Source organism: Phodopus roborovskii, unplaced genomic scaffold (genome assembly GCF_943737965.1).
Source record: "Phodopus roborovskii unplaced genomic scaffold, PHOROB, whole genome shotgun sequence".
In the NCBI taxonomy this organism is placed as follows: Eukaryota; Metazoa; Chordata; class Mammalia; order Rodentia; family Cricetidae; genus Phodopus; species Phodopus roborovskii.
Genome location: NW_026126459.1, coordinates 21,181,023 through 21,322,819, shown reverse-complemented (window position 1 = coordinate 21,322,819; position 141,797 = coordinate 21,181,023). Strand labels below are relative to the sequence as shown.

General features: G+C 49.1%; 3 protein-coding genes across 11 annotated transcripts; 2 read left to right on the top strand and 1 right to left on the bottom strand.

The window, feature by feature from the left end:
• The first annotated feature begins 31,446 nt into the window (after nucleotides 1-31,446).
• On the top strand, nucleotides 31,447-64,215 carry Vdr (vitamin D receptor). Of its 2 annotated transcripts, none has more exons than XM_051189778.1 (9): nucleotides 31,447-31,545; nucleotides 33,210-33,357; nucleotides 43,820-43,950; nucleotides 50,697-50,881; nucleotides 51,089-51,197; nucleotides 53,711-53,882; nucleotides 61,072-61,223; nucleotides 61,394-61,510; nucleotides 63,176-64,215. In XM_051189778.1, exons 2-9 carry the CDS (start codon nucleotides 33,212-33,214, stop codon nucleotides 63,433-63,435), a joined length of 1,272 nt encoding a protein of 423 aa, XP_051045735.1. In that variant the 5' UTR covers nucleotides 31,447-31,545; nucleotides 33,210-33,211; the 3' UTR covers nucleotides 63,436-64,215. The 2 variants fall into 2 exon arrangements, with proteins under 2 accessions (XP_051045735.1, XP_051045734.1); XM_051189777.1 differs by lacking the exon at nucleotides 31,447-31,545 and adding an exon at nucleotides 32,389-32,533.
• A 23,672-nt stretch (nucleotides 64,216-87,887) lies between these two features.
• Hdac7 (histone deacetylase 7) lies at nucleotides 87,888-123,482 on the top strand. 8 transcript variants are annotated; one of them, XM_051189771.1, is made up of 25 exons: nucleotides 87,888-88,221; nucleotides 107,260-107,450; nucleotides 107,543-107,633; nucleotides 107,938-108,049; nucleotides 108,496-108,611; nucleotides 108,968-109,093; nucleotides 109,498-109,589; nucleotides 109,783-109,893; nucleotides 110,024-110,204; nucleotides 110,387-110,592; nucleotides 110,787-110,981; nucleotides 112,004-112,121; nucleotides 113,949-114,082; nucleotides 114,206-114,326; nucleotides 114,594-114,643; nucleotides 115,809-115,916; nucleotides 116,623-116,678; nucleotides 116,797-116,884; nucleotides 117,596-117,715; nucleotides 117,902-117,999; nucleotides 119,008-119,126; nucleotides 119,731-119,864; nucleotides 120,089-120,173; nucleotides 122,032-122,167; nucleotides 122,358-123,482. In XM_051189771.1, exons 1-25 carry the CDS (start codon nucleotides 88,203-88,205, stop codon nucleotides 122,401-122,403), a joined length of 2,853 nt encoding a protein of 950 aa, XP_051045728.1. In that variant the 5' UTR covers nucleotides 87,888-88,202; the 3' UTR covers nucleotides 122,404-123,482. The 8 variants fall into 8 exon arrangements, with proteins under 8 accessions (XP_051045728.1, XP_051045731.1, XP_051045725.1 ...); XM_051189768.1 differs by having other exon boundaries at nucleotides 88,031-88,221; nucleotides 110,808-110,981; nucleotides 111,920-112,121; XM_051189767.1 differs by having other exon boundaries at nucleotides 88,033-88,221; nucleotides 111,920-112,121.
• Nucleotides 123,483-125,026: 1,544 nt separating this feature from the next.
• On the bottom strand, nucleotides 125,027-132,738 carry Slc48a1 (solute carrier family 48 member 1). Its single transcript, XM_051189776.1, has 3 exons — nucleotides 132,524-132,738; nucleotides 126,163-126,330; nucleotides 125,027-125,573 (listed from the first exon to the last, which is right to left on the bottom strand). Exons 1-3 carry the CDS (start codon nucleotides 132,657-132,659, stop codon nucleotides 125,437-125,439), a joined length of 441 nt encoding a protein of 146 aa, XP_051045733.1. The 5' UTR covers nucleotides 132,660-132,738; the 3' UTR covers nucleotides 125,027-125,436.
• Nucleotides 132,739-141,797: the final 9,059 nt, after the last annotated feature.

The window sequence follows — 141,797 nt, the reverse complement described above, 5'->3', positions numbered from 1 at the left end:
TCCAGGGGCACCAGGCACTCATGCATTGCACCTGTACACATGTGTAGGCAGAGCACTCACATAAAATAAAAATAAATAAGTAAAAATAAAATAGTTTTTAATTCTTGCCAAAAAGCAAACAGAATGCAGATGCAGATCACAACAGTCCAGGACCTTGGGCCATATAGGCAGTGGTGGCCCACAGGGATGTCTGCTGACACTGGAACAAAAATATAAAACAAAAGAAGAAACTTTGGTTAGATCAAATGATCCAAGGTAGTTTAGGGTTTTTGTTGTTGTTAATTTTAGGTTTTTGGGGTTTTCCCCCGAGATTTATTTTTAATTATATGATGTATGGTGAAGGGGTTGGATGTATGCACATGTGTGCAGTTCCCACAGGGGCCAGAGGTGTCAGATCCCCTGAAGCCAGAGTTACCAGTGGCTGTGAGCCATCAGGTATAGGTGCTAAGAACCAAGTTCAAGTCCTTTGTAAGGGCAATCCTTTCTCTTACTGAGCCATCTCTCCTGCTTGCTTGTTGTTGCTGATGTTGTGAACATGTCTCTTGTATCTTAAGGCCAGCCTCCAACTCCTTCTGAAGCTGTGGATGACTTTGAACTCGGGGTAGGGGTGGGGTATATGGATATGTGTGTTTCATGCCAAAGGAGAGCATCAAGTGTTCTGTCTTAATCCCATCTCTCACTGAACCTGGAGCTCGGCTCGTAGCCAGTAAGCCCCCATGATGCTCCTGCCTCCGTGCTAGGGGTTATGAATGCTTCTAGGGGATAAGATTTCAATCAGGTCCTTGTGCTTGCACAGCAAGCACTCCTACTTACTGAGACATCTTCCCAGCCTTGACCTTGACCAACCCCGTCCCTGTCTCCTGAGTGCTGTCACAGCATGTCCCATTATGCCCAGTTTAAATTATCCATGCAGAGAAACCATTCCTATCCTGTTTGATTTTGCTCCTTGTTAGTTGGATTGTGGTCAGAGAATGCAATTAGTATGAAAGTAGTTCCTTGATTATGGAATCTAGGTTTGTGTCCTAACATGGCCAATTTTCATAAACATCCTACCAGTGCTCAAAAAAATAATCCCAGTTCTAACAACTGAGTGGAACGTTCTGTACTTGTGGCTTAACTCGTTTGTTAATTGTCTTTGTTAACTTCACTTATTTTACAATTTATTTTGTTTTATTTATATGTCTGAGTGAATGTATGTATGCACAGAGACCAGAAGAGGGTGTGAGCTGCCCAGTGTGGGGAGCTGGCCCTGAACTACGATCCTCATGATTGAGCAGCAAGTGTTCTTAACCACCGAGCAGTCTCTGCAGCCTCCCCTTATTCTTCTGCCCACTCGATCTCCCTGGCATTGAGTTAAGCATTTCTCGGTGCCTGTGAATGTCTCCCTGGCTGTCTTGAAACTCACTCTGTAGACCAGGATAGCCTTGAACTCAGAGATCCGCCTGCCTGTGCCTCCTAAGAGCTGGGACAAAAGGTGAGTGTCACCAGGCCTTTAATTCTTTGTGGGGAGGGCACTAATAAGGATTGTACCTAGGGCTTCATGCTTGCTAGGCAAGCATTCTACTGATGAACTATATCCTCAGCTTTTTTTTTTTTTTTTTTTTTTTTTTTAGGCAGAGTCTCACACTCCACTGTCCATACTGGCCTTGAACTCAGTCTGCAGCCCAGGCTGATTCTGAGCTTTTGATCTTCTGACCTCAGTTTCAGCAGCTGGATTACATACCTGTGCCACTGGGTCTAGCTTCTAGAATCACCTTAAATATACCATGCTTGAAGGTTTAAGATTAGATAGTGTGTGATTTCTGAATTGCAAAACCCAAAGAAGCATTTGGGTTTGGGTTTTGATTATGAAATTAAGGGGATATAATTTCCTACCAAATAGAACAGGTAAAGCCAGTTTCCCCATCTCTGTAGAGGCTCACTGCCCATTCTTGTACACTTTTGAGGGTCCTGCTTTACACAAGGCAGTTTTTGAGCTTTGTTTCCCATCATTAGGTCCTATGACACCATTGAAATAAAAACTCAAGGATTCTAATGTATTTATTTTATCTATTTATTTTACAGCACTAAGGATCTAGGCCACAGCCTAATGCATGCTACGACATATTTATAACTGAGTACACTTCTAGCCCTTTTACTTTTTTTTCTTTCCTTCTCCCTCCCTCCCTCCCTTCCTTTCTTTCTTTAATCTGCTTTGAGATAGGCTCTTGCTAAGTTGTCTGTGTTGCTCTTGATCTTTTTACCTTCCTGCCTCAGCCTCCCGGACACCTGTGCCCATGGGCTCCCATCATTCTAAGCTGCACAGATGTCCTTTCCTGCCAGTTTAGCGATCCATTTAGGGTTTTAGAAGATTATTGTTTCCTTCAGGAGTACCATTCAGGGTTTCTAACCCATTCTGCTATTAGAATGGACTATCTTTTCAACCTTGACACATGTAATTGTCACCTCCTCACAGATGCTCTGTCCTTTAAGGGTGGGTACTGTTTGGAAGAAAGAAACACAGCAATAAATTCTTAATTACTGGGGATCAAATATCAATTAATCATCTAATGAAGTAAGATAACAAATTATTACAGGAGAGCCTGTTACTAACCACAAAGCAGGGATTGTGCCTCTCATATGAAGAGTTTTGAAGAGGAAATAAACCAGCTGTAAACAGCAAAGGAGCCTTATGATTGGTCCAGAGTGCACAGGTGCAACCTGCAGGACAAGCAGGATCACTCCAAAGTCTAAGATCCAAGGAATCGGGAAAGGTGGCGGCTCCGGGGACAGACACACTGGATTCCGATGAATTTCAGCACCCAACACAGATGAAATCCTCAATTCAATTATTAGAAAGCACAGGGGTTCTTTGGTTTTGTTTGTTTGTTTTACTGTCCCCTTTAAGACTTCTAATTCCTAATGAGATCAAGAAAAATCACATGAAGGATTCGGTTTTGGGGGCTCCTTTTAAAAAATTTATTTATTTTTTCTTGATGTGTATGAGTGTTTTGCCTGCGAGTATGGAAGTGTACCACATGAAGTGGTCATTGAAGCCAGCAGAGGATTCCAGATCGCTGGAACTGGGTGAAACTAGAGTTCAGACAGTTATGAGCTGACATGTAGGTCCTGGGAACTACACTCAGGTCCTCTGAAAGAGCAGCCAATGCTCTTAATCACTGTGCCATCTCTCCCAGCCCCTGCATTCCAACTCTTTAAGAACCCCACCAGGCTATGCTTTCCTTCTAGAAATTTGAGCAGCTTGGATCAGTGTGCTATGTCACCTCTCTCCACCTGTGACTTAGGTCCTTCTGCAGAGGAAGGAAGGAGAATAGGATGACTGGGGTGTTATTTTCCTACCCAGGTAGGTTTGATTCACAGGCTCACTGACTATTGGCTCAGCATGGCACCTGAGCCACCACTTGAGTGATGAGGAGCCTGGTGATGAAAAGGAACCGAGATGCATAAGGTAAACTGAGGGTGGAGAAAGAGTATACCAGCAAATGGGAAAGGTTGTGTCTAGATGGAGGAGAGGGTGGGGAGAGAGGTTACAGCTCAAAAGTGCAACTGATATGAATTTTGTAGCCCATGAAGGACTGCAAACCCCTGGTGCTTTGGGCCTCTTCACCTCATTCTTTCTTAGTAGCTACCACTCAGACGCCCGCCAAGCTGGACACCCCTTATTCTGAGATCAGTAGCCCCAATTAGGTGACAGTTGTCCTCAAGGATGTGGGTGAATTAAAGAAAGGTTCTTGGCAGTGGCCCAACTGAGAATCGAATGACTCCTCTCTTGCTCCAATGATCCTCAGGAGGCCACCACACCATCCCCTGGGATGCCTGTCTGTCACCTCTGGTTTAGCCCGATCAGGTCTATTGGTTCTAGACTGTTGACACTGCACGGGGCTCTGGCACACACAAGGATGTGGTGCTTTGCCCAAAAGGAATTCCTACTCCCAGAGTAGATCGCTGTCCATTACCTTCCAGTTGCGTTTATGGGAGAGATCTCAGCTCTTCATACTGATGCTGGGAACAGGGTCACTCTGAGCATCAGTTCCTTGTCTGCAAAGGAGAGCTATGAAGATCGGTCTTTCAAGAATGCCACAGGAACTAGGCGTTAAATGGACTTCTTATGGAGGTATAGCATGCATAGAGGAAAGACCATAGATGTCAAATGAAGGAAGTGATGAGCTCCCATAAAAATCAATGCATGCAACTAATTGCTACCATGGAAGTCCCTAACAGCCTGTTCTAGTCATGACTTCTAACCTCCTTCCCAAGTTATCTTCTGTTGTAGCTTTTGACCCAGTGAGGCACACCCCATGCCTCCAGCTGAACCTATGGAGCTGTTTGAGTTGTCACATGTCACACAAGGTGCCGAGTCTAAGGATACCATAGTTCTGACCTGCTGGGGTCTCTTTTCTGGGGTTAAAGGTCCAAACAGATGTTTCTGGAGTACTTTGGGAACTTGTTAGGCACCCTTCCAAATATTTTGAGCATGTATCTAAAGTCCCTGAGCTATAATATAGGATGGAGAGTCTATCCAGGTCTGTAGTGTCATGGATGAGAGCATCCTGCCTTCCACAGGGTCCCACAGATGCTGCCTGGACCTGTGCAGCACATCATCAGGGACTTCTTTTGAGTCTGGTGGGTCCCTTAGCTTGCTGCCTACAGCTGCTTAGAGAGTCAATATAACTTTTAACAATCTGCACTATGATAGGTCCAGGCTTTGACAAACTAGCCATGGTATCAAACAGAAGATCCCACTGTGTGAATAGGGCCATTCTTGAGAAGAAGGCAGTCTAAGCCTTGATGCTAACTGCTGAAGCTTGGCAGCCCCAGAGCATACCTTTTGTTTGTTTGGTTGGTTTTGGCTTTGGTTTTTGGAGACAGGGTTTTTCTATGTAGCTTTGGAGCCTGTCTTGGAACTCACTCTGTAGACCAAGCTGGCCTTGAACTCACAGAGATGCACCTGCCTCTGCTTCCCAAGTGCTTGGGTCAAAGGTGTGCGCTACCACTGCCCAACCCAGAACATGCCTTACAAAGTCCTGGTGGGTGCTCAAAAACTGCTTTCACAAAGCAAGCAAAACAGTCATTAATGGATCAGAACATTTTTTCTCCAATTCAACCTTTACATTAGCTCCCCCTTTACCTGTGAGAAGCAGACTACAAATGCCATTTACTTCTTGAAACCAGGGGACAAATTCCCATAAAAAGCTGTATCTTGGAGGGTCAGTTTGCTCTCCTCCTAAGATGCACACAGGTAGAACTCTGGGCAGTTCTCTCCAGCTGGTTCTCTGGGTTGGTTCCCCATGTGCCACAAGGTAGAAGCAATCCGTTGGTGGTGATCAGTAACGGATTCTTCGGGTCAATGTCCTTCCCCCAACCCTCCATCTGGGGTCCACTGGTTCTTCACTGGTCACAGCTGACTACATCTAGCCAAAGATCTCTAAGTTAGCCTCACTTTAAAGCCTATTAAAACTTGTGCCCAAGGAATATCATGCATGGTTAAGCAGTTCTTACTATATCCTATGTTTTAGAGATAAGGTAGCACTGTTGTTGATACGTGTGTGTATGTATATACACACACATATATGTATGTATGCATGCACGTATATACATACATACATACATATATGCATACATAGTAAGATCAAGCATTGCGATTTCTTCTCCAGGTCATCTTTCCTTTCTTTCCTCCCTCCCTCTCTTTCTAATCAATGAGATAAGAAAGACCAAAGGGCTGGTGAGATGACTCAGTAGGTAACAGTCTTGCCCCATAAGACTGGTGACCCAAGTTTGATCCCCAGCGCCTATGGTGGAAGAAAGAACTCAACTCCTTGCACAAACAGCATTGTAATAAATTAAACTAAATTCAAAAATAATCCCAGCACTCAGGAGACAGGCAAGTTCCATGACAGCTAGGACTACATGGAGAGACCCTGGCTCAAAATTAATAAAACAATAATGATAACAATAATTATTATTTATTATAGCAATTTTGTTGTTGTTGTTGTTGTTCAAGGAAGCACACAATCCTAGCACTTAGGAGTTGAAGGTGGAAGATCTTAGTCTGAGGCCAGTCTGGGCTACATAGTTCCAGACAGGCCTGGATTATTCTGTCTAAAAACAAACACACAAAGATCAAGGAAATATGTAGCATCTCTGGGGGAGGGGTCATCATTTGGATTTCTGAGGTGCAGCAGGGGTTTGGAGGGAGATGGGGGCGGGGGAGGAGGGCTGGGATGAAACTTCCACCGTAACACTGGCCCCTACCCTGAATTCTCCTGGAGGCTGGGCTGCCTCCTCCTGGCTGTCCTTCCCTATATAAACCAGCCATTTTGGTTACCTGACTCTTTCATCTACTCTCTTTTGGGCCTCCTGGCTGCTGCACCTGTTTCCTGTCTCTCCTCTCTCCCTTCTTCTCTCCCCTTTCCCCACATGGCCCAGCTCAGTCAGGTCATGTCCACTCTGAACTCTCCCAGATGCCTCTGTCTCTGGTTATCTATAACAAACTTTCTTCCTCCACCATACCTAGGAGCAGTCATGCCCTTCCCTTTTTATTTCTTTTTTCTTTTTCTTTTTCTTTTATTCATCTGATATCAGAACCCAGGACCAGTCATGTTTTTTCCTTTTCCCTTTCTTTAGTTTCTTTGAGGCATAACAGTCTCTCCTCTGCCAGTATGTTTTCACAATAGAAGCATCTTGAGATCACTTCTCGGTTATAGGACATTTCAACAGCCCACAGCACAAGAGACACCATAGCTATCCTAGCCACAGTAACTCTAGTTGGAAGGGGCAGTGGGCGCTGAAACACAAGCTTTAACCCTACTGACGTCTTTGACAGACAAGAACAAAGAAGTGAATGCTACAGAATGGGGTAGCCAGGATTTGTGGTATGCTTGCCCCAGGCTAAAGGCCAAAGACTGTCAACGGCTCCCTGGGGAGAGATATTTAACACATTCCTGGACTATTGACGAATATCCTTCCTGTTCTGGAGAAAAAAAATGGAGGCGTGCCCAGGACCTGGGTTCTGGGGCTTTTGCTCCCTGGTATGAAGGAAGGAGATGGTTGCCCAACTACCCTCCCTAGAGACTCTTCTACAGAAGGGGGGATTTTGAAATTCCCTCCTGACTTTTCCAGCAGCACTATGACAGTAACTCCAATGTCACCTGTTCCCAAGTGACTCATTCCTAAACCACAGAGCCTCTCCATTACTAGGCTCTTCCACAAGACACTCTTCCTTAGAGGAGCAAGCTACAAATTCCCAAGTGGATTGTACATGAGATTCTTTTTCATCTCCTGCAAGACTGTTCATGATCCTTGCAAAACCCTCACACAGGACAGGATGGGAAAGGAGTCGGAGGCTCTGATTTGCTCCAGTGGTAGTAATGGCTGGATATGGGGGTTGTAGAAGAGACATCATTGTCTGCTGTGTGTTTGGACGAGAGCCTAGCAAATACCTGGGAGTTGGGAGAGCTCTGGGATGCCTCTGTTTGGAGTTGCAGGTGGAAATCAACATCTCTCCATCTGCCCCCCCCCCAGGCTATTCATCACTATGCCAACTGACACTGTGTGGGGGCCGGACCAGTGCATTGGCAGCTTGGACTTCAGGATGTGGGAGCAGACGGGAAGCACATGCCCCCAAGCCTACGGACAGACATGAGCTGGGCTGCTGGGAATGGAGAAGTAGGGCCGGAAAGGTTTGGAGTGGGTACCTGGCAGTGCCCAGCTCTTCCTAGAACAGGCTGAGTCTGCAGCTCTCACTCATGACTCTCCAAAACTGTCCTGTGCTGGGCAAGTCAAGATGTTGGAGGTGCTGTGGGTTTCCTGTGGCTGGAAGACCTAAAGCCAGAAAAGGCAGGAGTGTGGGAAGATAACACCTGACTTAAGGACCTGAAGCCAGGGTATGGAGAGGGAGGGGAGGGAGAGAGGGGAAGGGGGAGGAGGGGAAGGGAGAGGGGAAGAGGGAGGAGGAGAGGGGGAGGGAGGTAGAGGGACAGGGAGAAGGGGAGAGGGGGAGACGGAGGGGGGAGAGAGGGAGAGAGAGAGTTTATTTCAGGGCACCTCTTGTTCCATGAGAACTTACCTATGTATTCTGGGTCATGATGAATATGCATTTTAACTGCATAGCTGTTAAAAACTAGGAAACTGTTGTCCTGGAGGGCCCCTTTCAATTGATTTGTTTTCATTTGCTCACAGTTTCCTCCATATGAATGTAAGCAAGAACAGTCCCAGGTCCTAAAAGATGGAGTTACTTAATGTCTTAAAAACATCAACAAGAGGAGCTAAGTGAAAAGAGAGTCTGGCCCCTTCTGCCTCCATGACCTTATGGCTCTGAGGCTCTTGGGGCATCTTTCTTCTGGCATCTGTTGAGTGAGAGGTTTGCTCCCGTCTTCCCATGCCTGTAACAATAATATACTAAGGAGTGAGAAAGAGACCTAAAATTGAAGAAAGCAAACAGGCAGAGAGCAGGATTCCATTGAGAGCTCAAGGGGAAGGCACTCTTTCACCAGGAAACCCTCTGTCCCAAGTGCAGGGTCTGTGGGAACCTCAGAGAGACAAAGTGATCCTTGTGTTCTAACATCTTGGCCAGGGACTCAGAGAGGGCCAGACAATCTCAGGGACATTTCCCAGGATGCAGAAAACGGAGTTCATGGACTGAGGACAAGCCACATCAGCCCAAGCCTCCCATAGGCACCCAGGGCCTGGTAGAGATGCCCAGAGACCAAGCTTTGCCTTATGAAATGCACAAGGTTGCCTATGGGCCTGGAGTCTTTGGCAGAGTATGCATCTAGCAGGAATCTTGTTAGTATACAAAAGGCTGGGTTACAGAGCTCTTGTGGTGTCGTGTGTGTGTGTGTGTGTGTGTGTGTGTGTGTGTGTGTGTGTGTGTGTGTGTATGTGTCCCCGTGTGTGGTGGGGTGATGCATAGAGGTAATCTTACCAAGTGACCAATATCACCCTTCCTAGGGACATCAGAGAATTCAAGAAATGTTATCTTTAGAGAAAAGGGAAATGCATACCTTATGCAGAGGTTCTGGTGCATGGTTCCTGCATCAGCCTAGAGGAGTTTGGTTTTTCAAGACAGGGTTTCTTTGTGTAGCCCTGACTGTCCTGGAATTTACCCTGTGGACCAGGCTGGCTTTGAACTCACAAAGATCCACCTACCTCTGCCTCCCAACTGCTGGGATTGAAGGTGTGTGCTACCTCCACCCAGCCAGTCTAGAGGGGTTTAAAGCTATTAGCTTTGAAGTAGAGTTACCAGAGACCATGCCCTGCATTCAAGGCTTCTGGAAAAGGTAGTATAAGAAAGTAACCTCATTCCAGAACCTACCCAGGGAAATGTGTAGTCAGGAGACTATAAGAGGTTCTAGATGAACACGAGGAGAAAGAAATCTTGCTTTTGTCACTTATAAAATGGCTGTGCTGGGAATAAAGCTTGGGTGGATAAAATTCTTGTTCAACATAAATTCAAAATGTCTTATTATAAGGTAACAAACCATATGACAGAGTAATACACACTATGGTGGACCATTGTTGCCTGGAGATGGTGGCAAAGGTTCAATGGGATGGACAGAGCTATGAAGGAGAACAGAGTTTGGAGGGCCAGATGAGGCCCAGGAATGGGGGGAGGATGAGAAGGACATACTAGGAGTGTGATGATGGGAGCCAATCCTAGCTAAATACAGTGGTGACATCTATAACCTTGCAAAATTTGCTAAATCTAGAACTTCTGAGTTCTTCGTAGCTGGTTTTTCTAGACTGTGATCCGATAGATGAATAGGACATGGAATGTTTTTGAGGGGCAGCGTGAAACAATGGAGGTTGTTCAGAGAGAAGACTAGGTAGGGTTCAAGTGATGCTGTCATTCCTCAGCTGCAAGAATGTCAGCATGCTTTACTACTCTGTCTAAAAAGGGTTGACATGAATATAGAATAAAACATTCCTGAGAATTCTTTTATTGTTGATTTTGGTTTTTCAGGACAGGTGTTCTCTGTGTAGCCCTGGCTGTCTTGGAACTCCATCTGTAGACCAGTAAGGCCTTGAATTCATAGAGATCCATCTGCCTCTATCTCCCCAGTGCTGGAATTAAAGGTGGTGCCACCACTGCCAGGCTCAAAGAGTTCTTTTCATACAACATGTTACATGTCCCAGCCTAGCCCATCACTATGGAGTTCATAGGCACTCATCCCCCAGCACCTACCTCTTCCAGAGTCTCATAGGACTTCTGATTACCTGGAGGTGTTGGCTGTTCAGATTCCCTCTTCTGCTTTCTTCCTGTGATGCCCTGGAAAATGATTCTTTCGTTTAGAGTAGAAAAATCGCTCCACCTGACAGGTGGGGCTTCCAAAGGAGGCTTCCATCCATTCATTTGACATAGATTGTCCATCCCCCAAATACAAACAGTGTGTATCTTCACTTCATCTTGCCTTAAGGTTCAGAGAATTGAAAACTATCCTTAATTATCCTCACTCTTCCAAGGTTAAAGTCATAAGACCTAAAGGTCTAAGGCATGGCTACTGTAGGATGTTTGGTCTTAGATGTCTTATCTAAATAACAAGAGACTTGGTATGAGGTGTGGTTACTCTTAACCCTTAAGGCCAGATAATGAGAGATTTAGTCTAAGGCATGTTTACCAAATACTTGGAGAATTAAGGAAGAAGGTCTGTTTCTCCCTTGTACTTGATAAAGAAATCTTTTGCCATGTTCGCCTTTTTTGGTTGGGGTGTTTAATAATGTTGAAGAATAAACTTGGGGTGTCCAGTCTTCACTGGATTGCCCTCCTGTCTATATTCTGTGTCTCTGTATTTTCCTTGGCATCTTTACCTGGCATTTCTCAATTCATCCCCACCCCCTCACCCCGGTACAAACCGGGCAGAAGCCCCACAAAGACGGATTACAACACATCCCAAATTCAAACAATGTGTATTTCCCGTTTTCTAGAATTTCCAAGCCTTTCTGAACGTTCCTATGACAGTCCCTTCATGAGCTTCTTCACAGCTTGCCCTCAGACAGCTCCACTGTCTGGAAGCTCTCCCTTCTGTCCAGGCTCTGTTGGTTTCTTAGGCTCAGTTATCAGAAGCTCTAAAGGGCTGGATTTCTCCCGTTCTAACGCACTATTTGAGGAATGGTAACTGCACTGTTTGACTCACTGGGTTCTTGTCCTTCGTTGATCATTTGGGCCCTTATGGACAAATCACTAGTCTTCGTTCTCCTAGAACCTCAGCTCCCCAACTCCCTGTCTGTCCCCTTCCCCCCAACCCCAACATTACTTTCCCTGACTAAAGGAGGTCACCAACTGTCATTTTGGATGTCTGTATTCTAGAACACTCTTATGTTTATTTATTCAAGCATCCTCCCTCTCAGAGGGAGCCCTATCGACTCCATCTCTTCCAGCATCTGGTGCATGCGCATGGTATGGTATCCACAATTTTCTACAGAGAGTTCTCAGCCACGCACAGTTCCAGTTCTTGGGGTGTACGTTGTGCCTGTTTCATTCCTTCACACAAGAGTCTCACTGGCAAGGGAGGATCTGGGATGCAGAGACCCCAGAATCTAAGGCAAAGCCAGCTGGAATAAAATTGCAATTAGCCAGGAACGTGCCCCCTCGCTATGGTTAAGCGGATAGGAGAGCACACAACCCCAGCCTCCACTCCACTTGGGTCCCGCTGTGCTTGACCTAACCGGTGGCATCCGGCTTTGCGCCCTGCTTCAGAAAGTGGCCGGCAATTTCCCAATGGGCGCACGGCGAACGGTTCCTTGCAGCGCGCCGCGGGCGTCGGGGTCCGGGTCAGCTCAGGTGCGGGTGACGCACCTGGCAGAGGCGTCTACGGCAGACTGGGTACAACCACAGCGGCGGGGCAGGGGTGGGGTGGCGGATACATCACGGATCACCGCAAGAAGAAACGTATATTTGCACGCACTTAATCATGAAAGACCGTCCCACCGAGGGCAGAAGCCTGCGCCTCGCTGTGGCCGGAGGTCGTGGACCCTTTCACAAGGCAGGGTCTCCTAGCCGACAGGGCAGTGGTTGATTCCAACTCAAGAAGGTTTCTGGGCAGGAGAGTTCTGGACCTGCTGGGCGTGGCCAAGGGACAGGGCTGTCCGGGGCGGGGTCTTGTGTGGGCGGGGCCAGGTGCTGAGCCGTCTCTGCTTGTCAAAAGGCAGCTGCCTAGCCCCAAACGCTGGGAGCGCCAAGCAACGTGTCCACCCGCCGGACCAGGTGAGGTTCGGGGAGCAGCGGGAACCGGGTTCTGGGTGAGGGATTAGACTCAGGGGCGGGCGTCCGGGGTCTAGATGTATTAACTGCCCGGATGGGTGCTAGAGCTAGAGACCAAGTCTCGGGAGCAAAGTCGGCGACTGAGATCCGGGCTGTAGTGCCATGAGGTTCTGACTCTGAGAGAGCACCCAGGTTTGAGAAAGCTGAAGTTCGTGCGAGGTTGGTTGGAGAGGGGGCAGCCACCTTTCACGATGCTCGGGCGGCTCAGCGCAGGAAGTCTTTCGCTAGGACAGTTCTCACCGGACAACAGGCGTTTGTTTCCTTCCTCGGATCGGCGTTCTGGCGTGGAACGGAGGAGTAAGAAAGGGAGTGATTGGCTGTGGATGTAGCTGTAAGGTCTCTAGGGGTGGAGTGTGTGTATGTAATCTGTTTATTACCCTGTAGGGCCCATGTGTGATCACCTGTGATGGTGGAATAGAATCTTTTAAATGGAGTTTTCTTTTCTTGACTTTCGAAAACCGCCGGTGCTATGAGACCTAGTGTACTGGATTTCTTTGTCAGAAGAGCCTGTCCACAGATGTCCAGAGGGACTCAGGGGCCAGTGTGGACATTGAGGAAGGTGTTTTAAGAAATAGTTTCTGTTTGGAGAGTGAGATTAGGAGGGAGTATTTGGAAGGGAACTGCGTGTGACCTCCAGGTCCACGGTCTTCACTACCACTATCACCCACCTGAGGCTGCCTGCCTGTGCTGGGGAAGCCTTGCTTCTCTGAGCCTAGGCCACACTCCTCTTCCTCCTCCTGCTCCTCCTCCTGCTCCTCCTTGTGGTGAGTGAGTCAGCCTCCTGTCTGGGCTGCAGCAGAGGGGCCAGAGCCCAGGCAAGCAGTTGGGCAGGCATTTTCTGGCATTGCAGAAGTTCCCTTGGACAGAGTCCAGCTCTGCCCAGTGCCCTGGGGAAGGACACCTTCTTCATGGAGTGTCAGCAATGGTTGTTTGATGCCATGGGATGATTCCAGATGACTTGGAAGAGACTTTTCCTGTTCTCTGGAATTGGAGGTACATCCCAAATACTGTGGGCTTACCAACTACTTAGTTCCACTTGTACTGTGTTGGTGAGCCATCTTGCCTAGTAAGGCAGGCATACAGGAGAAATCAGAAGGGAGCTTGGGGAGCAGAAAGGACAAGCAAGGCTTTTCCCAGGCTAGGGATTAAGAGTGTATTCTAAGAGGCAGAGAAGGGGTTGTCAGACCTAGGTCCTCAACTCTGTGAGCTAAGGGTATTTTACACTTGGGGACCATCTCTATTCCTTCCCAACTGAACACTGGAGAGAACTGGGTGGATCTCTGTGGAATACTTTTCAATACTGGCATTTAGCCAGAACAGGAGGTAGTAAGAGTGAAAGTCTCTGCTGGTTTTGTTTTGGATACTAGAGACCCTTGAGCAGAATTGGGTAACCTGGGTCCCACTGCAGTATCCATTTCTAGCTTGTTTGGGAAGAACCCAGGGAGGCTGACTCAGTGACATTGCCTCAAACTGCACAGAGGTAGGAATCTGCCCTGTTCTGTGCTCTGCCTTTAGGTTTGGCTGTCCCTGAGCAGCTGTGACTTGGTTCCTGACCAAGACGGAGGAGGGACTGGGAAAGGAGAGAAAGGAAGAGAGTCAGGCAGCCCAGCAGACCCTCATGCTTCTCCAGATAAACACTGCATATTCTGGAGGTCCTGGATATGCCTGTGCTTCAAGATGTTCTGCTCATTTGTAATGTGATTTCTCATCTCCCTCCCCTGTCTACCTATGAACTGATCTCTTTGAGGGGCTGAGCCCCTTAGGGAGTCCCCAAAGACCCCCTGGACCTCTGCCTTCAGCACAGATTGCAGGTATCCAAAACCTAGAACTTCGGTAGAAGAAGGCCTAAGGCAGTGGTTCTCAGCCTTCCTAATGCTACCACCCTTTAGTACAGTTCCTCATGTTGTGGTGACCCCCAACCATAAAATTATTTCATTGCTACTTCATGACTGTAATTGTGCTACTGTTATGAACTGTATTATAACTATCTGATATGCAGAATATCCAATATATGACCTCTGTGGGAATCATGACCCACAGATTGGGCACCACTGGATCTGGTGGGCTAGACCAAGAAATTACCCAAGACAGGAGAATTTTTTGTTCAGTTTTCCATCCTACATCCTAAGGATTGGCTACAATCAGCCTCTGGGTTGCTGCTGTCTATGCATAACGGCAAGGCCAGGGTACCTGGGTCACATTCTAATTTGTAGGTGGATTAGAGGGCTCAAGTTTCTGCTTGTCACTGCTCTGATGTTTGGGATGCAGGTAGAGGGAATAAGGACATGACCAGATTTGATTAAGAGCCTCCTATGTGTCCTAGCATAGTGCCAGGCTGCCAAGGGATATCAGCAAGCAGATCCCAGCAGACCAGGCTTCCACCTCCATAGAGAGCTCCATGAGGAACAGCAACCCTGGCACTGTCTCCACTGTTGTCCAGTCAAGGGCTCTGAAGGACCTCACTTCTAGCTGCTGCTCTCTGATTTGTCCTTAACCTTCCTTCGTGACTGTATGATTTACTACCAAAACTGGGATGCTCATGAGGTAAAGAGGGTTTTATGTATGGCCATGTGGAGACATAAACCCAAACCCGGGCAAGGTGGACAGCCAATCATCCAAACCTAGGAGAAGTCACAGAGTGATTAAGGGTCAAGTGGGTGGGAGAGACTTAATGCTCAGGTGAGGGTGGGGCCACACAATTCTCAGGGTAGCCCTAGTCAGTCAATTCCAGTCCCTTCCTTAAGTGTAGAATTGCTCCTGACCACCCTGAGCCAAGACCCAGCCCACCACCGAAGTGACATTCTTTCATCCTTCACTGGTGACTGGCCTTGCCTTTGGATTTTCCTGTGCTACCCCTAGCTCAGACAGCAACACAAAGGCCTGTGAACTCCTCTTCAGCTTCCCCAAGGGAACTGGGATATAGTGAAGCCAAGACTCAGCCTTGCACTTCCTCTCCCCGCTTCCTATAGACGCTTTCATTTGTCCTTCTGGCTTCCCAGACCTCTGGGAACTCAAATCCCACAAAGAAGTTCCACTCTAAAGTGAGTACAGAACCAGGAAGGGAAGGGCAGTCAAACCTTGTCCATGTGCATAAAGGGCACAAGTCACTTGGAATCAAGATCCAGGGAAATGACAACCAAGATAGGAAGCAGAGTCCAGGAGAAGCTGCCGAGCAGGGCGTGGAACTGATACCCTCGGATGCTAGCATTTGAGTCTCCCATCAATGGCTCTTGGAGAAATGGTCCAGGGTGGAGACAGACACCTCTTGCTCAACCTAAACTATAGGCGTTGGTGGCAGCGACAGCATCCTGTGGTAGTGACATGTGGAAGAGAAACTGCCCTTCCTTTTGAGTCCTGGGAACTTGTGGTCCAAATACTCCAAGCAGCCTCTCTGGAGAGTCCCCAGAGGCTGAGTGTCTGAGTGATTAGGGCGTGGGACATGGGGGAGTAGAACCTCCATGACTGTAGAGTGACTGTCTACTCTGGTAAGCAGGAAGTCATTCTGTCTCATTACCATAAATGAAAAGAGTGAGTGGGACCTCTTTGGAAATCTCACCTGCTTGTGTGTAGGGTGGTGGCAGTGACCTCTCCCCAGGCTGACTATGTGTATGTGTGCTGGGGGGGGGGATAAGACGTCCCACACGGCTAGCTGGGGGAGAACAGGGTGGCTAGTGGGCGAATGGCAGAGGGAGCTGTGAAAGGCTGAGTGCTTCTACAAACCTGCCCTGCAGGTCTCATGCCAAAGAATAGACTAAGCAGTGTTCCCAGAACCAGATGCCACACAAAGTCCTCATTCTACACAGGGGAGAGCCCTGGTCCTTGGCAGGGTGTGAGCAGCTGTACCAGCGGGAAAGTGGAGTTTGGGCAGGACTCAGTACCAGTTCCTGGGAAGCTACCGCCTCTCACTGGCCTTCTGATGCCAAGCTGAAGCTTTAAGGTGTCCTGCATGGTGTGACACTCCAGGCACTGTGGAGCTGTCAAGCCTTTGCTGGTGACAGGTCTAGTATGTGCCACCTGTTGGAGCCCTAACTCCAGGAACAGTAGCACATTGAGCACTGAGTACCAGATGCTGTTCTGTGTCCTTAATAACAGTCTCCTGGCTCTACCACTCTACCTTGTGAAGAAGGAACGACTCCTGTGCCCACTCTGGAGATAGGAAAACTGAGACTTGGTGAGGCTGCAGCACGTGAAGAAGTCAGGACTGATACTTGAGTCTGTAGGATACTGAAACCACACTAGGAAGCCCCAGGAGCTCTATACCTCTCTCTGCATTCCCAAGGCAGTTGCAGACACTTAGCGCTGTGGCTGGCATGTTACAGACCCATAATAAATGTTTGGGAGCTGTAGGGTTAGGTTTACTAACTAGTTTGAACAAGCTGACATGAGCATAAGTTCTCTTTGGCCAAAGGTTGCTCTGGGGATGGTAGTGTCTCAAAAGGCTCCTATAAACTTATGCACCTCTGTTGTGGTCTTAGATACACAACACACCACTTTTCATAGGTATCAAAGAACCTGAGAAATGCAAGGCTGTGCAGATGTTGCACACAATCCAGCAAGACTCGGATGGCCTGGAAGGCAACAAAATGAGAAATCCTCTTTCAATTTCAAACAAATCACCGTGGCATGCTAAGTGAGCAGGTTCAAGGCCACTATCCCACCGGTCTATCTGAGCTCTTCTCCCTTAGCTACCCCCATCCCTCCCTGACCCCAGTTCTCTTAGGAGAAATGGACTCTAGCCTGTTCTGATGGCCTCCAGTCAGGCCCTGGGCTGAGTGCCTGAATCCTTTCATTTACATGCTTCCCTTTGGCGTTAACATGCTATGATGTCCTCTGGCATGTGGTTAGAGCGTTCGAGGTTGGGTGGGCAGCTGAGAAAATTTCTTAATCCCTCCAAATTCCTGTTTCCCTATCTGTATATTGGGGGGTGATTGCACATGCGTGACTGTTGAGGTTTAACTGTGTAAGGTCAAGTGCTTGGCTCAGAGTAGGCTCTCATACGGCGGACAATGGGCTGAGACGCTGGGAATGTAGCAGCAAATAGAAAGATGACCATGACCATTTCCAAACTGATAGCACAGAAACCCAGGCATTGTGGAAGTTTCTGAGGGAACACAGGAATGGCTGTCATAGTACCTGCCTAGACACAGATTTGGTAAACTGACTTTGAGAGAATTCTGCTATTCCCTAGACAAGGAAGCTGAGAGCATTGCTGAGTGTGATTCTGAGGGAGCACTCTGTGTGATTCAGGTTCTTCAGCTGTTTTTCTGTTTTGCTTGTTTTTTTTTTTAAATTGAGAAGTAACATATCATAAGAGTATATAACATTCTTACAGATGTTATGCAACCATGCTAACCACGTAAGTTAGGAGTAGAGCATTTATAGTAACTAATTAAACTTTTTAAAGCATATGTGTGTCTGGGCTGACAAGAAATCTCAGTGGGTAAAGGCTCTTACTGCCAGAACCCATGTGGTAGAAGGGGAGAACTGAGTCCTACAAGTTGTCCTCTGACATTCACATCCATATTGTGGTACATGCACACTCGAACACACACATGCACACATAATAAGTAAATAAATGTAAAAAAATTTTAATGTGGCTAGGTGTTGGTGGTGCACACCTTTAATCCCAGCACTCGGGAGGCAGAGGCAGGAGGATCTCTGTGAGTTTGAAACCAGCCTCGTATACAAGAGCTAGTTCTAGGACAGTCTCCAAAGCTATACAGAGAAACCGTCTCAAAAACAAACAAACAAAATAATAATAATAATTTTTTTGAAAAATTGTATGTGTGTAGGCAGGCATGTAGGCCAAAAGACAACCTCAAGTATTGACCTTCTGGAACACTGTCCACCTCTCATTGGCTGGAGTGCATCAATTAGGCTAGAGTGGCAGAGCCTTGGGGATTTGCCTACTTGTACCTGCTGGTTTGGGATTACAAACTCCCTGCCACTGGAGGATCAAACTGAGGTCCTCATACTTTGGGGGACAAGCAATTTACCCACTGTGCCTTTTCTCCAGACCATGCGGTCTCTTGAACACCCTTGGCCTAGCTCTGTATACAGGCATCCCTCTCCTTTCCCAGCACAAGGGAAATTTGAGCTTATTATTCCTTGCTTTTCTTTATAAGTTATCATAAGTGTGTTTTTGAAACCCTGTAGAGCACTGGGTTACGTGACCTTGAGGTTTTCACACACCACTCTCTGTCACATGCTCTATCACTGGAGCTGTATTTCTGAGGCTCGTCCACACTGACACACATTAGCTAATGCCCTGATCGAGTGTTCCCGTGTATGCCACATGTATGTCCTCCCTTTTGTGGGAGGACATCTGGCTTGTTTCCAGTTTGGGGCTACTATGAAATGGTGAAATGCATGCTTTCCATTTCATCTAGGAATGACATTGCTGGTACACACAGAACTCCATGTTTGGCTGGACGGTTCCATTCTTCCTCAGGTTTTTCAGCACTCAGTATCAACTTCATCTCTAAAGTCAGAGTTGTGCTACACAAGTCTCTGCAGCCCCTTTTAGCTACCATGGTTATTGTCATGGCCCAGGGTGGGTGTGCTAGTCTGTGGTACTGTGGACGGATGGATCCTGATTCTGTAACATCTGTGCCAGACCTCTGGATGTGATTGAAGCTTTATCTTTCTGGCATTTGTCCAGCAGTGGATGAGGGACCCACGTCTACAAGCTTTCCCAACTCTTCACTTCTCCCCAGAGTACGATGTTAGCACTGAGTATATATGCTTAGATGCTCAATTAACACCTGCTGGGTTGCATTTTTGTGAAGTGGTTGGAGAGAAGTACATATTTTCCTTGAACGTGCATTTTTAGAAATGGACACAGACCATGTGAGCCATGAGCATTAGTTAATCACAGCACTGAGGCTGGGCTATGAAGGGATTTATTTATATAGGGTTTCAAGAATACTGAAGGCTCCAGGCAAGACAGATTTCTTCACTGGTCAATTGTTGGGAGTCTGACCTCGTCTCTTTAGCTTTCCGACTTGTTTGTGAAGCAAGAAGTAGCTGGAGGGCTGAGATGAGGACACAGAGAAGTTGCCATGGGAGATGGGGAGAAGCCAGATGCTTTCAGCCTGCCTGGGGATGCTAGGGAAAGCCTTTACTAACTGCTCAGCATCCTGGTAGCTACATAAACAGTCAGCTGCCCACCCACTCACCCACCTACCCGACTAAAGTATGTAGCTGGCTGGGCAGTTGCATGGGCCACCCTAGCCATCAACTCTATAATTACCCCAGCCAGTCTGTGCCTGTCCGCTCCAAGGGCAGACAAGCACCTCTGCCTTGAGCCTCACTCACCTTGGCTGCCAGGCCCTGCCTATCTTCCCCCTATGCTGCCCTCACCCCCCAGCTCCACCCAATGTCTCTCCCTACAGCAACCTTTGACCCTTATGAAGTTACCATATTATATAATAGCTGAAAGTCATATTAACCAAAGGTTAGTGAAACTCACCATATTCCAGGCACTCCATTAAATGCTTCTTATACGTTTTCCCACTTAGGCCTCTCCCTGATTTATGAAGAGGAAATGGAGGTTCAAAGGGATTAAGAGGTTGGCTCTCCTGCCCAAAGTCATTAAGTTACTGTGAAAGAACCAGTACTTCAGTTATGGCCTTTCTGGGACCAAGACAAGCCTTCATCACATGGTGGCTCTCTCTTCTGTTGTAGAGGTCATTCAGCCCCCCCCCCTTCTTGTTCATGAGGGTTAAAAACGAGATGTCCAGTGAGGCCTGGCCGGGGTGAGCAGGGCAGCTGCAAGCTGGCCGGGAGGTGCTGGAAAACACCTCTAGGGCAGAGTTCTTTGTTCCAAATGGTTCTGAAGTTCCGGCCTTGTGCCAGGGATGGGAAGTTACCTCTGCCCAGCCTATTTGGCAAGCACATGCACACATTGGGTGCCATGGAGTGAAGAAGTGAAGGAGGGACTGCCTCGGGTAAAATTCCATCCTAACGAACTCCATTTGAGATCTGACGCCTTTGATACGATCCTGTGCGTGCGCAGCCTGAGAAACTGGGAGTGAGGGGAGATCATTTAAAGCCAGGTGTCAAATCCATAGCAGAACCTCCTCGAGTACCAAATGCCTGAATAGTTGAGGCCTGGGTGAGGAGATCTTGGACCTAACAGTCCTGTGACTGTGTGTTCAGTCACCCACTATTCCCATTCTATTGTGAGCCCCATCACCAAAAAGTGTCCAGGCTCAGCAACAGGTTCCTAGTGCGTCGCAGAGTCCTCTAGAGGCCATTTGCTGAATAGAAATACAGTTGAGTATGCTGAAGTAAAAAGCAATGGCAAGGGGCAGTGTTCAGAATTAAACTAAGCGTTTGGCATGAATTACGCCATTGACTCCTCAGTGACCGAGGAGGTGTGTGCTGCTGTTTTTCTCGTTTCACAGATAAGGGAACAGAATGAGAGTGCAGGCAATTGCGAGTACAGCAAGTACAAGGGCAGAACCAGGGCTTGGGCTCACCAGGTAGGCTAGCTCCGGGGCCCTCTTCCAGGCGTTCTGACCACAGGATTCTGCTGCTGCTATGGGCTGGTACTGGGGCCAAAGCCAGAGTAAAGCTGGAGGGGTGAGATGAGATGGTCTTGGAGGACTTCGAACCAATGTATACAGATGGGGCCCACCTCAGGCTAGGTTGTGTGAGGGATGGGGTGTGTGTGAGGGATGGGGTGTGTGGGGGATGGGGTGTGTGTGAGGGATGGGGTGTGTGAGGGATGGGGTTGGGTGTGTGTGGGGGATGGGGTTGTGTGAGGGATGGGTGTGTGTGGGGGATGGGGTTGTGTGAGGCATTGGGTGTGTGTGAGGGATGGGGTGTGTGTGAGGGATGGGGTTGTGTGTGGGGGATGGGGTTGTGTGTGAGGGATGGGGTTGTGTGTGGGGGATGGGGTTGTGTGTGAGGGATGGGGTGTGTGTGAGGGATGGGGGTGTGTGTGAGGGATGGGGTTGTGTGTGAGGGATGGGGTTGGTTGTGTGTGAGGGATGGGGTGTGTGTGAGGGATGGGGTGTGTGTGAGGGATGGGGGTGTGTGTGAGGGATGGGGTGTGTGTGAGGGATGGGGTGTGTGTGAGGGATGGGGTTGTGTGTGAGGGATGGGGTTGGTTGTGTGTGAGGGATGGGGTTGTGTGTGAGGGATGGGGTGTGTGAGAGGGATGTGGGTGTGTGTGAGGGTTGGGATATTTGTGAGGGATGGGGTGTGTGTGAGGGATGGGGTTGTGTGTGGGGGATGGGCTATGTGTGAGGGATGTGGGTGTGTGTGAGCACCTGTGTAGGCCAGAAGTCAGTCAGGTGTCTTCCTCTATCATTTTTACACCTTTTGTTGAATTGTTTTGTTTTTGAAACAGGGAATTTCCTCTGTGTCCTGGCTGTCCTGGAACGTTCCCTGTAGACCAGGCTGGCTTTAAACTCTCAGAGATCTGCCTGCCTCTGCTTTGTGAGTGCTGGGATTAAAGGCATGAGCCAGCACTGCCTGCTCCCTATACTTTTTGATGAGGCATTACCTCTTACTGAACCTGGAGCTCATCAATTTGGCTAAACCAGCTGATTGACCAGAAAGCCCCAGGAATCCTTCTGTCTTCTCTCCAGCATTGGGATTATGGGCACAACCCACCATGTTGGCTTTTACATGGGTGCTGAGGAGCCAGATCTGGGTCCTTAGGCATGTCAACCACTTTATATCAGATGACGTCTATGTGTTTTTAAATATCAATAATGATTTTTTAAGACACACTGGGCAGCTGTGACTGCAGGCAGATCTCTGTGAGTTGAGGCCAGCCTGGTCTACAGAGGTAGTTCTAGGATAGCCAAGGTTACACAAAGAAACCCTGTCTTGAGGTTGGGGGGGCAAGCGTGTACTCTGTTGGAGATGGGGTTAGGCTTTAGAACATGTGACCTCCCGAGGCCCCAGGTCTCCATGCTACCCTCTGCTACTTTATTTTAGCAGGTGAGTGCCACAAAGTAAGATGGGAGAGAAACCCTCTCACTAGAAGAATCTTTCTTCTTCCATAGAACCACTGTCTGTGGCGAGTGACTCAGAAAGCATGCAGCTCACACCTGAAGTCCCTCCTGTCCTACAGTTTCCTCCCCCCTCTCTCCAGTCAGTGGTTCTCCTGTGAGCCTTAGAGGGAAAGTCATTAAGAGAAAGACGCTAACAAGGCTAGGGGTGTGGCTCCATCAATAGAGTGCATGCCCAGTGGGCACAAAGCCCTGGGTTTGACTCCCTAACATGGCATTAACTGGGTTTGGTGGCCCCCACCTGTACTCCCAACAGCTAGGAAACAAAAGCAGGAGGATCAGAAATTGAAGGTTATCCTTAGCTATGCAGAGACTTTGGGGCATGGAGGGGCCACATTTCAAACAAACAAACAAACAAAACCACAAGGAGCTAACATTTAAAGGGTCATAGGGAAAAAACCAAAACAAGCCTGGGAAAACAGTGGACTTTGTTACAAAGCTGGTGCTCAGCATACACTCCAAACAACTTCTGTGCCTGTGAGTGATGCTGGGAATTGAACCTGGGTCTCCATGGTCCACCACTGGGCTACACTCCCAACCCCTGCTCTGCACTTGGTTCTTCAAGGTGGGATTTGGTGCTCCTTGGTGCCAGCAGAGAGCCAGTCATGTGCCTCAGATCCTTAAATATGCCTTTTTAGCTTCCGCCTTCCTGAATTTATTCCTCCTCTTCAGTACTGGGAGAATCATAGTAAAGTAAGAGCTAGAGTTTCTATGGAGTGGGATAATTTTTTATACATTTGGAAGTGTTTTATGTCAGCTGATTCAACTGTCTTGTGAGATGTTTATAGTTTAACTTGGAGCTCAATGAAGGAGTAGTGTTTTTCCTCTTCCCATTCAAAGAAAGCAGGAGCTATGCCTAGAGACTTAGCACCCTGGTTCCCATAAGATCTGACCTTCGCTTCCCACCTTGTGTCTACAGATGGTGGCAGCAGGTGGCAGCAGGTGGTGATAGACAGTAGTGGCTGAGTGCCTCTCTTCAAAGCCTGGTTCCACGGGGAGTAGGCAGTGGGCATGTGGAAGGACCTGAGGGGATGGTGGCCCATGGCCAGCTTCCACCCCGCTGCCTGTCACCGTGAGCTATTATTCCAAAAGCTAGGCAGAAAATAGCTCACTCAAGAGAATTATTTTTGTCTCTGTTAAACTTCAATCCAGGGCTCCTGAAGAACTGGCTGCAGAGATGTTTTTCAGGTCAGCAAGAGTCCTGGGACAGAAGGGGAAGCAGTGGATGGAGAGGCCACAACCTCTACTCCCAGGGGCAGGAAGGGCCATGGCCACGGCCTCGCCTAGAAAGCTGCACACTGGCTGATCAGCTGGTAGCAGCTCCAGCGGACATGGTGAAGCCAGCCGGGGCAGGGAAGACAATAGAGTGATCACCGTTGATCACAGTCCCCACCTCTCTGCAAAGCCTGGCTCCAAGGGACAGCAGGCATGGGGAGGGCCCTGAGTGCAGGAAGCTCTGAGCTGCCCCTTCAGATCCCTTCTCCAGAGTATCTGCTTTTGCCAGCAAGTTGGAAGACACAGGGAGTCCTGTGTAGAACAAGGGACCTAGGGCTCAGGAAGGAAGATGGCCATGGGCCACCTTGTGCTTAGGTCCCTGCTTGTGGACAGCAGGTTGTAGTCTACCGAGAGAGAAAAGCCATTCCTCTAGAGACCCACAGATTAACTTTCTCTCTGTCCTGAGTAGCATTTATTAGACACTGTGCTGTGAGTTAAATCTGCTTCATCTCTCTCAGCCAGGAGGATGATAGCCAATGGGCAGGAGCAGGGCTATGTGGGCAATGGCTTGGAAAGGCTGACTTTTTCTACCCCACTGTGGCTCTGGGGAAGAAACTTCCAATATTATTTGGCCTGATACTATTAATAATAGTAATGGTAATTAATAATTAACAATGGCATTATTGTCCACTAGAGCTTTAAGGGTAAGGGCACCAGTGAGTTTGGAGATCTGGTCTCAATAGGGGCTGGCATATGCCTATGCAAAGATAGGGCTCACTACCACTGTCTATGATGTAAGTTGTTTGTGAGTGCTGTATGTATGGTTTTGCACCCAGCCCCCTGCCTTAAAGTGACACCTGGCAACAAGGAAGTAGCTTGTTGGCCAGGAGGGCTGGATAGTCTGAGCGGCCAGACAAAAGTAGATTTGGAGATCTGGAATCTGGGTGGTATCTGTGCTTACTGTGGCCAGAAACCGTATCTTTGCTACCCTTGGCAACTTGATGAATAGATGGAGGATTGACTGGTAATGGGATAGTTGTGCTGTTCATCGGCTTCCATCACTCTAGTTAAAAATTTGTTCTCTCCATCTTCTCCTGTGAAAGTCTCTATCTTTTCCTGTGAAATGTGTGTGTGTGTGTGTGTGTGTGTGTGTGTGCGTGCGTGCGTGCATGCGTGCGTGTGTGTGTGTGTGTGTGTGTGTGTGTATGTTGACCTCTTAAGCTGGGCTAAAATATTATAGAACACTCCCTCCTCAGCCTCACCCTGTAGCTCACCGACTCCTCTAATGGCTGTATGAGAATTCCCCTATGACTTGGGGTCTACATCCCATGGGGATGCACCCAGGGGCTCCCCTACATGTTTTTGTCCTGTCTTGTGCTTACCTGCATCATAGCATGTGTCCAACCAAATCAAAGAGTCATGTTTGTCAACCCCTGCTGACTGTAAGCTTCAAGAAGGCCAGAACTACATCTTACCGCATGCCTCCAGCTTCTAGTTCCAGCTTTGTCTTCGAGTCAGTGCTTAGGGCTAGGCAGAGGTCACCACCAAAGGTCAGGTAACAGCTGGGGAAATAGCTCAGGGGTTGAATGCTTGCCTGGCATGTTCAAGGCTCTAGATTCAGTTCTTGGTATAAACATCAGGTAACAGAAGCTAACACCAGTATGTACCACTGTGAGACCAAGAAGAAATGCTATTGCCCCCTTGCCTTCTAATGGGTCCCCAAGAGGGACCTACACAGATCTACACAGAGGGATGACAGAAGCCTGAGAAAATCAAAGGTATGGGAAAGCATTCCAGGGAGATATCACTCTAATCAACACTGGGGAGCAGCTGAGACCCTCCCAATTAGCCTAGGCCTGCTGGAAGCTTCGAGAACACATGGGGCCTCTCTCCTCACTAAGGACACAGAAAATACAGACACCTTATGATAAATTGGCTCTTCATGGAACGGGACCTTGCCAAGCCTGTTTATCTCAGAGAAGCCCAGAGTCTTTCACTGATTCCAATGCAGGCCTCAGAACCTGTCCCACTCAGAATGAATGGAGGAGCGAGTGAAGGTCCCACTGCAGCCTGGATCAGGTCCTCTTACAGGAGCGGAGGCAGCCAGGGTTTCAGGGCACCACATCTCTCACTGCCACCTCCCATCTCCAGCTCCCAACACCTGCCTTCTCCTGTGCTCCTATACATGGTGATGGGCAGGCACAGAGTGAAGGCTGCCTGTGTCCTGATAACAGACAACCGGGATATTGTCATGATTGATTTCAGTCCCTCTGTGGAGAGGACAGAGCATGAAAGGGGACAGGTGCTAGATAATAGGTCAAGGGTCAGTACATTAGTGACAGCTGGGAAGCCACAGGCTTTATCTTCTTTATGGAGGGAGTCTAGATATGTAGGCCAGTTTCTTTGCTTACCTAGAGGGCGAGTTAAAAAAAAAATCCATTTTCTTCCACTCTGAGAAGCCAGTGTTTTGCAAGCCATGGCGAATAGTTAGACTGGCTAGTTATTTTTGCGGCCCTGCAAATGTGTCACATCCTGAGCAATATCCAGGATGGAGAGTTTAGGATGGAACACAGGATTCCTGTCCTCCCCAGTCTAGAACCCGCAGCTCTTCTTCTAATGGCTAATCTAACGTAGATAGTTCTGTGATGACGGCTTCTCAGGGGTCTCTTTTGCTCATCACAGCAGCCCCAACATTCAAGTAGTGCCAACTAGGGAAAGACACTGAGGGACAGTGACTGGTAGTTATCCAGCTGGCTTTAGAGGCCAGATGCAAACAAGAGATCTAAGGCCAAGGACCACCAGTGTCTTAAGGCTCACATGACCTGGAGGGCTGACCTGTCACCCAATGCAGGTAGAGTCTGAATGACAGAGAGATGACATCTGTCTCAGGAGGAAAATAAGAAAAGGAAATCTGACCAGGGTCAACTAGGGCAGGGAGAGGTGAGCTTCTGGCATTCTCTCTGAGCTCAATGAACCAACCTCCAGAACCTCTATATTGGATGGTTCAGCCCGGAGAAAGATATGGAGGGTGCCCAAAGCTGGGCTTGGGAATGTCTTACAAGAAGAAATAGATCGTGTCTATGGGGACTTTTCAAAAACAAAGCTCCATTTAGCTATTTGCTGATTCTGCAATAGCAGATTTGGATCCTCGCAAGAGTCTGAATTTCCCTATATTCTTGGCATTGTCCCAAATTTTAAATTCCTTGGTCTTCAAGTCACTGGGCAAATAATCCCCTTTGTCCCCCCAACTTTTATATATACCTGATACCCCTGAGCAATGCCCCATCCTAATATACCAGGAAGGCCCAGCTAGAGGTTCAAAAGATCAGGTCCAGTGTACCCCATGTTCATCTAAATGCCTTCTAGCTATAGTGACTCCCTGCTTATTGTCTATGAAGGCTGAATCCACGAGCTTCTGTTTCTCTATTTGCTGTACAAGAGGGGTTGACTTCAAATGGTCACAACATTCTATCAGTGCTTTTGCAGGGGCCTTCCCATAACCATCTTCAAAGAATGAAAGCCATCCTATGGCTCATTTCTCCCTACCCCATTGTCTCTTCGGGAGTTGCTCAGGGTGGCAGTGAGGAGACACACTTTCTTGTTATGTAGCCTCAGATAAGTCACTTTCCTTCTGAGACCCTCAGTTTCCTCGGTTGTCAACCCGAGAGATTGGCTTTACGTCTCATGACAGGGCTAGCTCCCCATGTGCTCTGCCAAGCTGTCATGGCAGCCCAAGCTTTCCAGCAATGATGGGGCCTCCTGCCTGTTACCTGGAGAGCAGTAATCAGCCCAGAAATCTTGTTGACAAAGCTGAGGTCAGAGTTTCCACTGGAAAAAAAAAAAAAAGTAGCTTGCAGGAATAATTGTTGCTGATAAGAAGTGGAAATCCAACTGAGTAAGCCATGTGCCTCCTTCCCATCACCTAGAGGCTCCTAATTTTGCCCAGCTTTAAGACACTGTTTGTACACCCAAAGGTAATGGGACAGTTAGCCAAGAGATTCTTGAAAAATGGGAATTTGTAGCCCAGTTTCTATGGCACGACTCTCTACCCCTGATGTTATAGGGTACCGGTGCATGACATTTACAGGTTCTCATGGGTGTATATCTCCCAAATGGCTGATTAAGAACTACCCCACATTGTAAACTTCCTGTCAACTGCTGGGACCATCAGCCACTTAATTTTCTATTATTCAGTTAGTGGCTAAATAGGTTTGGTACACATAATAAATGTGCATGTGTGTAATGCTGTGGTGCTGAGGACAAGGGCAGCTGACAGTCCTGGTTGGAGTACAGACAGCCACACGAAGGGTTCCACCATCCCCGCCTCCCTTGGGAAGGCCATGGAGGCAGACATAGTCTACATTTGCTGTTTTTCTTCTTACCCTTGTAAAAATCATGAGCATACACAGGATTGATTAAAAATGAAATGCATCTCGAGTTTCCTTCCGTTCATCTCCTCCACTACTCTAGTTACACCATAACACTGCATGTCTTTTACTTTATGACTGGTGGCAGGAAAATCTCATTAATTTGCACAATGACCCCATGTGGTGGCCCCTTCAAACCTTCCTTCCCCTCCCCCCCACAAAGATCCTGAGAGAATGGCTTACTGAGCTCATCTGAAAGGAGCTGGCCCAGCTCAGCAATTGGAAGCTACATGGCTTCTTTGCATAATGAACTTTCTAAGCAGGGATTCATCCAAACAGAGTGGATTGCCATGAACTGTGGTTCTCTATCAGGAAAAGTGATCAGAATATTCTAGAAGGGAACTAAGCTGGTTGGGTCAGATCATGATGGGTCACCTTTTAACCCTGAGCTGTGGGGGGGGGGGCAGTGAGGTAAGGGGTAATTTAGATGGCATTTGCTTGTACAGTACACCTTCTCCCTCCCTCATTTTCACTCTGTACACCACCCCACTCCCGCCCCCAGTTTCTTCTGGGAGATGATGCTGAGACTGTTCTAGACACAGACAGTGGGTATAGAGTGTGAATGGTACAGACAGAAGGACGCTTGTTACCGTGGCTGGCCCTGATATCACTATGCCTGACATGCTCAGATGAAGAGATGAAAAGCGAAAAGTTAGACGGGTCATACAGAGCTCATCCTAGACACAAAAAGATGGTAAACATGAAGGAGGAGGAGGAGGGAGGAGAGGCAGAAGAAATGGGCACACAAGTCCACATGCAGTTTTTGTAGCCACTTAGGCCTGCTTACCCCAGAGGAGCCCCATGTGAGGTTCGCTCCGTGGGTATGTGTGTTAGGAAGAATTCTCTCTGTGGGGAAGGAGTTACCTTCCCATTTTCTTCTAAAAGGTGCAGGAGCTTTGAGTCAGTGTCAGTCATTGAAAAGCCAAGTTTTGATCACTGGTTCCCGAGCTGGGTGAAGACGCCTCTCCTGAGCACTCATTCAATATTTGGGGGGTGCATGGGGTCATACTGTTCACAGGACATAATACTCTTCCTGTTCATTAACAGCAGAAGATGAGTGTGTCACCTAAGGCATGTATGTACGTTGCGCTTATGTGAGGGATTGGGGTCATTCTCAGTGACCTCATCTTCATGGGACTTTCTCAGAACTGGAGAAGACTCCAGTTCCAGGCCATCCATCCCCACACTCGCAGCTCAGCCACCACAGGACCCAAGGAGGATGTGTGTGTTGTGTCCTGGACTTAATCTGAGCTCAGGGTCTTTGCTGACGGAATATGGCACCTGTGCTTTGAACTGGGCAGGTGGGGGTGTAGGGGAGGAAATGGTTGTGACACTGGTGTCGGGCAGGAACTGTGTGATCTCATTTCTTGCTCAGAGAAGGTCAGGGCTAGGTCAGGGTCAGGAGTAGGTTGCTGTGGGGACAGCCCCAGCAAAAACGGGAAGATGTTCTCTCTGTTCAGACATGGTTGCCGGCGGATATGTGGAGACATGAAGTGTTTTTTCCACTGGTCCCCATTTTGAATCTTTGACCCACTTTCTGTCCACTTGCTTTTGAACCCAGGAGCTGACTCCAGCATAATTCTGAAAGGGCCACCCAGTGGCTGACTGGATGTCATCGCTCTGTGTGCTGCACAGAATTTCCCAGGTGCGGGGGCTGGCATCACATCAGCATGAGCATCATTCTTCCCCAGGACCATGGAGTTTTTTGTGTGTTTTTCTGCATCACCTCCTGTCTTAGTAGACATGAATGTTATCTAGGGCTTATGGTTGAGGAGATGACTGAGAGATTCTCCACAGTGAATGTGGCAGGGTGAATGGAGACTCAGCTTCAGCTCCAAACACAATCAACTTCCCTCCATTTTCCCATCCCTAAGACAGGGATGATGACAATGACTGACTAATGAGGGTGTGGTGAGGGTTAAATGAGTGAGTACTGTGAAGGCCCTGGAGCAGAGCCCAGGACAGAGCAATAGGTGTCTGCTCTGATGATGTCACTGGGAATGGGAGGAGTCTACAGAAGGCAACATGGGCACTGGAATCAGCTTGCCCTCATTTGCCCTTGCTTGGTACCACCCACTGCCTGGCAAGTCACTCAGGATGCTCTGAACTTCGGTTTTGGTATCTGTAAAATGGAGGTACTCCTTGCCTCTCAGACCACAGAGAGGATTAAGTGAAACAAAGTGTGTACCACTTAGCAGGCCTAGAACATGTTAGTAAGTATCCAAACTTTTATTAAGGTCAAGGGTGACAGTCTATCTGAATGACTTCTGAAAATCTTAGGTGTTGAAGACAGGAAAGCAATGGCCCCTTCTTACCCATCATTCTCATCTCGGCCTTCCTAAGAAGCAGAAAGGAAGCCTATCAAACGGTATACTGTTGGGCAGTGTGGGCAGCAGGGCTGTGAGCTGTGGGAACAGAGGGAATGCCTGTCTGGGAGCAAGTGGCCTGTCTTCCCCCAGCAGGTACACCCCCACCTCAGGCCTAGCTGGGGGCGGGTCATCGCAGCTCCATGCCCATTGTCGTTTCCGCTGCTATTCCTGAGGACCTGGTGGTTCCCAAGGGGTGGCAAAGGGCTTTGGGGCTGGCAATCCCAGGGTTGGGTCCAGGTCTTAGAAGGCCCCCTGGGCTGTTCCCTTCCCTACTTAGCCAGGCCACAATGGATATCTCTAAAGAGCAGCAACAATGGGGGACTGGACCCTCTCTACATGGGGTTTGCTTTAGGGGCTTTTTTCAGAGTCCAGGTTTCAGTACCATCATGTCTACCTATTTCCACACTTACCTCCGATTGGTATCAGGGAGGAAGTGTGTGTATGTGTGTGTGCACTCACGCCTGTGTGCATACACATGCGCCCCCGCATGTCTGTCTGTCTCTGTCTTGTGGCCAGGTTTAGGAAGGGTGAAATTTTGCCAGCCCCACCTTGGTAACCAGTCATACTGCTGAGCCCTAGAGTCTGGCCACTGGGTCAGGCCCTACCTCCTCAGGTTTTGCATGTCTGGAAAAGAGCTAAAAGTGGCAGGAAACATCCGTTTGGAAAGCCGTGGGCTGCTATATTTCACACACACCCCTCCCCAGCACTCTGCAGACAGATCACAGACGCCTACCTGAGAAGGCACCCAGAGGCCAGGACCCCAGGCTGCTGCTCCTCTGGCACCAAGCTGCATTCTAGGCTACCCTGTGTTCCATTCCCCAGAGCACCTCCCAAATCTGGAAAGGGGCAGCAGAGTGCCAGGTCTCCCTCAGACAAAGCAACACAAGTGAGAGGAGACCTTGCAGGAGGAAGCTGTTTGTACCCACCCTGCTCTAGCTGCAACTCTCACTTCTCACTGTCCGCTTGCCCTCTTGAGGGACAGCCATTCTGACTGCTGCCCAGATCCCTCCGCATCCCTGCCAGCAATAGCCCTCATGCCCCCAAAGTCACTTCTTTCCTGTTTTTATCTTAGAACCTAATCCCTGGAAGGTCTTGTATGGCACATTGGTCTTTTTAACGGACTGGCTGGAAGAGCCTTTAGAAAAAATGTCTCTCCTTGTTCATTCTAGAGTTCTTTTGGTCGGACGTATCTTCGAGACGTCTCAGGAGAAATTCCTTGGGCTCTACTCACCCCCCTGCTCCTTCAGGTAGGTGTGTCCTCAGCAGCTACCAGCTCCTTAGCCTGCTCTGTGTTTGAGTGGCAAGGAGGGATCATAGCAAAGAAGAAAGCAGAGGAAGGACGGTAACACTGCCCAGTCTTTGCATGCGTGAGTCCCATAACAGCAAAATTCATGGCTGAGATTCTCTGGTGTGTGGGGTCGGGTGGAAGCTAGAGTTCTTGGTCAGTGGGGTACTCCTAGTCAGTGGAATGCTCCCAGTCAGTGGGGTACTCCTTGTTGGTGGGGTGCACTGACTTTTTACCAGCACCTAATAACCCCAAGCAGAGCTGGGTGTTCTATTATCCTGCAAGGATCCTGTTCACTCTGTGTCTCTTGCGGCCAGATCTAGCCTCTAGCCTCTCACATGGGAGAAAGAGAGGACAACCCCTCAAGTTGTCCTCTGACCTCCACAAGTATATCATGGCATGTGTGTACTAAAAATAACCTCCACACAGAGACATGCAAAATACATAAATGTAATTTTAAAAACTTAAAAATGGCCAGGAGATAGTACTAGACATCTTTAATCCCAGCACTCGGGAGGCAGAGGCAGGAGGATCTCTGTGAGTTCCAGGCCAGCCTGGTCTACAGAGTGAGTTTCAGGACAGCCAATGCTATACGGAGAAACCCTATCTGGAAACCTGCCCCCTCCAATCTGACTAATGAGCTTTGAGGTTCCATGTGCCCAGACCTGACTCTACCCACTGTGCCTGAGTCTGAGGCCGAAGCAGGTGCATGTCCCCTCATCCTGTGTCTCTGCTCTTCTCTTCCTGACCCAGGTAGTCTACTTGTCTTGGGTCAAAGAGGCCGCTCAGACATGTAATGGCTCTGAGAGAGGTCACAAGAACTAGGAAGTTGAGTCCAAGAACATTTTAGGGAGACCTGAGGCGTCCTGGAGTCAACTCTAAGCCAGACGACAGTTAGAGGCAGCAAGCAAAGCAAGCCCATGGCCAAGTTTACCTAATGGAAGAGAAAGGTCAGCCATTTCTTGAGAAGGGTGTGCCAGCACCACCACACTTTGTTCCCTGTCTCTCCCTTTCCCTCAAGTGTGAAATCCATGTCTAGTTGATAAGGCCTACTTATAAAAGCCATCTCTGAAAACAAAATTAGCTAATTGACGATGACTCACACTACTGAGAAGGACATCCAAAATCACACAAAGTGCATCAGGAACAAAATAGAAATGGTACCACTGAGGACTTGGGACCCTGAGCAGCCTGGCAGCAGGGCCCAGGCACTAGGATAGCAAGAGCTTGGGTTTACACACCATTGTAACCCCTATTTTCTTCTTGGACTGTGGCACTGACCAGATCAAGTTGTCTGGGTTGGAGCCTGTGCTGTGTGTGTGTGCGTGCGTGTGTGTGCGCGCACGCGCACACGCGCGCACGCACATTTGTTCAAATCACCCCCAAAAGCAGACCATCTCTTCTGATGAGGAAGTAGGGTACAGAGAGGCCCAACTGTCTCCTGCAAAGGAGCTGGAAGAATTTGAATGCAGCCTGATCCTAAAGACAGCCATGCAGCCAAGGCTCCAAGAAACTTCCTGCCCTGTCTCCAGGAAGGGCTCTCACAGGCCGCTGGCTATGCTAGGGGTGCCAGCCCTATCTGGCACTGACTCTTACCCTGGCTGTGGCATGCTTGCTATTCTACAGGGATGGAGGCGATGGCAGCCAGCACTTCCCTGCCTGACCCTGGTGACTTTGACCGGAATGTGCCTCGGATTTGTGGAGTATGTGGAGACCGAGCCACGGGCTTCCACTTCAATGCTATGACCTGTGAAGGCTGCAAGGGTTTCTTCAGGTGAGTCCCCTCTCCAGAGGGAAGGAAAAGATAGAAGCAAGCCTTTCCCTCGAAAGGATTCCTGTGTTTTCTGTAGACTGCAGTGGCTCTCCCAATTACTGCAAGTAGCAGGGTCTTAATGAGGCTTTTTTCTCTCTGCACCCTCTAGCTCCACCTGTATCCTCTGACCCCTCAGAAATTGCTTTCCTAAGGTGGATTTTCCTTTTCGCTAGACCTTGACCTGCTGCACTGAGCCTCGTGTCTGCCCTTCAGAGTGAACCTCCTCCTTGCTGAGGATTGCAGCGTCCTCATTTAAAAGCCAGGCATATCTTTGGGGAAGCTACAGAATTCGACCTTTCTGCCCGTCTCTTCATCCAATCTAAATTCTTACATGGAACAGAAGAGATGGCACCCTAAAAAGTTACCGAACCTGATCTATGCTAGGCTTTTCACCCATAGCCTGCTTTACCCAGGTGAACCAGCGGCAGCCTGCCAGTCATTGTCAGGGGTTTAGCGCAATCCTGTTAGGTCAATCAGGGCTAGTGTCTTCTCCAGCTTTCTTATGTGAGCCTAAGATTACAGGCACAGACAGCATGGGTTCAATACTGAGAGGGTCCAGGGATGGTCTTACCCAAAGCCAGAGATGGAGTATTAGAAAGGAGTAAGTGGTAAGAGAGGATTTGGGAAGCAGGAAGTTTGAAAGCTAGCATTCGACATGTACTGAAAGAGAACAGCTTCTAAGTAACTCTTTGGAAAAGAACCAGGGACTGCAGGGCGTTGGGAGGAAAGGAAAGAACAAACTGAGTTCAGAACCAGGAGGCAAGTTCGGCCTGGCAGTCTGAAGTGGTACAAAGTGGGCAAGCTTACAGGGCATAGGGAGTAAATGAACCCTTACACAGGTCCCCAAAGTGGGTCATTCCTCCCTATCAGAGGCCTCTGGCTCACCGACCCTTTTACTCAGGAGCCACAGGCCAGTGTTTCATGGCCTGGAGCAATTTTGATCTCTGGGCATTAGGGTTTCTGTTGGTGCTGATTATGTTTGGCCTGATGCAGGCTGCCCCATTGGCTTACTAGAAAACTGCACCCTAGGGAACCAGACCAACACTGTCACTGGCCATCGTCTTGTAGTTCTATCTGTCAATCCCCATGGCTACATGAAGCCCACACGGCTGGAGAAAGGGCCTCTAGGTCTCAAATCTTTGGTACGAGGTTCCACCTGGACTCTTCTGCCACCTTCAGTGAGATAAAGGGGAGTCTTGGTGCACAATGGGGCCAACCCTGTCATTAAACGACTCAGAAGTACATGGACTAAAAGTATTGTCCATGCCATCAATTTAATATCCAACCTCACCTAATCATCCTGAACAGGCCTGTGTTTCAGCTAACCATCTGTACACATGTGCTGACATCTGGCCCTAATGCTGTGCAGTGTTAATCTGAGATGTAATGAGATAATATATCAGAAAAGAGATTTGGAAAGTGTAGAGTACAGTGTGACATATTACTTGTGGCCACACAGGCCAACACTGATGCCCTTGGTGGAATTCTGCCCTATTAAAAGTTTCTGTAGCCATCTCCCAGTAGCCCTCCTGGTATGTTTGCTTTTGCTCACTCACTTACCAAATTTGAATGAACATAAAGCCAGGAGGTGCCAAAGTTGGGACTGTCACTAAGTATCATATATCACCAATCTATAACCACAATGTTCCAACAGCTCTTGGAGCTGTTTTGTTCATTGATGGAGCCCCTCCCCCAAATCACCTTGCTCTCCCTATCTGCTTTCCCCCCAGAACTCAGCTATGGGAAATGGGGCTCTTAGGTGACTATTTGATTGATCATGAGATAGTGAAGGTCAGTTTCTCATTAGCGGGACCCTAACTCTAATGTGTTTGTGATTGATGCTCCCAGAGAGACCACTGTGGTTTTCCTTGGCTTATGCTTGATCTCTAAATATTTAATTTCATATACATACAGTTGAAACTCCTATGTATATGAAATTCATACACACACACACACACACACACACATACACAGTTGAATGAGTCCTTTATTAGAAATTATTCCCAGCTGCTAAAATTTACCAGAATCAACCCTTGCCACACGTTGGTTGTCATTTATGGATGGTACAGGGCTGTGCCAAGCTGAGTCTTCTGGATGGATGGACACGCTCTCAGAAAAAGCTGAGCAAGGACACTGTGCTGCCTTTGCTCCAGCTCTGACTCTATAAACAAGTGTCTTTGTAATTTTGTCATCCCCCACCCTAGAGGTGCTGGGCCTGAGACTTGGAGGGTATACTAGGCAAGTGTCTACCACTGAGCTTCTCCAGTCACAGTGTTTTATTTTTTTGTTTGTTTGGTTTTTGTTTTTTTAAAGCGGCTTGATTTAAAAAAAAAAACATTTATTTAACTTATTTATTTTATGTGCATTAGTGTGAAGGTGTCAGATCCTCTGGAATTGGAGTTACAGACAGTTTGTCAGCTGCCATGTGGACACTGGGAATTGAACCCAGGTCCTCTGATAGAGCAGCCAATGCTCTTTCACTGCTGAGCCATCTCTCCAGCCCCCATAGTGTTCTTTTAGCAATCTGCTGACTTACTGCTATATCATCATTTGTTGTTATTATTGCAGGGTCTTTTGGGGGGAGGGTTGTAGTCATTGGTATTGTTACTTAAAAAGGGTCCTAAATTTAGTACTAAAATGTGTAGTGTTAAATTTAGGAAGCCATGGTGTGCCTTCTGGCGAAACCATATGTGTATGATACGCTTAATTCCCTCTATGAGCAATGCAGTTTGTTGGTGGCTCATTGCTAATAAACCAACACTGTATTTCAAACAAGACTTTAGAGAGAAAATATACATAAATCACAGTAATGAAAAATGTTGTAAGTCAAGGTTCACGGGAACCTGACCCTGTATTTCCCCAGGAGACAGTTCAGCATTCAGGACTCCAGTGTTCACAGTGATGTCAAGAAAGATCACGTGTCCTGGAGTAACAAGAATCAGCTACATCTACATCCTTTCTCCTTTCCTGGTTCTCATGCTACCTTCTTGGCTTTCTTTGACTCATCTAAATTTCACTTGGGATTTTTCCAGTTCATCAGTCCAGTTCAGATAATTGCTTGAGTACTCCATAGTCACTTATCTGTTTATACCCCAAGAGGCGGCTGGTACTGTCTTCCTCTCAGTAACTACCTTCTTGGGACTACAGAGATACTTGTAGCCAAGTTACAGCTCTTCGGAAGCTTCTTCTACCCCATCATGGAAGCTACAGGGAAAAATTTTGCTCTAGTCTCGGCTCATAGGCTACTCCCCAAACCCAGGGACTGGTTGTCCTCTTCAACCATTAGTGTTTGGTTTGGCACCTAACTGCAAAAATAATAGTTTTCATGAACCCAGGAAGTCCAAGACTCACTCAAGTCCAAGGGTTATGATGAAGTTTGAAGGGCCATGGTTTAGTTGACCTGCCTGTAGTCATGAGTTAGAGTCCAATGCTGGCCAGTTCCTCCTATAGACTGTTCCATGTTCTATGTGCTTCCTGCTCTTGTGAAGTACATGGACATCAAAGATGATCTCTACAGTGTAAATTAAAGGCCTGCAAAGCTGAGTGTGTGGATGGCCAAAGATTCTCAACTATGGATTAACAAACAGAGCCTTAGTAAGAAAGTGCCAGAAGGAGCCAACCTCATAGGATATATATATATATATATATATATATATATATATATATATATATATGGATAGGTGTGGATGAATTTCTAATCATAATGGCTCTGTCTAAGGTCTGATGTAAATGGAAAGGCATAAAGATGGAGAAGAATGACCCAGGGACTCTCTGATAAAGAGACTGAGGTTGATGAGGAAATTAAGAGAGGGTCCTTGAAACTAGATTAACAGTTCATTCATTTACCTCTTTTTTCTCCTTCCCCTAATCTATCAATATTGTTAACTAAAAACTTCGAAGGCTGGAGTGTGTAGCTCAATGATAGAGTGCTTGCATATCTTATCTGAGGCCTTAGATTGAACCCTGATACTGTAATCAAACAAAAAAGCACTGTAAAGCCCAGCACTGTCAGGTAGGGAAAAAAAAAAAAAAAAAAAACAACCCATGGAGAAACGCATTTTCATTTGCTAGCCCCAAGGTCCTCAGTGGCCTTGTTAATTATGGGTCTTCCAGAGTGCAGGGAATGAAAGGCAGGCTAGTGAGAATCCAGAAACAAGAGAGATGTTCTGCTTTCAGGAAGATGGCTCGTCTGGTATTTATAGCTCTTCTAAGAATTTGTTGCAAAGGAAGCAGAGAAATGGGGAAATGTCCAGCTGATTTAAACACAAAGTACTTAAATGAAATGAATAGAAAAGATGGGAGGAAAGACATCCTGGGGCCTTCTGTGGCACAAGTAGATGGCTCACTGGATAGTCATTGCTGCTGAGAACTTTGTCCAGGGCAGCTGTCCCTCTACCCTCTATAGGGCGAGGAAGGAAGACTGCCACTGTGACTGTTGATAGATGGCCCAAGAGTCATGTGCTTAGAGAGAGGAGGCCAGAACATGGAAGTAATGAAGGCCAGTGGGATTGTGAAGAAAGACATAAAGATATAAATGTATATATATATCTTCCATTTTCTTTTGGTTGTTGTGTTTATATCTTTAAGAATTGATGCTCTAATCTGAGATATTTGCATGAATTCACTCTCAGCATACCCTGGGGCTCCTCTATGTGCACAGGCAAAATAGGGCTGGAGGATGGTGTGACCAGGTGTTACCCCATACTTCCAACACATACAGCTGGGGTCAACCAATGACCCAATCTTTTTCATCCCAGAGGGGTCCTCAGACAGCCTCTGCTTCTGCTCCTGGGTGCTGGGCAGGCTGCTTGTTTTTGAACTGACAGGTGATAGATTCATGATGAAGAGCTTAAGAGTGTAAGAAGGCCAGGAGCTTTGGAATCCAATAGAACTTAATTAGATTACATTGTCACCCTTACTAATTACAGGGCAGTAAGCAAGCTATTTGACTTCACTATACCTCCTGGAATTGCTTGTAGAATAAAGATAATATGAATTCCTCAAAAGTACTCAAAGTGTTGGAGACAAATGTGAAATGCTGGCGTGGAAGAACTCTTGGTGGTAACAGCTAACACTGTTCCCTTGAAATGTCTCACTTCTAGGGAGGGATAATCATTTCCTCTCTGTCTGTACTATGTTGACTTGGATGTGTGTGAATGTGTGTTAGGAGAAGTCTCTGGGGAAAAATAAGTCTCAGGGTAGAAAGAATTAAACATCAGATGAAAAGGGAAGGCTGAGTCAATGGATTCTGGGGAGCCTTCCAGACATCAGTCAAAGACCCTAGAACTGGTCTGTGGTGACTGTCATGACTGTGGCTCTGGACTTCAGGGACAACAGCATACAATGCAACAATGCTTCAGCCCTCTGCTGTCTGCTGAATCCAAGGCTGGGTACCTGAAGAGTGAGTGTGAGGCATGATGTCAGCTTCCAGGGCCTCAGGGTCTCGTGGAAGTAGGTGAAGTTGACAGCTTTCAGTCTCCCTGGGCATTCCCTCCTACTGCCCCTCCCTGGCAGCTTCTCTTTTCCTTTATTTAATCCTAACAACAACCCCACTTGTTGCTTCCATTTTTGAGATGTGGAAACTGAGTCATGGGAGGTTAACTAACTTGACCAAGGTTTTATATATTAACATTAAACCCTAATAGACTTAATTTTTAGTTTTAAATAGTTGTGTTGGGTAGATACTTCCCCCCCCCACTTTTTTATTGGCCAAGAGAAACATATTTACAGAATGACATCTCCCATCATCTCCTTTTTTCTGTCTAAAGAGTTTTAACCTTAACATAGTAAAATATATAACAAAACAGTTATCAAATAAGAACCATAGTTAACGATGTCCAGTCCATTAACATTTAGTAAGATTTAAAGAAAATATTCTATCATCTATCCTATCTTTGTGAGTCTAAAGTCCTATATGTGACTTTAATCCTAACTAAGGAAAACTATAACCTTATCTATCAGTCTTCAACTCCATCAAAGACCACAGAAGGATAATATATAAACTCTAGAATTGAAAGAGACAACTCACCTGGTCAGTTCCAAAGTTCTTCTGTAATGTTCCATTTTCAGCCTATAGGCCATAGTGTGTCTGGCAGACTTCTCAACAAAGCAAGAAATTTCAAAATGTCCCATCTGTGTTGGCAGTTTGTCAGTTGCTTTTCTCCTCGTCCTGCAGACTGTCTGGCAGACTCTTCCATGAAGCAAGAACCCTGTAGCAATGTCCACCTTGTATCAGCAGTCACTTTCCTGTGGGTCCTGCATGTCTATTTTATACAGCATAAAGTCAAACAGTCCAGACAAGAACAGTATTTTGCCCAAATGGCTGGTCTTGCCATATTGGAGGCAAACTCCATAATGTGTTTCTTCGATGTCCATCTTCCTTTCTGATGCAGGTAGTGTTGCCAGGAGCAGTTGTGCCTCACTGTTAAGAAAAACCCTAAACCATTTTAAATGCCATATTCTGTAGGTCTTTGAAAGGTTTGAAGAATGCCTATTCATCTCGAATACATCTCTGTATATCTAGAATCCTACTAACTTAACTATAAGTTTTGACTATTATAGGTAACTATCTATAATCTGTAATAAGTTATATATTTTTTAAATGAGCTACATAGACATAATACCTAAACAAGAGGAGAAATATACATATCATAAAATTGACCTTAAATTTGTATCAACAAATGAAAATTCATTCCAAAATGAAGTATTCATATCTATACCATAATCCCCTTTTTACCTTTAAAAAGATTGGTTGTGGTCATTAACCATTTATAACTGACCCCATTTAAATGAAAACAAACATTTATAAACAATATTTGGGAATTTGGGCATCATTCTTTCCAAACTGCTTCCTGCTGGTAGGGGGCGCTGTCATGGAGATCCTAAGAAGATGCAGAAATCTTGGCTGTAGTCTGCAAGGCTGCATTGTCCTCCCTTTTTTTTTTTTTTTTTTACTAATTTATTTTTTACATTCCAATCCCAGTTCCTCCTTCCTCCTTCTCTCCCACTCCTCCTCCTCTCCCCTCCTCCCATCTGCTCCAAGGAGAGGGTAAGGCCTCCCCTAGGAAATCTACTAAGTCTGTCCTATCATCTAGTTGAGGCAGGACCAAGGCACCTCTCCACCCTCACATCCCTGTGTCTAGACTGGGCATGGTGGATAGGTACCTTTAAAAATATTACTAAACATGTTTTCTAAAACAAAACAAAACAAAACCAGATTGCTGAATGTGGTGACACACACTTTTCACTGCAGGAAGATCAGAAGTTCAAGGCAGACCTTAGCTATAAAGTAAGTTTGAGGCTAGCCTGGGCTTCATGAGATCCTGTCTCAAAAACAAAACAAACAAACAAACAAACAAAAACCTAACAAAACAAAAAACTCAAAGAATAACAAAAACAACCCAAAAAGCAAATAGTTCAAAAGAATGTATAAACAAAATCCAAGTGTCCTACTCAACCCACTTCTCAGATCCCATTTCTTCCTGGGAGAGAGTAACACCACCAGCTCCTTCTAGTCACTTCTGAATTCTTTGTGTGTGTGTGTGTGTGTGTGTGTGTGTGTGTGTGTGTGGTGTGATGTTAGTGTATGTGCATGCACATGAGTATACATGTAAATGGATGACACTACTACCATCATTCTATGTCTATTGCTAGTGCCCCTTCCCTTTCTGACTGTTCCCGGTGACTTTCCCTGGTCATAGAGCATGTGGAAGTCCTAGCAGTGGGACATCAGGCTTGGATTTTTTACACTCCTGATCTACCCACATGATAAATCCATAGCCTGGGCATTTAGGATCCATGCCCGCCAGAAAGCCACACTGTGGTCTTGACCAATGTTACCCTTCCTTAGAGTTTTGAAGAGCATCTGCTGAGAACCCATTGGTATTGCTACAAATGTCAGTGTCAAGTGACATTGAGATGTCACCTTTGCTCCAGCTTTCCTGTGTTTGACAAAGAGAACTAATCTATATTTAAGGTACATAATGCAATCTATCTGTCTGTCTGTCTCTGTCATCTATCTCTATCATCTATCTGTCTTACACACACACACACACACACACACACACACACACACACACACCATACTGTGAGGTGATTACAACTATCAACCTAGATCTCACACTGATCTCACGCTGATCCCCCCATCGAGGACTCCATGCAGTTCCTGTGTCCTGCCTAGGCACTGACATCTCTAAAACTTTGCCACAAACAGAACTTAGAGGACACCTGACCCCATGCTCCCAGCAGAAGTCACCCACTTGCCAGCCTGAGGCTCTAGTCACTGGCGTTTGACGGTTTTGACCATCACATTTTGATGAATTGGTCTCTGGCATGAGAACTGCTCAATGTCCTCTATAACCCCTGGCTTTCTAGAAACTGCCTCTATATTTAGCCTGGTTGCACCACCCCTGGTCCCCTTCCTAAACTAGGGTATAATTGTCAGCCATCCAGAGAATGATAGGGTTCAGACTCAGAAGCAGTAGAGAGAGGCATTGAGGTCCTGCAGAATGGGAAGGCTCTTGTTTCTCAAAACCAAACTAGCTCATAGGCAATTGGCTTTGGGAGGAAGGCAGGGTAGGGTGTGTGGTCTTAGGACAAAGCACAGGGCCAGGGCTGGGCAGTATGGCTGCCCTGACTCCTTATGGGCAGACACTAGATGGCAACCACATGTCAAAGAGCCCTTAGAAGGTGGGAGGACAGAATAAATTGGCCTGCAAGCCAGCAGGGCCTATAGTCCAGCCAACATCCATATTAAGAAGACAGACCAGGTCTGCTCCAGGTTCTGAGAATGAGACAGCCGGTGACCAGCCAGTGGGGACCAGCCAGTGTTCCTGGAACACGAAGTCAAAAGTTTGTGTTCCCAGACACCATTCCTTTCCTCTGGTCACATATTTAAGGAAACTCAGGAAGAGCTGAGTTTACAAATTCACAGAGCACTCTTGCATTTTGAAAGCTGTGAGGACACTCAGGGATTCCTTCAGCTTCCTTCCTGCCTCAGGGACCTCCCTGTCCTGATGAAATGTGATCTGGAACTGCAAGCTGAAATAAACCTTTCCTGACGTTGCTTTTGTCATAGTATTCTATCACAGAGACAGGAAAAGGAACTAAGACAGTCCCTCAGTCACAGGTCATAGGCAAGAAAGACCTTAGAGCCTGAGGAATTACAAGCAGGCCTCTGGAGGGCTCTAGAGACTCCACCTGGTGTTTGGGGAGAGCCCCACCCCCACCCCAGACTGGATGAGGCTTTGCCATGCCACTGTGAAGGCATGCATAGGAGTGCTTCTTGGTTCACAGCAGCGACTCCTAAGCTAGACAAGACAGTGGGTGGAGAAGGGCGCTGCCCCACAAAGACCTGGGATAAAATGCCTGGTTGTGAACAAAGAGGAAATGAGAATTTGTTCTGAATTAGAAACATCTGGTCTTCAAGTAGGTTTAGAGAATCGTGGGCATTTGTGGTAACAGGTGAAGCCTCAAGAACCACGGCGGGAAGGAGAGGTCACATGGCTCCTATCCTAGAGTAGGCCAATGTGGCTGTGATGATCACATTCCTGGGTAACCCTGACGGCTCACAACTTGCTTTTGTAATTTGCTGTCCCCTAGGAAAAGACAGTAGAAGTATAAAGGCAAATGTTGAAAGCTTCTTGTCCCCACAAAGGTGGACACTGGCTCACCTCTCAGTCTCTTCCTGAGCATATACAGGACAGACTGGATGGCCTAATCTTAGGGCCACACACCCCCCCCAACAGCCTGGCACTGCCTACTGTCATTACAACCCTAGCTCTGCTGTTGCCCCCTTGGGTATGAAATGTCATCAGTGGAGGGTACCAGAGCCAAAGTCCAAAGCCAACAGATGGCCCTTCATCCTGGGCCCATCTGGCCTTGAGCTATGCTGAGTCGTCTGTTTGGTTGAGGGCTCAACTTTATTGAGCACTTTGAGTTTCTAGGACTGAAAGCCATCCAAGAAGCTAGAAGCTGAGCCCTGAATTCCTACAACTCTCAGATCTGAAGCCTTAATTTCTTACTGAATAGTTCTTAACCTCAGGGATCCCCATCTGGTAAGTGAGGCAGTCATACCAAGGTCTTCCAAGTGGACCCAAGGGTCTGTGACCATTTGTAGTGGCTGGGGAGCCTCACTCTGGTGTCTTTTCCCCATCCATGGGCCAAGTCAGTCTGGTTGCTGAGGATTATGGTTGTTTTAATCCCTATGTTCCAAGGAAGGTAAACTGCTAGTCTTTGGTTAATATACCTAGCTCAGGGCAGAGCTTAGGGCTACTGAGAGTGGCCCAATGGAATGAAAAATGGACATGTAAGAAAGAGCCTTTTGGCCAGGTCTCCATAGTTACAGTCCCTGAAGGCTGTTCTTAGTCAGGGCTTAGGAGCCAGAAGGTCAGTGACTCAGTGAAGAATTGTGCCCTCTTGGCAGGCGGAGCATGAAGCGGAAGGCACTGTTCACTTGTCCCTTCAATGGAGACTGCCGAATCACCAAGGACAACCGTCGCCATTGCCAGGCCTGCCGACTCAAACGCTGTGTGGACATCGGCATGATGAAGGAATGTGAGTGTCCAGGAGACGTGGTCACTGTTTCTCCACCAAGGGCCACCTCTACCTACTCTGTAGCCCCAAGGATCCTAGACCAGGGTTAGGGTGTGGGTGAAGCAATGCTGTTATGGCTGCAGTTTGGAGTATATCAAGGGGCTGTGTTTAAAGAGAGAACCCATAGAATTCAACAGATGCTGGGGAAGGGCTCATCCGGGCCTCCTGGGCTGGAGCACAAGCACAGGTCCTCGCAGAAGCCCTTGCCTCCTTTGCACAGTGGGCATTTATACCCAGACCCCAAACTGGCTCTAGGCTCTAGGACAGGTCCATGCCTTGCTAAGCTGTGAGCCTGCAGTCACTCTGTGAAGCCCTCTGGGCTATGGGAATGTGAGGAAAGAGGGAAAACCAGGAAGACATGTCAGGAGTGAATGGAAGTTGTCATAGAACAGGACTTGGGATGAGAGAAATAAAATGCCTCGAAAAGCAGACGCAGAGTCACCTTGGTCCTCCTTCACACTAAGACTCCTTAGTCCTGGTCCCAGCTCCCAGCCAACCCTGGCAGCCCTGAAAGGAGTTTCCAGACCTCGGTTGCAGCTCATACTACAGAAACATACAGGTCTGGACACGCCATGGCTGCTACCGAGTCACTGCCCCACCCCACCTCCTGTGTTTATACTGGAGAGTGAGACGGAGGCCCAAGGCTGGCTGGGTGTTCTCAGACATTCTTAATGGGGCCTGTTCTGTGCCTCGTACTCAAGTGAGCACACAGAAGTGCCCTGCCTCTGTGGGACAGGATACCTCTTTGGAGAAGGTTCCTTAGTGTCCTAATGTTCCTGCCATCCAAGAATGGCTCTGGGTTCCATTGTTGAGGTTCTGTAAGATGCGATTGCTTACACTTGAAGATCCTCTCTGAACCAGAAAGACAAAACATCAGGACTAAGATCCAAAAAGCAAGCTGGTGGTGATCTGGGACTAAACTCAACTCAGGTCCCTTTCTAGACACCCCCAGGATTGCCACAAGGGGCAAACAAGCCCTCAAGTGCTGAATTAAGACACCCCCCCCCATACATGCTATCACATGATGGTGCCAGCCAGCCAGAAGTAGATGGCCTTCTCCAAAGCAGTTTGGGTCTCATCTTAGTGTCCATAGCATCTCCTGTCTTGGGTCGCCCAGCTTTGCACATTCAGGCTTGAAGTCCCTCCAGAGCCAATACCCTGCAGTGGCTTTTAAACATACACACACACACATACACACACACACACACACACACACACACACACACACACACACACACCAGAGATAATCAAGTATCTCACTATTTTCAAACTACTAGGAGAGGCTAGGAACTACTCAGTCTTCCTTCTAGCTGGGACAGGAAGCTGGCCCTTCATAGGAAGGAAAGCAGAGGAAGGGGAGGCTTATGAAAAGGTGGCAAAGGCAGGAACCAGTGTTTACTGACAATCTGCTGGGGGTGCCAAAGACTGCATTTCCTCTTCTATCTCAGAACAACCCCTAAGCAGGTGAATACTACTTTTTTTAGCAGCTAAGAAAAGTCAAGAGAATTAACCTGTTAAGCCTCTGAGCTAACATGACATATGCATCTATCCTGCCCTAGGCATGACCTATGGGCTCCATCTAGGGAAACCCAATAGGCACTCATATCAAGTCAATGCTTGTCCCATCCCCATGCTCTGTCTGGAGCCCTAAGGAATAGTCTAAAGAGAGCTTTGTCCTCTTAAGGTTCCTGTCCTCTGTCTTCAAGTCCTAGACAGTTCTTTTTTGTTTGTTTGTTGTTTTGTTTTTCAAGACAGGTTTTTTTCTGTATTGCTTTGGAGCCTGTCCTGGAATTTTCTCTGTAGACCAAGCTGGCCTTGAACTCACAGAGATCCTCCTGCCTCTGCCTCTCGAGTGCTGGGATTAAAGGCATGTACCTACCACCAATGCCGGTGTGACCGTTCTCATTTGAAGTTTGTTTCTTATTCTTATTGCTTTTGAGGTAGGGTCTTGCTATGCAAGCTCAGGCTGGCCTCAACCCTGTGCTTCAGGGTCTTGACTATGGACTGGAGTTCTTGCATCTTGCTACATCTGTCCTGCCCAGAACCACCCCCATGTGATAACTTTCTTCCCCAGTTTCTTTAAGTTTGCATAGCACCTGGGACATAGAATGTGTTCAGTAAATGTGTTGAATGAATATCAGCTCTCCACATGCTTCTATCTCTAGATCCTCATTGGTCTATAGAGATTAGTAAGCTTAGCCTAACTCTGATATTGTCTGAGTCATTCATTTGAGGGGAAAGTTATATCCTCTCCCTTGGTGTTCTGAGGTCACTAGTGACATATTCATATTTTAAAACCACTCACATTAGCAGATCTTGACTTTCCAACTCTAGTCTAGACATTGTTGGACAGGAAACATTTTACATGCAAATAACTTATGCAAAGCTATTTCATGTCCCCCAAGGGATTTGCAAGGAAGTGGAGGCTGTACCGGCTTGCCTAAGCCAACTACTGATGTTCAGTCTTATCCATTGCAGGGTTCCCCAGGACCCAGTTACTAGGTCACTGGCTTCCCTTCAGAAGAGCATCTTCCAACCAGTAGTAGTGGCATCTAAATATCAACTCACCGAGAAAATTATTTTTAAAATTCCCAAGAGGTTACTAAGCCCTTTAAGCTACTTATTTCACGAATTACACAGTGTATGTGAATGTGTGAACAAGGTATATTTGTCCCTAGTCAGTGTTGCTTCCTGGAAGCTCTGGATAGGAGCCAGCAACTCTCAGATTTCACTAGCCTTCCCCAGGCAGAAAGGCCTGGCTGCTACTCAGCACAAGCAGTTGGGAAGAAAGGTGTTAAAGGTTAACTTTGAACTTTAAATTATTTGTTTATTTATTTAAGCTGTGGCATGTGTCATAGCATATATGAGGAGGTCAGAGGGCAGCTTGTTCTCTCCTTGCACAAGGAAGGTGGGTCCCTAGTATTGAACTCAAGTGGCTTGGGCTCTACCGACTGTGGCTTTTCCCAATGAACCATGCTGCTTGTCTCTGAAGTTAATTTTGAATCTTTATTGTCTTCTTCAAGTAAGTCACTGACAAACTTTGTTCCATTAGTTGTTCACACTCTTTAGCTTTACTCAGGACAGTTTGTGTCAGGACTCCATGTCTAAGAGACAGAGTCCCACTGAGAAGTTACACCTTGATATAATCAGAGGCAGATGGACTTGTAGGAATGACCATTCATTCCAGAACCAGACTGCCCAAGTCTGAATGCTGGTTCTACTATTGTTAGCTGTGTTACCCTGAGCAAGCTACACAACCTCTCTGGGCCTCAGTTTCCTCTTCTACAAAGATATTTACCTTAAAGGATTTGTTATAGTGAACCAATGTGCAAAAGGCCCTCTTTATTTTTGGTTTTTTGAGACAGGGTTTCTCCGTGTAACAGCTCTAGCTATGCTGGAACTTGCTTTGTTGACTGGGCTGGCCTCAAACTCACAGAGATTCTCCTGCCTCTGCCTCCAGAGTGCTGGGTTTAAAAGCATGTGCCACTACCTGGCCCAAAAGGTACTTATAACAATGTTGGTACAAAACAAAACAAAAACAAACAAACAAAAAAACAATAACAACAACAAACCAAATAAGTCACCATTATGCTTACCTTCTTATGATGACAAACTTGATTACCAGAATTCTAGGTCCCAAAAGATCAAAAGTAATCTTAAGGCCAGATGTGGTTAACACTTACCCAGCACTTGAGGGGCAGAAACAGATGGATACCTGAATTAGAGACCAGCCTGGTTTACATAGTAAGTTCTAGGACAGCCAGAGATAAACAATGAGACCCTGTCAAAACAAAACTAAAACAGCACATGGGACTAGACCATGGCTCAGTGGATAAGAGAGCACTGACTGCTCTTCCAGAGGATCTGGGTTTGATTCCCAGCACCCACAAGGTAGCTAGCTCACAACTGTTTGTAACTCCAGTTCCAGGAGATCTGATACCCTCCTTCTGGCCTCTACAGGCACCAGGCATACATATGGTAGATGATACAGGCAAAATTAAAAAATTAAATTAAAAAATTAAAAATTAAAATTAAAAAATTAAAAAATCATAAAATTAAAAAATAAATATATAAGAGAAAAAAAAGCTGTACCTCTAGAGGCAAGCACCAATAAGCAGAGCCAACACATAACATATAACTTAGCAGAGGTGTCGATAGAAGCCGTGCCAAATCACACAAAGACCCCAAAGTGTACTCTCTGCAGAGTTTGAAGGCATCATCTGAGAAAAACTTATGGTCATTCGGTAGTCCCTTACAGATAAGTCTGTCTTGGAAGTGTTTCAATAATAATTATTTAAATCAAAGAGGTTGGCTTTGATAGGTTACTCAGTGAGCCTGCGTGCTGAGTTCTATTCCTGACATTGCAAAGTGCATACAGCCTGGTGCAGTCCTCAATGCCTGTGGAAATGACTTACATGGTAGACACACTCCATACAGACATACTTGATAGTTAGTGTCACACTACATGGCAAGCACCATGGCAGGAACCCCACCCTCCACTAACCTCTGTAAGGGAACACAAGATTTGTAAGCCATAGTCCCCTTCCTTAAGCATCCTATGTTCTAGGAAAGGAGGCCTTACATTTCCTTTTTTTAAAAGATAATTTATTTAACTTTATTTTATGTGCTTTGGCATGAAGGTGTCAGATCCCCTGGAACTGTAGATACAGACAGTTAGAAGGTGCCATGTAGGGTGCTGGGAATTGAACCCAGGTCCTGTGGAAGAGCAGCCAGTGCTCCTAACCACTGAGCCATTTCTCTAGCCCTAGCCTTGAATTTCTTAAGTTTCTCTATCAACATTTATTAAAACCTGTATATCAGCTATGAGTCTCAGAGTGGGAGACTCGGATGCCAATGTGGGTGGAAAACACTAATCATGCAGGAGGAGTGGGAACAAGAGCTCCGAGCTATCAGGGCAATCAAGAAAGGCTTCATGGGAAAGAGGGCCACTCAGGAAAGAATAGACTCTGTCAGCAATGTCGACATGCCTAGAACAGAAGCTGTGTCCCAGGACGCTGAGAAATGAGGTTGGAAAACGTTAAGCCAGATCATGAAAGGCCTCAACTTCAATTTGATCGTGGCAAGTAGGAAAGATGCAGAAGTTTCTAAGTAGAACACCACCACAGAATACTGGGAGGGCTACCAAAATCTGCCAGGCGGATCAACATGCCTGCAGACGCCCACGTGGGACAGGAGGAGCCCCGCCTCCGGAGCTCCCATCTCCGATGCTGCTCAGCCTTCACATAGGCAGGAGAGCAGGAACCATGTGGAACCATGGTCCCACAGACCGTGACTTTCGGCCCTTCCTTTCCTTGGGATGGCTCCTAGCACCGTTTCCCCCAACCCCACCTGACCTCCTAGGGGTTGAGCAGACACCCTCTGTGGGAGGAGGGTTGGCAGCTCTTTGGGCAGATGAGTCAGCCACTGGGGCGTGGTTTCCTTCCAGCACTGTTCTTTGGGCTCTGTACCTTGGTTGTGGGAAGAAGGCACCATCTTTCTCAAAGACTTTGTCAAATGCCTGTGGCTTTGACTGTCCACTCCTGCCTACCATAGGTACTTATTCAGCTCCCACTGACTTCTCTCATCCTCCTTCTCCATGACGGGCTGGGGTCAGTGAACTGTTCTTGAAGCCCAGAGCCCATTTACTCTCTGGTTGTAGTTCCTTCCCCTGCTCTTGTGAAACTCCACACTTCTGTGGGCAGATGCCCTGGCAGCTTGAGCACAGAGCAAGTAGCTACAGGCTGAGGGCCCTAGTGCCCACTCCTAACATCAGGCTCTGCAAGCCCTGGCCAGGCGGTCTGTTTGCCTGGCTGCTGTGCCAAGCATCCCTGCTCCCACCTGTCTGTGCAGGCAGCTGCCCCAGCACAGGGTGGCAGGCACCACTGCAGAAGCCCCTGTACCAGCCTGCAGGTGACAAAGGCTCTCCCATGACTAGTTATCTACATACGTCAACTGGAAGGTGTACTGCCCCAGACCCGGGCTATGGGGCTCCAGTTTTCAGGGATTCCAAGAGGGCTCAAAACATTCCTTGAGCTGAAGTTCCAAGCATAGCCACACTGAAAACAGAGATGTTATTATGCAGAGAAGCAAAGGAACAAAGACTTTCCATGTTGTTTAGAGTGGACCAGAAGGCTGAGTTCCATGTCAGGAAATGAAAGTGTGGAAATGGCCTCTTTGAGTAGGTCTTCTCGGCATTCCCTAGCTTCCAACACAGGGAAGGCCCACATGGTCATGGGCAAGGAACGACATGTAGCTTTGTGCCAGGCACACATCTAGTTCTCCAAACAAGTAGTCTTTTGGGGTGTTTTTCTCCTACTCCTCCTTCTCTTCCTCCCTTCCCCCCTTCTCTAATAAGGAGACCTTGGAAGAGACCATATGTTCCAAACTGCTCACTTTTTATGAGTGAGGTAAAAAGCTTGGAAAGTCTGCCATTTTCCTCGAGGTCCCACAACTTGTCCTTGAGAATCTAGACTTCTGATTACCAGACATAGCCCCACCTATCTCACACGCACTTGCCTCTCTGCTGTGGAAAACCCAGTTTCCTCCATGTCATGGTGTTGGAGCTAACATGGCAGCTGGGTTCCACGGGGACAGCCCCCATGTAAGGAGCTGACCAACCCGTCCCATACCAGTCCTTTTGTTGTGGAGGAAGGGTTCCTGGAGGGGTTTTGGGCCATCCCTCAGAACTCCCTTTCTTGCCCCCACAGTCATCCTAACAGATGAGGAGGTGCAGCGTAAACGGGAGATGATCATGAAGCGAAAGGAGGAAGAGGCCTTGAAGGACAGTCTGAGGCCCAAGCTATCCGAGGAACAGCAGCGCATCATAGCCATCCTGCTGGACGCCCACCACAAGACCTATGACCCCACCTATGCTGACTTTAAGGATTTCCGGGTACATCTTCTGGCCCAGGCCTTGAGAATCAGATATAGCGTAGGCATGGGGAGCATGGATGGAGGGTCAGGGAAGAGCGATGGTATGGAGGCCATTCTGTCTGCTGTGAGCCCTTCCCCTTGCAGATCTTCCCCGAAGACTTTATTCTCAGAGGCAGCAGAATGTCCCCCAAAGAGGGACCTCTGAGAACTCATCTTTGCCTTCCAGCCTCCAGTTCGTATGAATGGGAATGAATGGAACTATCCTGCAAGGCCCACACTCAGCTTCTCTGGGGATTCCTCCTCCTCCACCTCCGAGCTGTACGCCACCACTCTGGGTAAGGAGCCCTTCAACCAAGCAAACTGGGGGAAAGTGTCCACCTCCACTCGCCCTTAGGCTATAGGGGCAGGGACAAAAATCTCCCATTTGCATACTGTGTGTGGGATACAGCCCTTCTTTCACAGAAAGAGGGCTGGTTTGTGCAAGATGCATACTGGAAAGAGACCAAGCGGGTTCTTGCTGTACACATGGGCCCTCTGGGTCCAGGCTCAGCCTCTGAGCCAAGCTCTGTCCTTGACATCCTCCCTGGAATGACCTGGAGGTCACTGTTCAAGGTGTTGGTCCTGGACTCTTTGGAAGGAGAAACTGATCTGGGAAGAAGACCTATGATTCTGGAAGGGCCCTGTGGCCTGAGTACTGGGGACACCAAGCACTGTGGCCTCAGACAACTTGTCACCTTCAACTCCCGAGTCTGGACTTTGTGCTTATCTGCTTTGGGCTCTCTTCATATTCATCTTCATCATCCTGCCTCATCCTTCTTCCTCTGTCTCTCACCCAGTTCTCATGTCCTCCTCTCGGGACCTGGAAGGGGGGGATAGGACCCTCTATCTCCAGCATGTGTGCATGCCTTGACCTTCACTTCAGACTGTGACACACCTGTGCATTGATTGAAACAGGGTGCCAAGTGCACAGACAGTGCCTACCCACTAGAAATGAAGGGAGGGGGTAGTCAAACATGAAAGAAAAGCATGGGCATGGCCTGTGGCTGGCACCCCCTTCCCTCCCCTCATTGGGATCCCCCTCCACCCTGAGTATTCATTCTGCTTTCCATCAGATGACATAGTCATTGTCCCAATTATGGACAAACAGCACTTTAGCTTTTTATAATCATGTATGTCCTTTAGGTGATTCTATTATTCTTTATTTTATTTTGAGACAGAGTCTTACTATGTAACATTTACTGTCTGGAGCTTGCTATGTAGATCAGGCTGCCCTGGAAACTCATAGAGAATCACCTTCCTCTGCCTCTCTGTCTCTGCCTCTGCCTCCTGGGTGCTGGTGATTTTAAACTTTTCATAAGTTCATTGGCCCAAGTTCCTTACACCTACCAATGTATGTTCATATAGTTTGTTTACAAACTCAGAAACGTAAAATGATGTTAATTAAAAATTATTATACAGACATAATATGCATTCATCATAGCTACTTAGAAAATGTAGATATATACATTTTGTTGCATAATATAATCTTCAATCCTACTGTTAAGGGGATTACTGTTAACCCCTTGATGTGTCTTTCTGATTCCCTTCAGACATAGAATTGTGTTATGTAGCCTAATGATTTGTGTCCCTTCTGTAAAGTAAAATACCAAAATCCCCTACTGTTGGATATCTATTTAGATTGGTTCCTAGTTTTTTTAGTTTTTCTCCTGGGTAAATATTTATACTTATTCCAATTTTTTCTTATAATGGATGCGTGGAAGTGTAATCAATATACACAATAAGATCTCTCTCCTGGGGGGGCACCCCCTTAATCACTGCACTCTGGGGGATCACACCCTTAATCACTGCACTCTGGGGGGGACACCCTTAATCACTGCACTCTGGGGGATCACACCCTTAATCACTGCACTCTGGGGGGGCACCCTTAATCACTGCACTCTGGGGGATCACACCCTTAATCACTGCACTCTGGGGGATCACACCCTTAATCACTGCACTCTGGGGGGGCACCCTTAATCACTGCACTCTGGAGGATCACACCCTTAATCACTGCACTCTGGGGGGGACACCCTTAATCACTGCACTCTGGGGGATCACACCCTTAATCACTGCACTCTGGGGGGGGACACCCTTAATCACTGCACTCTGGTGCTAGAGGCAGGTAGATCTCTGTGAGTTCCAGGGCAGCCTGGGCTACATAGAGAGATCCTGTCTCATAATCAAAAAGAGGTTCTCATCCTCTTGTCTTCACCTCCTGAGAGGTGCACATGACCACACTCAGCAACTGAAGGCTTTTCACCCCCAGTTTCAGGTAGCTTTTTAGATGACCACACACCGCCTGAAGCCCCCTTCACTGCATAAGACTCTCTTCAACGTTTTAGTCTTCACAAATGCCAGAATCAACTTTATATTTGTCTCTAGTATATAGTTGGAAAATGTAAATGTTCTCTACCTTGTAGTTCCTTGATCATAACAGAAATGGGTTGTTTTTTTTTTTTTTTTTTTTTTTTTTTTTGCCCCATGGATTGAGGAAGTAAGTCTTTGCTCCTAGGTTGAGGGGTCCTAAACACAGTTTTAATTGAGTTATTAGGAAGACTGCATGCTTTGCAAAATTATAGCTAAAAAGGGCTTTTTTTCCAGAGTGTCTCTGGCTTCTTGGATTTACTGCCTCAAAGAGCTAAAATAAGAGATGGGGAGAGACCCAGAGGGAGCCCGGGAAGGAAGATCGACCCTGAGAGAAGGCAGTCACTATGGGGTAACTCTGTCTCAGGTGAACATGAGGTCCTCACATGAGGGCCTGGCCCAGGGTATCCCTAAATAGTTCCCTCTCTTCCATCATCTTCCCCAGACATGATGGAACCATCCAATTTTTCCAACCTGGATTTGAATGAAGAGGACTCTGATGACCCTTTGGTGAGCCTGGATCTGTCTCAGCTCTCCATGTTGCCCCACCTAGCGGACCTGGTCAGCTACAGCATCCAAAAGGTCATCGGCTTTGCCAAGATGATACCAGGATTCAGGTAAGAAGCTCTTGCAGTGTGTGGGAAACCGTTAGGATCCCATGTGGAACTAGACAGTCCCTGGCAATCTTCTGCTGCTTCCACCAACGACAGCCTCAGGCCCGTCCCAGAGCACCTACACCAGGACCTCTGGACCAGACCAGGACTGTCCTTTAGCACATGTAGCTGCCCAGCATTATGTTGAGAGACCTCTAAGAACAGTTCCACTGCTCACTTTCTGGGTGGCGAAATGGCATCCCACAGAGGTTTCATGGCCAGCTGGGATCTTTTTAGGGCATCAGAATCAGGCCAAGGAACCCTAGATACCTGCAACTGACTCCCACTGCTGTCTTGAAACTAATCCTCACATCATCCCTTTAGATTCAACCTACAAGGTTCCTGCACACCCAGTTCCGAGGCCAGGATGAAGTGACAGTGGAGAGAACATGTAGGACTCTGGATTTGTCAAATAATTCAGGAATCCTAGAAAACTAGAGGCAGGTTCCCTGGCATACATGACTTGACATTTCTCACCCAAATCCGAATCAAATTGCCATCTCCAAATCATACTAAGCCCTTCTTTCCAAAATAGGTGGAGACAAAGAGTTCTACTGGGGGGGGGGGCACGTTTTGCCTTACAGACTCATTCTTGCAGATTTTGCTCACTCATGTCTAAATTTGCTTTAATAATCGCATGTGCAGTTGGGGGAGATAGCTCAGTGGTTAAGAGCACTTGTACAAGTGTGAAGGCCAGAGTTCATATCCTTAGTACCCACATAAGAAATCCAGGCCAGGACTGGAGAGCTGGCTCAGCAGTCAAGAGCACTGGCTGCTCTTCCATAGCACCCAAGTTCCAATCCCAGCACCTACAAGGTAGCCCACAACTGTCTCAAAGTCCAGTTTCAGGGCATCTAATACACTCTTCTGGTCCCCACAAATACTGCATGCATGTGGTATGCAGACATATACACAGGCAAAATGCCCATACATATAAAATAAAAATAAAGGTTAAAGAAAAAATCCAGACTAGTGCTGTAATCATAACCCCAGCAATTGGAAGGAGAGAGATCCCCAGGCCCAGCTGTCTACCTGGACTCATCACACCAACCAGCTCTAGTACCTAGGAAGAACTTGCCTCTATGTATAAAGAGAGATTATATATAAAGATATAAATATATATTATATATATACATACATATAAAGAGAGAGATTAATGATTAACTGTAAATCTCTGGCCTCCATATGTATGCTTATACACATTTGAACATGCACACACACACACACACACCATGTGTGTATATGTATATACAGACTTGTATGTTACTTATATCTGAATATCCATGCAGTACTAAATATTCTTGAAACAATACAGTATTATCACTTGATACACACACACACACACATTCAAATATGGTTAGACCTATATTTATGCATATCCAATTTCTTCATTGTTTCCAAAAGTTCATTGGGTACATTTCCATAAAGCCTATCTATAAACATGGTCAAGAAATAGGAAGAAGTCAAGTTAACACAAAACGATATCATCGTTGTCCCTTCCCGTGGTAGTAATAACTAAGGCCAGACTGTTTCCAGATGCTGAAACTAGGGTCCCATGCTGCATCCTGGGAGCTGCTAGTGACTTAACATTGGCTGCCTTTGGATAGATGCTAACATGAGGTGCTTTTCACAATTGTCGAAATTACCACACCATCCCCTCAACCCCCCCAGCACTGGTAGTTCAGTTGGTTTCTGCCAGGAGACAGCTTCCTATATGTTGCCTTATGCCTCTCACGAACTCAGGTAAAATCAGTGTGACCAACATGGAGAAGAGACCCCCACCCCACCCGGACCTCACTGCACAAGGGCGTTCTGTCAGCCAGGTGGGCACACTGAGTCTGCTGTGTGAGTGAGGCCTGCTTCACCCTCAGAGCCTAGCCATGGCACTGGCAACACATTTTGTTTAGCACAAATTCCACCACCTTCTATCATGCTGCGGGCAGCTATTTGCAAGCTCCATAACTTCCCAAGTCTTGTTTTGTGTAAACTAGTATAAAGAAAACAAAATACTCCAAGGTACTAGAGGCCTTCCCGCAGCTGCTCCTGCCTGACTGAGTCTGAGTCAAGTCTCCTCCATTAGCGTTTTTCCCCACTGTGGTGGGGGACAGAGTTGGACAGGTGGCTTCTGAGACACCCCCCCTCCCGTGCTAAAGTTTGGTGTTTGGAGGAGGTAGAGGAAGAAAATCATCACTAATCCACACCACCCAGCACTGCCTCCTCCTGAGTATCCCAGCTTCTGCCCCCCCAACCCTCATATCTCATTATTTAGCTCTTATTATTTACTCTCTCTCCTCCATTTCTCTCTCCAAGGCTGAGACAATCTACTCCTTCCTTTCCTTTTGGGCCCCATTTCCCTACAGGGTTCACTAGCTTAGCCCTGTAGTCATGGCCAAAGTGTGGTATACATGAGCAGACATGGGGTGGGTGGCTTGGGCAAAATGGGCTAAATTGATTCTGAACAAGCTTTGGTTGGCTTCTCTTCAGCATGGCCTGAGACATCTCAGCCGATTGTTTTACAAGAATGGCCCAGGTCTTGGCCAGAGCTCTGGAAGTACACTAGTGTGGATATCCTGATCAGACAGAGGGGATACCACACCTGGACAGGATCCAGCCTGGCAGTTCCCTAGGTCTGTGGTTGCCACACTATAGGGTTGCTGAGAACAGTAGTTGCCTCCCTGGCAGCTTTGATCTTGCTGCCTGAAGGCGAGGGAGACAGGTGGGGAAGGCAGGAGGAGACGTCTGCGTGGGTGAGGGGACTGGGGTTCGGATGCAACTCCCCCATGGGCATGGAACCAACCCAGGGCTGGAGTTCCTGGGTGTACACAGCACAGTAGTGCACCCTTGGCTCTGCTCCCTCCTTCTGCCTCCCCTCCCTCATCTGCTCCAGCTCACCCATAAACCTCTACAAAATAAGTGCATGGAGTAGGTAGGGTCAGGAGCAGCCGTAGATATACAGGCTGAGCGTGTCCCGGCTGCTGTACCCAGTGAAGTAGGCTACAAGGCCACAGCTGCTCAAGCCCAGCTTCATGGGCTCTAAACACCTGCAGCTTGCTACTACTTCCGTTCCCTGGGGTGGCCTCCAGTCACAGGCCCTAGGGGCTTCCCTCACCCTCTCCTGCACAAGCCTGTACCCTTCCGTCCAGCAACTTTCTTGTCTAAACTGTGAGAGATGGAAGTTGATTAGGACACCATCTCTGGCCTCCAGGGACTCTGTCTGATAGAAGAGATAGGCATGTAAACAATGGCTGCCAATAGATAAGAACTCTGCGGCAAACCTGCTGGAGATACCACACCGTGGGAAGGCAGGCAGGGAGGGGCCAGCCAGACAGCAACATAGTTCCAAGGCACACCTCAGGTGTCCTGAAGTGGTCACAGATGTAAATGGTGTTGACGGTAGGCTGGGAGAGATGACAGGCCTTGAGCTGGTACATGCTTTAGCAGAACAAACCCCTTCCCAGTTTCCTGAGAACCATGCTTAGAAAGTCCCTGTATTTCCCAGCTGTGGGTATAATGTGGGGTTGTTATAGGTTTCTCATAGAGCAATAGTGTCTGGATTGTAGAAAACACCAGTCTATTAAAATCTGCCATTCATAGCAGCCAGCATGACTACTTCTAGACATCTGTTCAGAATAGAGCAAGGACCTTCCTCACAGCCACATGGAAAGCAGGAATGAGAAATGACCAAGATGAATTGTATAGTACTGTGATGCAACATGACAGTGCTTACTGAAAACCGAGCTGGTTTTTAAAAACTTTTATATGATTTTATACTTCTGTAATTCCTAACGATAATGAGCTAAAACTCAAATGGAAGCTGTGTTTGTTTGTTTGTTTGTTTGTTTTTGACACCGGGTCTCACTTTGAAGCTCAGGGTGGTCTGGAACTTACTATGTAGCCCAGGCTGAACTTAAACTCATGATAATCTCTCCTGTTTCAGCCTCCTGAATGTTATCATAGACATGAATCACTAAAGCTGGTTAGGTTTTACTTTTTTAACATGCATTGAGTATTTATACTTACAAGCATTTAGATGCCATATTGTTAAATCTATTGTTGAATATAAAAAGATAATAGAAGGACACTGTAGTTATCTTAAAAAGAAGAGAAAAGAAAAAAAAAAAAGCTGGGCAGTGGTAGCACACGCCTTCAGTCCCAGCACTTGAGAGACAAAGACAGGGATATCTCTGAGTTCAAGACCAGCCTGGTCTACAGATCGAGTTCCAGGACAGGTTCCAAAGCTATAGAGAAACCTGTCAAAAAAAAAAAAAAAAAAAAAAGAAAAAAAAAAAAAAAAAAGAAAGAAAGAAAGAAAGGTCCAGGATTGCTGAGATGGCTTAGCAGGTAAGAGAGGTAAGAGTGCCTTCCAGCCCAAGTCTGATGCCCTGAGTTCAAATTTCCCAGAACCCATGGAAGAGAAAGAAAAGAGGAAGAGAAGAGAAAACTGATTTTCCAAAATCGTCCTCTGATCTCCACAAGTGTGCCATAGCACACATGCACCACCACCACACACAATAATAATAATAACAATAAATTTTAAAATAAAAACATTCAATTAGCTATGGTTAGGAGCTCTCGCAGCTGCTAGAGGCATCTGGTGGTACTGTGCGCCACTATAACGTGCACAGGTGTCTGGTCCTAGTGGTTATCACTCAATAGAAGAGGAGGCTATTGATGCGGGAGCTAACAGCTGGATCCAGAGGCCATGGGCCTGGCTCTTGCAGAAACCTGCAGCTGCCATGTGACAACCATTCATCAACATGCTGAAGTGGAGCTGGCCATGCAGTCGTCAACGGGAGCCTTCCAAGTGGAGTACCTGTGCAGTTTCTCAGCCCCAATCCTTGGCTAGCCGCCTAAGACTGGAAGTGTTCCTCTTCCCACCATGCTTCATCCATTTCCTGCACTTACATACTAAAGTGCTGCATAAAACGTTTTAGCCTGTCTACAGAAGTCTCTACAGAGGAGTCTGGACAGTCAGGAAAAGGAAGAAGAGAAAGCCAGAAGCAAGCTGGCCTCTCAGCCACTTCTCTGCCGCTGCTCAGACAAGCCCAGCTCTTGACTCAGAAGACTGCAATGATTGGCCTCTTGTCACACAGACTTGTTTATTGATCCTCTTGTACCCAGGGTTCCCTGATCATTCTGTGGGAAACAATAATGCAATTAAGAGGTGGTGTGGCTCTCAAGTAACTTATAAACAAAACTTAGAGCAGGGAGTGGTAATCCCTGCTCTCAGTAGGCAGAGAAAACTCCAGCCAGCCTGGGCTACGTAGAACTCCAGAGTCCAGAACACAAAACAAACAGAGGCAGAGGCAAGTACAGGCAGGGAAGGGTAAAAGGTGAACACCCTCAATATGCACTGGTGACAGAGAAAGAATCAACTCTGCCATTTGGTCCAGACTGCTGGGAGTGAGTGGGGACTCCATGGAAGATCACACTTGGTTTTGAGACCAGAAAGGTGTGATGGATCACTAAAAGATGGTGGCACACGTCTTTAATCCCAGCACTCAGGAGGCAGAGGCAGAAGGATCTCTGTGAGTCCCAGGCTAGCCTGGTCTACAGACTAAGTTCAAGGACAGCCGGAGGGGGGCGGGTGGTTTTCTAAACCCTGTGAGATGGCTCAGAAAGGAAATGCTTTTGCTGCCACAGGACCCACATGGTAGAATGAGAGACACTCCCAAGTCCTTTGACCTCCACCCATTCACTGTGGTTCACACACACACACACACACACACACACACACACACACACACACACACACTCCATATGCACACAAGATAAATTAATGTAATAAAAAAATGAAAAGAGTTTTTCCTAGCTGAAACTGTACATCCTCAAAGGTACGTGTAGGAGTGCATCAAAATTGAATGCAGAGTAGTGCCATGTTGCAAGAATGGAGGGGTGGTGGCACTGTAATGGAAAAGCGACCTGGAAAGACCAAGCAGAGCCAAACTGTGGAGTCTGGGCTTGATCTTGGAGTGTTTGATCCTAGAGAGGATCTTGGGCACAAGAATGACATTGCCCTGTAGCAGCAATGGGAAAGATGAATGAGAGTGAGACTCTGCAATTCCAGTAAGAGACTGTTGCACAAACCGTGGAGAGGGCCATTGTCTTAGTGTCGTGCTGTGAAGAGACTCCTTGACCAAGGCAATGCTTGCATTTAACTGAGGACTTGCTGTTTCAGAGGTTTAGTCCATGATCATTGTGTCAGGAAACATGGCAGTAGCTGAGAGCTTTACATCCTGATCCACAAGTGGCAGGCAGAAAAAGAATCACTGAACCTGGTGTGTGTGGGCTCTTTAAACCTCAAAGCCCACCCCCAGTGACACATTTCCTCCAACATGACCACACTTAACTCCAGCAAGGCCAAACCTCCCCCTAATCCTTCCCAAACAGCTCCACTCTCTAGTAACTAATCATTGAAATACATGAGCCTATGAGAGCCGTTCTCATTCAAACCACCACAGCTATGGAGACAGTTCAGGAGCTCAATTGCCTTTTGTGCAAGCATGAGGGGCTGAGTTTGGAGTCCCAACATGCATGTAAAAGCCAGATGTGGCCATATGGATCTGTAACCCTAGTGCTAAGGTAGGAAGGCAAGTAGATCCCTATAGCTCACCAGCCAGGCAGTCAATCTGAAATGGCCAGCTCTGGGTTCAGCAAGGAACCAATCTCCAGACACAGCGTTCAGTGGAAGACAGTGGACATCAACCTCTGGTCCCCACACATACATATCCATCAAGAACAAAAAATGATGGAGCTCTGAGACAGAATGGTCCTAGTAGGAACAGGAATAAACTCAAGAGCCCAGCAGGTGTCCTGGAGATGGAGGTGGCTAACTAAGCTTGCTACTGGGGAGGAATGGGCCTCTGAAAGAGGAGAAGGAAACACAGAAGGTGTTGATGGTGGCTCTTGCTACACCTTTTGCAAACCTGTGTTGTGAACCACCACACAGGGAGCTTTTTTTGACTGTCCCTTCTTCCTGGCCATGGTAGCCTCTGCTATCAATCACTGAGCTCCTGGAAAAGCCTTGGTTTCTCCTCCCCCAGACACATTGTCTTGCCTTCCAGAATAACCCTGTCCAAACACTAAACAAGTGCCTGTGACTTGAAGACTTGTACTGGTTGCCTGACCTCTCCCTCCCTACCTTCCCCACCAGGGATCTCACCTCCGACGACCAGATTGTACTACTCAAGTCAAGCGCCATTGAGGTTATCATGTTGCGCTCCAATCAGTCTTTCACCATGGATGACATGTCCTGGGACTGTGGCAGCCTGGACTACAAGTATGATGTCACTGATGTCACCAAAGGTGCGGTTGGACTCCTCCTCTGTTTTCTCCAACTCCTAGACTCTCGCTTTCTAGCCTCTGGACTCTGGGGGCTGTAACCAGGCACATGGAAGGAGACTGGGCAACGACAGGGAGAGAAGGGCAAGGGGGTACCCAGTCATGGATTCAGGTTATTCTGTTCTCTTTCACAGCTGGGCACACCCTGGAGCTGATCGAGCCCCTCATAAAGTTCCAGGTGGGACTGAAGAAGCTGAACTTACATGAGGAGGAACATGTCCTGCTCATGGCCATCTGCATTGTCTCCCCGGGTATGGAGCTGAGCAGGGAGGAGCGGAGAGATCTGGGATGTGGTGGGGACTGTTATGTGGTAAAGACCTGCCAGAACTGGCAGGATAGTCTGAGGGAGAAGTGAACAAGAAAGGCAAATAAGGAAATGCTCACTCTGCTAGGTTTGCATAGTCCACAGGGCACGTGGAGGGGCCCCTCAACACATGAGGCTGTGGTGATATATTATTTATGATTTATATTGAAACATGCCTGAGGATTCAGAAAGCAAAGCCAGCCACAAGCCATATAATCCAGGCACACACCTTTAATCCCAGCAGCCAGAAGCTAGGAGGTAGTGGTACACACCTCTAATCCTGGGACTCAGGATTAAAAGGTAGATGGATCTCTGTGAGTTCAAGGCCACCCAGAGAGAAACAGCTCACACAAAGATGGTCTCAGCACCTGGGATCACACACCTTTAAGTCTAGTAGTAGAGAGGTATAAAAGGTAGGAGCAGGGTCTTCAGTAGTCAGTATCAGGCATTCATTCTCCAGCCACATTGAGGATAAGAAGACATTCAGTCTTAAGATTCTCCAGCCACACTGCTCTAGAGGCAGCAGGATCAGCCCATTCATCCTGAGGTAGTTGTTAGAGCTAGGGGCCTCTACTTAGGTTTTCTAATCTTCAGCTTGAAGTTTGAACCCCAGTACCAGTCTCTGGGATTTTTTTTTTTTTTTCGTGTTACATGTGGCTTTGTCCCATGGAGCCCAGGGTGATTCATAGGACTTTGAGGAACCAGATGAACAGGGTTCCATAGGCCACACATCGGCCTTGGGTGTTGCCAATGTTCAAGCTGTGTTCTTGTGTGAACTGGGATGAACTTCTCTGTCACCCGAGATTCCTTGGAGGCAGGGCACAAACCCTTGTGGAGCAATGGATGGTTCCCGCCTGGGTTGATTTTGGAGGCTCTGGGCTGTGACCAAAGCATGAAAAAGACTAAGAAGGAAGTTATGGTCTTAGAGAGGTTATATTGGTGACAAAGCCCAAAGGATACAGCCCTAACTCAGCCTGGACCACATGTGCACAGGGAAAAACTATTGGCCTTCCCAGGCTGATGGCCCAAGAGATAGACAAAGGTTCCCCTCCTGCTGCCCAGCTGGTATGTACTTCTCATTTACATACTCAGTAATGATATACTGAGCACTTACTATGGCCAAGCACTGGGCAAGGCACAGGAAGTCTCAGCAAACAGGATAGACTTTTCTCTCATGAAGGTTAGGGGGAAACGAATGCTAGTATCTACTCATTTGCAATATGAGTCTTGAATATGAAGATGCTGTGATGCTGAGGTAGATCTGGAGCAGGAAGGTGGAGGGAATTGGGGACAGCCTTCAGGAAGGGCTTTGAGTCTCATCCCCAGTGACCAGTCAGTCAGGCAAATAGACAAGGGCTGACTCCCAGGCAGAGGGAAGATCGGCTGGCCACTGTGGAGGACAGGAATACCAAAGACTAAACCTAGAGGCAGAAGAAGTGACATGGTGGGGACAGGTCCAAAGGAGCCCATGGGAGGGCTTGGTCCCAAATGCAGTGGGACGTCATGGGGGGGAATGCTGACATGGGCATCTGTGTGGGTGGATGTTGTGAAACTAAGCATTAAGGAATTCATCTGTGCACCCCTGTGTCTCCCTCCATCCCCTGTGACATAGACCGACCTGGGGTACAGGATGCCAAGCTGGTTGAAGCTATTCAGGATCGCCTATCCAACACACTGCAGACCTATATCCGCTGCCGCCACCCACCCCCAGGCAGCCACCAGCTCTATGCCAAGATGATCCAGAAGTTGGCTGACCTGCGAAGCCTCAACGAGGAACATTCTAAACAGTACCGCTCCCTCTCCTTCCAGCCCGAGAATAGCACGAAGCTCACACCCCTTGTGCTAGAGGTGTTTGGCAATGAGATCTCCTGACCAGGGTGGCCTGCAGTAGTGCCTGGGTGGGGCCGCTCCTCCAGGGCCCTGTACCCAGGCTCTGGGCTGGTTGCAGCCCAGCGATGCCTCCTGCCCCTTCTGGAGTTCAGTCCTTCCTCTGCCATCGCCATGTTCATCCTTTCTCCTGCCTACCCTGTCTCCCTTTCCTGCAGACCACAGGTTGGCCCTGTCCCTAGAGACTTCAGTTATTAGAGACTGCTATTCATTTGATAAAGAAACTTAAGTGGGGGTAGAGGCAGAGGCTGCCGGCAGAGCCCTGCCTAAGGATGTTCCCACTATAAGGGGTTGCTGCTCGTGTCGAGGGAGGCAGGCAGGAGAAATGTGCCCATGCCTCAGGGACAGCTACCTGTATCTCCCCTGACTCCGGCCCCACTTGCCCAGAGCCTGGTGGGAAATCCCTTACCCCTGCCAAAAAGGATATACAACCTACCTACAATCCCTGTATCCCATCTCATCCTGCCACCAGTGTGCACTATCCCATCCCAGGGCAGTCGCTCACTGCGGGGCCTCCTTCCTCTGCCATTATATTCACAGACTCATTCACTGCCAAGATGACCAAATACATACCACACTAGCCAATGAGTACTCACCTAGTTCCCACCTTTGAGGTTTTATCATGGGAACTCCCAGGAGCCAGTACCTCTGGTACAGGCCTAATCCATTCCCAGAACCACTGACCTAGAAAACACCCGAGGAAAGGCCCCAAGGGTTGTAGCCCAGCCCCGAGTAATAAAGAACAGAGCCAGCCTCCCAGCAGGACCATGAGTGGAGACCCCTCTGTCCTTGTCATCAAGCCAGGGTCCCTCAGCCTGGAGATAATGGGATCTCTCCAGAGGTGTCCAGACCAAATGTTCCCAACTTTCAGAAAATTCCCAGCCCTGTCTTTAACCCTTACCCTGCCAGTGCCTTACCACCTACTAGAAAAGCACCTCATTCTTAGGCCTCCCAGGGCCTCACCCTCTGGTCACCAAGAATGTACCAGAAGTCATCTCAGCTTTCCCAACACCCCCATTTGGAACAGCAACGTCTCCTCAGAAGCATAGCCCGGGAATTTGGAACCCTCATCTTGCTCACCCCCAAGTACACCCCTTTCTGATCATGGGTTGTAGGTGTGCCAGACCCATACAGAAGAGGTTCTCATGCATTTAACTTTGCAAGAACCATTAGTTCCCATCTGGCCCTGTGTTTCCCAGAACTCAAGTGAAAAATGTGTTGGGTCACATCCCTGTATTTCATAGCGGCAGTCAGAAGGCTTCATTTAAAATATATCAGAACAGAGTTGTTTTCAGAATTAGACCTCACCCATACTGTGTTCTACACTGAGGTGGCAACATCTGGATCATCGATTTATGAGTGTGAGTGTGTGTGTGTGTGAAATACTGTACATTGATGATTATTGCTACTTCACAAAAAAAAAAAAAAAAAAAAAACTAGAGACCTTTGATTTTAGCTGCAGAACACATTGATTCAGCTCACTATTCAATGGGAGGGAAAGTTTGAAAATTGCTAAGCTACTTCAACCCTTTATGATGAGAACCTGCCATTAGAGGAAAGTGTGGTTTACTGGGACTCTTATAATTAGAAACATCCCAGACCTGGAGAAACTTGGAACTTATAGTCCTGGGCCGTTTTATATCAAGCCTGTTTCCACTGCTCTGGTAGTTGACCCAAGATTTGAGGAAGCCCTGGATTTTAGAGCAAACCTTCACCTGGGACTTTTCTTCTTCCCCTGGGGGGAAAAATGCACCCACCTGCCCATCCAAAGGAGGAGAGCAGGCACTCTGGCCTCCCTGAGTGAGGCCTGGCTTTTGGACACTCCACCTCAGCTCTGTGTGCTGCTGTTAAATTGTCAATAACGTGTCAGCTTTGGGAAAGCCTCTGTCCTCTTCCCTTCCTGCCCTCTCCCTGAAACTCACAGGCTTCCAGAGAAGGCCAGTTACCACCACTGAGGGAGCCCCCCAAAGGAAGCCTAGGAACCGGTAGGAAAGTGAAACAGGGCCAGGTAGTGTTTAGAAATATCTAGTTTGTTTATTTTGAACATGAAGAGGTAGGTGTTGAAAGAGCTCACACTTCTGAGAGGGATTTTATTAGACATGAAAGGGAAATGGACAGTCACCAAAATGGAAAATCAGCACAATTTCTTGAGATAGGCAAATTCTCCTGCTGTCTAAGTAGAACAGGGAGTCCTAGCCAGGCCAACAGCAATGATTGAGATAAATGACGAATATGGCAGAAGTTAGACATCTAAATAGCCTGCCTCCAAAGAGAAAAAAAAAAAGTGTTTCCAAGAGCTTGTCAAATAAACCAATGAAAATGCTTTGCCAATGGTAATTAAAGTGGTTTAGCTTTACACGGCACTTACTTTGTGACAATTACCGCTGTAAATAAATGCCTCATGATAACCAACCTGCATGATCTTTATAAGGACCTCATGAAAGATGCACTATGGTTGTCCCCATGTGGCAGAGGGGATTAGCTGTCCAAAGCTTCACAGGTGGCGAGTGAGAAGTGGAGTTCAGACCTGGGCAGCTGTCTCTGGATTAATTGCAATGTTCTACTGCCCCCTATAGAGTTAAGCGGTGTGGCAAATGATTCCAGTCTTGCTAAGGAAAGTTTCTATTCAGAGATGGGGAAACTGGGTGTGCCGGGTCACAGGGTGCTCTACACGCAAGAAGCACCTGGCCTAATAATGTGTTGGCCTCAGTTAGATGTGGCACTTAACAAAGATCAAGAATGAAACCAAGGGACTACTGGCAACAATAGTCCTTGCATTGGAGACAGCGTTTAGGCCAGTACCTTGGAGTGTTACAAGTACCTCTGTGTATAAATATGACTCCTTAGGGGCCCAAGGGAGTAAGACAGATACAGCAAACAAGAATATTCCCAACCAAGGACTTAACACAGAGAATTGCAGATGGCAGAAACCTGGGGTGTGATTTACTTTAATTTGCAGAAGCATCTGAAAAGATTTCAAGCCCCAGGCTAAGACATCCCAGTAGAATGAGATGAGAGGAGAGGGCTGGAGAGCTTTGTCATGAGAAATAAGTTAACTCAGAGAAAGGAAACCCATAGTTACCTACATAAGGCCTATCTGTGGAACTGAGAAACAGCACCACAAATCCAGCACACAATCAGGGAACATTAGAATCAGACCAAAGTGACGAGTGTTCGCACACCAAGCTTTTGTTCTATACCTGTTGAGCCATTTAATTTTTTAATTTTATTTATTTATTTTTCAAGACAGGTTTTTCTCAGTGTATCCCTAGCTGTCCTTGTAGACTAGGCTGACCTTGAACTCAGAGATGGACCTGCCTCTGCCTCCTGAGTTCTTGGAAAGGCATATGTCACTATGCTCCATTTAAATTTAAAATCACTAAAACTAAATCAAAGACAGGGTATGGTTGTGCACATCCTTAATACCAGCACTCAGGAGGCAGAGACAGGCAGATCTCTGTGGGTTCAAGGCCAGCCTGGTCTACAGAGTGAGCTCCAGGATGGCAATGGCTATGTAGAGAGATCCTGTCTCAAAAAAAAAAAAAATAAATAAATAAATAAACAAGCCATTTCCACTAGGCATTACAAAGAACAAAACAACAAACAAAAACCTCTCATACTGTGTGTGTGTTGGGAGGGGGGTGGGGAGTGTGCGGATCAAACCAAAGTAAGCATTCAGTTCTTCAACTGGACAAGCCACAGTTCTCAGACTTCCAGTACTCAGTGGCCTCAGAACTGCCATTAGGGACAATGCTCATCAGAACACTTTTATTATCACAGGGGTGGTCTATCCCAAGCAGTTTTCCCCATAGCACAGGCTGGCCTTACTCTATAGCATGGACTAATTTCAAGCTCAATGCTTCTGGTGATATATGTGGCACAGGGGGAACCTTGGTGGATCCCATGGCGGGTGAGGGATGAATATCACCATGCAGGCAGAACTTACACGGGAAGGAAGCTTTATTGGGGGAAGGGAAGTGAGTGGGGGAAGGGAAAAGAGGGAGAGAGAGGAGAGAGAGAGAGGGAGGGAGAGAGAGAGATTTGTCTGCCTCCCCAGAGAAATGTCAGAAAAGAGAGCAGGAGTGGGCTGAGCTTGTCTCTTAAAGGGACCTTTGCACCTGCATACAGAGCCAGGGTACTGCTTGCCATGTGTGCAGGGGTGACTATTCTGCCAGATCCCCAAGGGGCAGGGGCAGGTTTGCCTGGATGATAACCCCTGGTAGTATGAGAGAGGGGATATTGTGGGGCAGAGTTCACTGCAGCAGACAACTGCTTCTGAGCGGCCATACACACGTCACATACTAGGTAGCATGTGAGGGGCTCAAGGGAAACAGACCCTAAAATGGAGTTTGGAGGCCAGAGTTTTACTGAAGAGAGTTTGTATGGAATAACGTGAGACAGAGGAGCTGGGCTGAGAAACATCTCATTGGAAGTCGTAATGCCAATCAAGGGGAGCCTGGAACTGCGCTGGACTTTGGCTGGTCTCCTATTGAGGAAGATAAATTTTCTATTTTTTTAAAATTAATTCAGTGTATTCATTTTACACCCCTCTTATCCTCCTATCTCCCTCCTACCCTGGTTTTCTTTCATTTCAGAGAGCCATTAGGTGCAGAACATCCCCCAGAATCAAGGGTGACCTTGACATGACCTTGAGATATGACAAGAGCTGGTAGAAGTGGATCATATTTCTTATTCTATCTAATCCAGTCAGGACCTTTTTCAGAAGATTTCTCTGGCTGGGGAGAGGTAGATGTATTCCAGTGCCTTTCTTGCGGTTCTGGGGAAGAGGACACCTGCTCCATAGGGTTTCTTGAGCCCCATCCAACAGTCAAATCTCACCTGGAAACTTATCTTGAGACTCACCACTAGGGGGAGGTACTACCATACAGCAAAGCCCTGAGGTCCTGCTGCTGAAGTCAACCTGTTGGCGTTCTCTTACCTCAGTATATTGAACACCTCAAGCAGGGGCCTCCCAAGATCAAGACTTTGTACTTGTTGCCTCTGAGTTCCACTTGTGCTGAGAGTGAGAAGCCTGGGGTAGTCCACAAGCCCGACTGTGTCTTCTTTCCAAAGTTCCTAAAAGCACAGGCCCACAAACAGACCATTGGAAACAGTGACAGAGGAAGCCACCGAGTGTAACAGTTAAGGGCGGAAACTACACCCAGGCCTGAGGTTGTTGCATGATGTTTTTGAGCCTTGGTTTCTTCCTCTATAAAATGGCAGAAGTAACAGTAGCCACCTTGATGGGTTACTGTTGCTACATGTCAGTCTGTATAAAGAATTCATCACAGTATCTGGCATATAACCATCAATCAGAAAGACCTAACAATATCATTGTTGGACTTCAGGGTGGTCAAATAAGTGTGTACTAAGGAGGTGACATTGTTCCCATACTCTGACCACTGATTCTTTCTGGGTCACTTGATTGTCCCCAGACTGATGTCTATAGCCTCTTCTTCAGATCTCTGCCTCTTGCTAGATAGGGACTTCTTATGGTCTCTAATGATCAGGATCTAAAGATGTCATTGGCCATCTGGCCACCAGAGGGCAGGTGAGTCATTTAATGAGAGCCACATTGTACCCAACTGAACCAGATTGTTGGGACCTGGGGGTGGAATCTATATCGGTATTCAAAGAATATGGTTACTGCCATCCCCAACTTCTTCAGTTATATCCTTTCTTTTCCAACTTCATCCCCACAAACCAACAAATGAAGAAAAAACAAAACCAGCACTCCTTAACTCCTGCCTCCATGACGTGTGGATTACACGCAAACCGAGGTGAATGCTGGCAGCTCAGAGGAGCCTCTGCATAAGTATCAAGAATCAGATTTGATTTGCCACCTTTGTCACGCTCACATATCCCAGCATTCACGTATCCCAAGGTGCCCTGCAATCCGGCATTTATGATGTTAGAGATCAAAACATAAATATAAAGTACACATTCAGTAAGTTTCTAAATATACTAAAAATGCATCTGTTGGACATTAATATTTAAAATGGCCATTCTTCAGAGCAGCACTAATTTAAGACAAAGATACTGTTTCTTGAAGCTCTTTAATGTTGGGCTTAACAGAACCTAGTTCATTATCAGCTTCTGAGTTCAACCTCATGTGGATTTCACATCATCATGGAAGCCTGCATTCAGCCTGGTGTAGTATCCCATGTCATGGTGGAAGCTGCTTTGGGGAAAGGGAGGCACTGTAAATTTGGGAATAGGAATAAAAAGGGTAAATCGTGTCTTGGTAGTATTATTATAAAAAGAGTTACAACCTTTGCTTTTGCAGGGTCTCCAAGACTCCCAGACTACACTTTGGGGCCCATGCTGTATGCCTTCTGCACACTGCCTTACCCCACCCCCCTGAAGAACCTGCCTTGTTCTTTGCCCTTATAGTTACCCCAATAAGACAAGTTCCTTTTGCTCCTTAAGTCTCGGGCTCAGACTTCATAGTTTTCTCTGGTTCTCCTCTGCCCTTCACCATCCTGGACTAACATTCCTGCCATGCTCGCCCCATTTATGTAAAATCCCACTTTCATGGTGCCATAGAAGGAAGTGTGGCATGTGTTTCAAGCTTGTTTACTAGCCTGGAACAAAGCAGAGCTCCCATAGATCCATGAACATGTGGATGGATGGTTGAAACACAATGTGCCAGCCATGTCTGTGAGCCTTGGAAAGACCTATTTTTCACAATAAACCATCATGTTTAGAGAGGTTTTCTGGAAACCAGCAGGGTGTCACAGGTCTGTAATTCCAGTGCTCCAGAGGCAGGGGCAGGAGGATTCTAAGGCCAACTGGAGCTTTCTATCAAGAAACTTTCTCAAAACAACCAACCAACATTTTGCTGGAGTCCCTGCAAGAAAATGAAATGGAAATGTTTATGCAAACGTAAACCTTTCCCTTAGACTTGGGAAATTGAACAGTTAAGTCCATGTGGCTTCAAAACCCATATGACAACTACCTCTCTGTGTTCCTCCATGGTATTTCTCTCCTCTATTTGGCCAGACTGGGTTTCATACCAATTGAGAACTCAGCATTCAGATATTCACATCACTCTAACAATTTATCCTGCTAGGCTGCTTGAATCTTCTGACTCCTCCTTTTGTCATCCAGGAGTCTCTTTTTTTTTTTCAGATTTGTTTATGTGTATGCATATTTTGTCTGCATGTACCTATGTGTACCATGTGCTTGCTTGTCTGGTGCCCAGGGAAGTCAGAAGACTCAGGATCCCCTGAGACTGGAATTACGAATGACTATGAGCCACCATGTGGATCCTGGGAATCAAACATGGATCCTCTGCAAGAACAAGTGTTCTTACCACTAAGCTATCTCTCCAGCCCTATCTAATATTTGTGATACTTCTCTGAGCCTTGAATCTTCCAAAATTTAGGTTCCTGTTGGAGGACATGGAGCCAAGGCCAGCCCTCCGCTGGTCAGCCTTTGTGAATTAGCTGGGGACAGTATTGAAGGAGATGGAGCCAAGGACGGTTTTTTTGTATTACTTGGGGACTCTTCTATTCAGTGTTGAAGACAGAACTGGTAAGGAAGGGGTGGGTAAGGAGAGGTGTGTTCTCAGGTAAAAAGAATATTTGGAAAGATTATTTACTCTGCAGGAATGTGGGGAGCTTGCCCATGCTCTAAGGGGCCCAACCATTTCCACCCAAGTCTATACAGATACCTGTAAATCAGACCAGATCTGAGCTCAGGGTCAGGACCCAGGGTTATTGGATGCAGGACAATCAAGAAGGGAAAAATCAAGTATCAAATCTCAAGCTGCAAATCTCCTCTTAGCTGGGACCAGAAAGAAAGGCACAGCCTGTTAGGTTCTATGCTGCCGATCAAAGAAAGCTGGAGAAATCCCAGGCAGTCCTGGGGCTCTGGGCAGAGCTCTCTTTCGAAGGCCCAACCCTGAAGGGGAGTGACCAACTTGACAGTTCCTATTTTGCTTTGAAGGAGGAGAGAATTCTCCCTTCTACCTTTTTCACTGGCACTCAGTTCCAGGACTTTGCAAAGGCCCATGCCACCCTCACCCAGACCCATTTAATGGAAATTCTTGCAGGCATCTGTGAATACCTATGGCAACTGGGCAGACGAAAGGGCAAGTGCTCTGCCTTGGTTGGCACCTGGCTACCGTTTCTCCCACTACCTTCTAGCATGGCCACATAGATCAAGTGATCCTGATAGTGGACCCCAGGAAACCTGTCCTGGCAAAGTCTGAGAGCTGAAGGCAACCTGGCCAGGCATGAGAAGCTGGTGTCTTTTGTGTGTACTCCCCACCCCAGTCATGCGGACTTCAATGCAGAATCCTTTCCCACCCAGGAGCCCTAGAGGTACAAGGGAGTGGATTCTAAATCAGTCCTGGGTGATAAAAAGAGGATGAGGGGAAACGATAAAAAAAGAGATGGGGGAAGCCAACTCCACTTCCTCTCTGATAGAAACCCCACCCTAAGGGACTCCTTGCTTTCTGTTTACAGAAAGGACTTGAGGTGCTGGAGCAGAGAACAAAGGGGTGGCAGACAGGGATATTGGTGGCTCCTGCTGTTGTGTGACAAAACTTCCTGGGGAGATTGGGGAGATGCAACACACACATATACTCACCCCAGACAGGGAACCCATGACAGACCAAACAAAGTACAGATACCACCAAAGTCCAACTTGGTGAGACAGTGAGTTTTATTAGAGTTAGTTTATAGGAGTATGGGTGAGGGGTTACTTACAGAAGCAGAAATAACTCAAAGATGCCTGTGTCCTGTAAGCCCACTCCAAGACAGGTGACTGCTCACAAAGCTGGGAACCTGGAGCACACTGTGCTGCCTGCAGGGGGGGTGACGGGGACACACACACACACATGTCCTTTCCAGGTGCCTCAGTTGCTTTCCTAAACCTCTTCCAAGCAACTCTACTGCTTTCTGCCTCTTCCCAGCCTTTCTTGTCTGATAGTACTCCTGGACACTGGGTTCTACTTACTCTGACAGGGAGGGGCGTAGTGAATTTGCTCAGTTTTCAGGGACTTCCTGAAGCTCTTTTGTTGTTGTTGTTGTTTACCTCACTGCTTAAGGAGCTCCCCTCCAGGGTGGAATGTTTTGATCTTAGAGAAGATGGATGGGTAACAGCTCCACAGTCCTTTGCCCTGGAAGGTCACCAGTCATTGGTCATTTGGTTGTTTGCTGGTTTACTTGGTAAATGGTACTGCAGTAGACTGAACATGGTACTGGGCCATGAGGACCACTTAGGCAGGTGAGCTCTGTGGTGTTATCACCCTCCTTTCTCCCCAGTCTTGGTCAAAAAAGCCAATTAGTGAATAAGAACATGGCATTTAAGGGTTGATCTTCCTGGGCCAGTGAGATGCCATCAAGCCAGTCCCTGGGATGTGGGATATGGTAGAAAGCAAGAATAGACTCTCATAAATTGTTCTCTGCCACACTTGCATTGCAGTGTGCATGTGTGCTACCCCCCAACTCTCTTCCACCCCTACACAAATAAGTCCCACACTTAAAAGGCACAGGCGGGTGGATCACTATGAGTTCCAGGCCAACCTGTCTACATATCGAGCTCCAGGCCAACCAAGACTACAGTGAGACCCTGTCTTTAAAAAAAAAAAAAAAAAAAAAAAAAAAAAAACAGGGATGGGAGGGAAGGGTGGGTGGTGGAGGGCATGGGAGGGTGGGAGGGTGGGAGAGGGAAATAAAGAGGGAGGGAAGAAGGGAGAGGGAACTGGGATCAATAAGTAAAGTTTAAAAAATGATGATGGCCCCCAGACTGACAGCCGGGAATCCAGCATGGGACTGACTCAGACCCCCTGAACATGGGTCTCAGCTAGAAGGCCTGAGCAGTCTAAGAGCCCTCAGACAGTGGAGCCAGGATGTATCCCTGGTGCACAAAAGGACTTTGCGAACACATCCCCCATGGAGGGATACTGCCTTAACCTAGAGACAGGAGAGATGTCCTAGTCCCTACTCCAAATGACTTGACAGATGTAGATGACCCCTCCTGGAGGGCATCACCCTACATGTGGAGTGGGGGGGATGTGAGGGGAGGGTGGTCAGGGTGCATGTGAGGGTGGGAGAGAGGGAAAGAGGGAGGGAGAGGGAACTGGGATCAATGTGTAAAATAAAAAATAAATTAATATAAAAATTATGATGATGATGATGATGATAAAAAGATGTAGTCATCTTGGTAGTGTCCAAGTAATCTTGGGGGAAATGGCTTGGCTGTCTGAGCCTCAGTTTCTTCACCTAAGAATAGCAACACAGAGTCTTTATAAAGACAACATTAGGAAGGGTTGTGGCATCGTGCTTGGTAGGACTTTGTCTAAGGCAGCAGAAACAGCATCAGGGACAGGATGGGACCCAGCCCCACCTGTGCTCAGGACACGTCCTCTCTATCCTGTAAAGAGTGTCATTTTTCTCTGAAGAAAGGTACATGATGACTAAATGAAGATCACTGAGATTCGTGCCTAATCCTTCAATAAGTGCTTGAGAAATGTCAGCCTTTGCTGTGATGTTTTCCTCATCCTTCAGGGATGTTCTCCTTTACCTAGTCATGTCTTCCTTCCAACCACCTTCCACAAGCTCCTCCCCAAAACCAGGGGTGGAGAGGGCAGGAGCTGGAGCTCACAAGGTCCACCCTCTAAGATGCTCTTGTAAAGGGCTAAGTGGATACTCAACCAGGCCTGGAAGCTGGGCTCACCCAGTGTCATGCCATGTGCCCCAGAATCAGGATTGAGCCAGAGCAGTCCCTGAAGAGGCCAGGGGACCTGGCGTTGGGGAAACTTGCTGAGAGGGTACCCCATCTGGCCATGGGCACTATTATCTTATCTCCTCCTGCAAAGCCCTCTCCACCCATAACCCCTAACCGAGATGACAGACCAGCAACTGTCTCCAACTGCTCTGATTCAGGATAAGGCTAGACCCTGTCCCCACTGCCACACATCCCATGGCCCCCTCCCTCTGCCACATGTATTGAGAAGGGGCTGACTGTCTCTCTGGGAATGAAGGAAGAAGCTGGGGAGGAACCAAGGACCAGGCTGGCAGGAGCTCCTGACAGATGTGTTCGTTTTCATTCACCCAAATCTTCCCAACTCTGCCTTGCTGCTGCCGCCGCCACCACAGCTTCTACAGTGTCTTCTGTCCCAGGCTGCTCTTCCCCCACCCTGGAGTCCTGAAGCTGCACACCTGGCTCCCACATCAGATAACCCAACCACAGTAGCTCCTCTCACCCGACCTGCTCCCACCCTCTCCTCACCCCTCACCCTCTTCCTCCCCTTCAAGCTTCTGGTGCACCCCTAGAGGAGGTCCAGGAGGCTCAAAGCCCTAGTGGGGAAAGATGGTGTGAGAGTCAACCCTGCTCCGCCTCAGCATGTGCATGTGGCACAGAGGCCATGGAAGGTACACTGGGGCCAGTTGGTAACAATGGTGGGAAAGGGACCCCAGTCCAGGTCTTAAGGTATGAAGAAAAACCAGTCAGATAAAGTGAGGGAGTGGGGACTCTCAGAAAAACACAGCCTCTGCAACTGGGGGGCAGGGAGGGGGGTTCAACATGAGATGCCTCTTCCCTTTCCCAGGCATTCTGGCATGCATTTGCATTCGGCCTTCGTGAGCTCATCTGGAGCCCAAACTTCCCATCAGAGCTACCTGAGAAGGGGGTTGAGGCCAGAACCTTGGGCAGGAAAGTGGGTGAATGTAACCTGGAGTGGCCTCAGCCGCCTCGTCCCAACCCCCAGTGCAGGCCATATCTGTAGGAAGAGGGGCTTCCATTCTGTGTGTTGGCAGTTGCAAGGCATTATGGGGAGGAGAGTGCTGCTGGGACCTAGGAAGAGGGGACAGGGACCAGTGTGTGCCTGGGAGCTGGGGTTGGGGGTTTTAATGCCTCTTGACAACAAATGAATCATAGGCAAATGATGTGGAAATGATGGTGAAAATAAAGATTGTGTTATTTCAAGGCCCCAGGGTATCTGCCTTAAGAAGGCGGTGAGCAGGGAGGAACCCAAGGCTTCTCAGGCCGGATGGCGTCTGTAGGTGGGGGCCCAGGTAGGGTTCCTGTGGGGAACAGTGAGGTGATGGCTCATACACATCTCTTGTCACCTCCAGGGTGATGTGAAACAGCAGGTGGTCAACCACAACCATCCAGCCCTTCCCCCTCCAGAGCACTGTAGCCCTCCTATTCCCTCAGCTCCTTGGGGAATCCCCCAGGGCTCCTTCCCTGGTCTTGCTGTGGCCACCACTACAGACACAGGAGACTCTGTTCCCCAGGGTCTCCTCTAAGGAATCCTCCGCCCTGTCCTTCTAAGCTCAGCCCAAGGCCTTGTCCTCAGCAGTAGCAGAAGAGACAATGAAGTGGCATTTCCTACCTATAGTCAGAGCACTCTAGGACCAGTCAGAGTGTCCAGGTGAGTCCTGGGCCATTCCTCTTGCTGTGGTGTTTTCTGCCATCAAGAGAGTGAAGTTCAGTTGGGCAGTGGTGGTGCACACATTTAATCCCAGCAGAGGCAGGTGGATGTCTGTGAATTTGAGGCTAGCCTGGTGGTCTACAAAGTGAGTTCCAGAACATCCACCACATGAGGACTGACCTGTGGAAATAGAGTGGAAATAGACTTTCTGCATGGATGAATTCATAACCTCTTATAGCCAAATCCAGGCATCAGTGAGCTGTCTCCTGCTTCCACAGCCTTTCAGGGTTAACAGTTATTAACTGATAAGAAAAACATGCACACTCATACTGTCCCACAGCCCCATTAACTAGTGTGCATGTTTCCTTTCTTTGGCTTTTCCAGACAGGGTTTCTCTGTGTAGCTTTGTAGACCAGGCTGGCCTCGAACTCAGAGATCTGCCTGCCTCTGGCTCAGGAGTGCTGGGATTAAAGGCGTGCACCACAATGCCCCTGCTTCCTTTTTCTCAGACAGAGGCTCTCCATGTAGCCAAGGCTGGCCTTGAACTTGGAACTACTCTGACTCAGCCTCCTGAGTGTCCAGTTATGGACATTTCCTCTTAATCCCTTCCTTCTGCTCCTGTGTTTTGATATGGTTTCTGTCACAGGGCAGGCACAACTCTGTTTTCTTCCATGATGCAGTCTCACATTCACAAACATCTTTTTAACAGTGTTATAATTTTCTACTAAGTGGAAATACCATACTCTACTTCATCATTTTCCAACTGTAGGTATTCAAATTATTTCTAATTTTCCATATTACAAGTAGCTTGATGGTGAATGTCATTGTGCACATATTTTGCTATCATGCCTAACTCTTGATATTTGGTTCAGAGTACACTGGGTGGGGTAACTCAATAATGGGTGAAAACATCTCCCAGCTCTCACCCTATACTGCCAAGCTGACTTCAAAAGCGGTCTGCCACCGCTAACAGCATGTGCTTGTCACCATTCTTACTGACGTTTGAAATGCCACCTGCCTTCTCTTTGTTTGATTGGCATGATTTTGAGTGCCTTCAGGCTGAGCATCCCCCTAGTGTCGTGTTTCCTCTTTCCCTGAAGAGTCTTCTTTCTGTGCTTTGAACTTCAGTCTGCTAATGCTTTGGGGCTGCCTATCAATTTGTGTGCTCTCTCTGTGGGGAAGGTTTTTAGAGCTGTCAGTTGACTGACTGCAAATCTCTCCTGTGCATCCCCACCCCCGCCCCCACCCCCGCTTGGCCCCGATGCTGACCCAGCACTACTTGCTTTATTTCAGTTTCTGCCCACTCTTCTCAGCCTCCTCCTGATTCCACTCCTCAGCCTGTTGGTTTTTTTAGTCTTCTCTCCTCTGAGGTCCAGGACAACGGTCTCCTCCACATCTTCAGGTTGCCTTCCAGCACCTCAACTTGTCTCTGCAGCTGTGTCTCTCCACCCCCAAAGTCCCCGATTCCACCTGGACGTCCTTGGTTTTGGGTTGTTTGGAGAAGGGAAAGAGGAAGAAGAGGCTAGTATTCTTTATTAAAGTTTTTTTTTATTAGTTTGCCTGCATACATATGTAAGTGTAACACATGTGTGCCTGGTGTCTGTGGGGTTATGATGAGGACATTGGACCGGGCAGAGTCAGAAGCAGACTGATTTTCTGTGAGTTCCAGGACAGCCTGGTCTACAGAGTGAGATACAGGACAGCCAGGGCAACATTGAGAAACCCTGTCTTGAAAAAAAAGAAAGAAAGGAAGGAAGGAGGAAGGAAGGAAGGAAAGAAGGAAAGGAGAGGATGTTGAATCCCCTGGAACTGGAGTTATAGGTGTTTGTTAGCTGTCATGTGGATGCTGAGAACTGAACCAGGATCCTCTGGAAGAGCAGCCAGTGCAGCAAGAGCTCTTAACCAAGGAGCCATCTCTCCAGTCCCAGGCTAGTGTTCTTAAAGAGGAAGTAAGATCCTACCAACCTTCAGCCCAGAGGAAGAGGCCTGGGGAGAGGATGAGAATGTCTGCTGCTGTGTGACTCAGTTTCCCTGCTTACACACACACACACACACACACACACACACACACACACTGATTTCAGGTCTGGAGAGACATGCTTGAAAGCCAGATGAGCAGGCTTTGTCCTAAAGTAAACCCACCCATGACACTGACCTAGCTGACTTCCTCCTTGGCTCTTATTAAGAAGGGTTTAAGCTCAAATCATAAATCTATGCTGTCTCTACAGGAGCCACAGCCATAGTGGCCAGTCAGAACTGAAATATGCTGTAAGTGTAACATACACCTTGGATTTCAAGGACTTGGTATGAAAAAAGAAGATAATTTTCCATCTTGATTATATATGAAATGATGTTTTCAATATATTAAATAAATATACTATTTGATCATCTATTTCTGAATTCATTGGTATGGCAACTAGAAGAGGTAAAGTTGCACATGCTACCCTTACTGGGCTTCTACTGGATGGTTCTGGTCTAGACTGTCCAGCAGGGGAAACACTGTATACCAGGCTTTTTCATTGGGGCCACCATCATTAACAGGGAGACTTCGTATTAGTTTTGAATGCTCAGCATAGCTTAGGCTCATTTCTGGCTAGCTCATTTAACTTAAAATAACCTGCTCATCTGCCTCTTCTTTCTGTATGTCCTACTTCTCCTGACTCTCCTGTATTTGTCTGGCTACCTGGCCCTGGGCATCACCCTCTCTTTCTTCCACGTTTATCTTCTCTCCTATTTATTCTCTCTCCTATCCCTCTCCATCTATCTACTATTGGTGGTTCAGTTTTTTACTAGACCAATCAGGTACCTTAGGCTGGCAAGGTAAACAGCAACACATCTTTACATGATTAAACAAATGCAGCAGAAACAAATGTAACACACAGTTTAAGTAATATTCTGAAACATAAACAAATATAACACATCTTTATGTAGTTAAATATTCCACAACACACAGACTATAGGCTGAGAAGCTAGGGATGACCCAATGGGTAGGGTACCAAGCTCCCTGGAGATGGGGGTCAGGCAAAGCACCTACTAGATATCTGTATGTTCTCAATGGTCAGCCTCCCCCAGCAAAGAAACTATTAGATGTCTGTAGGTTTTCAGTTGCCAGCCTCCCCTAGGCAAAACAGAACAACACATTTGCTGGAAAATGCCTTCAAGCCTGACTTGTTTCTGAGTTGGAGCTTAGCTTCCAGGAGTCTGTCCTGTGTACAGTTCTAAGAACCACCCCATCTGTTTTGATCTCCTTATAGCTCACAAATCAGTTCTCCACCATTCTTGGACCAGGTCCTGCTTCAGCCTCCTCTCCAGAAGGCTGGAGGTGTCTTTCCACCTGCCTGGAGTTCTCTAGTCTCAGTATACCTGCAGGCTGGTTGGAGATAAGAGATGGAGGTGGGCTCACCTTGACCCTGAGCCTGCAAATACACTACTTGCTTCTTAGGTACATTTTGTGCTCCGTGCCTACCTTCTTATCCTCTGATGGGGAATAAAAGGGAAGAGGAGGGGGCAGGGAGGAGCAGAGGGACATCCCATCGGGCTGTCCTTCTCTGTCAGCTCTCCCCTTTCCTGTGCCCAGCTGAGCCACAAGAGGGCAGGGACTAGGCCCATCTGCCTGCCCTGCCTGCCCCTCCCTCCAGCCTAGCTGACTCCACCTTTCCCAGGTCCTGGCTGGGATCCTAAGGCTCCAGGCAAGTGGGGGAAGGGGAGCCACTCCTACTTTCCCAGCAACTGCCACAGCCTCTTCCTGTTTTGCTAAAACTCTGGCTCTGGACCCAAGGGGGAGGGGGGACATTGCCTGAGGCTCCTGCCCCCCAAAGGTCAACCTGGTTCCCTTGGCCCTCTTAGCTGGTTATTTATAGGCCCCAGGCCCCGCTTAGGAACTGGTCCTCTTCTCCCTCAAATGTCAGCAGCTGTGGCTATTGCCCCAGGGATGCAGCCAGATGCGCAGATCACTCCAGATGTGCAGTGCCACATTTTGGAGAAAAGGCCAGGCCCCTTCTGTGGTTCATATGGTGTCTCCTGAGTCTGGCCCAGGCTCCCCTCAAGGCCAAGAAAATCCTTGAGTATCTCAGGGTCAGAAGTGTACCATTTTTTCTATTCCCCTAGCTTGGCTAGGCTATTCTGTGTCCCCCCCCCCCCAAAAAAAAAAGGTGTTAGGAGCACAGACCCTACAGACCTAATTGGATTCACTTGCAAAAATTAGGTCAGTACTCATCTGAGACTGAATCTGCAGGGAAGCATAAACTGAGGGAGATGAGGAGGCATGAGGCTCTCTTCTATTCCTGATGTTGGCATCTACACTCCAGCCCTAGCAGAGCACGGCCTGCACTGTGCTAAGCACTGCATGTCCTGAGCTCCCAGCCTCCCAGCAGTCCTAATATGGCAGCACCGCTGGCCCTGGTCTGCGGAGAGGGAGCTGAGCCTCCTCCAGGTTCAACAATATGCCTTACATACTGGGGAAGAGACCAGCTCTAGCCCAGGACTCCAAACCTTTGCTCTTAGCCACAGTGCAACAACACCTCTAAGTCTTTCTATTCCTCTGTGTCTTCAAACACTGAAGAAGGGGTGGGGGGGGGCGCAACTCTAGAGCCCTGACTTCAGGGCTCCTGAAGGGAAGAGGTGTCATCTGTACCCAGCCTTCTCAGCCCTCTCACCCTGACCCCATGGGCCCAGCAGGAGAGGGATCTGGCAGGGCAGAAACTGCTAGATTCACTGTTAAGCCTCCCTTCAATAACCAGGCCCAAGGGGCAGTTGAAAGCAGAATCCACTCCCTGATCCAGCCCACAAAAGCCTCATAAGCTGGGAGAGCCCTTTCTGACAGAAGACTCTGGGGTCTCTACAAGTCACCACCCCCTCTATAACATCATTGGTTATCCTTTTCTGAGCTGCAGGTTTTCTTTCTGGACTGTGCTGTGCTCTCTTCAGGTGACAGTGGCTTCCTTCATGGTAAATGGCAGCTTATCCTGCCTCTGAGAGGAAGAGCCAGGAGTAGTACCCTGGAGTAATAAGGCCACGCTGCCACACCGGGGCATTCCTGTGAGCAGATGAAGAGGAGAATGAGGGAGTGTCTGCTTGGGTGAGGTATTGTAATTGCTTAGCGTGGACAGACTTATTTTCATCCTAGCTTGGTCAACATCAACCCCATTTACTCCTGACTTTAACATCATGCTGTCTTTGCTGCCGCCAATGACAACTCAAATTCATTCCAGAAGACACTCCAAGGGGGAAAAGAGAGTGGGCCCCAGGTCAGGACCTTCTCTCCCCTCTCCTGACATTCTGAGCCTTGAAATCCAAAGAGGAGATTTGTACAAGAAGGCACCTTCTCCAGCCACTAGCAACAGAGGGTCACACTGGGAGATATGACAAGGCCAATGTCAAGCCGGCCAGTGGGTAGACCACAGTGTCCCTGTAGGGGCCCACTGGAGCGAGTAATTGCAAACTGGATTCAGAAAGGCATTTTGCAACTCAGATGAATTTCTTCTCATTATTAGAGTATGGCCCAGTGGCTGCCTCGCTGACCGTAATCGCTGCTGGCACTGGTGGCTGGGGCTGGGCTGCTGGCCTGTGGAAGGAGTACTGACCTAGAGGACAGGAGCAGGAATCCTCTGCCTGCCACATCACTTGTTAACCATGTCACCACTGGCAAGCTCTCTCCCTCTGTGCCTCAGTTTCTTCTGCCAGGAGTGGTGTGGTTTAGATCAGGGATCTCCAAACCAAACCATCCCTTACAGTGACCTGAGAGTTTCAGAGTCTCAGGGAATAGGAGTATTTCATAGCTTTAAGGTCATGTCCAGTCAGGGGACTTTGTAAGTTAGATGACCTTATAAATCTTCTGTAGCTCAAAGAGGCAGGTCCTCGTAAACACAATAGTCACACTATGAGGTTTTGCTGCACTGGGACTGACTTTATCAGAGGGCAGATAGGAGATAATTTATTCTGTCATTATTCTTACACATGATTATTATTTTATTGTTGCATTATTGCCTTGAGGAAGGGGTGGTGCCTCATCTGCTCCTTGGTTAAGGCGGCCCTGGCCTCAGGGGTCCTGGCTCACCTCAGAGTTGGAGGTGGGGCTGAGAGAGCAGAGCAGGGAGGGGTGGGAAGGGCCTTCCCTGGTGGGTGGGTCCTCTTGGCAGGGGTGACTGGAGTTTGGCTAGATGCTCTTTGGCACCAATTTCTGGGCTGAGAGAGCCTCTTCCCCCACCCACCTTCCTCCCCCACTTTCCCAGCTTAGCTGCTCAGCCTGGGGACTGCCCCTTCCCGACTTCCTCCCCAGGCTCCCTTCAGCTCTTGCCAACCTCATTCTTGAGCCTCACTAATCTGTTTGCCACCCCTCAGCCTCCTAGCCTCGCCCTTGCACATGCCATTCTCCCTACCTGGAATGTCACTCCCCCCCACCCCCCTCCACTCTCCTACACTGATTCACACTTCTGGGCTCCATCTAACCTAGCGCAGCTCAGCCTCAAGCCTTTCCTCTCTGCCACGTACTCATCTACACTTGGGAACAACAGAATTGGAAAAGAAGCAATGATCCGATGATCCGAAGAAACCCACTCATGCGATCGAGGAGGAAACTGAGGCCAAAGAGGCTGTGACTGAGCCAAGATCATGCTGACCAAGAGATATTTCAAATAGTTGGGCTTTGTAAGAGGGTTTCAAGTGTGCTGTGTTTATTTGGTTTCCTCAACACATTGTGATCAATATGAGCACAGGGATGTTTTTGCTTTTATATTTAATGTTCTTTATCTCCACATTCCTCTCTCTCTCTCTCTCTCTCTCTCTCTCTCTCTCTCTCTCTCTCTCTCTGTGTGTGTGTGTGTGTGTGTGTGTGTGTGTGTGTGGTTAATCGGTTAATCCAGGACCTATAGTAAACTATTGTAACCACTTATACCCTATGGTGACAAAGACTCTAAAGCTTACAGTGGTACTGTTCAAGCCATCCAAGGACACAAATTACAAGATGGTGGTGTGGACCTTTGCATATAGTATTCATTTGATTTCTGACAAGCTGTGTGAAGTAGGTAGCCAAGATTTTACTGTTGTACAGAGTGAGGAAACTGAGTAATAGGCGGCACCCAAAAAGTTTGTGGCTGAACTCACCTAGAACTTAAGTTTCCCTGCTCTCAGCCTGGGGATCCAATACCCACGACGCTTCTCTCCCACCTCTGTCATTGCGCTCTTTTTTATTTTCATTTTTATTTATTTATTTGCTTTTTGAGATAGGGTTTCACTCAGCTCAGACTGTCCTGGAACTAGATTTGTAGACCAAACTGTCCTTGGACTCACAGAGATCCACCTGGGAATAAAGGTGTGTACTACCACGGCCTGGCTCCTAATGCTCCTTTTTGGGGGGACACCACGGGTGACCTCTGCCAATGTTTGCAATCATTTCATCTTCATCTTGGTGCTGAAGAGACTCTGTCCCTGGCTTCCTGCCCCTCCCCATCCTGTCCAAGTGCTTTCTCCTTGTGTCCCCCCCACCACATGCTGGCACACAGACACACATGTATATTCAGAACTGCAGGTGTCTAGAGCAACAGACCACAAGAGAAACCACATCGCCTTTGTTGACTCTGGAGGGAGGTAAAGGGGATGAGGGAAGAGACTTTGGTAGTTCTTAGCCTGTCCCATTCCTCACTGTCATCATCCCTCCCAGCTTGGGCTATCTGGACTGGTAGCCATGGCTGTAGTGTTGCCCTAATCCATCCACTCAAGTCCAGCCTAGAAACACGTGACACTTCTCCTCTCAGACCTTGAACTCCTAGAGTGGGGTCTGCCTTCATGCTTGCACCTCAAAGCCACACCCCCAACTTTACCCAGAATACTCACACAGCCTGTTGATCCTACCTACGCAATGTAACAGAGGAAGGTGGAGAGAAGATGAGTCCATATGTCTGGGTTCTGTGAGGCCAGGAACTGGTCATCTGCAGTGATATACAGAGATCAACAGAAACCTCAAGTAAGACCCTGGAGTGGCTTCTCTACTGTTTGGACCTGCTAGAGAAATTACACAGGCTCTGAATCAGGTACACTAGGATCAAGCTACTTGCTGACTCTGTGGGGTTAGGAAAATCATTTCCTCTTTCTGAACTCCAGTTTGCTCACTAAACTAAGGTGTAGTTATAGTGAGTTGTAAATGAAAAGACCCTGGACAATACAGGAAACACAGAGGGTGCTCAATAAAGCCTATATCATTTTCCTTCCACCCTTCTTCCCCTTATTTCTCCTTTTTGGGATGTATGTTTATTTGTGTATGTATGTGTATATGTGTAGAATACCTTCAGAGGCCAAAATAAGGTTCTGAAGCCCTAGAACTGGAGTTACAGGTAGTTATGAGTCCCCTGGGTTCTGGGAACTGAACTCAGTCCTCTGCAAGGACACTGAGCACTTTCAACTCCTGAACCTTCTCTCCAGCCCCTGATTTCTTTGTATTTTATTTGGGGCTCATGTGTGTATATGTGCCTGGTGTTCGGATGTGTGTGGGTGCATATGTGTATAGGTGCTGGTATATACACATGTGGGTGCACATGGAGGCCTGAGGTTGGTACAGATGTTTTTCTTAATTGCTCTGCCTGTTTCTTCTATTTCTTATTTTTAGTTCCAGGAAACCCTTTATTTGGAGTTGAGGATTTAACCTTCCCTGTTAATCTGAAAGCCCAAAAATAGTTGGCATTTGATCCTAGGCTCAATCCCAATTCCCCTGAGGTCTCCTGGGGTCCTGGGGGAATGAATACACTCTGGCTGGCTTTGTGAGGCATGTGTAAGAGAAAGTGCAGGCCAAGGGAAGACTTATAGCTGCAGTCAGCACATGAAGAAGGCTGGAATGGGTGTGGTCCCTAGTGCTCTGACACTTATACTTGTAGCTTTTCTGCAACTTTGAATCTTGTCCTTAAGCAGACACTTGTTGAATGAGCAAATGCCCTGTAACTTGTTGAGGAAATTCAGTCAGGTTTCTTCACATTTATGGGCCATACTCCATTCATGATTATTAAGAATAAGAGATCTGGAGGCTAAAGAGATGGCTCAGTGGTTAAAGGCACTTGCTATTCTTGCAGAGGACCTGGGTTCGGTTCCCAGCACCCACACGGCAGCTCACAACCATTGATATATTAACTCCGGTTATCTGAAAAAGCTACCTGGCTCCAGGAGAGCTGACAACGAACACTGGCCTCTGTGGACACAGGGGACACATATAACGTGTGTGTGTGTGCCTGCAGACCAGACACTCATATGCATAAGATAAAATAAACAGATCTTAAAAAAAAATAAGTGATCTGATGTTTGTCCATAGGCTGGAATAGGGCTGATATCTGGTAAACACTTGGTAAAGGGTAGCTTGCCAAGGCAAGAAGGAAGGGGAAGGAATAAAGAGAAGGACATGTGGTCCCTAAGTCAAAGGAAAGCAGAAAGGGGCACCTGTAGGCTTTGTGTTGTCCAGAGACCTAAGGAAGCTTTGAAGAAGCCAAGGCAGATCCTATGGGGACAGTCCCTTATACCAAATGTCTAAATGAACAGGCTGTGAGAAGTCTAGACTCAAGTTCTTTAGAAACTTCCATGGTAACCACCATAGCAAGGAAGTAGCCTGCATTTTTCTATCATATCTCTAGGGGTTCCTGGAGGCTAACATATGCCACTAGGGAACCTGGGACTTAGAAACTGGCTTGGAAATCCACTGCAGAGCATAGGTAAATCTTGCAGCAGAAGGAGGGAACCAGTTTAGCATCCCAGACACATACTCTCTGCCTACAGTTTGGGTACAGTGAGACCTGGAGTGTGCTGAAAGTTAGGCACATTGAGCATAGACAGGCAACCACACATGTTTATCCCAATCATTCAGAAGTCAGCAGTTAGGTTACAAGGAAAAGGCAGATTCACAAACCAATACATGAATGCTGAACCTGTAGAAATCAACAAACTAGGTCTCAAATCCAGCACTGTCACAGCCACGGCCACAGCAAAAGAAGACAGGTACGTGGGGGCAATGTATGCTACAGGAGGTGGGGAGAAACAAGAGAGACTGGAGGTCTGCTGTAACCAGTGGTTCTTCTGAAGGGCTAGGGCTACAAGGAGGGATTAGGAAGGAGGGTGCTCTGTTTTGGAAAGAGGGCTCAGTAGAAGGGCAAGAGTATCTTGCAGAGTCAATATGGGTAAATCGTTGGTCTGAAGGGTGTATTCCAGATGTCCAGCTGGAGGATGATCCTTGAAGGCCAGGATTACCTGTCATAATTCAACAGAGAATGCCCTGAGTTTGAATTCTATGCAAAGCACTATGAGAAACACAGCTATGGCTGAAGAAGTGCTTTCAAGCTTGACATCTTTTCTTGAATGCTTGTGAGGAAGATGAGATCAAGACTAGTAGACTAGTCAGGTGGTGGCAGCGCGTGCCTTTAATCCCAGCACTCAGGAGGCAGAGGCAGGCGGATCTCTGTGAGTTCAAGGTCAGCCAGGTCTACAGAGCGAGTTCCAGGACAGGCTCCAGATCTACAGAGAAACCCTGCCTCGAAAAACAGAACAAAACAAAAGACTAGTAGACTAGATGAATGAAAAACTTACAGTGCTAGGGTGGAGTTCTTCAAGGAAAAGGAAAACCCTTCCAGCTATGGGAATCATGAAACATTTCAAAGGAGGTGGTACTTAGAAGAAAAAGGGATTTCAAGGGCACAGAGGGCATTTGCTCTGTAGGGAGTGTCTTAGGCCAGGACTAGGGCGTGGGAAGTAGGAGGACATGATGGGGAACAGCTAGCGGACAGGACTGGCTGAAGTAGTAATAATAACTACCTATGAGGAGAGTAGCCGGAAGCACTGGGCAGGGATTCGTGGGGTACCATGTTGCGAGAGGCCATGGATGCTAGAAAAAGAGTTTGTGGTACAGGTGTGGAGGGGTTAAAATCAGCTGCTGAACATTCAGGGAGTGACAGGTAGTGAGACCTGATCTGTCATTGTGGCTGTTCAGTAGCCTGGTGAAAGACCCCTGAGGCCACACAAAACTCTGGTTTCCAAGACAACACCGCTTCAATGCTGTCTCCAATTCTAAAGATTCTGGGAGTTGCTAGGACTCATTGAGTAGAAGGTGATCAGAAGGATGCTGCTTTTCCTTGGCTGGGCACCTCAGATGCTGGAGAGCCCAGTGTTCCTGGCCCAACGGGTTGCTGGAGGCAATGGATTGATAGGCCAAGCCAGGCAGCCCAGTGGGAAGGTCCTCAGCCCCTGACCCTTGAATCTGACCTCCATAGTAGCCTAAGAAGAGATTGGGGAGAGGCAGGGAGGGCTGCAGTGCAAAGCCAGTCCTCAGCTGAGTTTATTAGCTGAGGGAGGGTTGGAGGCGTCTGCATTCCGACTCACAGACTGGAACATTTCTGTGATCCACTGTAATGCACTGGGGGACACTGGGCACATTGCTTAAGTTTGACTCATAGGGAGGGGGTCAAAAGGGGGGGGGTTATTGTGAAGGGAGAGGAATGGAGGAGAGGAAGAGGAGAAGATGGACGGAAATCCCTTGAGAAATGTCTTTGAAAAAAAAAAAAAACTTTCAAAAACTACACCACCCCACCCCCTTTTTTCTTTTAATAGGAACAGGCTGGACCCTTCTCCCCTCAGCAGGCATGGGGGGGGGGTACCACTTGGGTTGGACTGGGCAGTGATTCAAATCAGATCTTGCAGCTTTCCTGAGGCGAGTCCTGTTTGTGTGTGTGAGGGGTGGGATGGGGTGGAATGGGGTGGGGGCGTCGTCTGGGAGTCCTCGTTTGGGACTCTAAGCATGTTCTGTCGTCCCTATGTGTAGCTCCCTCCTCGTGCACCTCTTATGTGTATAGATGTGTGTCCAGACGTCCTTCCCCAAAGTGTAAATCACCCCGGCCTGTGTAAACATGGATGCACGCTCTTGTACGCTGTGTATGCACGGGTGCGTGCACTCAGGTATCTGGGTTTCCGGGAATTGTGCGCTGGGCGCAGCGCCGCGCGGCGGCTGGGGCTCGGCGACCGCGCGCGGGTCCGGCAGCGTCCCGCGTTCCGGGTTCGGCGCTGCCTCCCGGGGGCGGTGTGCCGCGCCCCGCCGCGATCGGTGTCTGCAGCCAGCCTGTGTGCCGCTGAGCAAAGCCTGCCGGGGTGGTGTGTCCCAGGGCCGCGAGCGCCGGCCCCCTCCCTCCCCTCCCCCTTGGCCCGCTCTCAGACTCAGATAAAGCATTTCCTTCCATTGTCATCCTACCCGGCCGGCCAGGCTGCCAGGGCCCTCCCCCTCCCGGCCCCCTCCCTTCCTCTCGCCGTCTCACAGTCGCTCTGCAGCCTCCGGCGACCGGGGGGATGTGAGGCCGGTGCCCCGGCCCCCCGCCCGCCATGAGCCCCCGGCTCTGAGGGCCCCGGCCCCTGGATGCACAGCCCCGGCGCGGGTGAGTACCGGGCGGCCGCCCCCGCCCCGCCCGCCCCGCCCTGCGCGCGGCACCCTACGCCGGTTGCCCCAGCTCCGGCAGCGGCTGCGGCTGGGTCTCCGGCTGGTCCTGCTGGCCGGTCCTTGGTGCGCGCCCGATTACGCCCGCTCGGCGGGGCTCTGGCCCGCTCCCGGGGCCCCGGGGCTGGTTCCGGGGCCAGAGAACTCCGGCCTCCTGCGGGGTGCCCACATCCGCCTGCTCCGGGGCAGCGACAGGCCCCGGGGAGGCAGTGGGAGGCCCGGAGCCGCCTGTGCATGGGCCGGGTGCCCCGACACCCTCCTCCCGGGGATCCGGGAGGCACGGACGGCCGCCGAGGCCCGGGGAGGAGGCGGTGCTCCGCGGCGGAGGGTTTGGAAACGGGAGGGTAAATGGTAGGACCCGCTGAACTGGGGACGGATTTCTGGGGCTGGACATCAGCGTCCCCATCTCACGTAGTCGGGTAGGGCCTTCTTCAGATTCAGTGGCCAGGGAAAACGACCCCTGGGCGGTATTGGGCTGGGAGATATCTGTGAGCATCAACCCCTATCCTTAATCACCCATCGGAGTGAAGAGACACCTGTGCCCAACTGAGCTGTGAGGGCAGTGCCCTAAAAGGTGTGAGAAGGTGGGGGTTGCAGGCTGTGTACTGAGCTGTAGGGAGGTGGGAAGCGGAATATGTGCCCCCAGGCCGACAAGTGTGAGAACTCTTGTTCTCACAAATCTGGCAGCTGAGCCGTCTTTCCACTACCACAGTTTCTTGGCCAGTAAGTTGGAAGAAAACCTGGGTCCTGCAGGTCACCTAATGTGCCCCACTTCCTTCCCACTGGCTGCCAGTATGGGGCCGATGCAGGCCGGCCGCTGGGGCCCTTCACTGTCCTTGCTGGCTGTCCAGCATTCCCAAAAGCCTCCTGCATCTGGCGTTGGCTGGCTTGCTGCTAACTATCCCTTCCCACATCCCAACTCAGCATCTGCTTGAGGCCCAGCTCGGCCTGCCAATTTTTAGGGCGATAATAGGACATTGGCCCTCGGTGGCCCTGATGGGAGCTCAACATCTGGAATCAGGAGCTAGTCCCCCAGACTTTTACATAGACTTATGGGACGTTGCTTCAGTTCCTTGCCCAGCCATTGGAGACTATGACTCTGGTTGGTCCCTACCCTCTAACTTGTACTTAGGTGACCCCTTTCTTCCCAAGAGGGCTCCAGTAGGCGGCCATACATGCCTGCTTGATATGCCGAGCCTTTCACACCTTTCCAGCTGCTCTGCCAGCTGCTCAAACCACCCCTTCATTGTCACCTCCTTGCTCTCTAGTTCGCCTGCCATATCCCCTCAGTAACTAAGTCATTTTCTTCGTTACAGTCACTCCTGGGGGGAACTGAGGCACAGAGCAGTTCCACTGTGTGGTGCCCAGATAAGTGAGATTGGAACAAGTCTGGACCCACCCACTGGGGCTGGGGCTTGTCCCCCTACCCTTAGTCCTCTGACATCCCTCCCAAGCTAGCTTTGGAAAGGTTGGGAACTGTATTTCTGAACCCTCTGTCACTCAGTTCGGCCCCTTGGATGGGTATTCTCTGCATATCAGGGACATAAACTGAGATTTTTGAGGTGGAGCAGGTTTTACACCTAAGCTGGTCAGCCCACTTAAGCTCATTTTCCCCACAATTAACACCATGGGGGTGGATCCTAAGTCCCCTTCCCAGAGCTCAGAACCGGAGGGACTGCCCCCCAAATAACAGGTCAATGTTCAGTAGGGAATAGGGGGACAGGTGGGGAGTATTATGTCCTTGCCTCAGGAATAATGGATATAGCGCCTGGTGGCTTGGTTGACAGGGGATGGGCAATGAGGACTCTTTTACAGCTCTAGGCACACTTCCCAGGACTGGGGAGGTGAAATCCATCATCACTTCTCAGCCTTCTTTGCCCCTAGCTTTTCTTTGAGAACTAGTAGTTTGAAGCTGGCAGAGGCCTGAGAGAAAGATGAGCAAGACCCAGGGTCACCCAGGCAGGGAATGGCACCAACCAGACCTTCTGCCCCTGCCAGTGCCCATGCTTGCCCAAGCTCCCCCTTAGTCAGATGTGGTCTGGAGCCTCCAGAGGTGTCTGGGTATTGCAAGGCTTGAGGGCATGTCCCCCCTGGAGGCGCCAGCTTCAGGACTTCAAATTTGTATATGTTGGATTTGTTCACTAGATGGGGCACTTCCTCTGGGCCAGGAAGCCTTGATTTCCTGTGTTGGGGGAGTAGGGACTAGAGTGGGGGGCCCACTGGGCCATCCCTGGTGTTGTTTGGAACCACAGAAGGGCAGAGCTTTTGCTAGAGGCTGTTTCCCTAGTCCAGGGGAGGCAGGAAGGAGAGGTCTGGCTGGGAGGCCCAGGCTGAGGCTGGAGAAGGCTCTTGAGTGCTGTGAGATGGGGGTGGGTAACACAGCAGGAAGCATGGTCAGCAGGTGACCCTGCCGGGTATTGTGTTCCTTATAATATTTTCCCTGTTTCTGTGGTAACGTTCCATGGGGGCCTTAGGCCTTAGGGCTACAGGAAGGTGCTCCAGACAGCCCTTTCCTTAGTGGCCCACATACTGGGAGTCCCAGGAGGGGGTCTAGCTTACTCCCTAATCCTTCTGACTCTATAGGACCTGGGCCTGGGAATCCAGACAAGTAGCCTGACCAAGCACAGACTAAGGGGGTAGGGGGGTCGGGGGGGGGGCAGGGGCTGAGTAGAGGCCCTACAATATCTCCTGGCAGGCAAGGGAAGTGAAGTAGGGTGGACTTGGGGAGGGCTCCAAACAGACTGAAAACACTGACTTCAGCTTCTGCTCCTCTCATCCAGATCTTTCTCTCCACTGCCCTCCTCCAGTCAGTCATTCAAGGGGTGGAGGACAGCCTGCTGCCTGGGGCAAGGGGTGGGGGTGGCAGAGGCAGGGGGGATGTTTTCATCAGCAGAGCATAGCTCCCTTGGTTCTGGACTTGTTCCCAGAGGCAAAATAGATTCAGGATAGCATCTGTTTAGTGTGAGTCTCCATGTGATATGTGTGTATGCACTGGGTGTGTGGTGGGTGTCTGAGTTTGCCCAGGGCTGTATATGTCAATGCGGTGGTTCCGTGGCAATCTGTGATCCATGTGCTGGCTCTGTTGGGTGTTTGGGGGGTATGCACACATGTGGCACAGATGTGTGTCTTCTGTGTCTGTGTCTTGTGCACCTTTGTAAGTTATGGCCCTGTGTGAGGTATATAGAGCCTATGGATTGGTTTTAGGGGATGTGAACCTATATAGGAGCTGCTTTTTCATAAGTGTCCAGATGTTAACCCTGTCCATAGTGTTCTCTCTCTCTCTCTCTCTCTCTCTCTCTCTCTCTCTCTCTCTCTCTCTCTCTCTCTCCACCTTTCTTCTAGACAGGTTATCTCTGTGTAGCCCTGGTTGTCCTGGAACTCATCTTTAGACCAGGCTGGCCTCAAATGCACAGAGATCCTCCTGCCTCTGCCTCCCGAGTGCTGGGATTAAAGCTGTGTGCCACCATGTCCAGCTTGGCGTCCATGGACTTTAAATGTGCTTTACTGGACCAGTTGCTCCAGGATCATGTGAGGAATGTGTTAAAAACACACTCAGGCTCTATTCCTACTGTCTGTCCAGGTCTACGGGAGGGGGGTGAGGAACCTGCATTTTCACTTGCTTGGTATGTGATTCTGATGCCAAGCTAGGCTCTTCAAGTACAGACCTGGGCCAGCCTTTTCATTTATTTCTATGGAGGACACAGACCTGCAGGTGTGTGGCATGTCTGAGGTCACCGGGATATTCAGATAAAGAAGTCAAATACAATGCAAGTCTCCTAAGACTGGCCCACGATTTAGTGTGGGTACCTGTGTGTACATTCATGCCCAGCATGGTGGAGGGGACCAGGCAGTGCCATCCGGTGTAGATGCTGCCTCAGAGTGGCACTGACTTTTCCTTTTTGGCTTTGTTCTTGTTACTCTGAAACCCTCAAGAATCACACTGGCAGCCAGGGAACCTCATGTACAGAGCTGGTCACTCAGCAGTTCATCCATTTGTTAACAGACTTGCAGAGCTCTGTACCCTGCACTGGACAGGGAGGCGCAGTGAGCACAAGGGTATGCATCTGAGCTCAGGGTGCTACCACTCTACTGGGGAACGAGACAGTATGGGCAGGAATGAGGAGATGAATGGTTACACATGGTGAGAAGCCCTACGAAGGAAATGAACTGGGTGCAGCAATAAAAAGCAACAAGGTGGGACTTCCTTAGACAGTGTGGCCAGGGGAGGTCTGAGTGACATTGAGACCTTTTCTTCCCAGACTAGAGTTGAGTCCACAGAGCCTGCTAAACCATGCTTAGAAGCTCCCTGGACCCAGGTGAGGGATCGGGACTGAGCTCTAGCTGAGGGCTTCTTTCCTCATGCAGCCCCCATGTCCCCCAGGTTGACAGAGGGACAGAGAAGCAGGAGTAACCAGATAGGGCTCAGGTTAAGGTTAAAAGCTTGGCAGACTGTCAGGAGCTCCCAGGCACTGCCCATTCCTGACCCTCCTGTTTCTCTTCCCTCCTCCCTCATTGCCTTCCTACCTTTTCAACCTGGGAACCACTGTGCCAGGCCCCTCCCTTCTGGGTGTAGCTGGCTGCCCCTATAGCCACTGGGATTTATTTATCTAGTTCAGGGTCATCAAGGAGAGGGGGCAAGGTCAAGAGTGGACCCGGGTTCTGGGAGATAACAGAATCAGAAATAAGGGGAGGGGGTAAAGGGAGGGGCCATGTGTAGGGAAGACCCGAGCATAGGAAGTTTTCTTTCTGTGCCCTCATTATTTGCTCCACAAGCTGAGTGACTCTCAGACCTGTGGGGCAGAGGGGTCTGGTTCAAGCCACCTGCTTTACTTCCGCCAGAAAGAAGTGCCCCCTTGGGCCCACCTGCAGGCCTGCCCCTACAGCCCTCTCAGGAGATTAACTTTCACATCAGCAATGCGGGCATAACCTTCCTTCTGTCTTCAGACCTCTTCTCTCTCCTCAGTAAAGGGTTTTCCCTGGAAGACCCAGAGCTTCCCACTGGCAGCTGGCACAAGAGAGTGCAGCCCTGAGGGATTGGAGGAGCCTAGAAGAGAAGGGGTCTGCTTCCCTCCCCCTATTGCTTCGTCCTCTCTTCGGGCGCCTCAAGTGCCTTCCTTCCTTGGCTCCTGCCTCCCAGCCTTTCCGCGTCCCAGCTGCAGGCTTCTATTGGGGGTGGGGGAGTGGAGGAGGCAGATTGGAGTCAGTGACCCTAGCCTATCCCCAGGCCACTTTCCTTCTCACATTGCCATGCTGAGATGGGAAACTTTGGCTGTCCTAAACCCTCGGCTTCAAAAGCTGGTAGTAACCAAGGTACTCCCATTCCCCCTGCCTTTAGTTTAGCTCCCCGCGGAGCTGAATCCAAGGAGCCCACCCCTTTTTCCTACAGTAGCCCTCAGCCTAGAAGTCCGGCTCCCCTTATGCAGCCCTCTGGATGGCAAGGAGGAGCAGGGCAGCCTGGGAGATACAGGTTCGGAAAGAGTCGGGGTGGGGGAATTCGGAGACTGGGCTGTAACCGACTTGTTTTGCTTGCCCCACAAACCTGCACGTCCGGGGCATCCGCTGCGCCCTCCGGGGCCTTCGGGTTGTAGAGTGCTCTCAGAATGACAGACTAGTGCCACCGGGTTGGGGCAAGGGGTGGGGGTAAAGGGGGGAGCCCCAGGCAAGGGGGAGCTGGAGGGTTAAAAATAGCAGCAGTCGGGTTTCGGTTAGCAAATGTGGAGGCGGGGAGCTGGAGGCGCGGCAAACCGGGCTGTGCTTCCCCTGGGTCCCGGAGTGAGTCACCGTGGAGAGCTGGTGAGGCAGCAGACTGAGCACCCTCACCCTGCTGCTCTGAGCAGGGTTGCACGCAGGGAGCCCAGGGCTCAAAGTAGATAAGGCTCTGGGCCAGAAGGGTTGTGTGAAATGGAGAGGACTAAAACCCAAGATCTGGGTTTGAAGGCTAGTGAGGACTTGTGTGTGGATGCTGGGGTTTTAAAGTCTGTTTCTTCCTGGCTTTTCCCGGAGGAGTCGTCCTCATCTGGGAGTGTAAACTCTTGGTGGAGTCTAAAGCATCACCCTGTGCCAGTGGCAAACCCAGAGAGAGGTGCTTCCAGTAGGGACAAGAGGAAGGAATGGTTGGTTTGGGCTGAATCTCTCTTTCTCCAGTAACAGGCTAAGGTACAGGGTACCCTCTTCTCTGTGACTCGGTTTCTTTATTGCTAATTTGAAAATAATTATGTTTTCAATCTGACAGAGTTGCTATAGAGATTAAAGGAGATAGTGTACGTGACTTATGCCACGTCTGGTAGGAAACCAGTGCATGCTAAATAACTAAATGTTATTGTTCATATTTTTGAAGGTCAGAAATAGAGAATGTTGGAGACATGACAGAACGGGCCCAGCCCCAGTTCACAGGAAAACCAGGCCAAATTCCCTGCTCTAGATTCCTCCACCCTCGTGGGCCTGCAGCAGCAGGAGTCTATAGTCAATAGTCACAGGGTAGACCTCTTTCCTTCACCCCCTTCCCAGAGAAGCAGGGTGAGGGGACACTCCAGGCTTCATAGCCAGCTGGCTCATCAAAGGGACTGCCTTGCCATGCTGGGCAGATAGCCCCTTAATGGCCTCCTATGTGGAGTACCTTGCCAACATCTGCTCATGGTGACCTTTCTTTTAGCTCCTCCCTGACAGCCCTTAAGAGGAGGGTGAAGCAAAGGAGGGGTGGGCAGGTCAGTGACAGCAGCTGTATTCCCAGTGCACTGGCCCTGGAGGAGACATGAGGCATTGCTTTCAGGAAATATCATTATTCAGCTGACAGGCATTCATTAAGAAAGTCTGACTTTGCCTAGCTTGGGCTAGGCCCTCAGCATGATTCACAAGAGGCCTATGCCCAGGACGTGTAGATAACATGGATTCACTGAGGATATGGGGTCCAAGAATATGTGGACTCCATGAAAGCCCTGTGGCCTAATTCGCAGGAGAACCCTGGTCATGTGTAGACTTTGCTTCCAGGGTTTACACATGTATGTGCATGTACAATGAATTGTTACCACAAAGGAACTTCTGCAGAAACAGACAATACAGAGCCGCAGCGTTAATGGAAAGTAGCACATACTGCAGAACTCTACATACCTTCCCCCTTTCTCCTGTAGCTCTTGAAGCTGTCTTTTTTGCTAAAATGAGATTGCAGTATGCATGCTGGTTTTTTGTTTGTTTGTTTTTGTTTTTCTTATGTATCATCGTCATCTCATCCAGTCCCCATTTGACTAGAAATTGTCCTTGAAGTTACTGTGTTTGCACCAGTTGCTCAGGACCATACATCACATCTGGCTGCTGGATTCCCTGAAGGCTGTGTAAGTACCCTAGCTGGATTTGTGGTCTGGAGAGATCTTTGGTAAACACCAGGGGCAGTCCTAGCTGCAGAAGGGAATGGGATCGCCCAGAGAATCTGCCTGATAGACTTCTGCCATTTTCCAAAAATAACAGGCAAAAGGAGGAGAATACTATGGCATGACTAGATTTGGGGATGTCTGGGGTATTTACTGTCATTAATATTAATGTGGCATCTCAGTGAGTGCCAGCATTCATGATCGTTGCTATTCACAGACTCCAGATGCCTCCCATTTGCTTGGTTTGTACTAAGAGCCCACCCCCAGGCTGGTGGAAGAACAGGGTCTGTGGCCAGTGTCCTCCACCTTCCCCAGACTGGGGTTAATTTGGCTGTTCTGAATGTGGGTGCTGCTCCTCTCTGCACTAGTGGGTGTCTCCACCCTCCCACCTATCCAGGGTCTGCCCAGGGGAGAGGCTTGGGAGTGAGAGAGAGGCTGTGGCCTTCCAAAGGAATTTATTCTGAGTACCAGTCGTAGGGTGACTTGCTCTGGTTATGCAATTGGAATTTTCTATGGGACTTGACAATTTCCAGAATACTCTCGCAGCATGTGATCCTCCCAGGCAGCCCTGGGAGGTCTGCTTGTTTAGTTATACCCTGCTGGAGGCAGCTTACAGGAAGCCAATAAAATGGTAAAATGCACATTCAAGAAACTGGGGAAATATAAGATGAATAAGGAAGCGAAGATGAGCCTCCTGGAGACGAAGGCGCGGGAGTGACTCGGGCAGAGGTGGTGTTTGTTATTTGATATGTTTTGGATAGAGCATCTTATGCTTTGTGGAAGTATGTCAATGCTGGGAGTCACTCCACTTCCTGGCCTCTCTTCACCACCTATTAGGAGGTGTCCTTGCCAGTATCCTGGTCATGAGCTTAGGTTTTGGAAGCCCAGGCAAGTGTCTTTTCTTCCCTCTTCCCTCCCTCCTCTTCTCATCCCTCCCTTCCCCCTCTCTTTTGCTCTCCTTTCCCTTCTGTGAAGCTGGGGATAAGCCCAGGGCCTCTCTTGTCCCACCAGCTCTCTATGGCTAAGCCACACTGCCCTTTGCATCTTTCCTCAGTTTCCTTTGTAAGTGCACTAACTGTGGTGCTGTTACCAACTGTGGTAGAAAATGCATTGTCAACATTAATATACGTTGGTCGTTATTAACATCAGTGGTTAAAATTACTCATGTTGATGATTAGAATAAAGTACTGAGTAACTTGGACCTTTTCCCTGCCATCTCAGGACTAGGCTGGGAGACCTTTGAGTGGCACAGGTCAAGGGCACTAAGAAAGCTCTTCTCCAGGCACACAAACAGCAGGGGAAAGGCAGGACTTAGGAGCAAGCAGGAGTGGGGTACAGATAGGCCCAACCCAACGGCAACCCTTAAGGGGGAAAAGACACCACCCCCAGAGGCAGCATTGGGGTGGTGACTTTGCTTCCTGTTGGGGCAAGCAGTTGAGAAAGACTGGCTGGAACTGGCTGCCCGGTGAAGTGGGCACCAGGGGTTGGGGGAGTGTTGGGGAGGTGGAGTGTGGAGTGTGGGCAGGAGAGAGACAAGGCAGAGGCTGACAAGCCCTAAACTTGTAGCCCCCACATTACAGATGGCGTCTCAGATCTTACCTGCTTAGGATGTTTTCCTTGTGATAGAAAAAAAGTAGTGACTAGATTTTGTAGTGAACTTCCAATAAGATTAGAGCTACCCGAAAAAGGGAGTTGTGAGTGTCCACTGGTTTTCAGAGCCTAGAAATACCAGGGCAGTCTGGACTGGGCAGCCTGTCTGCTCAGGAGTTCCCTAGGTGGACAGGGCATTTCAGAGCAGGCCAGGCTGCAAGGCAGGCCCTGGAGATGGGGAGTGGTGGCAAGCCTGGAGAGCCCCCCTGAGGAGATGTGTGCTCCTGCTCCACAGTGGGAGTTCAGAAAGGCTAAGGAGTGGTCCAAGTTCTTTACCAGGTAGCAGCAAAGCTTTAAAGAATATCATGCCTTCACACAAACGACCCAGACCTCAAGATTCCTGAGAGGCTACCAGAGGTGGGATGAAGAGCTAGGTAGGTGACAGAGAGCCAGGGGGCACACTGCCACTCCTGGGAAGCTTGAGCTGCCACTGCCATGGTTACATTTACTTCCTGTTTGATTAATCACAAAGGGGGGGGGGGGTGGAGGCTGGCTCCTGGCTCAGGCCACCACTGTGTGGGGCTGTTTACAACAGCCGCGTGTGGGATTCCCAGAAAGGGACTCCAAACCGGACATCCTGTGGCTGCAAAATACCCAGGTGTCAAGAGCTAAAAATAACTGCCCTAGAGCCCCAGCCACCCAGAGGTGGAGGGGAAGGGGGCCTGTACACTGTGGGGAGGGAAGGACAGTCTGAAGCCTGCACTTCAGCCCTCTGATCTCTGGATGTCCAGCTTGCAATGCCACCCATCTCCCTCTCCCCATCCCCTTGGAGCTGCCCCCAGACCTCCATCTGCCTAGGCACCCATCCCAAGCTGCCCACCTGCCAGCTGAGCCTGTGCCTACAAAGAATCTGTGCCATTTGTTTTGGGGCCTCCCCTAAGAGGCCATAGGAGCGCTTGAAAGCCTCTAGAGCAATAGTTCTCAACCTGCAGGTCAAGAGCCCTGCAGGGGTTGAATGACACTTTCACAGGGGTCACCTAAGACCATAGGAAAACACAGATATTTGCATTACTATTCATAACAGTAGCAAAATTACAATTGTGAAGTAGCAATGAAACTATTTTATGGTTTGGATCACCACAATGTGAGGAGCTGTATTAAGGGGTCACAGCATTAGGAAGGTTGAGAACCCCTGCTTTGGAGAAGAGATGCAACAGGGTACAACTGAGTAGAAAACATGGAGAAGGTTCTCCTCTGAGCCCCCAAACTTGTGGCCAGCAGTCCTGTCATTGCTTGGCTTCTACCAAGTCTAGTTCCTGCAAGTGACTTTGAATTCATGGATACCCACAGGTAAATGAGATGGCCTCTGGCCTGCACAGGCTTGGGTTGCCTCTAGCACACTCTGGAGTTGAAGAGCTTACTCTGCTGTATATTTGCTCTGCGCTGACCAGCTAAGAGGCGTGTGTTAGTTCTAGAATCATCATGCTATGTGATCTTAGGTTTTTTGTGCTTAGAAAATATGTCTGAGTGTATGTATGTGCACAGTGTGTGTACAGGAACCCATGGATGTCAGAAGAGGCGTGGGGTCCCCTGGAACTGGCGAGCTGCCATGTGAGTGCTGGGGACCAAACCTTGGACCTCTGGAAGAGCATCCAGTGCTCTTAACCCCTGAGCCATCTCTCCAGCCCCTGACCTCAGGTTTTTTTTTTTTTCTTTTTAATGCTGCTGGGTCTTAATCTACCCATCTATATATTATACTAGAGGTAAAAGCATAACCTCATGGGACTTGATAGCATTGGGTCAGTTCCCAGATGAAGGGCACTTCAAGCAACTAATGCTACCTCACAGCAGTTTGGGTGGAAGGGAAAGGGAAGCCCCTGCTATTGGGAGGGGTAGGGACAAGTGATGGAGCTGAGGATTTGTGCAAGGCAAATGCCTGTAGTTGAGGAGAGAGGGTGCACTGGGACCAGACACCGATTTATTAGTGCCTGAATGGGGGCTCTTCTAGGTTTGGAAGAGACAGGAGTAATGGGCAGCTGTGATGGTGCATGGCTGACCACAGCTGGCCTCTCTTTTGATTGCAGATGGGGCAGGTAAAGCTCTATCAAATGTTGTCGTGTATCTAGTTCTCCCCACCTGGTCTCCTAGCCTAGGTCCTTAATGCTATGGACCCTCACTCACCTCATAGGCTGCATTTGAGAGCTCCACTGTCTGTCCCCTAGGCTCTGAATAAATCTGAGCAAGAAGCAGTTCAGAGCCAGGACCATGGGGGATGGATATCAGAAGCTGTTTAAAAAAGATCTAATTCAAAGAAAATTTTAAGGAGTCTAGGGTGAGAAATTTGTGTTCTGTCATACATTTTAAGGCTAATTGTTTTCTTTTTTTAATAACTGTAAATACTATGCATTTTTAAATTATTTTTTTAGATTATAATATAAAGTAGTAATACAAAAAAACAAAACTGTGTGTATACCAGGGTGGTGGTGCATGCCTTTAATCCCAGCACTTAGGAGGCAGAGGCAGAGGGATCTCTTTGAGTTCAAGACTAGCCTCATCTACAGAGTGAATTCCAGGACAACCAGAACTACACAGAGAAGCCCTGTCTTGGAAAAAAAATTGTGTGTGCATGTACAGGTGTTTATGTATTCATGTATGTGTACGCATGAAGGTAAGTGTGTTCATGTGTGTGTACATGTGAAGGTGTGTGATTGTGTTCGTGTGTATGGGTTACATGTGTGTGGAAGCAAAGGCCAACTTCAGGTGTCATTTCTCAGAAGACATCTTCTTTTGAGACGGTCTCTTACTAGGACTTGGGACTAGTTAGGCCAGCCCGGCTGGCCACTGAGTCCCAGGGATCCTCTTGTCTCTGCCTCCCTAGTGCTAAATTATAAGTGCATGCCACTATAGCCAGCTGGCTTTTAAAAATTATTCTACATGCTTGCATGTTTGGCTTATATGTATGTTTGTGTATCAATTGCATGCAGTGCTTTCACTGGCCAGAAGAAGGTAACTGATCCCCTAAAACAGTTACAGACAGTTGTGAGCCACTGGGTGCTGGGAATTGAACCTGAATCCTCTGAAGGAGCAGTCAGTGTTCTTATCCATGGATCCATCTCTCCAGCCTTTATACCCCACTTCTCATGTGGATGCTGGAGATTGAACTTGTGTCCTCCTGTTTACACTGCAAGACGTTTACCAACCAAGCTATAGCCCTGGTCCCTAAAAAATATTTTAAAGCCATGCACATTTACCCCAGAAATATATATTCTTGTTCTTTTTCTTTTTTAAAATCAATTAAAGGAGCTGGGTGGTGATGGCACACACCTTTAATCCCAGTACTTGGGAGGCAGAGGCAGGTGAATCTCCAAGAGTCAAGGCCAGCATGGTCTACAGAGTGAGTTCCAGGACAGCCAGGGCTTTATAGAGACCCTGTCTTGAAAAACAAAACAAACTAATCAACTAAAGGCTAGTTGTGGTAGCCTGTACTGTAATCCTGGCACTTGGGCGGTGGACTACATAGCAAGTTAGGACATCCAGGGTTACATAGTCATTTTCAGGTCAGCTAGGACTCCATATTGAAAACCTGTCAAAAAAGAACTAACTAAAGAGGGTGTGTGTTCCTGTGTTCTACATGCCTGTGGTCTTGTTACTCAGGAAGCTGAGGCAGGAGGATTGAAAATTGGAGGTCAGCCTGAGCTCTATGTTGAGTCCCTGCCTTGGAATTTTAAGATGCTGAGCTGTATTCCATATTGCTTTGCTTACTTTCTTGATTTTGAGAGGGTACTCTGTAGCCCAATCAAACCTGAAAGTATTGATTTCCCTGTCTCAGTCTCATTATAGGTAAGGGCTGTTTGAAACCATTGGAAAGCAGGAAACAGGGCTCAGTAGCTGTGTCTCCTGGGCCCCCCAGCTTAGTGGCCTCTGGAGGGGTCAGCATCTGTGCATGGAATCACTTCTCACACTGGTCTTCCTGAGCTCCTGCTGGTGAACCAGCACCCAATCTCACGCCTCCCTCTGCCGTGATAGTGTTGGCCTGAGCGTTTCTAGGTTTAGTCAGATGCGTGCAAGAAAGCCATCTACCCATGGCTCTCAAAGGTCTTGGAGGCCTGACAACCATGGCATGCCTTCTCCTTGGTTATTCTTGAACTCTCCTGGGCCACTCTTACCTTCTCCGCCAATCCCCACAAGGAGTCAGGCTTTGTTCTTCCTGTGTAATGGCTAGAGACTCTCGGGCTGCAACCTGGGGTATAGGTAGCTTAGCCTATAACCGAGGACCTTGGCCTGTTATCTATCTGCTTCCCCTTGCATCTAAGATCTGATCTTTCTGGAACTTCCTTTCTAGCTAATAGCCAGGGACCAGGGAGTTTGGAGTAACCTGGGCTCAGGCTTCTTGTCACCTTGTGGGACAGATGAGGTCAAAACCGGGACTTGAGATAGTGATGTAAGGCCTACAAACCTAGCTTGTCCCGGGGGCGGGGGGGGGGGCCTGGGGTGGAACCCCATGGAGTTCGTGTCTAGTCTGGAGATTGCTCAGGGTTGTGATGGACCCTTAGGGGCAGGATAGCTGAGGCTCTTGATTCTTGGTGACAGCAGATGCTCTGGGTAAGGAAGGAAGCTTGTTAGTCCAGGTTCCCCACACAGAGTGAACTGCTTCGGCCTAATTGCAGTTGCTTTCCAAAAGGGTGGGAATGGGTCTAGGCAGCCAGGCTTCTGAGGACCCCCAACCAAGAACTGTGTTGGACGTCTCTGGACAGTGTTCTTGGTCCCTCAGGTCGTTTTCTCTTTGTTTTTCATGTGGTTTGATCCTAAGTGGACGATAACCACCCTTTGAGAAAGATGGTGAGATCAGGAGGGTCATAGAGGGGCTAAATTTAGACCAGAATTGTAATGTAAGATATCCCCTTCCTCTTCTCAGCTCAGCCTTCTTCACCCCACCTTGAGTTCTCTTCATGCAGAGAACTATCCCTAGGTGTTTTGAATTCTGTAGCTCTTAGCAGAGAGCTAGGGAATAGAGAGGTTCTTTCTAGAAAGTGCTTTTGAATTCAGCCTCTTTACTGGCATGCATGCACACATCCGTGCGGCTCTTCTGAATAGAGCTTATGTCACAGGTCACCACCACAAACTATCCCTTCAGTCATCGTAACAAACCACAAGGCCCAAGGTTACGAGTTCTTCTCCTTTCCATAGAGCACGTGGTGTCCAGACCTGTGGTTACCAGGGGCACGAGGCACGGAAGGTCTCACTGCTTGTAAGTGTGAAGGCAAGGGCAGGGGGAAGTGCAAGTTAATTCCCAGAATGCAGGCACCTCTGGCTGGGCCTGACAGTGTTATTTCTATTGCTGTGGTAAATGCCATGACCAAAAGCAACTTGGAGGAGGAAAGGGTTTATTTGGCTTTCGGTTCCACATCATAGCGCATCCATCATGGAGGGAAGTCAGGGAGGGAATTCAAGCAGGAACTTGGAGGCAGACACTGCAGTAGAAACCATGAAGGATTCTGCTTACCTGCTTGCTCTCTCTGCCTCTCTCAGATAACTTCCTTGTGCAACCCAGGACCACCCATCTAGGGATGGCAGGACAGTTCTCCATCAATTAGTGATTAGAAAAGAAATGCCTCACAGACGTGCCCACGGGCCAGTCTGACGGAGGTGAGTCTTCCCTTGAGGTGCTCTCTTCCCAGGCATGTCAGGTCAACAACCAAAAGTAATGGCCATGCATGGAACACACTAAGAGTCAGTGCAGAAATCTCTCAGGACCGGGGCTTCCAGAAGAAAGGGGGTCCCAAGACACCTAGAATGAAAATTATTCCTAGGAAGAGGAGGCAACCTCTGGGATAGGTGCTCCTTGGGGATCACAAACCTTGAGAAATATTCATGTCTTAGGCAGGGAGTCCGGAGAGGATCACTGTGTGTGATTCATCAGTACCAAAGGGCCTCATGTGCCTTGAAAGATGTTATCCTGCAGGTGATGATGGCTGATAAATGCCACCATCGATACCATAATCAATGCTGTGCCAAGGTGTGGGGACATTGTGAGTGCATGAGAAGTGAGGAGAGCAGATAGTCCCCACACGGGTGTGGGCAGACCTCCAAAGGTGACTGGATTAATGGGTGCGAACATATGACCAGCCGTTGGTTTGAGTCCCTCCTACCTGGAGCTGTCTGCTAAGTATAGGCCCAGAAAGCAGCACCCATCTCCCTTCAGGAATGGCCTTGTGTACTAGGTCTGGTTTGAGGAGCACAGCCACTAAATGCTGCCTGTGGAAAGCCCTCAGTTTCCTTGACCCTTGTGTGTGTGTGTGTGTGTGTGTGTGTGTGTGTGTGTGTGTGTGTGTGTGTGGTGGGGGGATTCAGTCCCTTGGCCCCAAGCTGTGGTAGCAGAACGGTGTTCACTGTGGGCAGGTATCGTGAGAACTTACACCTGGTTCCCCCTCCCTGCCTGCCTGGGTCTTTCTGTTGCCAAATAACCCAAGGTCTTATTGAAGTTTTGTGGATTCTAAGTGGGCTTAGGAGCCCAGGAAAGGCAGCCATTTCCAAAGGAAAGATTCCTAGCTCAGGTTATCTCAGAAGGGCTTAGTGGATCTTTTTTCTTGGACAATCAAGGTGGCAAGACAACAGAATGGGACAGCTAGAGTTCAGGGTCCTACACTGGGGTCCTTGGGGTGTGTCTCCCCTACTTCACAGCTCCTACCTGACCTCTCCTGACCTGAGGCCACAGCCCAGACCTTTTCCAATGAGAAGACCATTCCTGTCCCAGACATTTACTTTCTGCACCTCTGGGCCTGCTCTCCTTTGGTTCTCTCCCTGGCCACACGCTCCCACTTCTGGCCTCATGCACCTCCCAGCCTGCTTTTTCCCCCTCAGGCTGTTGGGAATGCGCTTTGGCTGCCCAGGGAAGATGGTATCTGACCACATCAGGGAGAGCTGAGGGCATTGTTGGGTGAGCTGGGGCTTCCTGGAGTTCTTGTACACCTTGCCCAAGCAGTGGAGTAGTTAGCTGAGTCACTCAATAGCTGGCTGCAGAAGCTGGAGATCCCACTAGCCACCCTGGAGTGGCAGGGGACTTGCCCTCTCCAGGGGCAGTAGCCCTACACCCAGACACACCTTTACCTCTCCAATATCTACAGATGGGTCCTAGCACCTGTAAAAGTTGGGCCTAAGAGAGATTGGTTGGTGGGGGATGACAATGAGGGATGGAAATGACCTGGGAAAAGTGAGGCCTGAGGGTTTGAAGAGGCAGGGATGTTGCTGGGCCAGAGACTTAGAAGATTGGGGTCCTAAGCAAGGGACAAAGTTGGGTCTCCAGAAAAATAAGGACAAGTATTTTTGGATCCAGGTTAGGAGAGATGTGCTCTTGTTTTCAAGTCATTCAGTCCTCTTCAGGGAAGAGTGATGTCTGTCAGTGGTGAGATGGCTTTCTCTGGGTCCTCCCTGCGGTCCTAGACCATTTTTGCTGTCATTCACTCTTCCCGGATCTACCGAGTTACATAGTCACTCTGCATGGCACTGAGAACTGAAGGGCCAGAGGACCTTAGTTCAGCTGTCCTAAAGCTGGGGAAGACAGGATGTACAAGAAAAGAAAAGAAAAAACCAAAAAAAAAAAAAAAAAAAAAAAAAAAAACAAATAAACAAACAAAAAACAAAACCAGTGGTAGTAACATGTGACCTGTGCTAAATGAGAGAAACCTGACTCGTTAGTTTATCCTGTCACTTCAAATCTGATGAACCTCATCTCTGTGAACCATCCTAGGCCTCCCAGGAGAAATACCGAGATTTCCCCAAGATTCTATGTTTATTGAGCGTCTGCTACGCCAGGTTATACTATTCTAAGTCCTGGGATGATGAACAATGGCAAACCAAAGCCAACCTTTGGAGCTTATCCCAGGCATGGTCCTTCCCTTGGACAGCTTCTAGTGCTGTGTGCAGCCAGCATGGACCCCAGGAGGAAGAGGTGCCGCACTCTGGCCTAGGTCCAGCTGGGCTTTGAGCACTTAGGTGAGGTTTGGGAAAATAGAATGTAGGGGTGAGGAGACATTGTGAGCCAAAGAGCAGGGAGAAAAGGTTCTGGGTTTATTATGGGATAAAAGGCACTGCCTGAGTTAGTGGCTTTGTTTTCATGAAGGAGACCAAGTTGAGGGGGTTGTTCATGGGGAGATGCCTGATGGAGGATTCCCAGAGAACCTTACCCACTCCTGTACCCTGTCATAGGGCTGGCCCCTGCCAAATGCTAAGACGCCTCGACAAGCATTCCCAAAGTTCAGAACAGAGGCTGTCCTCTGTTCCTGGCATTCTTCTGCACTGGCAATAGTAATGCTGAGTGAAGGATGGTGGCAGCTCGTAGGTGGCTGCTCCTAGTTTGCTGTGGCTGAAGCCACAGGCCTCAGGTATAAAGCACCCTGCACCATCAAGGAATGACCTCAGGAAGCCACTACACCGGAACTAGGGAAGACAAGTCTCTTGTGGGTCAGGGCTATGTTGCCAGTGGAGGCCCATACTCAGCCAGAATGATTTCTTGGGCAGCCGTATGAACAGGAGTGAGGGCACGAAGTCCTGGCATTTGTTTACTAGGGGTGGCATCTGGATGCACAGTTATCCTCTCAAGTTGCTAAGTGACTAGAGGGCCACAGTAGGCCTGGCTCGACTCTTTTTCATGTCCATCTCACAGTCAGTGTTGTAGTGACACCCCTTAGTGACAGCGTCCCATGAGTTCTTCTCTTGCCACTTCCAAGGGAGGCGATTTCCTGAGTGTTGGTGGGAAAACGGAGGATTGGCCTTAACAGGGCTAGACTGCATCCTCTCTCTGCCCCTTGCTGGGTGACTCTAGGCAGTCCCCCTCACACAGGGACCTCAGTTGGCTCCTGAGGGATAAAGGGTAGCAGGCAGGTAGACTGGGAGCTGAGGGGGTTTGGTTGCATGCATGCACCACGGATGTTAAAGTTATGATTTCTATGGTTGCATCAGACCACAGGCCACATTTCCCGACTCTCCCATTGGTGTTTTGCTGGGGATTGTCCCATTCCCAGTCAGTGCCAGAGGGCTCTGCCACCCCCACCCTCACCCCACCCCCGCCCCAGGATAGCATGGCTGCTCTGTTAGGGGATGCCTGAAGAAGGCCCCTGAGGGGAATTTCTCCTCTCTTGTACTCTCATCCTTTCCCTTCCCCAGGACCCTCCTCCTCTCCCAGCTGTTGCAGCAGCCCTACCTCTCAGCATCTCAGCATGCTGGGTTGCTTAGCCCAGCCTGGCCAGCTGGCTATGCTGGCACTGACCCTGGTCTGCTGGTGAGCTATAAATAGCTCCTGCACCCACGGCCTTGGCGAGGTGCTCCTGGCGTGGGTGCGTAGGACACTGGCGAAGAAGCAACTGAGCTTGCTGTCCTTGCCAGGCCAGGCCCACAGCTGGCTGGAACGGGAAGCAGGAGTCTGCACCACAAGTTCATGGGCCTGGTGAGCTGGGGAGCCTGCCCTGAATGCAGGGCTCTGTAGGCCCTAGGTGGCCAGCCAGGGCTGCTTGTGAGCTCCAGGCACTATATCTGGATCCCAAGGACCAGAGTGGTGCAGAGCATGGGGATGAGAGGATGTCAGCTGAGGTGTGTGAGGCCCGTGAAACTGGGGGCTGGACAGAGTGGGCCCGGTTACCTGCATGGTCTCTCCCACCCTGAGCCAAGCAGACATTCCTAGAAGGACAGAAGGACAAAGGCAAACAGAGTAGAGAGCCTAGAACTGTATCATCATCTGAGGAAACGCTGTAGCCTTAGCTCCAAGTCAGTGGGAAAGTATCCTAGGGGGAAGATGCCTTGCTTACAGCCCTATGGCTCAGTTCTAGCCATCAACAATCGGAAGGGAGCGTGTCTGTAGTCTGTAGACCTCCTTTCTCACAGGTAAAATGGAATCCAGGAGCCACCTGTAGCTCGTAGACCCGGCTTATGTGAGGAAAAGCCCCCCTGAGGCTGTTTCTACAGAGGGCTCAGTAGTCTGTGACCGAGTTCCTGCAGACTAGCCTTCCACCTGACTCGCTGTGTATCCCCAGGCTGCCCTGCCCTTCAGCCAGACATACCAGGCTCCCAGCCCCAGCCCATGGACCTGCGCGTGGGCCAGCGGCCCACAGTGGAGCCCCCACCAGAGCCTGCGCTGCTGGCCCTGCAGCATCCCCAGCGCTTGCACCGCCATCTCTTCCTGGCCGGCCTGCAACAGCAACCGCGCTCAGCTGAGCCCATGAGGGTAAAGACAACTCCCTAGGCACATCCCAGCTTCCCCAGACCTTGACTCTGTCCTTTACCCTGCCGTCCCTGAGCTGCTGGTTCTGTCCACAGCTCTCAATGGACCCACCAGTGCCGGAGCTGCAGGGGGGGCAGCAGGAACAGGAACTTCGGCAACTTCTCAATAAAGACAAGAGCAAGCGAAGTAAGAGTGAAGCTTGTCTCCCCGTTCTCTGCCTGGTGGTCAGCGTCCACCATGGGTGTGGGAGGGGTGTGTGGGGGGTCACCATTTACTGGGATGCCCTCTTCTCTGCCTACGAGCGGGAGTGGGGGAGGGGTGGGAGTGTCTATGGGCTTTACAGGAAGGTGGGCCTCAGGCGAAGGTCTCTTGCCTGAGGAGTCCCTGAGACATGGCGTACTGACATGTGGCCTGGACAGTGGGCAGAGAATGTGCCTAAGAGGCTTCCTACCTCCCCATTGCCAGCCTTCTCGTTTCTCTGCCGCTGCAGGTGCTGTAGCCAGCAGCGTGGTCAAGCAGAAGCTGGCTGAGGTGATCCTGAAGAAACAGCAGGCAGCCCTTGAGCGAACAGTCCATCCCAACAGCCCCAGTATTCCCTACAGGTAGTTCACCATCCCTCAGGTCCTTTCTGTACCGCCTCTTCTCTCCCTACACACTCACCTGTGAGTGAGTGAACCCATGTCCCCTTTCCTCCCCAACACCTACCACCTGCTTCTTACTCTGCGCCTAAACATGGGCCCCCAAGTCCCCCTCAGCGAGGACATGCCCTCCTCTCCCCTCAAGCCCTTCACATGCACAGAAGTCCTGGCTACACTGAGTCTCTAGAAGGCCCTGAGCTCCAAAGCCTGGGTTTTATACCTGGAACAGAACATGTATGTTAGCACGGGGTGACCCACTACTGCCACCTGGAGATGACTCCTGTCATGCTGGCTCCACACTGCCCAGCTCTGTTGGTGGCTGAGCTCAGGAAGGCATCTGTGCAGAGTGAGATTTCAGGGCCTTTGGGCATCCCAGGCTTCTGAAGTAGCCTTGACGCTCATCCCTACAGAACCCTTGAGCCCTTGGACACAGAGGGTGCTGCCCGCTCCGTGCTTACCAACTTCCTGCCTGCGGTTCCCAGCCTGCCCACTGAAGCCCCGGAACACTTTCCCCTACGTAAAACAGGTGAGGGGGCAGAGCATTCCAGGGATTAGAGTAGGCCAAGGGCCTTAGATTTAGGTCAGGAGTATGGGGTTGCGGGAGGGCTGCGATGGTTGGTACACTAGGCTCCTTTCCTCTGGCTTTGCCTTTTTTCTCTTCAACCCATAGAGGTAGCTGGGAGGGAAGTTAAAGGGCACAAAAGAGGTCTGGCATGGTAATGCACACCATTCATTAGTCCCAGCACTCAGGAGGCAGAAGCAGGTGGATCCCTGGGAGTTTAAGGCCAGCCTAGTCTACATAGTGAGACCCTGTCTCAGAAACAAAACAAGAGTAGAGTGGAGAAGGGTAGCTGGCATAGTGATGGACTTGTTCCCCTGCAGTGTCTGAGCCGAACCTGAAGCTGCGCTATAAGCCCAAGAAGTCCCTGGAGCGGCGCAAGAATCCCCTGCTCAGAAAGGAGAGTGCCCCACCCAGCCTTCGGCGGAGGCCTGCAGAGACCCTAGGAGGTAGGGCCCACAGGGCCATGGAGTTGCCCTCCTCACTCGCTGGTGTCGTTCCTTTGGGCCAGGTTCCACCCAGATGGAAGTTGCCATGTGGGACTGCTAAGTGTTGTACAGGGTGGGTGTATCTCACACCCCTGCCTGTGAGAGTGCTAGCTGAGGCTAAAGCCTAGCCCCATTGGGTCTGCTAAGTTGACATTTGCGGGTGGGGGTGGGGGTGGGGGGAATGGGAGCTGCGTGCAAACAACTGTTCAGAGATGCTGTAGGCTAGTGATGGTCTGGCAGCTTTCTGTTCCTCTCGGAAGAAAGCGGAAACACATCCCAGAAGGGGAGGAACTGTGACTGGGAATCTTGCACAAGGTTGACCACTCCTGACCCTGCCTGTGCCTTCTTTTCTTATCTCCCCTTAGATTCCTCTCCCAGTAGTAGCAGCACGCCTGCCTCAGGGTGCAGCTCCCCCAATGACAGCGAGCATGGCCCCAACCCCGCCCTGGGCTCGGAGGTAAGGCCTTGCTGGGACTGGGCTTTCCTGGGGCAGTTCTAAGTCTTGGCCTTTTTCCAGCATGTGGCCTGGCCTGGCCTGAGGCTTCAGGTTCTGGGCAGTCCCTAGCAGGGCCTGTGGGGTATTCTGGGGACAGGCATATCAGGGGTAGCGTTCCAGGACTGGTGACCCGTCACCCTGCTCCCCATGGCAGGCGCTCTTGGGCCAGCGGCTGCGGCTGCAGGAGACTTCTCTGGCCCCGTTCGCTTTGCCGACAATGTCCTTGCTGCCCGCAATCACACTGGGGCTGCCTGCCCCTGCCAGGGTGAGTGGCTGGGGCACCCTGCCCCCACTCCACGCTTTTCCGGCCTCTTTCCTGCCTGTATCCTATTGCCTTACCTTTATCTTCCTCTCTGGGAAACCTGTCCAACTCTAACTTATTACCTTTCTTTCAGGCGGATGGTGACCGCAGGACCCATTCGACTTTGGGCCCTCGGGGTCCTGTCCTGGGGAGCCCTCATGCTCCCCTCTTCCTGCACCATGGTCTAGAGCCAGAGGCTGGGGGCACCTTACCGTCCCGGCTGCAGCCCATTCTCCTGCTGGATCCCTCAGTGTCCCATGCCCCACTGTGGACTGGTGAGTCTTGCAGCTTCTCCAAGAATGGGCAGGATTTGTGCATGCTGCCAAGGGACCAAGCTCTGGGAAAGACCCACCTTCTGGTCCCTCATTGTCCATATCTCCTTGCCAAGTTCGGCCTCCACTCCATGCCCCTGTCTCTTTCCCGGCTCCCTTCCTCACATATGTCCCATTCTTTCCAGTGCCTGGACTTGGGCCCCTGCCCTTCCATTTTGCCCAGCCCTTACTGACCACCGAGCGGCTCTCCGGGTCAGGCCTCCACCGGCCACTTAACCGGACCCGCTCAGAGCCCCTGCCCCCCAGCGCCACTGCCTCTCCTCTGCTGGGCCCCCTGCAGCCCCGCCAGGATCGCCAGGATCGGCTCAAACCTCATGTCCAGCTCATCAAGGTGAGAATAACTGGGTAGGGAGGTACTAAGGGTGTGCCTACCTGAGCCCCTGTGGGTTGGAGGAAGGGCACTTGGGAGGAAAGGAAGGACTGGAAGACGAGAGAAGTGGCTGCTGTAGAAGACCTAGCAAGATGGATGTGGCCTCACCCAACCCATGCCCTGCCACCCACCCTCCTCTTTATCCCACTTCTCAGACAGCCATCTCCCCTCCCCAGAGGCCTGCCAAGCCGAGTGAGAAGCCCCGACTGCAGCAGATACCCTCAGCTGAGGACCTAGAGACAGATGGTGGGGGAGTGGGACCTGTGGTGAATGATGGCCTGGAACACAGGGAGTCAGGCCACGGGCCTCACCTGGGCAGAGGCCCTGCTTCTCTGCAGCACCACCAACAGGTATGGCTGTGCCCAAGGGCTCTGCAGAAAGTTCAGTGAGAAGACTTGGGGCTCAGCATAGGATGAGGAAAGGAAGGGGGTGCCATAAGACCCACACCAAGGTGCTGATGCAGGCATGCATGCACATGCACTCGTGTGTGTGTGTGTGTGTGTGTGTGTGTGTGTGTGTGTGTGTGTGTTCATGTGCACTTATACTCCAGCAGCATGCTTTCTCAAGTACACCCTGCTCCTTTATCTGCTTCTTGGCCTTTCACAGCCACACATACTCCTCCCTTCACATTTCTCCCCGCAACCGGTTGTCTTTTTTTTTAATCCAAAGATATCTGGGGCAAAAAGTAGAGCAATAGTAGTCCCCTGGGCTCTAGATTAATAGCACGGGGGTCGACAGTGTTCATTTGTCAGGACCAATGCACAGCAACTACATACACAGGTGCCTGGAGAGGCAGATATTGCTCACCTTGAAGCTCTGAAGGCTGAAAGGGTGAAATCGAGGTGTATGTGGGTGGGGTGGGGGTGTGTGTGCTGAGGACTGTGAAGGAAGGAGTGTCTGTAGGCCTCTCTGCCTGTCTTACAAGGACAGCCACCCTCTTCAGTGAAGACCTTATTCCCCTTGCATAGACCTTATCTCCGAAGATGAGAGCTTATGACTTTATGAATCTGGGAAACAGTTCACATGCATTTAGTGTCTCAGGCAGGTCCTCTTGTGGTTAGTAGCACAGTCCTGGGAGAGGTGATCTCAGTAAGCATAGACTCAGGGCCAAAAGGAGTTTTTGCAATATTAGAGCATCAGTCTGGGTGCTGGTCTTCAGGGAGCTCAGAGAGTGGAAAGGACAGAACCCACATCTGGAATTTTTCTAGAAAAGGGTCTTTCTGGAGAGTCCCTCGTCCTTGGGTGGCCAAATCTGAGAAACTGGAGACTGTGGACATATTTCTTTCAGGCACCACTCTGGGAGCAGCAGCATCTCGCTGGGCGGCTCTCCCAGGGAAGCTCTGGCGACTCTGCCCTGCTACCTCTGGCCCAGGTAGGACACCGGCCCCTGTCTAGAACGCAGTCTTCGCCAGCGGCACCCGTCTCCCTGCTGAGCCCAGAGCCCACCTGTCAGACCCAAGTCCTCAACAGCTCAGAGACACCCGCCACAGGTAAGACGAAGAGGACTCAGGGAGGCAGAAGGAAGTGGCTGGGGCATGAGGCCACACCTGTGAGCTGGCTTTCCAGACAGTCCTAGAGACCAGAGAGCACTACCTTAATCTTGTTTGAGCTCCGAGGTGCCCATGAAACAGGTGAGGACATCACAACTCAGGAAACCTAACCTAACTTACAGTTAAACAGCAAAACTGGCAGTCGGGGACCAGGGCAGGAATTTGAGTTTCTTTCTACCATAACCAGCCCTTTTAAAACAAAAGTAAAAACATCACTTTCCATTGCTGTACTTGTAAAAAGAGCTCAAAAGTATTTCAAACATTTCTGAGAAATACCGGGAAATAGAATAATAAAAAATCACCAAGTACCTTATTGTCCTAAGTATTGCTCTATTTCATTCTAGGTTTTAGTTAGCCTCCATACCTGTCCAGTGTCTAATGACGAACATGTCAGCTATATTTTGCACACTGCTTGACTGAGTCCTTTTTAATTTTTGTTAATGGTGCTAAGAATTCAAGTCCTGGGATTAAGGTGTGAAGCACTACACCCAGCTCAGTTTTAATTCAATTTTTTTTTGTTTTGTTTTAATTTTTCTTTTTTTCTTTTTGTTTGTTGTTTTGTTCATTTTGTTTTTGTTTTAAGACTGGGTTTCTCTGTGTAGCCCCAGCTGCCCTAGAACTTGTTCTGTAGACCAGGTTGACCTGGAACTCAGAGATCTACCTTCTTCTGCCTCCTGAGTGGTATAATCAAAGGCATGTGCCACCATAGCCCAGCTTTAGTTTTAATGTGCTTCTGTTTGTTAGTTTTTGAGATAGACTCTCACTATGAAATCCTGGCTGGCCTAGAAATCACAAGATCCACCTGCCTCTGCCTCCCAGGTGTTGGGATTAAAGGCACCAGCCACCAACACCTGGCCTTTAATTTTCTAATGTTTCAGTCCTGTCTTCTGCCTGGGACTATCTCTCTAGGGTCACTTAAGGAGTAGCCTTCCTGGGTCAAGTAGTGTGAGCATTTTGAAGTCCGTTGTACCCTGAGATGTGCAGGCCCAGGCCCCGCCCACCAGCAGTGCATGTATAGGGCCTGTTTCTAGAAACCTCCCTAGGGCTAGGCTGAAAGCCATCAGTCCCTCAAAGGGTTGATTCTAGGACCCCAGCCCAGCTTATAAAGGCACCGAAACCACAGATGCTCAAGTTCTTCATGTAAAACAGCATAGTATTTGCATGTAACCTATACATATCTTTCCACATATTTAAATCACTTCTATTTTGCTTTTAATACCTAGTACAACATAGATGCTATGTAAATAGTTTTTGTGCTATTTGCATAATGTTTACAAGGTAAACTAGTGTTTTCCATGTGCAGTTGGGAGACTGACCACATGGCCAGTAACATTGTGGGTATCCCCTCTCCCAGTCTTGAGGTTTCCCTCTAATTGCTTTTCCTCTCTGTGTTGGGACACAAACCCTGTGTGGGTTTGTGACGCTGAGAGGGAGATGTCCTGTGTTAAGTCTCTCTGGGTTTAGGGCATGAACTCTCAAGGGCATAGGAGATGGATAGGGCCTTATAGGGAGTAAGAATACCAAGAAGACAGGGCTCATGCAGAGTAAGGTAGGCTGGTACTGCCCTGGTGTATACATCAGGTTGTCTGATGCATTTAGGCATGGGCATAGAGAGACAGGTCTAGCTCTCCACAGAAGGCTGGGAAGGGAATGCAGACATATATGACAGCAAGGGATGTGTACATGCCTGGCTCTGTGGGCGTGGGCTGCTCTCCATCTGTCCCTCCACTGCAAGTTCCAGCCTTGACGGACAGCTGTTTCTTACAGGGCTGGTCTATGACTCAGTGATGCTGAAGCACCAGTGCTCCTGTGGAGACAACAGCAAACACCCGGAGCATGCAGGCCGCATCCAGAGCATCTGGTCCCGGCTGCAGGAGCGGGGTCTCCGCAGCCGGTGTGAGGTGAGGCAAGGCAAGGCAGTGGGGCTATGCAAGGGATCAGCAAGGGGCGAGACCGTGGGTGGTCTGGTGGTGGCAGAAGGGCAGGGGTGAGTAAACCTCGGGACCTCTGGGCTCTCTTCTCAGTGTCTCCGAGGCCGAAAGGCCTCTCTAGAGGAGCTGCAATCAGTCCACTCTGAAAGGCATGTACTTCTCTACGGCACCAACCCCCTCAGCCGCCTCAAACTGGATAATGGGAAGCTGACAGGTAGGGGAGGGATCTGAATGATGTCTGGCCCCAAATCACCCCAGGCTCGCCCGCCTCACCCATTTCTGTGCGCTTGCCTCAGTTGCGCACAGCTTCCTGGATAACCCCCATCAGTGTGCTGCCTTGGTGTTGTCCTGTCCATGTGTCCTGCCCCCCCCCACTCCACCCCCACCCATCTCCATATCTCCCTGTATTGCTTCTCCCTCCATACACTCTTCTTAGGGCTTCTGTGTTCCTCACTCATGTGACCGGGGCCTCTCCCCACAGGACTCCTGGCACAGCGGATGTTTGTGATGCTACCCTGTGGCGGGGTTGGGGTAAGTATGCCCAGAGAGCGAGCTCAAGTGGGCATTGCTAAGGGCTTTTAGCTTTCCTCTGCCATCTGTGACTTATGGTTCTGCCAGGGCCTTTCCCATTATGCTCTTCTGCTGGCTGGAAACCCCTTGTGATAGATGCACAGAGAGTGTGGAGCCCATGCTTCACAGTTAGGTGTCTGGTAGATGTTGAGTGAGGCCCAAGGCAGGGTCACATTGGGCCTTGAGATTGTGTCCCAGGAGTGGGCGCTCCAGGTGTACCCTACTTGATATCCAGACCTAGTACTGCCTAGTGTGGGGCTGTGGGGCACCTCCCATGTACTTAGAGGTTTAGAATGTCCCTACCCAGGACACAGCCTTCCAGCCCTAGCTCTCTAGCTTTGCTCGACTCTCCCTCACCTGTCAGAGGTCTCTCTGCTACCACTGGCATGGCCCTCCCTGCCTCAAAAGGTCCCTGTCATGGTGCCAGGCAAGGTGTGTAGAGATGAGATGGAGGCTGAGGGCAGTGGAAGCTGCCAGGGGGGGCTGTTGGGGAGACAGTCAGTGCCCTGTTCACAACTCCCCATTTCTTGCCACTTTCTGGTTTTTCCAACTATTGTTGCTTCTGTTTTCCCCTCCCTCCTCTCCCTCTCTGTCCTTTCTTTCTCTCTTTCTCCAGCCTCTTGCGACTCTTTCTGCCTTCCTCGCCTCTCTCGGTCCGCCTCGCCCTTCCCATCTCCCCATCATGGCCCCCGGCCCCTCCCTAGCCTTGAGGCCCAGGGACTGGGTTTGGGGGGCCTCCCAGCCTGGGCTAGGGGCTCTGAGTGGAAGACAGTGGTGCAGACGGCCCCTCCAGCTCCGACCGTCCTGCAGGGCCTGAGCAGAGTCAGCTGGGGCTTAAAACCCCTCCCGGCCCAAACCCCAATCCCGCCCAGGTAACGCCATGCCCCCTCCCCTGACTGGGGAGGCAGAGTGCTGGCCACATACGAGCTGGTGCTGGGAAGAAGTCCTACTGGGACTGGGGAACACAGGAGGCCTTGCCTTTGGGCGGTGGGGCACAGGGGAGGCAGCTTTGTCTGCCCAGCTCCCTGCCCCTGGGGTCCTGGCCATGGGGTGGGTACTGCCTCATGGGGCCCTGTCTCCTGTGGAAAGCATAGGATGATGCAGTCCCTGACCCCGGCCCCTACAGGTAGATACTGACACCATCTGGAACGAGCTGCATTCCTCCAATGCAGCCCGCTGGGCTGCAGGCAGTGTCACCGACCTTGCCTTCAAAGTAGCTTCCCGAGAGCTAAAGGTAGGAAGTTTTAGGTAAAGGCTGGTAAACTACAGAGGAGGTGCTGGGGTGATGGTGGCAGGTCTAGATCTCTCATTTCTCGTTGCTATTGCTACATGGTTTTGAAAGGGAAGTCAGGGCTGAAACCAAGATGAGGCTTGACTCTTAAGTTCATGTCACTTAGGTAATCAAAGCTACTGGGCACTAGGGCCTTAGATAGTCCTGACCACCCAAGATCACTTAAGACCTATGTCATGGCTATAGGTGCATCATGGCCATTTTTGAGTACCACAGGCCAACTGGTTCCTTTTAGTGATGGCATCCTGCATACTAGGTTGGGGTGATCCACCTGAAGCACACAGCAGCATTGTCTGAGAGCTCATAGCCCAAGGCAGGCACTGTACCCTTGGCATCATAAGGGCTTTGTAAGCGCTCAGCAAGCACCCTGGGTTTAAAATCCCAATACTACTATTTGCAGCTACATAACTTGGGTTATTTAATTCACTGTGATTTGATTTCTCAAATTGGGGATGATGATAACATTTATGGTCTAGAGATGCTGTGAGAGGCAAATGCATTATATATTAATGTCTAGACACTTCAGTGGGACATGCCGGCACTCGTGCCTTTTACTCCTTAGAGAAAGCGGCTGGGGCCGAGCAGCAGGCTCAGACAAATGCGGGTTGAAAGGTGGCTGTTGGAGTAATAAGTGCCCTTCCCCTTGCAGAATGGTTTTGCTGTGGTACGGCCCCCAGGACACCATGCAGATCATTCTACAGCCATGTAAGGCGTTGGGGAGGCGGCGGGCCTGTGTAGTGTGAGGTTGGGGTGGCCTTCAGAGCCTTCCTGTAGGCAGAGGGATGGGGGAATGGGCTGGCAGGACCCTCTTTCCTTCTTCCAGGGGCTTTTGCTTCTTCAACTCCGTAGCCATTGCCTGTCGACAGCTACAACAGCAAGGCAAGGCCAGCAAGATCCTCATTGTTGACTGGGTAGGTTCCGATTTCTAGTGTCCCCAGGCACCCAGGCCTTCTGGCAAAACCCTGAGCCTGGCATTAGAGATGTGGCTGCATGTGGCATTAGCCTCTTCCTTATTAAAGAGTAGGAGAATGCAGCACCTGCATCACAGAACTGTCAGGAGGCCCAGAAAGAATTCATTTGTGGAAAGCTGCTGTTCATAGGCTTCTACAGGGAATAGGAATTCTCAGGTGCTGTCTTTTACCTCTTTTTTGGCAGAGTGAGCCCTTTCCCCTCCACACAGTAACTGTAATAGTCACATCGATAGCATCAGTATATCCCCAGTCATATCTAGATGCTGACAATTTCATATCTGGTCCTGACAGTAGCTCATCTCACAGATGAGGAAAGTACGTACAGAGATTACCATCTTGAATAGCCACTCACCTCTTGAAATGCAAGGACAAGATTGGAGTCCAGGCCAGTTAGCTCTATAGTGTATGCATCTAACTGCAGTGTCTCAAGACAGGAAGTCTTTCCATGTGGAGATGGGGATCACTGCCGGACAGTAGATTGCTTGGGGGCAATGCAGTCATGTGATCCTAGAAACTAGTTTCCTGACCCCACCAGCCAAGTGTCCCAATACTCAGAATGGTTACCGACCCTGAAATGCTTCCAGTGTGTCCTTACCTCCATCTTTCTGCTTCGGGATCTTCCCTAATCCATGGCCTTGCTGTATTGTGCAGGATGTTCACCATGGCAACGGCACACAGCAAACTTTCTACCAAGACCCCAGCGTGCTGTACATCTCCCTGCATCGCCATGATGATGGCAACTTCTTCCCAGGCAGTGGGGCTGTGGATGAGGTAACTGCAGGCTGGGTCAGCATCTTCCAGCACATTGATTTTCCTCCTGAACCCTCTACACCCGTCTTGTGTGGTCCTGAGCTAGTGGCTTATCCTTTCTGAACCTCGGCTTCCATATCTGGAAGTGAAGTTGTATGAGCTTAGAACTCTGTTCTCCTCATGTCTTCCTTACGTCTTGTTTTCCAGGTGGGGACTGGCAATGGCGAAGGCTTCAATGTCAATGTGGCTTGGGCTGGGGGTTTGGATCTACCCATGGGGGATCCCGAGTACCTGGCTGCCTTCAGGTAAGTACTCTGGGTCTAGAGGAGACCAGTCCAGCAAGACTGCCTCTCCTCCCTTTGCCACAACCCTAGGTTGGAAGCGACTGGTTGGCTCATTGATCTGTTCACCCTTGGTTACTAGACATTGTAAGCCAGCTCCAATAAGAAAATAGGACACATATAAGAATGGGAAAGTCAGAGTCACACATCCTGGGTACCTTTGGGTAGGGCAAAACTGCCACATTTAGTCAAAGCCTGGAGGTGGTAGTCTCTGGCAAGAGTGGACACTTGGTGCCCTGAAGTGCTATACACATGGAGGGATGGCTTGACTTTAGAAAACTGTTTGGGCTCTTATAAGGGCCCCTTGTATCCTTCACTCCAGGTTCCTGTCTGTTTCTAGGGAAAATGGAACCTTACAATTGGACCTGGAAGTCCTTTTCTGGAGATTCTCTGCATGAGAACTAATTCTGCTGGGTCCCTGAGTGGGACTTCCTAGTGTCTGTGTTGAGCTTAAATGACTAAATGGATACCAGCATTGGCTTAGGGGTGTTAGGGACAGGCAGGGGGAAGAAGATAAAGGATAGAGCTTGGCAGCCCAGGACCTCAGGTGTAGTCATCCTGGTCACTCTCGGGTGGCAAGCTTCCAGGTCAACTCTAAACATAGTGTGCTCAACTGAGTGTTTTCAGTCCCTGAGGCTTTAGTGACCAAAGCCCAAATGCAGCTGGCTGTATGAGCTTCACACCATGCATGCATGAGTGTGCGTGCGCGCGCACACACACACACACACACACACACACACACACACACTTCTTTCATCCCATCATATTCTGCCCCTTGCTTGTTAAATTATCGGTATGGCTGAGTTCTGAGGCTGGTGTATACCAGAGCCATAGGCAGGCTGAAGGAGATCAGGGCATCTGCTGATCCCATTAGGAGATTGTCTTGGTGTCCTAAGGACAGGTGCCCTCAGGAGGGGCTAGCATGGGCTGTGCTAGGCCCCAGGTGGCTGATGCTTCTCCTTGCAACTTCAGGATAGTGGTGATGCCCATTGCCCGAGAGTTCGCTCCAGACCTGGTCCTGGTGTCTGCTGGTTTTGATGCTGCCGAGGGTCACCCGGCCCCACTGGGTGGCTACCATGTTTCTGCCAAATGTAAGGGGGGCCCAGCTGTGGGGGAGATTTGGGAAATAAGAGCCAGGCTGTGTGGGGACAGGAATGCACTGCCAAAATGAGAGGGACAGGAAGCAGCGGCCACAGTCCAGGGCCACGTGGTGTAAGGTCTGAAGTAGGGCTGCAGGCCCTGGAATTCCCTGGGTTCTCCCAGCCTAGAACAGCACAGGCTACTTCTCAGGACCAGGCCCCTGGAGACTTAGGTCTGCCAGATGGAAGCCCAGTTGGAGAAGTCAGGCTTCCAGACTCAGCTGTCAGCCGAAGTTAGAAGAGCTGCGGACTCTGAACACATGTCAGTGTCGTCCACGCTGCCACAGGGCTTGGGAACAAAGAGTTGGTGGTGGCCCAGTGAGACTCAGGCTGGGTTCAAGCCTTAGCCCTGCTACCTTCTAGCAGTGGGACCTTGTAGAGAAGACCCTTAACTTCTCAGAGCTTGGGATGAAGTGCATGAATGGGGTTTGCCTGGGGTTCTCATCTTTTAGACATTGTCTACAAAGGAGGAAGCAAGCAGGGAAATGGCTGGGGTAGGGAATGGGTCCTGCCTCTCCTCCAGCCCACTACTCTTGCTCCTGCCTCAACCATCTAGGTTTTGGGTACATGACACAGCAGCTGATGACCTTGGCAGGAGGCGCAGTGGTGTTGGCCTTAGAGGGTGGCCATGACCTCACAGCCATCTGCGATGCCTCCGAGGCCTGTGTGGCTGCTCTTCTGGGCAACAAGGTAAGCTCTCCTGCTGACCCCCGGCCATCTGTACTTCAATGAGGCAGATGAGCCTGGCTCCCACAGTTCCCAGACAAAGACCAGGTAGATAAGAGGGGAAGAGGTGGGATGGAACAAGATGGTGTAGGGCCAGTGTCTTCTGACCTCAGAGAGCCAGCAGCTTGTGTCTGTTTGTGCAGGCTGAGCCTGGGGTCCCTCGGGTCCCTGATAAAATGTTTCTGTAGGTGGATCCCTTTTCAGAAGAAGGCTGGAAACAGAAACCCAACCCCAATGCCATCCGTTCTCTGGAAGCTGTGATCAGGGTGCACAGTGAGTTTTGACCTGGGATACTTGCTGGGTCCTAACTTGGGAAAGACTTCAGAGTCTACCGTCCCACTGGCAAAGTTCTCAGATATCCAGTGCCAGCCATGCCAGAAGCACACTGACAGTTCCAAATAGGATTCTCAGGAACCACTCTAGGAATAAAGGTGGGCATAGCCTCATGAGTGGGTAACCTCTTAGCCCTCCAGTTGAACCCTGCATGGACACAACAGTGTCTTCCTTATGGCTGGAACTGGCCTCCTATCTCTGGCTGTAGTCTTGGACTAGGGGCCAGGATGACAGCAACACTCAGGCCTTGGTTGCTTAAAAGAGGCTTGGTTTAAAGCCAAACAGTGGTGGCATATGCCTTTAATACCAAAACTCTGGAGGCAGATGCAGGCAGATCTCTGTGAGTTCGAGGCCATTCTGATCTACAGAGCAAGTTCCAGGACAGGCTCCAAAGCTACAGAGAAACCCTATCATGAAAAATGAAACAAAAGGCTTGGTTTAATCTCCTCAGTGCTGGTCACAGTGACTGGAGAGGTTGTTGGGAGGGCCTACCTTGATCTCAGAAGAGCCCACATTTGGAAAACATGCTAAAGTTCCACAGCACATAGGTTTCTATCTGTTGGGCACTTTCTGTGAAAGCCCCTAACCTCCACTGGGATACGATGATTAATAAGGCAGATTCCCTATATCTGGGTTCAGTTGGGGAAATAGACACATAACCACAGATATAGCTGCCTATGGAACCTCCCATGGGTCAGGTTCTGCTCCAAACTGGTTCGTGTCCATCACCATCTCAGAACAGCAGGATGATGATGATGAGTGTTCCAAGAACCAGAGGTGACTGTGCAGAGCAGCTGTGGGGATGCTTGCCCCCGCTCTGTACCGTGATTGTCTTACACACACTCCCTTTTCAGTACTAGTGATTGAACCCAGGATCTTGTACATGCTAAGCTTTCATTCTACTGCTGAGCTATGATCCCAGCTCTTGAGTTGTTTAGTTTTGTTTGATACAGGGTCTCGCTATGTATCCCAGGCTACCTTCCAGTGTTTGATCCTCCTACCTCAGACAGGAATTTACTACCATGCCTGGCCTCCTAGGGGTAGGTTGTGCACTATGGAGGCCACATGAAGGGGACCTTGTGCTCTAGGAAGCCAAGGCACATATGAGGGAATCTTGACATAAACCTGATGTAGGGACAAATGGACTCTCCTGGTGCTTTTAGAATCCACACACCTATGGAGCAGTATTTATTTATTTATTTATTTATTTATTTATTTATTATTTTAAGATAGGTTCTATGTAGCCCTGGCTGTCCTGGAACTCAGTGATCCAACTGCCTTAACCTCCTGATTGCTAAGATTAAAGGTGTGTGTCTGGCTTATTTTTTTACTTTTTAACTTTTATATATGTATGGGTATTTTGTCTGCATGTACTGCTATGCACTATGTGCGTGTGTGAGCAATGCCCTTACAGGCAAGAAGAGGGCATCAGAATCTCTGGAAACCAAGTTTCAGATTGTTGTGAGCTACCATGTAGATGCTGAGAGTCAAACCCAGGTCCTCTGGAAGAATAACCAGTGTTCTCAACTGCTGATCTACCTTGCCAGATCTCTAGAGTGGGGTTTTAGCCAAGGAAGACAGGAAAGGGACTTGATTATCTGTGAAGATGTCCTCATAGCCATATTGAATCTATTGTTAGCCAGGGCTGAGAAGTGAGGGCAAGAAGGGGCACTGACCCCAAGCTGATGACATGGCTACTATTCTTGGGCTCTGGGTCCATGTCCCCAGCCTTGGTATCAGTCTAGGATACAGCTCAAACAGGTTGTCTTTTCCCAACTGACCCAGCTTCTTGTCCTAGGGAAATACTGGGGATGCATGCAGCGCTTGGCCTCCTGTCCAGACTCTTGGCTGCCCAGAGTGCCAGGGGCTGATGCAGAAGTAGAAGCCGTGACTGCACTAGCATCACTCTCCGTGGGCATTCTGGCTGAAGACAGGTAATGCCAGACAACCCCAGCCCAAGGCCCATAGCCTTCTAATCCCCTTGGATCCTCCCAACTTGAAGACCCCAGACTCTCATGCAACTAATAGTCTCCAGCCTTTGAAGTAGGACTACGAGGGTAACGTCACTAAGGCCCTGCCCACAGCCCTCTGGCCTTCCCACATTCTTCCCTTGTCCCACTCTAGGCCCTCAGAGCAGCTGGTGGAAGAGGAAGAACCTATGAATCTCTAGGGTTTCAGAACAGATCACCTGCTCTCCGTACGTGGCTCTCCTCACCTGTGGTCAGCCCTGTTCCTGGGTCTGCAGAGATCCTCTGGGCAGGCAGTCAGGTCCAGAGCACAAGCTACCCTGATAGCTACCCAAGGGAACTTGACAAGGCCACTGGGTCTGGGATGGGGACCAGGAAGGATTCTGGGAGGAGGGAGGCTAGGCACTGGGACCCAGCTGGGCTCTTCCAGAACGGATCCAGCCCTGTGGTGTCCAGGCCCTAGCTGTGGCCTCCATCCCTCAGGACTGCACAGTGGAGGACTGGTTCAGGTGGGCCTACCACTACCACTATTCTTAACCCGGAAGACCCCAGGTTTTGCACACCGCCCCAGGCTCCATACAGAAATGTGAACTTGGCCTCGGCCAGGGCGGCCCTTCCCAGGTTCTGAAGGGCTAGAGGAGTAGGAGGAGCCAAGGGGTCCCCTATTCCTGAGGACAGGAGAGTTCCTCTCACCTGCTCCGTCAGTTGTCTTCTGGTAGCACTGGGCTCTGAGAACCATTCTGAACTGCTCTCGCTGTGACTATCACCAGCAAGCCTCCTATCTGGTCACCGTCCTACCTATGTGAACCATCTCAGTGCCCTGGTGCAGCAGACAGGTCTCTGTGAGCCCTGTGCTTCCTGACCCAATGGTGCCAAACCTTCATCTCCCCTTAAAAGCACAACACAATCCCAGGGATGCCTGGTCACTGCTCCCAGTATGAGCCTGCCTTCTGTTTCTGGGGTTCCCTCCACCTCAGTTCTGACTGCTGCCCCACATAGGACTAGCTTGACTGAGGGGGGAATAAGGTGGGAGAGTAGACAGACATGGGGGAGGGGAGGCCACCTCAGAAGTCTTCAAGGCTTTTGAGGTCTAGGCCTGGGGCCAAGAAAGAGTATTTGTGTGTTTGTGTGTGCGTATGTACGCATGTGCGTGTGCAAGAGTGTGTGTGTGTGTCTTCCCCAAGACCTACCATACCTGTGTATGTATGCATGTTTTTTGTAAAAAAGAAAAAAAAAAAGAAAAAAAAACCTGAACAATAAATGTTTTATTTGCTTTAAAGTCTTGTGAGTACGTATCCTAGATGTTAGTGAGATATCATCAGTGGGGGGTGTGTATTCGGCATCCTGAGATGGGATGAGAAAGGGGGCACATTTGGGCCAAACTCAGACCCTCTGGTCACTTGCCCTCCCATGACTCCTGCATGCAGGAAAAACCTGCTCCAAACATGTGCTTACCAACCCAGGTGAAAAAGGAGATGATTCGGGGCTGAGCCCCACACACTGGGCCCTGTGGGGTACGGGGACCAGTTCTCAGACTCAATCTGTTGAGACACCCCAAAAGGTCATGAAGCAGACACACCTGGGCTTAGGTCCTAGCTGGCATCAGAACAGTCACTGCCTCGCGTATCTTTCGGTAAAAGATGGTAAAAGATGCTGCTCTAAAACACCGTGGTGTTTGAAGCACAGACCATAAAGCAAAAGGGTAGATGAGGCCAGGAAAAAGTGTGCCCAGCATACAACATAAGAAAAGGGTGTCAGCTCTTGTCTTTCTGGTTCTAAATCTACCCGGCCTGGTCACCTTGGACACCTGAGCAGTCTGTTTGGGGTAGGAGAAAAAAAAAAAAAAAAAGATTCCCTTTTCCTGGCCTAGGGTGGATTTGGAATCTGCAGGGGATGTTGGGACTGTGGGGATCCTAGCACCATAGAGCAGGGCTGGGAGAGCAAAGGAGGTCTGAGTTAGTGGTCTCCTTATGTCGAGAAGGTGCAGGCTGCCTGCTAGCCCAGGGCTTGCCTTAGAGAAATAATCAGATAGGTAGAGCCTCCCTCCATTGTCCACTCTTACAGTCCCCTCTCAAGACTCCCCCCACCCCAAGAAACACCCTGAGGCTGATTAAAAATGGCCGCTGTATTTCTGCTAAAGTGACAGTGACACAGGTAAGGCAGAGAGCGAGGAGCAGGCCCCGGGTGGAAAAGCAGACGTGCAAAATGACATCCTAACACAGAAGGATGTGTGGCAGCCCCTGCCCTCCCTCTCTGCTTAGGTAAGGCCTTGGGCCCGTGTCCATTCAGGAGAGAGGTAAAGATGAACACCAATGCTGGGGTCTGGTGCAGGGAGAAGGTCCTCATGGGTGGGGTGTGATCTTGTGCAGTGAGGGGCAGGTGAGTTCAAGGCTGGAGACTCAAGACTACAGCTGTAGAGCTCCCTCTAGCCCCCACCAGCTTGCCCCCCATCCCAAAGCCCTTCTAGGTGCAGGGGTATGTTCCCAGTGGTCCTTGGTCTAGCCTCATCAGAGTAGTAGGCTCTGGTGATATGTGGTCATGTGTGCATGTGTGACACATAGGAATGGTTGGCTGGCTCTAGCACCCTCATGGGAAACAAACTCTGGATGGGAAGGTAGGAGGAGAGACACCGTTCCGTTTTTCAGCTTGCGGAAAGAGCCAATTGTCACTTCCCTAGGGACTGATGAATTCAGCTGCCTGACCCTTGAGAACAACAGAACAGAGGTGCTGGGATGGGATTTGAAGATCTCTAGTAGAGATTCTTTAGTTGATCAAACTTTCCAGATCTCTCTCCACCCCCCCCCCTCTCTCTCACACACACACACATACATACACGCGTGCTTTAATGAAGCCTGGGGCAGCAAGGAACCCTGTCCCTGGCACTAGCCATATGTTTAGACCTCACAATCCTAACCCTTACCACCTTGAGTTCATTATCATGGCCCTACTTACAAAGGTTCCTCAGCGTGCTAAGAAAATAGATCCATCTGGAAAAAGCTAAGCTGCCCTCCAGCCAGGCTAATGGGCAGGTTGGCAGCGCCCCTTCCACAGTTCTGTCTTCTCCAGAAAGGGGACCAGATGGCTTTCTGGGGGAACTGAACTGGCCCGCTGTCTATGCTCTGCCATGGTTCTGGAGTCCCCAGGGTTTAAGGCAGGCTCACTTGCTAACTCAGAAGCTGAGTATAGGTCCTGAGCCCTCACCCCCACCCCAGGCTGGAGTGACCTCATTCCCTGGGTCAGAAATCACTGAGGATGCTGATATCAGCAAAGTCGGCCCGGTACCGGTGGGCATAGAGGCTGAGTAGGAAGGCCCATTTGAGGGAGATGAAGCTCCAGACACAGGAGAGGTAGTAGCTGATCGGGTCTTTGAGACCTGGAGGGAAGAGGCACCAGATGACAACTTTAGAGATGACCTATAGCACCACAGTCAGGACCCCCCCCCCCTTTTTGTCCATCCACATTCCAATAGCCTGCGCCTCTGAACCCAGGCTTCCGAAAGACTGATGTATGTGGCACAGGTTTAGAAGTACCCCTGCATGCCTAGTCACAAAGCTGGGGCATGAGAGGAGGTCAGAGTTGGCTCTCAGGTCTGAACCATCCACTTCCAACCTGCATGCATCAGGTAGGGAAGGGCATCTGGCTACCTCTTACTAGAGCCACCAGGGGGTGCTGCCCTCCTGGAATGAGGCAGAGAATAAAGGACTCCAGCAACTCTGGGGAGGCAGGTATTCATGCAGGTCATGCTTGTCCTGGGTACTTCACACCAGTCTGGAGTCCTCCTGCCCTGAGGAGGTGGGGGCTCTCATCCTCCCCACTTTCAACAGTGAGGAACCCCAGCAGCAGAAGTCAAGTGGTTCATGCAGTCCCCAGAACCTGGACAAGAGTCCCAGGGTATATTTCCAGGTTCCTCCCTACCCTCAAGCCCTCCCTCTCCCTCCCTCCTTTCCCTGGATGGTCCTCACTCTGGTGCTGGGTGATGGCCAATGCCAGGAAGGTGCAGAAAGCTGAGACCGAGACAGCTGAGAAGAGGACACCCACGAAGAAGAAGCCTCGCAGCCCTTTGAGCCAGGTCCTCCAGTAATCCTGCATGTACATCACATGAGTCACCAAGACCCAGAGTGCCAGGACACCTGTGGGGACAGGCTCAGTCAGCAGGACCCAGGCACCTGCCTGTCAGGTTGCAGCCTCCTCCTACTTGACCTCTAGGCCAGTGGCCCTGATACTAGGGCCCTTAAGTCCACTAGGCCATATCTACTCACACAGTGACATTGAGAAGACTGGCCCTTATGACAGTGATGTGACATCTATGGGATGTGATATTACCACTTGAACATGGAAGCATGGGGCTTCAGCTGCCTTCCAGGAAGCCAGGTGTGGTAGAATACTATTTTAAGGTGTATGGACTTCTGTCTATGCTGCATTTGTTTAACTCTGTGAAGCTGTGTTACTATGCCTGTTTAAAACACCTGATGATCTACTAAAGAGCTTAATGGTCAATAGCAAGGCAGGAGAAAGAACAGGTGGGGCTGGCAGGCAGACAGAATAAATAGGAGGAACGAGGAAAAGGGGGAACAAGAGGACAAGGGGAGGAGGACTTCAGGGGCCAGCCACCCAGCCACAGAGCCACAGAGCCACTCGGCCACCTGGCCACCCAGCCACAGAGCCACCCGACCACCCGGCCACCTGGCCACAGAGCCACTCGGCCACCCAGCCACCTGACCACCCGGCCACCCAGCCACAGAGCCTCAGAGCCACTCGGCCACCCAGCCACCTGACCACCCGGCCACCCGGCCACCCGGCCACAGAGCCACCGGGCCACCCGGCCACCCAGCCACCCACGGAGTAAGAAGGAAAGTGAGATATGAGGAAGAAAAAAAGATAAAAGTCAAGAGGGAAAAGACAGTTAATCAAAGATAAGAAAAGCTGGCTATAAACAAGTAAGTTAAGGCCAGACATTCATTAAGTAATAGTAAGACCCCATGTGTGATTTATTTGGGAGCTGGGTGGTGGGCCCCCCAAAGTCCCTCAAAAAAAGACAACAGACTAAAACACATTTCAAACAACAGCCAGGCATTAAAGAGATTTGTGGAAAACAAAACCATGACATTCTTTATAGTTTTTACTTTCACCAACTTTTTCTTCCTCTTCTACTTCTTTTGAGAGAGACAAGGTCTTTTTTGTTTTGTTTTATTTTTTGTTTTGTTTTGTTTTGAGGTAGAGTTTCTCTGTGTAGCCTTGGATGTCCTGGAACTAGCTCTTCAGACCAGGTTGGCCTCAAACTCAGATCTACCTGTCTCTGTCTCCTGAGTGCTGGAATTAAAGGCGCAAGCCATCAAAAGGCTCAGACAAAGTCCTATATAGCCCAAGCTAGCCTTGAATTTGTGATCCTTCTGCCTCAACCTCCCAAGTGCTAGGATTATAGGCATGTACCACCACACCAGGCTTGAGAATACTATGTTAGCTGGGCAGTGGTGGTGCATGCCTTTAATTCCAGCACTTGGGAGGCAGAGCCAGGCGGATCTCTGAGTGTGAGGCCAGCCTGGCCTACAGAATGAGTTTCAGGACAGCCAGGGCTACAAAGAGAAACTAGGGCTATACAGGGATCGAAAAAAAATAAATAAACAAGCAAATAAAAAGTTAAATATATATAAATAAAATCTTAAAAGTTTCTCAGTTTTAGTTTCTAATATGGCACATGTCCACAGATAGAATCTGGGTCCTAGAGCCTGCAGCTGAATTCTTGGGCAGCAGGGCTCCTCTCAACTCTACCCTGGTCTTGCAGAAAAAGGAAGCTTTGTCATGAGGCTCCCGAGGCCACCCAGCACCCACGTGGCCTACTTGCTTTGGGCTAGACCTCGTGCCATCCTTCCAGTGTAAGGCAAAGGGCAGGCTACCATCCCAGGCCCTTCTGGGCCTGCTCTCTGGGCTTGGTGGACACTTCTCCTAGGATGCTCTCAGTCAGGACAATAGAACACACTACAACCCTCAGTACCAGGCAGTGCCTGCTGGTGCAGATTCAAGAATGAGACAAATACTAATTCCACTGGCATGAACCTACAGCAGGGCTGTGAAGCCAGGCAGGAAAGAGTGAGAGACGAGAGATGGCCCCTGTAAACTCTTAGTACAGCCATGGGTTGCAGGCAGGCTGATCAGGCTGCCAGCATCCAGGAGGTGGGAGCCTTTTCAAATCATCAGCTGCATATAGTATGTGTGCTCAGACCTCTCAGAGGGACAGACATCTGGCTGGGAAGAAGGTCACAGGGATAGAGGGAAGCAATGGGGCCTCTGACAACCACTAAACAGTTTTTGTTTGTTTGTTTTGAGACAGGGTTTCTCTGCAGCTTTGGATCCTATCCTGGAATTCACTCTGTAGAACAGGTTGGTTTTGAACTCACAGAGATCCACCTGCTTCTGTCTCCCGAGTGCTAGGGTGTGCACCACCACCACCAACCAGAGCATTTTATTTCTTAGGCTGGGTAATTTCTTAGCACAAGTATTTGTTAACTTGCTTTTCCTCTTGACATGCCTAAAATGCTTTATGCTTTTTAGTTATGAGACATAGGGTGGGGGTAGCAAATAGAGAAATCTAGTTACCATGGGGCTATGGTGACCAGCTTAACTATCACAACCAGGGCAAAAACAAAACAGGGATAATACAAACCAGGACACTTAGGGCCAGGCACTTTTGTGCTGCCAAACATAAAAATGGGTGAGCCCTGCCTGAGGTCCTGCCAGCTGGATAAGCAAGGAATCCTGGGCTCCTCCCTGTGTGGCCATGAGCCCACCGACCTACTTACCTACCTACCTCACCCTGCTTTCCCTACCTGGCAGTCTGACACCCCCACCCCACCCCACCCCACTCTTTCAGGCAGCCTTAGCTGGCCTTCAAGCTCCCCCCTTGGAATGGGTTCCCATTACCCCTGGGCTCTGGGTGGATGGAAACAAACATGCTCCCATCTTTGTCTTGGCAGGAAGCTGCAGCAGGCCAAAGGCAGCCAGAATACTAATCTCTGCTCTGCACTCTGTGATCAGGATTTCATCCCAGCGATCTCCCTGTGCCTCCTAAAGTAACCTTGGCTTCTCCAGTGAGGGGCGCTGAGGATTAAACCCAGGGCACTGTACTCAATGCACAGTGTTCGATTTACCACAGCGAGCTCCACCCTTAAGACTTGCATGTCTTTTCTTTTCTTTATTCTTTTTATTTTTTATTTTCCCAGTTCACCCTCCCTCCCTCCCTTTCTCCCAAGCCCCTTGCATATGATTTCTTAAATGGCCCCAAGAGATGAAGAAGCTTTTGTTACCAGGCATTCTGGGGACAGACCTTCCAGTGACTTGTTCCCCCTCCTCACAAAAGGGGGTGCAATAACTGAGTTTTAAGATCTTTTCTTACTTGAAGATTCTGGAAGCCAGCTTAATGTGGGAAAAAAAAAAAAAAAAAAAAAAAAAAAAAAAAGATCAGAGTAGTTCCTGTGACTCAGCAGTGTCTGGGTTAGAAAATGCTGAACTAGGAAGTGTCACCTCAGACCATCAGCATGAGCCAGGGGTTCCCCCAAACTCTCACTCCCACGTATGCCCAGAAGTGCTGGGAATGAAGGGAAGGAAGAGGGTGGCTTGAGGTGCTCCCAGTTGTAGCTAAACACTTCCCCTGAGCCCAGCCCAGCACTCATGCTAGCTAGGGAAACAGGCTTCCCACCCTAGCTTTCCTTGGAGAGATGCCTCCTAGGATACACAGGGCTCTGAGAGGCCTGGTATATAAAACTTGGGGCAGTATGGACAAGTCCCCAGCCCCACTCAGCTACAGGAGCAAGCTAGACCTCATCCTGGTTCCACTCTACCACTCCAAGGCTAGACCTGCTTAGCCTCTAGGTTCATAGGCCGGTTATGGAAAGCATCACCAGATGCTGGGCTGGATGAGGGGCTTGGAGGCACCCAAGGGCAACTATGGAGTAAATACAGACACTTGGTATGTGGCTCTGAGGATATACTCCAATCCTGTTGCCCAGCCCAGAGGACACAGAAGACGCAGGGTGCCAGATTTCCTGTCTATCAAAGCTCATTTATGAAGAATATGGAGCTGTTTGGATGTGGGGTACAAGCGCTCAACTTTCCATGGTTTTCTAAACACAGAGCAGGCATGTTAGCTAGGGCTCCCAGTGCAGAGCCAGAGTGGGGGTCCAATGAGGACTCTGGTGAACCCACACTTTTTTAGGTCACTGCCTTTTTGCAAAGTCACTTCCTCCCAGATTCCTGCCAGGATTAAGAGGGTGTCCACACCCCAAACACTCATACATACCCTGTTCCAGAAGCCAGCGTCCCCAACAGCCACAGTTGACCAATGTGTGCAAACTCACTGGGATGAACCTCTGTGACTCAGCAATTTCTGGGCTGCAAAATGCCGAGTCAGCAGTGGGGTGCTTGCAAGTCAGAAGCCTGCTGACATTTCAACCCAAAAGAGGAAGAAGGGTGGCAGGTCTTGGACCCCTTGTTGAAGCCCACGCAGGGAAGGGAAAGTGTGGCCTTGGCCTGACAACTCTTTGCCCATCAGCCACTACCACCAAACAGTTTTGTACTCAGCTAGGTAGGATCACCCTTACTTCCGGAGGGCAGCTCTTAGCCCAGGAGTGCCCTCCCTCTCTCTGCAACCAAAGAACTTATCTCAGTCTCAGCATCCAGCCTGGGCCCTGGCAGTGCCTTCCAAACCCAGAAGCAACAGGGCCAATAGGAAGTATGGAGGAGGGGAAAGTGTGTCCAGGGGAAAGGCTCTGTGCCTAAACTAGCTGCCAATGCTGGCTGTCCAAGGAAGGTCAGGAGTCCACAGGTGGCAGGCCTGAGAACTCACAGCCAGGGCACCACACTGAACCTCTGGTGACCCCAGTGCTTTGCTTAGCATAGCTTCGGTTTAGGAGCTATGCGTACCCTGTGAGAAGACAAACATCTATGGCTCCTTCTCCACCCTAGGACAGCCCTCAGTGCATTCAGTGGCAGTGAGTGTTTTATTTTTGTTTGCTTTGGTTTTTGTTGTTGTTGGGTTTTTTGTTTGCTTGTTTGTTTGTTCTGTTTTGCTTTGTTTTTCCTAGACAGGGTTTCCGTGTGGCACTGGCTGTCCTGGAATTCACTATGTAGACCAGGCTGGCCTTGAGTTCAGAGATCCACCTGCCTCTGCTCCCAAGTGCTAGGATTAAAGGGGAGTACTGCTACAGTGCCCAGGGTGAATTGGTTAGTTTTAGTTATTCTGTTTATTAATCTTTTGGCCAAGGATTTTAGTCATGGAATAAGATCATTGTGTATTAAATGTTATCCTTACCCATACTTTTCCTCAAGCATATTGTTTCATTGAGCCATTGTACAAATGAGTTAATTTTCTTAGTAGGAATTTTAATGCCTTTAGTAAGCTAATCTGAATTTTACAACTCTCACGAACCCACTCTCTCCCTCCCAGTTCTAAGGATGAAACTCAGCTCAGCCAGACTTTCAAGTCTGGGCCATCTTGTAGCCCATCGTGTGACTATGTGACCCTGGACAAATTATTTACCCTAAGCTTCCATTTTTCTAAATGTAAAATGGGCAGAATGATGCTTACTTCTGAAAAATAATATAAGGGTTAGGTGAAATAAGGGGAGTAGATAGCTTAGCGTAGCATAAAGTATTGAATTATGCTAATAAGTACAAATAATATATTTGGCCTTCACACCAGTTCTAAGGCACAGAGATTAAACAGCGTGACCAAAACTGCACTTCAGGTACAGAGTACTGCTGAGCACTGGGCCTTCACCACTGATGCCTCCTGTTCCCTCCTTGGAGGATTAGCAAATTCCCACCGAGGAACCACAGCAGATGGACGCAGATGCAAAGGAAACGTCTATTAACACTAGGTGCCACATCACATCCTGGGCTCCGTTGAGGGCCTCTGGGGCTGGCTGATGGGCTTCCCCACGAACCCCCAGTTATTATAAGAGGCGCGGGAATCCCGCAGAAGCAGTATGTATGTTGCAGGAGCGAGGGTAGCTGGGGAGTGGGTGCGCAGAGGGCGCTGTAGTGGCTGGCCCCTGGGCAGAGGGTAGATCGACAGGGTGCTGAGACGCGACACCTGTGCAAACGACAGAGTCCAGCAGTCGGCACCCTAGGTCGCGCCACGTTCAGAAGGCATCAGGTCCCAGAGGCCCGGGCAATGCCCAGGAACCCGGGCCTGGGCTGCCACTGACCTCTCCGGGGTAAACAACGCTCCCGCCCAGGGGACAGCGCCGTCCCAGCCGCCGCGCGCAGCAGCTGACAGCTCCACCCCAGCCAACCCAACCCCCGCTCACCCCGAGCCCCCCGGGATACCTGCGAGGCCCCCCATTGCCGCAGTTCCTGGCTGTCGGTAGACCACGGTCCAGACGAAGAAGATGGAGAAGCCGGCCACCGAGCTGATGCCGGAGTAGGCGGCACGGAGGCCGAGCTGCAGCCGGGACGGGGCCATGGGGCAGCGCGCGGGGCAGAGCTGGACCAGCGTCGCCGCCGCGGAGTTACAGGTGCAGGGCCCGAGCTGGAGCCCTAACCCCAGCCCCAGCCGGAGCCAGAGCCTGAGCCGCGGCGCCCAGCGCTCCGCCCCCAGTCCTCCCCCCCTCCCCCGTGCCGTCGGCACAGCGCCCTCCCCGGCCGGAGGCCGCTCGCGACACCAGCTTGACCCGGCCACCGAGGCTTTGCAAAGGCAGGCGACTCCTGGTGGAAGGGCAGAGTCCGGGGTTCATCCCCAAAACCCATCTACCTAGTGGGATCTTGGCGGAACTGAGAATAAGTCAGCTGCAATGGTTACTTTTTAAATTTTAAAATGTCTTTGAATTTTCTTTTTCTTTTCTCTCTCTCTCTCTTTTTTTTTTTTTTTTTTTTTTTTTTTTTTTTTGAGATAGGGTGTCTCTATGTAGCTTTGGCTGTCTGGGAATTCGCTACGTACAGGCTGGCTTTGAACTCAGAGACCCTCTCCTGCCTCTGCCTTCTGAGTTCTGGGATTAAATTTTGAGTGGGAAATTCATCCCCATTTCAAATTTAAGATTAGAATTTCTAGTTACGACTGTAGAAACTAGCCAGATGTAGTGGCACAGGCCTTTAAACCGGCAAAGGCAAAGATAGGGGCAGAGAAGCAGGCAGAGCTCTGTGAGTTTGAGGGCAGCCTGAGCTAGACAATGAGATCTAGTCACAAAACCAAAACAACAAAGAAAAAAACATAAACCGGGTATGATGGCCCATACATATAATCCTGGCACTGAGAAGTGGCCAAGGCAAGGTGATGGTATTGGGATACTCTGGGGAACAACATCTGGACAGCTGGTTTGCTTCCCTGGCAAAAATAGTTATTTATTAACAATAAAAAACTGAAAACATAAAATACAATATACATCCAATGTATCGATTCTTTCTATGAACTGTGAGGTGATGGCACATGCCTTTGATCCTAGCACTCAAGAGATAGAGGCAGGTGGACCTCTGTGAGTTCAAGGCCAGCCTGGTCTACAAAGCTACACAGAGAAGCCCTATATCAAAAAGCCAAAAAAGAAAGAGAGACAGACAGACAGACAGACAGACAGACAGACAGACAGACAGACAGACAGACATAGGCAGGCTGATCTCTGAGTTAGAGGCCAGCCTGGTCCATAGAATGAGTTCTAGGACAGACAGGGCTACACAGAGAAAGGCTGTCTCAAAAAAAAAATCTTTCTACCCATATTCTTAACCAGTGAGCTCCCTCCCCCAACAGTTGCTCTACACACTTGCCACCTACCCTTTGATCTTCACAACCTCCCCACACCCCAATCCCTTCAAGCCTGTACTAGCCTCTGCAGTACACCGAGGCAGAATCCCACTCTTTCCACTAGCCCAGCTTCCTAAGTGTGTACCACTAATGAACAGGGAAAAGCAAAGCAGAAGCCGGCTTCTGCACTCTAGGGCCCAGAATCCTCTGGCAGGGCCAACCACATCCCCTACCCCACAATGTTAGTAACTAAGAATTCCATGCCCTCTTTTCCTTTCACTACTGCAACAATAACCACAAATTTAGTGGTCTCAAGCAGCACAAATGTATTACAGGCCAGAGGTCAAGGGTCCAAATAGAAGTGTCACTGGACAAAAAAGCAAGGGGATTCTGGGACAGCTTCCCCGGGGAGATGGCAGGGAGCAGCTCTTTGCCTGGTACTCCAGAAGCTGGTGCAGACAGGCTGAGACTTCAGAACTCCTCCTTTCTCTCATAAGGACCACAGTAATTTAAAGTAATCTCTCCATCTCAAGATCCTTAATTTCCTCACTTCAGCAACTCCAGGAAGGTGCTCAAGTTGTCCCGAGTGCCATTGTTCTGTCTGATTCACCCTTCTAGAATATCAGCTCCATGAGCAGCAAGTAGTGCCAGTTTCGCTAGCACCAACACCAAATGAGTGTCAGACATCCCTAACCCACCCTTAATAAACATCTGAATAACTGAGCTGAGCATTAAAGAGCAACATACTACACACAAGCAGCCCAAGTAGGGATGCTCAATTGCCAATCGAGTTGTGTAAATTCAAAATAATCTGGGAGGACATCTTTAAAAATATCCAAACTAATCCCAATGTCATTCTTGCTTGCTCAAATTTGAATGTTGAAGTGTTTTTGTTTGTTTTGATTACTTTAGGCGCCTTTTGAATTTTGAGACAAGGTCTCACTATATAGCTGAGCCTGGGTTTGACATTGCTTTGTAGCCTAGGGTGGCTTCAGTCAAAACCTTCAGCCTGGTCTCCAGAGTGCTAGCATACAGTGTGATCCACCATACCTGGTTGGATACAGCAGGTATGGTGTATCTTTAACAAGGAATGATTTTGACCCATGAGTTCATTTCAACCCTCTTGTGGGTGATGGGTGGAGATGAAGTGCTAGCCTCTTAGAGGAATAGAGCCTAGAGGTCCAGAACACTAGTAGATAGCCATGGGGCTGGCTGGGATGGACAATATCCTAGGGATTACAAGCAGTATGCATGAAGACAGCCTCAAGGGAAACTTGCATAATGGAATGTTCTGAAAATGGTAGCAGTTTTTTTTTTATTTGTTTTTGTTTTTGTTTTGTTTTGTTTTTCCATAGCTGGACTGTTGGATTTGAGGGGGGGGAGTGGTGGATTTTGAAGTTAAGACTGAATATGCAGGGCCTTGCAGTATCTACCTCCCACCCTTCCCATGGCCTGTAGTAATTGTGGTCTAGAAATACAGCCTGGTAGTACTGTCAAGAGGGACTGCCTGAGAAAGCCTAGAAGCAGAAAGATCAGCAGGACATGTTCTTCCCACTTCTGTACAATGGTTACTGTGGCCATAAAATAGAGACAGACAGCCACCATGCCCACTTCAAAGAGTTCTGAGGAGCCCTCCATGCTTGGCCGACTTCCTGTTACACCACGGGTTCTCAGTAAAAGTCAGAAAGTGGAATTAGTAGTAGCCAAAAGCTGTCCAGGCAAGAGCTGGTTCAGTCAGAGAAGAAGGAGAAAAAGGAAGTGATTCTAGAAATATTTAAGTCATTTTAACTTAAAAGATCAGGTGTTAATTCATTCTCACAGTGGACAGAAAGGAGGGCAAGCATATTGTGAATATTGGAGGGTGGTGAGTAGCTTGTAGAGAATGGGGTTGTGCAAGAAAATAACGAGAGATGATTATGTAACAGTGAAAGGGGCCCAGGCTACACTGAAAGGGGAAAAGACTAGGCCAAAATGTGTAAGTGTGTGTGTGTGTGTGTGTGTGTGTGTGTGTGTGTGTAAAAATGTGGGGAAAGAAAGGAGCTATTAAAAGTCTGGAGACTCTGGGATCAGAGGTCTAGCTTCACAGTTTATAAGCCAGGTCCTCCTAATAACTCAAAGCTACCCAAAATAACTTTCTGCCACAAAGAAAATAAATCTATATCTGTGCTGGGCAGTGGGGGCCCCTAGTCACACATTGCCTTTGAATGGGCGATACACAGCTAGTTTGGCCACTGAACTGAGTTTTTACTTACGTCTATTTTAATTAAAGTAGCTGCATATGGCTATGGGATCACAACTTTAGACAGAGAAGCTTGAAATGCTCAGGACTCCTGTTGCTCCGTGCTTCTAGAGGGAACGAGGACCCCCTTCTAGGCCTGTTGTAAACAATCGTGTTCATGGGCTCAACACAGTAATGCAGCAAGTCACTAATGCTGTGGCAGAGACGGTTGTCACTATTAAAAAAGGGTCACAGGACATGAGCTGTGCCTTGAGGAGATAAGTGAGACTGTCATGTCTAGATTACAAAAACCTTGTAGAGGAGAAACACACAGCTATTTCTAGTGGTGTGCTGGCTAGTTCTATGTTGACTCAAACTAGAGCTATCTGAAGGAGGGAAACACAATTGAGGAAATGTCTCCATAAGATCCAGCTGTAGAGAAATTTCTTAATTTGTGATTAATGGTGGAGGGGACCCCACCCATTTTGGGTAGTACCTTTCCCTAGGTTGGTGGACCTGGGTTCTATAAGGAAGCAGGCTGAACAAACCATAATGAGCAACCCAGTAAGCAGCACTCCTCCATGGCCTCTGCATCAGCTCCTGCCTCCAGGTTCCTGTACTGCTTTTAGTTCCTGTCCTGATTTTCTTCAGTGATGAACAGTGATGTGTAATTATAAGCCAAATAAACCCTTTCCTCTCCAACTTGCTTTTAGTCATGGTGTTTCATCCTAGCAAGAGTAACCCTATGACAAGTGGTAAAGTGTAGGATAGTTGAGATCTACTCTGGAGAGAGACTGAACTAGAAAAGAAGGAAGGACTGTGGAGCCTCAAAGACATGGGTGGGACACACACACACACACACACACACACACACACACACACACACACACACACCTTCCCACTAGGAATAAGGAAGGCTTGCAGAGCCTCAAAGCACATAGGTGGGTCTCTCTCTGTCTCTCTGTCTCTCTTTCTCACACACACACACACACACACACACACACACACACACACACACACACACACACACTCCAGCTTCCTTTCTGTGTCATTCAGAGAGATGTCCATCCTAACCAGGGCCCTATAAGGCAGTCACTCTCCTTGTTTAAAGCAGAGACCACCAATACCTGTATGCCTCTTCAAGGCACATCATCCCAGAACTCAGGAGGCAGAGACAGGCAGGTCTCCATGAGTTCCAGGACAGCCTGGCCTACATAACAGGTTCTAAGACAGTCAAGGATACATAGAGACACTGTCTAATAGAATAAAATATGTATTTAATTTAAAAAGTAATCATTGCAGCTGCCTCGGGTAAAGGCATATTTATATTTCCAGGCCCACCAAGGCACTACTACCCTGACTTGCCAGGTGCATCTGAGTTGGCAATGAACACCACGGTTTCTTGAGCAATGGATTGCTGCAGACAGAAACAGCACATGCCATTTCTAGGCTAGACTCATAAAAATCTCCTCTAAGTGTGAATTCCCTCCTCCTGTTGTGATGACCCCAGAGGCTGTGTGAAAGCGGCAAGAGTTGAAAGAGTGAGTGGCTGCAGGTCAGGGGTAAATGGATGGGGCAGATGAAGCCCCTCCTACCTCACCCGGTCTTCACTGGACCCTACAGTGTGGGTATGGCGCATCTTTATTGGGTTACATAACTGAGATTTGGGGGTTGCTTTCACCACTGGCTTTATCATCATTCCACTTCAGACATCCAAAGAACACTTGTCTTGACCCCCGTCTCTAAAGTCACCTTTGAACTTTCCCACCAATGTTAGTAACTCCCTTTTGCAGACATCCTGCCTCCTAAGAAATTCCTTCCTTACCCCCCCCCCCTCCACAGCACATACCAGACATTTTTCTTCTTCCACAGTGCTAGGGCTACACCCACTGAGCTATCTTCCAGACAACTAAGCTAACGGTCTTCTGAGGGCCTCCTCCTCTTCACTCTTTAACTCCTCACAGAGGAACTCTGATGTTCTCTGGAGGCACATCCTAGTTTGCTGAGGCTCCACACCTAGATTTAGGTGTTACTCATGAGCCTCCCCTTTCCCTCCCCCTCCATGTGCAATACTTTAGCAAATCTAGTTGAATCTACCCTGTCCTCTGTCCTAATCCCAGAGCTACCATCATGACTCCTGCCACAACCTCTTAGCTGACCCCAATTTGCTCATTTCCCTTTAAATCCTATTTCTACCCAGCACCACCATAGAGTGCCCCAGCTCCAACCATTGCATAGCTTCCCATGGCTCATAAATAAACTGATTAACACCTTGTCAGCTCCTACCAGCCTCACTTGCGCACCGCAATTTCTTATCATGTTTGCTCCTGGCCTTTGCTCTGTGTGTCCAGAAAGCTCTTTGAATGTTTCTAAGATTGATCTGTCACCATGCTGAAGAACCAGCCTGCCTCCATGTTAGGCTTAAAAGCCATCTTACAGTACAGGAAAACTACGTTCATTCTGTTTATGATTAAATCTATTTCTCAAGGATTGGGCTACGCCCCACCTGTAACCTTAACTGCAAAGGGTTCTGTGCTGCCTTTTCCAGGAATGGAAACCATGTCTTCGTTTCAAGATGTTGTTTATAACCAATTCTATCTTTGTTTCAAAAGGTTGTTTAGTCCACCTATGCCTGCCTTGTTATGACTACCTAGTTGTGTCCATCTTGCAACCATGTCTTTGTTTCAGAAGGTCATTATGACTAACTTGTTATGCTTATGATGGGCTCCTGTAACTCCTATATTTTGCCTGCCAAATCCCCTAGCTCTGAGCTATAAAAGCCATGTTTTCTTCACATCCAATGTTGACCTCTCCAACCCTGCCTTAGGTGGAGGCAGCCCTTGTACATGAATAAAAAAGCTTGCTTTAGTTAACTGCTTGCTTTAATTAATTGGCCATCATGGGTTGGTAGTCTTTCTCTGCACATCTTTGGGATTAACTCATTCACATCTCAGCTCAAATGTTTCTTCTTAAGAAAGGCTATTTTGTCCTCTAAAAGAGGACACCCCTGTAACACTTGCCACTCTGTTAAGTTCTTTCTATAAAGTCTAACGGGGTGTGTGTGTGTGTGTGTGTGTGTGTGTGTGTGTGTGTGTGCGTAAATCAAAAAACAGACTTAGTTCTCTCTTTACCATGTGGGTCACCAGGCATGGTAGCAAGTATCTTTAATCTCTAAGTCATCTTGATGGCTGATTTTTCCGGCTTTACAACTAAAAGTCATATATCCCAAAGTCTATAGCAGTGTTTTTCAACCTGTGGGTCATGACCCTTTTGGGGGGTTCAAGAGGCCTTTTCACAGGGGTCACTTAATACCATCAGAAAACACAGTATTTACATTATTAATAACAGTAGAAAAATTACAGTTATGAAGTAGTAACAAAAATAGTTTTATGGTTGGGGTCACCACAACATGAAGAGCTTTATTAGAGGGTCGTAGCATTAGGAAGTTTGAGAACTACTGGTCTAGGGCCAGCCATAATGATTAGTCCTGTTTCCCAGGGGCCCAGGTAGGAGGAACTCAGCAATAATTAAGGGACAGAAAGGCTAACTGTCCATATGGAATTATTGCATCCTGGCTCTAGGGGGCAACCTTCCCCAGCCTTGAGCTTTCATATTCAGCTATGCAGGTTCACTAACACCTCCGGAGAACTAAATTTAGCTTGTGAGTTTGCTTAGATTCTTCTGTCCAGATCTTACCTCATCACCCTGTCCTCCCCTATTCCCACTGGAGTTCAAAGCTGAAGCCCTTGGTAATGACAGCCCAAGGCTATGCCTGACTCAGGGGAGGGGAAACTTAGATTTTTGTCTCTCCACTTCTGTTTTTGTTTGCTTGAGAAAGGGTTTTTCTGTATAGTCTTGGCTGTCCTGGAACTCTCCTCTGTAGATCAGGCTGACCTCGAACTCAGAGATCTGCCTACCTCTGCCTTCCTCTGCCTCCCAAATTCTGGGATTAAAGCCGTGGGCCACTACTGCCCAGTTGTCTCTCTTCACTTTTGCACCTCCATCTTTGTCCTGAGTTCAGAAAGAACCAGTGTAGAATGGGAACTGCAGGTAGCTGGCCGCAAGGAGGTCCCAGTCACTGAGCACCCCAGCTTTTGAGGCTCCAAGGACCCAGATTCCAGGGGGGGTTATCTTGGACTTAAAATGCTGCTCCCCAGGTCTGGGGTGATCTTCTGGCCCTAGAACAGGATCTTAGGCTAGAATGGAACTACTTTTAAGTCTCCCTTCACAGTGAGCACCTCCCCCTCTTCTCTGCCTGCCTGAGAGCCCAGAGCTGTGGTTCTCAACCTTCCTAACACTACAACCCTTTAATACAGTTCCTCATGTTGTGGTGACCCACAACAAAAATTATTTTTTTAAATAAATTTTACTTTATTAGAAATTTATGTATGTATGTATGTATGTATTATATATACAGTATTCTGTCTGCATGTATCCCTGCAGGCCAGAAGAGAGGGCACCAGATCTCATTACAGATGGTTATGAACCACCATGTGGTTGCTGGGAATTGAACTCAGGACCTCTGGAAGAGCAGCCAGTGCTCTTAACCTCTGAGCCATCTCACCAGCCCCACAAAAATTATTTTTTGTTGCCACTTCATAACTGTAATTTTGCTGCTGTTTTGAATCATAATGTAAATATCCATGTTTTCTGAGGGTCTTTAGATGACCCCCTGTGTAAGGATCATTTGACCCCCAAAAGGGTCTTGACTCAGGTTGAGAACCACTGGCCTGGAGGTTCTTTCAGAGGCCAGGATGATCAGTGAAGAGATGCCAGGTGGAAGCCACAGTCCTTTGTGACAAAATCTAAAAGGGTATTAGAAGGAAGGAAGGAAGGGACTAATGTTACTATCACTGTAGCAGCCCAGGAAGAGAAGTGTGAGGCCCCAGACACACAGGACCTGTTTGGATCTCTCCTTCCCCTCTCCTTGGGAGTAGGGAGTGTTGATGTATGGGAAGCAGAGGGCAGGTAAATCCATGTTTGCCTCAAGGGGGACTACACAGCCTGGGGCCTGTGGCGCTGATTCACTTGGGTGAGCCCCAGGAGGCTGAAGGGGGTGGAGCAAGAGTCAGGCTGCAGCCTGAAGTGGAAGGGCAGCCACTAAAGCCTGGCACAAGGAATGATGAAGACTCACCCTGAGACTGGAATTTGGGAGGGGTTCATTACATGAAGGCTTCCTTCATCACCTGGAGGCCTCCTCCTGTCATGAGGGCAGTGGCGAGCAAAGGTCTAGAAACTGGTTGATCTCTTGCTTCTTCCAGAGAAGGGACCCAAGAATGACAACCTGGGGGAGGTCCGAGTGGCCATGCTTGATGGTTTCTGGAGGGGATAAGGATGTGCCAGCATTGGGAGGGGGCAGTAGAAGTACTGAGCCAGGTGGAAAGGCACAAAGATGGATCCATGGCAGGAGAAGGGAGGAGAAAAGGACCGGTGAAAGGAAAGAGGGAACCCCACTGACATCTCTCACCTCAGGCCACCCGCCTAACAAGCGCGCACGCACGTGTGTGGGAGGTACAAAGCTTGAATGAAGCAGAACCCAGTGTAGAGGGCAAGTGATTTACAGGGATCTCGTAAGCCATTTCCTGCTCAGTGACCACTGATTTCTCCCCCCAGAGGACTCTTGGAATAGTATATAGCATGGTGAGTGCTAG

Excerpts from the sequence above, each read along its gene's own strand:
- Hdac7 (XM_051189767.1), top strand. Across the intron at positions 109,590-109,782 it reads ACCCCGCCCTGGGCTCGGAG|GCGCTCTTGGGCCAGCGGCT; the intron begins GTAAGGCCTTGC and ends TCCCCATGGCAG. Across the intron at positions 116,679-116,796 it reads GCAGATCATTCTACAGCCAT|GGGCTTTTGCTTCTTCAACT; the intron begins GTAAGGCGTTGG and ends TCCTTCTTCCAG.
- Slc48a1 (XM_051189776.1), bottom strand. The coding sequence starts at position 132,659 with ATGGCCCCGTCCCGGCTGCAGCTCGGCCTCCGTGCCGCCTACTCCGGC. Across the intron at positions 126,331-132,523 it reads GGCAATGGGGGGCCTCGCAG|GTGTCCTGGCACTCTGGGTC; the intron begins GTATCCCGGGGG and ends CTGTCCCCACAG. Across the intron at positions 125,574-126,162 it reads GGCCATCACCCAGCACCAGA|GTCTCAAAGACCCGATCAGC; the intron begins GTGAGGACCATC and ends TCTTCCCTCCAG.
- Vdr (XM_051189777.1), top strand. Across the intron at positions 50,882-51,088 it reads CTGACTTTAAGGATTTCCGG|CCTCCAGTTCGTATGAATGG; the intron begins GTACATCTTCTG and ends TTTGCCTTCCAG. Across the intron at positions 61,511-63,175 it reads CATCTGCATTGTCTCCCCGG|ACCGACCTGGGGTACAGGAT; the intron begins GTATGGAGCTGA and ends CCTGTGACATAG.